The following is a 144,179-nucleotide window of genomic DNA, read 5'->3' as shown; positions in this document are numbered from 1 at the left end:
TCAGGAGAAACTCAGAACCAAGGTGGGCGGGGCTAGAGGGAGGTCTCAGCAGTCAATCACTCCTGCTGTCCTTTCAGAGGACCCTGGTTGAGCTCACAGTTCAGAATTCAGTTCCAGGTGATGGACACTCTCTTAGGGGCTCCATGGGAACCAGGCACACAAGTACAACAGACATTCAGGCAAATGCATATGCACATAAAATAAAATAAAACCTTTTTGTTTTTATTTATTTATTTATTTATTTATTTATTTATTGAGACAGGGTTTCTCTGGGTAGCTTTGGCTGTTCTAGAACTTGATCTGTAGACCAGGCTGACTTCAAACTCACAGAGATCGACCTCTGCCTCCCAAGTGCTGGGATTAAAGGCGTGCTCCACCCCCGCCCAGCATGAAGTGAATAAATCTTTTTTTTTTTTTTTTTTTTTTTTTTTTTGTGGTTCTTTTTTTCGGAGCTGGGGACCGAACCCAGGGCCTTGTGCTTCCTAGGCAAGCGCTCTACCACTGAGCTAAATCCCCAGCCCCGAAGTGAATAAATCTTAAATACAAATCAAACAAACGAACAAAACCAAAAACAAAACAAGGTAGAAGGCCAGAAAATAGCTTACTGTTTACTCAATGAATAAACGTGCCTTCTGCCAAACCTTATGGCCTGAGTTCAATACCTGGGACCCACACAGTAGACAGGCAGGATTACTTCCCATGAGCTCTCTTCTGACTTCCACACACGCTATGGTACATATGTACCCACAACATACACACATATATACAAATAGACAAATGTGGTGGTGGTGGTGATGATGATGATGATGATGAGGAGGAGGAGGAGGAGGAGGAGGACGACGACGACGACGGTAGAACCTTAGAGACACTTGACATTGACTTCTGGTATCCATGCATGAGAGAGCACACCTGTACACACATACAAACACACCACAGACAGGTACACAGACCATCCAAGATTCGTTTCCTGCTTTTAGAGTTTTAGATGAGTGGAAACAGGTGGAACTGTGCCTGAAGACTCCTTAGACACAGAGTCTCATTATTTAGCCTTGACTAGCCTGGAATTCACCATGTAGTTCAGGCTGACATCTAACTCAAAGAAATCCTCCTGCCTCTGTTCCCCAAATGCTGAGGTTAAAGGCACACAGCATCAAACCCAGACAGTATTTAATTTTAATTAATTAATTAATTTGGGGAGGGGGGTTGAAACAGGGTTTCTCTGTATAATCTTGGCTGTTCTGGAATTCACTCTGTAGACCAGGCTGGCCTCGAACTCCTAGAGTTCTGCCTGCCTCTGCCTCCTGAATGCTGGGATTAAAGGTAAATGCCACCACTGATCAGCCTTCATTTTTTTGTAAAAACAAAACAACAACAACCAAGTAAAACAAAACAATAGAACAGAGTCTCAGGTGACTTAGCTGATCTTGAAATTACTATGTAGCTGGGCATGGCCTTGAACTTCTGAACTCCTGATCATTCTACCTTTTCCTCCCTTGAAAGCTGGAATTAGACAGGTGCATGCTGCAGGTCGAGTTTATGCAAGGCTGGGGATCGAACCCAGAGTTTTGAGTATGCCAGAGAAGCACTCAACCAACAGAGCCACGTCTTCAGCCCTCGAGCTAGAAGTCTGTACCGTGGGTTTAGAATGGTGCACACTGTCTACTTAAAGGGGACAGAAAGAAAATAAACTCTGAGCCCTTACTTTGAAGCCCACTGAGAGCATACTTCAGTGATTCTGTGATAAAGTCATAGACTAGGTCCCAAAGCTGAGAGGTTTACACAGGCGGCCGGCCCCACATGATTAAACCAAGCTATGCACTCTCCCAACGGAAGCAGGGAAAGCTGCTGACTAGAAAATCCTTGCTTGTCTCATGAAATGTCTTTGGTGGGGTCCCAGAATCAATGTCAATACCAACCTGTCAGAACGAAAACACAGCATTTGTTCTTGACTTGAAAATTCCTAATTTTGGAGGTCCCACAGCTGGGCCATGCATTATGCATTTTCCAGCGGTCTGCAGCAGATAAGACCTCTGATGGGGGTTATGGTAACGGTTGCCTAGGATACTTCTCAGAACTTGAAGGAGACCTTTAAAAAACACTGGCTTTTCACTGTATCCTCCAGACAACGTCTGACGGGTGACTGAAGTAGCATAAAAGGCTTGGCACATGACTTTATGTCATGGCTGTTCCCTTTGCTCCTTAACTCGGTGGTCGAGTTCTTCTGAGCTTTACACGTAGATACGGAGGAGATCATTTAAAATGCTGTACCCAGGGGCTGGGGAAGACATCTCAGTTGGTAAAGCGTCTGCTCTAGAACCTGAGGACCTGACTGAATTCAGATCCCCAGAACCCGCATAAAAAACTGTGTGGAGACATGTGTCTATAACACGCCAGCAATGGGGGACTGGGAAGAAACAGGCGTGTGTGTGTGTGTGTGTGTGTGTGTGTGTGTGTGTGTGTCCTTGAAACCAGGAAGCTTTGCCAATCTTAAAACCATAGATGGGAGGAAAGACAGTTGACTTCAGCCTTGGGTCTTCACACCCGTGCTCACATACATGCATGCAACTCATACACATCTATATTAACAAGTACATACAACACACACAACACACATGTACATACACATACAGGCACACACATGCAGGCACATACATGCATACACATTTTCTCGAAGCCTATATATATTGTATTTTTGGCTTTTCTAAAGAGATTTATTTATTTATTATATATATAGGTACACTGTAACTCTCTTCAGACACACCAGAAGAGGGCATCTGATCCCATTACAGATGGCTGTGACCCACCATGTGGTTGCTGGGAATTGAACTCAGGACCTCTGGAGGAGCAGTCAGTGCTCTTAACCACTGAGCCATCTCTCCAGCCCTCGCTGGTTTTTAAGACAAGGTCCCACGCTGTAGCTCAGGTTGGCCTATAACTCAGAGAGATGCTCCTGCTTAGCTTCCAGTGAGCTAGGATTAACAGGCATGAACCCTCATGCCCAGCATGGTGCAGCATTAACTGGACCATTGTCCACTGGCCCTAGTATGTGAGCCTCAGCCTCATCATTAAAGCCCCAAACAAGCACAGGCCAGGATGGTTGTGAAAGAGGATGACATCAGCAAGAGGAGAGGCTCAACAGTTCCTGAGCTGAGTCATGGCCCTCAGCCTGCAGACCTCAAGGCAGGAATGCTTGCACACAAACACACACCAGGCCTGTGGGCAGACACTTGTGATTTCAGCTTTTATGAGGCTGGGGCAGTGGACTGCAGCGAATTAGAGATCAGCCTGGGCTACATGGTAAGACTTTGTCCCTAGATGAGCCTATCAACAAAGGAATAAATGGAACAAATAAAGAAAAGGAAAACAAGTGCCCATGACAGCCAATTACTCAGTTGTGTCTGTCATTTCCTTGGTGCGGTGAGCAGCTACCATTATCTATGTCGGCTGTCCTTGCAGTTAGAGGTGAGGTCCTCCAGCCTGGGCTTAAGTCCCAGTAAAGGAGCCTCCCTTGCCTGTCTTGGTTGTAGTGGGTAGCTTTTTGTTGTTGTTGTTGTTGTTGTTGTTGTTGTTGTTGTTTAAATTATTTTTATTAATTATTTGTTTATTAATTATGTATGTGACTACACTGTTGTTCTCTTCAGACACACCAGAAGAGGGCATCGGATCCCATTACAGATGCTTGTGAGCCACCATGTGGTTGCCGGGAATTGAACTCAGGACCTTTGAGAAAAGCAGTCAGTGCGCCCAACCACTAAGCCATCTCGGTAGCCCGTGAGGGCTGTGTCTTTCGCTGACCCTCAAACTTACCATTTCAGCTGGCCAGTGCACTTGAGGGATCCACTGTCCTTCCCTCACCAGTGCTGGGACTGCAGACAGGTGGCTACCATGTCCAGCATTTTTACATGGGCACTGGGGCTCTAAATTCAGACCCTCCTGCTTTTGCAGCAGGTAGTATTTTATTGACCAAAACATCTATCTCCCTAGGCTGGCCTCGAACTCAGAGATCCATACCTGACTCTGTCTCCTGGTTGCTGGGAATAAAGGAGTATGCCACCATCTGGCTCTAATTCATTTTTGTAACATCTCTCTCTCTCTCTGTGTGTGTGTGTGTGTGTGTGTGTGTGTGTGTGTGTGTGTGTGTGTGTATAAATGCCAAATAGCACAGGTAGCAGTCAGAAGACAACTTCTGGGACTTGGTTTTCTCTCCTGCCCCCTAGGTTCCAGGGATCAGACTCTGGTTGTTTATCTTGTCAAGAGTCAGCTTTACCAGGGGCTGGAGATGTGGCTCAGTGGTTAAGAACACTGGCTGCTCTTCCTGGTTTAATCCCCAGCACCCACATGACAGCTCTGTGACACTAGTTGCGGGGTATCTGACACCCTTGTGCATACATACAGGCAGGCGAAAGGACAAAGGACATAAGATTTTTTTTTTTTTAAATTACCTTTTCCTCGTGTGCCATCTGGATGGGCCCTTGTAATTCCTAATTCTTCAGGAATTCACTACTGTGGAAGGGAAGTTTAGTTTCGTTTCTGGAAGCTCCTTATCAACACATTATGAGATGCAGAAGTGAAAACGTGACGGTTAATGCCCAGCAGTGGTGGCACACAGCCTCAACGCCAGCGCTCAGGAAGCAGAGGCGGGCAAATCTTTGAGTTCAAGGACAACCTGATCTACAGAGTTCCAGGACAACCAGGGCTACACAGAGAAGAAATCCTGTCATCAAAAAAAAAAACCCCAAAACAAAACCAAGAAACTCACAAAATAAAAAAAAAATTCCCCAAATCATGGTTAACATAGAGGTAACAACAAGGCACCCCAAGAACCACGAGTGCTGGGGCTGGGGATTTAGCTCAGTGGTAGAGCGCTTACCTAGGAAGCGCAAGGCCCTGGGTTCGGTCCCCAGCTCCGAAAAAAAAAGAACCAAAAAAAAAAAAAAAAAACCACGAGTGCTTCACTATTAACCAGCACAGACGGACCGGACCGCCAGCTCCATCTGCACGGTGACTTCTTGGTGACCTTACGAGGGCCGGCTTTGAGCACTGGGCCTGAGCTATACAAGCTTGCAGATACACAACTTCGGGAAGCAACCAGACTCCCATCTGAAGTTCGGCTTCTTCACCCACAGCCCAGGGGGAGTATGGATAACCCTCAGAACGTTTATGAGAGTACCGTGGGAAGTGGGTGTGGCCTCGCCGGAGTGGGTGTGGCCTTATTGGAGGAAGTGTGTCACTGTGGGGGTGGGCTTTGAGACCCTCTTCCTAGTCACCTGGTAGACAGTCTGCTCCTGGCTTCCTGTGGATGAAGATGGAGAACTCTCAGTTCCTCCAGTGCCAGGCCTGCCATGACGTTAATAGACTGAACCCCAGAGCCTGTAAGCCAGCCCCAATTAAGTATCTTTTATAAGAGTTGCTTTGGTCATGGTGTCTCTTCACAGCAGAGGGACCCTTAAGACAGCCTAGATTTGACTTCACACTACTCTCAGCTGCTCGAGTCTAGCAGCTAGGTTCTTGTGACTAGTCACTCAGGTCATGCTCATGCGGATGAAGCACTTTACCCATTGAGTGAGATTTCTAATCTTCCTTAGTCATTATGAAAGGGGGTGGGGCAGAGAGTTCCTTAGTGAATGAAGGGGTTTGCTGCACAGCAGGGCAGCTTGAGCCTTGAGATCCCCATGGAGAAGAGGACCAATTTTCCGAATTTGTCCATTCCATGTCCATGCTGGGGTATAGATGGTATAGATGGACTCCAAGATAGGCAAGCATTCTACTATGGTCGATATTGCGAGTCCTCGGAGCCTAGAAGCACTTGTAAGCCAGCACTGTGAACGCCAGGTTTATACTGTTCCCTGTCGTTGAGTACACACGCTGCTCATGGCGCTGAAATGACCACGTCTGACTCCCTCTTGTGACTTGTTTGCTTCAACTGATAGATTATTCAAAGACAGAGGCTCGAATTTCTTCAAGAAATAAAGAAATCTCTAAGGGCTCACCCTACATGAACATTATCTTCTTTTTCTTCTTCTTCTTTTTTTTTTTTAAGTCAAATAATTTATTAGCACATAGAACCCTCCAGAAAAATATTGCCTTGTGGTCTGTTGGGCAGCAGCAAAGGCAGCACCTGAATGTGGCCATCATCTTCAGTGTGAACTTCTAAGTCCTAGCCCAGGTGGGTAGCCCTCACTTCTCATAGCTTCAGAATATGGTATTGGGGCAGGTGGGTGGGGCAGCCCTGCTACTCATTTTGAACACTGAAGATCAGGTCATTCCATGGTTATCACTTTAATCTAAAACTCAAGCAAGTGATGAGCTCTCACTCAGCTGTCTAAATGCACCCTCTACCTACAGGAGCAGTGACTAAGGACCCTTTGGTCCCCACATCCCTGGTCGGCGGTGGAGGAAGGGCAGGCCAGGCAGGCATGAGGCACAAACAGTCTTTATTGGGTTCACACCAAGAGTCCATTGGTCTTGAGGACCTCTGTGAACTTGCAGATTTTCTTCTCCACATTCTTTTCTGCCTGTTTCCTTAGCCTCAAGAGCTGCTTCTTCTTCCGGTAATGGATCTTTGCCTTTTCCTTCCGTTTCTCCTCCAGAGTAGCTGTCACTGCCTGGTACTTCTACCCGACCTCATGAGCCAGACGCCCCAGGTAAGCAAACTTCCTGGTAGGCTTCAGCCGCACAACCTTGAGGGCAGCAGGGACCACCATCCGCTTTTTCTTGTCATAGGGTGGAGGGATCCCATCCAACACCTTGAGGCGTTCCAGGGCAGCCTGGCCTCTTTTGGTCTTGTGAGGCAGCATGCCTCGCACAGTGCGCCAAAAAATGCGGCTTGGGGCTCGGAAGTGGTAGGGGCCTCGAGACGGGTTGGTGTTCATCCGCTTTCAGAGAAAGGCCAGATACTTTAACTTGTTTCTGTAGAAATTTCCAGAAATGTTGATGCCCTCACAGCGTACAACCACCACCTTTCGGCCCAGCAGTACCTGCTTGGCCACAATGGCCGCCAGGCAGACCAGAAGATGGCCCCGGCCATCCAATACTAGAACCTGCCCCTCCGCCATCCTCGGCAGCCGCCTAGGAAAAGTCTTCTTCTTTTTTTTAATGGTTCATTTCCCCCCAAGAAGTCCTGGAAACTTTTATAAAACTGCATCATCGTCATACCTTTAAGCACTCAGGAATCGGAGTCAGGCAGATTCAGATCTCTTGTGAGTTTGATGTCAGCCTGGTCGACATAGCAAGTTCCAGGCCAGCCAGAAATACACAGTAGTGAGAGCTTGTCTCAAACAACAAAACAAACAAAACAAGACAAAAATGCAGACAAACGACAAAGAATCAAAGTACACACATACATAGAAAGCATGTGGAAGGAAACCTGGTCAAGTGCAGTGTGCACATCTATAATCTCGGTATTTGAGAGGTTAAAACAGGAGGATTGCTGTGAGTTTGAGGCCAATTGTGGGCTCCATGATGAGCTCCCACCAACAAGGGAGCAAGAGATAGACAAAGTCATGTCTCAAACCAAAGCAAAGGACCAATTCCTCCCAACAACAACAACAACAACAACAACAACAACAACAACAACAACAACAACGAGAGGGGGAAGGGGGAGAGGAAGGGAAGGGGGAGGGAGAGGGAGAATGAATTGTTTCCCTCTGTAGTGCAACCCTATCTTTGTTTCTTTTCTGTCAGTCTCAGAGGGGGAGCTAGGATTTAAAACAGAAGCAGGGAACAGAAAGCTGTAGAGTAAAATCTTCCATTATATAAAAACAAAGACCTCCCAAAAGGGTGCCTATTTTTTGCTCCAAGAATCCCACATCTTTGTAGAAGACCACATTCTTAAGCCAATGTTTGGTTGTATTGACTTCAGCTCCTGGCCCAGCCTCAAAGTAAAGCTTCTCTCGGCTGGCAGTTCTTCTCATCCGAGTGAACATAATTGGGCCTAAAGTTTCCGTTATTTGGAAATCTCTCCAGAGGCAGAAATTCTCCAGGTCCCTTGTGAACTGCTCGCCTTTGGCCTGACTCTGGGAGTGTTCACTTCTAAAATACCGCTTCTGGTCTGGACGATGTCTACAGAGAGCTTTAAAATGTGGCTTCGTCTTCCTTCTGAACCACAGCAGAGAGAGAACACACTGTTTCCTTTCTGAGAACGATGACTAGAGAGAACAAGACTCATGGTATCAGGAGAGGTGCTGGGAGCTTCTGTCCAACGGTTGCTATGGAGAAAGACATTCGGAATCTTGGCTCTGGTGGATGATCCACATCTGTGCTCTTAACTCACTTCTTGAAATTGAAACTCAAGTACAGTAACTGTGACCTAGTACATGTGTCTCTAATATCTAGCCATATTTTTCCAAACAATTCTTCCCAAACTTGGATTGGTACTAAGTCCTCACAAGGCAGTTTAGTAATAACTATAAATACTTACCATAACTACAAATAGCAAATTAAATATATACTAAAACTACAAGGACTTTTTTTTTCTATTCCTTTTTTTTTTTTTTTTTCCGGAGCTGGGGATCGAACCCAGGGCCTTGGGCTTGCTAGGCAAGCGCTCTACCACTGAGCCAAATCCCCAACCCCAGGACTTTTTTTTTTAAGACAGGATTTCTTTGTGTCCTGGAAATAGCTCTGTAGACCAGGATGACCTTGAACTCACAGTGATTCACCTGCCTCTGCCTCCAGAGTGCTGGGATTAATGGCAACCACTCAGCATCCAGCCTGCTTTCTTACACAACCCTAGACCTTGTGCCCAGAGGTGGGACCACCCACAGTGAGCTGGCCCCTCCCACATAATCATTTAATGGCTTGCCTACCGGTCAATCTGACAGAGGCGTTTTCTCAGTTAAAGTTCTTCTCAGATGACCCTGGCTTGGGTCAAGCTGACAAAAACCAGCTAGCACAACAATCTAATGAGTACTTGTGTTACAGCAATATTGATAAGAACAGGATTATTGCTGGGTGGTGGTGGTGGTGGTGGTGGTGGTGGTGGTGTCCATGCACCACTTTAAATCCCAGTACTTGGAGGGATGGGGTGGGCAGGGGCAAGTGGATCTCTGTGAGTTCAGTCCAGGTCAGCCAAAGACGCACAAAGAAACCCTGTCTGTGGAGGTGGGGGAGGGAACAAACAAGATGATCGAATGCTACTGAAGATGTGGACCCACAAATTGTATCTGTGCAGTTGGATACTTTTCAGCTCCTCAAAGAGCCTGTTTTTATATATTGAAATAGATGTGTTGCTGAAAAACACCAAAAGGAAACAAATTGAGAAAGAATGTAGATACAATGGGTTCTGGTGGTTGTAAGGTGGGGGTTGACACAGGTTCTTGCTTGCTGTGTGGCGCTGGCTGGCCCTGAACTTGCACCTCAAATCCTGGGATTATCGGTGTGTACCATCGGGGTTTTGGACTCTGGGTATGTGTTACAAACATCAGGGGAATTTAAACAATATAACTGAGACTCCCTTTCCCAAATGTAGTTTGTGTTCTCTAGACGGCCAAAGTTGAAATGAGCTGCTTTGTGGGTAATGTGGGCCCTTCTGATGATCAATTGAGTCATGTCCTTCTGAGTATATATAGCTGGAAAGAAACACGATAGTTCTTCTCAACTGCCATTCATCCTTCTTTTTTTTTAAATTTCTTTCCTTTTTTTCTTTCTTCCTTTATTTATTTATTATATATAAGTACACTCTAGCTGTCTTCAGACACCAGAAGAAGACATCAGATCCCATTACAGATGGTTGTGAGCCACCATGTGGTTGCTGGGATTTGAGCTCAGGACCTCTGGAAGAGCAGTCGGTGCTCTAACCACTGGGCCATCTCTCCAACCCGTCATTCGTCCTTCTATGTACCTGTGTGTCCATGGAAACCTCAGAACAACATGCTGAACACAGACATGCATAGTAGGTACAGTACCCTGATTGTAAGGAGTTTGTTGAACTCAAAAGAAAGAAATTTTAAGCAATAATAACAACCCCAAATGATGAATGCTACATTAGAAATATACACAGGATATGTTTCTTTCTAAAATGACTGGAATTCCCTGGGCCAGAGAAGTGAAGGAATGAAAACAGAGAGAGAGAGAGAGAGAGAGAGAGAGAGAGAGAGAGAGAGAGAGAGAAAGAGAGAGGGCATCAGCCTTTGACATTGCATTTCCCTCTGTGGGATAGGCTCGCCAAGGTGGGTCTGTGCTGGGAACACTATGGCAAAAAGGCAAAGAGCACGGAATATTCTTCTGCATCACAACACCCCCCCCCCAAGTCCTCCAGTAATATTTTACATGCTGTGTTCATAAAAATGTGATTACATTAAATTTACCGAGTCCAACATCATCCCTGCCCCTTTCAGAGTCCAACTGCTTAATTTGCAATACCTTCCAATTTAGCAAACATTGTATCTCTCCAAGGCACCACGCTAGCTGCTGAGATGTAGAGCTGAGCCATTGGACAGGACACTCTGCACGCTCGTGCTGCCTACAGCCTCCTTCAAAGCAAGCTGCCAGCTCCTTAGGCAATGGCGATCCGAGGTACAAACACATATGTAGGATAAGCAGGGTGCCATTAACCGTGGGAAGAGACCGATATGGGATTAACCAGTGAGACATTGGGAATGGGATTGGAGAAGTATATAGCTTCTTTGGCAAAGAGAGGCATACCACCAAGAAGGAGAAAAAAGTGTGAGGACGTGCAGGCTTGCTGCTTCCAGAGTCAGATTGACTGTAAGCATCGTGGATGAAGCTTGGGGCCGGAAGATGGTAAGAGATGAACTGTGTGGGTCAGATGGTGACATGAATTTGGTGAATTCTGCTGCCATGAGCCCACATGGCAATGTATGTTTGTGAAAGGAAAGTCAAGGGCAAGAAAAGGATTACAGTTTTCCCTTCTGAGGTGAAAGGAGGCAAGAGTAAGTCGAGAGAACTAGGTAAAGAGCTATTGAAGGAGCCAAGGAGATAGTTCAGTGGCTAAGAGCATTTGCTGAGAATGTAAGACAGCTGGAGTTCAAGTGCCTGCCCGCCTTGTGCACAGTTCACACAGCACAGCCATTGCGGCGGTGTGGAAAAGCAGTAGGGTGGCTATGGTGGTTTTAATAGGTATGGCTCCCATAGACTCATGTATTTGAATGCTTGGTCCATAGGAAGTGGCAAGATCAGTGGGTGTGGCCTTGTTGGGGTGGGTGTGGCCTTATTGGAGGAAGTGTGTCACTGTTGGGGCAGGCTTTGAGGTCTCCTATGTTCAAGCTACATCCAGTGCTGCTGCCTGTGGATCAAGATGTAGAAGTCTCAGCTCATGTCTACCTGCACGCTGTCCTGCTTCCCGCCACGGTGATAATGGACGGAGCCCCTGAACCTGCAAGTCAACCCCTATTAAATGTTGTCCTTTATAGAAGTTGCCATGGTCATGGTGTCTCTTCACAGCAGTGAAACCCTGACTAAGACAGATGGACTGACCAGAGCTACGGTTGAAAGGAGGGGCGATAAGAGACTCATTTGAACATGATAGAACCAGAGAGGGAGGGATCACAGAGACGACAGAAGAAAGTGCAGTAGAGAAGAGGAAGTTAATTATTTATGTTTTTAAAATTGTTTTAAGATTTATTTATTTATTTATTTATTATTTATTTAATGTATACGAGTACACTGTCGCTGTCTTCAGACACACCAAAAGAAGGCATCGGATCCCATTACAGATGGTTGCGAGCCACCACTTGGTTGCTGGGATTTGAACTCAGGACCTTGGGAAGAGCAGTCAGTGGCTGAGCCATCTCTCCAACCCAATTATGCAGTTTTTGATTGGGTTGAATCTGAAGTGTGGATGAGACATCCAGAGAGAGAGCAGAGAGAGAGAGAGAGAGAGAGAGAGAGAGAGAGAGAGAGAGAGAGAGAGAAGCTAATCTGTAGACATGGGATTCCAGACAGAGAGGCAGACAGACGGAGAGAGAGAGACAGTGTTGAAACATTGATTCATACATTAAAGATGACTTATTGGGGAAATGTGTTGCATACCCATGTGTTGGTCAGTAACAGAATAAATACTTGAAAGTGGTGCCACAAAACTGTGCTGCCTAGTGACGTCACAGCTCTTGTATGCTGTCCATGGATGCTTTATGATGCCTGCACTGTGACTGGATTGCCTGGTCACACTTTGTTTGCTTGCTTGAGTCAAGGTCTCACTATGCAACCCTAGCTGGCATGGAGCTTACCATGTAGATCAAGCTAGCTTAGAATTGGCAGTTATCCTCCTGCCTCTGCCTCTCAAACTCTGGGATTAGATGGGTGTGCTCTTCCACAGCCAGCTCTAACCACACATTTGTCAGAATGTGTCTCGGCACTGATACGCAGTCACATATCACGTGTGGATTAATGACATTTATCTCAGGAGGAGGATGGAAATCTCCTCAGAGTCAAATCTGAATCAGTAAAACTTAAAGCTCGATTCTCAACTTTGGTATGCTTGGTACAAACCTTCTATTTCTGTTTACAATGGTGATCCGTTGCCCATTAGAATAGTGAGAATCAGAGTCACAGGACAGCACAGACAATACCTGACAGACCGTACTAATAGAGACCCACCTCTTTCAGGGGTACATGTCTAAGCCAGCAATATATAGTGATCAGGAAAGGGATAACTCAAGGACAGCTGGATTTGTAGAATGGTGTCTTAGGGTTTTATAGTTGTGATGAAAGCTTACACTTCCAAACCACAGTCCATCATTAGAGGAAGTCAGGACAGGATCTCAGACAGGGCTGAAACCTAGAGGCAGGAGCTGATGCAGAGGTCATAAGGGGTGCTGCTTACTGTCTTGCTCCTCATGGCTTGCTCAGTCTGCTATCTTTTAGAACCCAGGCCAGCCAGCCCAAGAATAGAGCCACTCACTGTGAGCTAGGCTTTCCCCCATTGATCACTAATTGAAAAATTGCCTTACAGCTGGATCTCATGGAGGCATTTCCTCAAGGGAGGCTTCTTCTCTCTAAGGACTCTAACTTGTGTCAAGTTGACACACAAAGCCAGCTAGTATGTATGGCAAAAGGGAAGTAGGACAAAGTGGGTGAGTGGAATTGCTCTGCGGGTAAAACATACTTGCTGTGCGAGCCAGACAGCCCGAGTTGGATCCTCAGATCCTATGTAAAAAAGCTAGAGAGGTACACATCTATAACCCCAGCACTCCTAGTGTGATCTAGAAACTTGGAGGATTGTGGGACAGCAAGTTTGGAGTGTGTGGTACATTAGAAACAAGAGAGATACGCCTGAAAATTGTCCTCTCACCATACAGACATATTGGGGGACACGTGTTTCCTCACTCACACACAATGCTCATATATATGAGCATGATATACAATATCACACACACACACACACACACACACACACACACACACACACACACAAACACAGAGTGAAGTAGGACTCAGGCAAGTGAGTGCACAAGAAAGAGAAGAATCTGAAATAGAAACTACTCCAGAAGCCATATGCTGCCACAGTGTGAAGGAGGGTGAAGGCCAAAGAGAGGTGAAAATAGGGAATCTTCTAGAAGCTTAATAAATCTGATGAAAGTAATGAGGGTAAGGTAGATTATTGAATAGAAGTCAGGGAAGTTGAGGGAACAGACACAGATATTTAAAGACAACTTATTGGTGTGCAGAAAGACCTGTTATACCATAGGTATCGATGTGAGTCCCTGCCTTGATTTCTCCTGGATACACATCGGATCTGTTAGGTTCATATGACAGTGATAATTTTAAAGGAACTGCCAAGCTTCCCCTATACCACTACCATAAGTTTCATAGTTACTTTTCTCCTAGGGATGTACCTTAAATAATGTTTACGTTTTTTTTTTTTTTTTGGTTCTTTTTTTTCCAGAGCTGGGGACCGAACCCAGGGCCTTGCACTTCCTAGGTAAGCGCTCTACCACTGAGCTAAATCCCCAGCCCCATGTTTACGTTTTCTACTTGAGAGTTTTTAAAGTATCTGTGGGTCTGTCTGTCTGTACTATGTGTGTAAAGGCTCATAAGGAGGCTAGGAAATAACATTGGATCCCCTGGAGCTGGAATTCTAGGTAGTTGTAAGCACCCTAGAATAGGTGCGGAGAACTTAACTCAGGTCTCCTGGAAGAGTAGGGAGTGCCTTAATGCCTGAGTCATCATTCCTGCTCCATTTTAGGGACTTCATATAGACAGTCATACCAGGTGTGGTGGTTTGTATATGCTCAGCCCAGGGAGTGGCACTTCTGGAAGGTATGGCCCTTTTGGAATAAGTGTGTCACTGTGGGCATGGGCTTTAAGACCCTCATCCTAGCTGCCTAGTGGGAGCCAGTCTTCCACTAGCAGCCTTCAGATGAAGACATAGAACTCTCAACTCCTCCTATACCATTCCTGCCTGGATGCTGCCATGCTCTTGCCTTGACAATAGTGGACTGAACCTGTGAACCTGTAAGCCAGCCCCAATTAAATAATGTCCTTATAAGAGTTGCCTTGAGGTTGGGGATTTAGCTCAGTGGTAGAGTGTTTGCCTAGCAAGCTGGGTTCGGTCCCCAGCTTAAAAAAAAAAAAAAAAAAGAGTTGCCTTGGTCATGGTGTCTGCTCACAGCAGTAAAACCTTAACTAAGACACCAGGTCGAGTCTCCTTTGCTTAACATTACATTGGAGATCATCTTGTGGTGTATATTCCCTTTAAGATGAGAGCTCTTAAGAAACAGATGATTGCCTACATGTCAAGACCTATCCCATGCACAGTGTACACAGCCCACTGTTCCCCTCCAACCGGCTTCTCGGTGAACACTTCCCTTCCCACCTAATGTTTAGTCATGCTGCTGGAGAATTTTATATGGGTAGAGTCACACCAGGCCAAGCCTCTCTGCTCAGCATTGTGTCACCATTATCCCCGTCATGCCTGTGCCTAGGGCTGTGTCTCGTTCCTCCTTGTGAATACCTGACAGGCTCCTCACGAGTTCTCCTGCTGCCAGACATGGAGAATGTTCCAGGTTTTTGCCTGTTAGGAACTATGGCTCAGTGGCTCCCGCACCCTTGTAATACAACACACAAGGCAAGATGGCCACTCCCTACTTTCCCATATTCGATCCCTGTGAAATACCTAACGTGGGAGTGGCTTCCCAATGAAGCCACTACTCATCATGTCCTTATTATCAACATTTCCTAACATCCCCACCAGTGTTTTTTCTGGTAGCCCTACCAACACTTGTGATATTCTGTTCTGTTTTGCTGCTCCAGTAGATGAGGCTGAAAATGTAGCCTTAGGAAGGAACTCACTTTCCAATGTTAGCCAAGAAAACGAATGAGACCCTCCTGGACTTGGCTAAAGTGAGAGTTTTCTCATCTCCATGGAAGCTAGCCAAGGTTTCGAAGTGAGTTCCATGTCCATCTCTGTTCTATCCAAGGAAACTTCTGGCATCTCGCAAGCTGTTCTTGGGAATGTGATGCATGTAAATCGCATAGGAAATGGGGAAAAGAGAAGAACTTAGAACTCGCTCCGGATGACGCTCAATGTGTTCTGTCAGCACCACATGGTCTCTCTCACACGGGCTGGCCCTTGAGCCAACTTTCTCTCTCCGTTTCTGGATTTTTCCACGGGTCTTCCTTTCCTTTTTTTGTTTTCCTACCAAACCTTGTGCACACACTTGAAACAAGCTCTTGTTTGCTCCAAGTTGTCTGCTTCTGTGGTAAATGGTGCCAGCTATAATTTCCAGTTAACTGCTTTCTCTAAACACTTTCTTTTTTTTTTTTTTTCTTTTTCTTTTTTTCGGAGCTGGGGACCGAACCCAGGGCCTTGCGCTTGCTAGGCAAGTGCTCTACCACTGAGCTAAATCCCCAACCCCCTCTAAACACTTTCTTAACAGGCTCATTGACTATAAAAGCCAACCGCCATTCTTCCCAAGATTAAAAAAGACAAAGTCTGCAACCTCATCAAGCGTTCTCTCCACACATGCAAACTAGTAAAGACCTGGCTATGAAACACTGCCACTGAGGAGCTCCCGTGTTCCATCTGGTCCTCCCATCTGCACCTCTAAAGATTTATTGTATTTTATGTATGTGACTACACTGTCATTGTCTGAAGACACCCAGAAGAGGGTATCAGACCTCACTTCAGATGGCTGTGAGCCACCATGTGGTTGCTGGGGTTTGAACTCAGGACCTCTGGAAGAGCAGTCAGTGTTATTAACCACTGAGCCATCTCTCCAGCCCTTGTCTGTGCTTCTATTTTGCTGTACAAATGCTGGCATCATGGATGTGCCACCACATCCGGCTTTTCACGTGGGCTTGGGGAGTTGAACTCAGGTGGTCAAGCTTGTGCCTCGTATTATTTTATCTCAGCAGCCCCTTACCCCTTTCCTTGCTCAAATAAATACCTTTCCCATCCTTCAACATCTCAACCAGGCTCTTTTGTCCTGGTAAGTTCTTGATGATCTCCTCCTGTCTTTATATTTGGATATTTTTAAAAAGATATTTATTTACTTATTTCATGTATGTGAGTACACTGTCGCTGTCTTCAGACACACCAGAAGAGGGAATCTGATCCCTACTACAGATGGCTGCAAGCCACCATGTGGTTGGTGGGATTTGAACTCAGGACACCTCGGGAAGAGCAGTCAGTGCTATTAGCCGCTGAGCCGTCTCTCCAGCCCCTTATCTGAATATTTTTAAAAATTACATTGTATTTGGCAGGGGCATGTGACAAGTTCAGAGGACGACTTGTGGGAGTCAGTTCTCTCTCTTCATCATATGAAGGGTGGAACTCGGGTCTTTGGGCTTTGTGGCAAGCTCCCTTTACCCACTGAGCCATCTTGTCAGCCCTCTACCTGGATATTTTGAACCACGTAATTTGTCAGCTGAGTCTTTCTCTACATTGAAGTCTTCCTTTTATTTTAACCATAGGTCTGGGGTTAGAATGCAAACTCACTGTGTGCAGACTATGCCCATGCTCAGGAAGGGCCACAGCACACAGCTCAGAGAGCAACGAGAGGGTGAATACTTAGTGTCAGGAGAACCCACTGATGGTTCGAACCACCGTTAGAGGTGTTTCCTGTACATGTCCTGAAAAACAAAACAAAACAAAACAAAACAAAACAAAACAAAACACTTATTCACTTACCCCAGGGCAGGTAGGGAGGATGGGCAAACACAGACCAGAAACATTCTATCTGCCTCTAGCATGGTGTCCAAGGGTTTTATTGCTGTGAAGAGACACTGTGACCACAACAACTCTTAGAAAGGAAAACCATTTAATTGGGGCTGGCTTACAGTTCAGAGGCTCAGTCCATTATCATCACGGCAGGGAGCACGGCAGCCATGGTGCTGGAGAAGGAGCTGGGAGTGGGAGTTCTCCATTTTTTTAAAAAAGATTTATTTATTTAATGTATGTGAGTACACTGTAGCTGTCCTAGACACATCAGAAGAATGAATCAGATCCCATTACAGATGGTTGTGAGCCACCATGTGGTTGCTGGGATTTGTACTCAGGACCTCTGGAAGAGCAGTCAGTGCCTTTAACCAGTGAGCCACATCTCCAGGCCCCAAAGTGCTTTAGATCCCATTATACATGATTGTGGGATGTCATGTGGTGGCTGGGAATTGAACTCAGGACCCTAGAAATTGCAACCAGTGCTTTTAACCACTGAGCCATCTTTTCAGCGAGATCTACATCTTGATCCCTGATCTGAAGGCAGCAGAAAGAGACCATGAGCCATACTGGGCATAGTTTGAGCACTGAGGACCTCAAAGCCCAGCCCCACGGTGACATCCCAACAAGGCCACACCCACTCCAACAAGGCCACACCCACTCCAACAAGGCCACACCCACTCCAACAAGGCCACACCTCCTAATAGTGCCCCATGGGTCTAACATTTAAATAAATGAATCTAAGGGGCCACTTTTATTCAAAACACCACACAATGTGAACTAATGAGGTTGGCTTACTTTCAGGACCTTAGGAGACCCCAAAGCAGCCCCTCCTGGAAAGCTTTGCCTCAGTGTGCGTGATAACTCTTCCTCATAGCCAGATAACTTACCTCAGGTAGCTCTCCTTCCTCTATATACTCTAGTACAGTGGTTCTCAGTCGCCCTAATGCTGCGAAATTTTAATACTCCTCTTCGTGTTGTGGTATTTTAGTTGTCACTTCATAATTGTCTGTTCGCTACTGTTACGACTTGCGATGTAAATATTTGGTACTTCCAATGGTCTTAGGTGATCCTGTGAAAAGATCGTTTGACCCCTTAAAGGGGTCACAACCCACAGGTTGAGAACCGATGCACTAGCACGGACCAAGACCACACAAGTTCTGGCAGAGCAAGCTGGAAGGGAGCAGCAGGGAGTGTGCTGACTCTCAAGTGGGGGTTTGGTGACAGTTCCCCACTTCCCCACTTCCTATGGGTGACTGCCACCAAGCTCAGGCTTAAAGACTCTCCCATGCTTCCGATGAAGATGGTTAATGGTTGGCATGTTTAGAGGAGATGAGAAGGAATCACGATGCCCCACATCTTCACCTCTTGACTCCGGACCTGACCTGGTGGACAGTGAAGGTATTTTGGAAGAAGTTGAGAAGTCACCTTATAAAGTGGCCGGGGTGAAAAGCAGACGACGAGACCGAAAGCCTAGAGTTGGGTCGCCCTTCAGTAGTAGTGAACCGAGCTCGGCTCTCTGCCTACCAGTGTGGTTCTGTGGCCTCAGACAATGTGAGCTTCTCTGCTCATTTGCTGCCAAAGGTGACAAGTCTGCCTCGCTTTCAAAAGCCAGGTTTCTGGCAGTTAAATGTAGCTCCTCATGCTTTGTTGATTGCCCTTCATGATGGCCCATGACTGAAAAGTGTAAGCCTAACGAACTCTTTCCTCTTCTGGTTGTTCTCGGGCCTGGTGTTTTATTACAGCACTAGAAAACAAACTAAGGGGTGGGGATTTAGCTCAGCGGTAGAGCGCTTGCCTAGCAAGCGCAAGGCCCTGGGTTCGGTCCCCAGCTCCGAAAAAAAGAAAAGAAAAAAAAAAAAAAGAAAACAAACTAAGACAGCCATCTGTAATGAGATCTCTATTCCTGCACAAAGGTCATGACCAAGAAGCAAGTTGGGGAGGAAAGGGTTTATTTAGCTTACACTTCCACATTGCTGTTCATCACCAAAGAAGTCAGGACTGGAACTCAAGCAGGTCAGGAAGCAGGAGCTGATGCAGAGGCCATGGAGGGATGTTACTTACTGGCTTGCTTCCCCTGGCTTGCTCAGCTTGCTCTCTTATAGAACCCAGGACCACCAGCCCAGGGATGGCACCACCCATAAGGGGCCCTTCCCACTTGATTACTAGTTGAGAAAATGCCTTACAGCTGGGTCTCATGGAGGCATTTCCTCAACGGAGGCTCCTTTCTCTGTGATGACTTCAGCGTGTGTCAAGTTGGCACACAAAACCAGCCAGTACAGACAGACAACATTTGGCTATGGAATCAGTTCAAAGCCAGTCTGGGATATGTGAAATTCTGGGGAAACAAGGAAGGAATCCTCCCCTCCCACCCACCCCCACCCCTGCTTGCGGTTTCCTAGCAACAGGAGGCACGCCATGCCAGGCGGTAGCATATGGTGGAGCCCACAGGAGAGCTGGTGGTGGGTGGTTTTCACAGGAAGGGCAGCAAGGTAAGCTGAGCAGGGTGGATAGGCTCCGGAAGGGCAGATTTGATCACACTCGAAGACATGAGGGACTGTCATGTCATCTGGGACTTGAGATGAGCAGAGGAACATGGTCCCCTGGAGTACAAGAGCCAGATTAGAGAAGGTGGCTTCTAGCATGGGATCTATATTGGCCATATTTGAGGCCTCCTGGCCTCTGAGTATCTGGCTCTCCCTCTCCTCCCTCTGCTTGTTCTGTCTATGTGACTGTTTGCTGTAAAATATGGGCTAGATGCTACTTCCAAGAGCTGGCTGTCCCAAGTAAAGGCATCTCTCTCTGCTGTCAGTGAGACCTTAGCAGAGCATCAAGATCACAGAACAGTAAATAAACAACCACAGCACAGTTGACATGGTTGCTGAATGGATGAATGATAAAAAACAAACAAACAGGGGTTGGGGGTTTAGCTCAGTGGTAGAGCGCTTGCCTAGGAAGCACAAGGCCCTGGGTACGGTCCCCAGCTCCGGAAAAAAAAAAAAAGAACCAACCAACCAAACAAACAAAAACAACAAAAAACAAACAAACAAAAGGAGAACATGACTGCTCCTAGGGATGGTGGAGAAGTATTATTGTCCATGTGAAGGAGAACATAGCTGGAGGCAGAGGCATCTGGGAGAGTGCAGCCTGAGGGATACCAGCAAACAGTCACATAGACAGAGCAAGCAGAGGGAGGAGAGGGAGAGCCAGAAACTCAGAGGCTAGGAGGCCTCCAAAGGGTTCAAAAAGGCAAAAGAGTGCATAGCCAAAATGGCTGGGTTACATGGGGAAGAGCAGCTGGTGGAAGGGTAACCCTGCCCAGTCCCCGAGGCTGGCAGACAGAGGGCTCTAGAACAGCTAAGGGACTGAGAGATTCTGAGAGAACCTGGGGGCCAGCATCAGCTTTGATGTGTTAATGGACATCTTAGTTGTGGGAGTGGTTCACCTCATGCCTCGGTCTTTTTGCTGAGGTTGAGGAAGGACAAAAGGCCATAAAGGGTGACATAATCTCTAACTACTTTCTGCCGAAACAGCAGTCAGTGAGGCCTCAGGGGCAGGAGTATCAGGATAACAGAATAACTTAATAAAGAACAACATGGTTATTGAGTGGGGAACACGGACTGCATAGTAAACACTCGTATTCCTGGATCTCTTGGCCCAAACCTTCCCACGGCTCTGAAAGTACTTAATCTATTGGCCTGAGAAGAGTTATTAGGTAAGTGGCCTCTCTTCCCTCGGCTCCCTGAAGAGTCTGCTTTCCCCCACCGCCTACCCTATCAACCCGCTCCTCTCTGTTCCTGTCACACAGAAAGGTTTAACCGACCTCTTGATAAATATCTCAGGGAGGTTAAGAAAAATGGCCTTGACAGCAGCAAGGCGATGATGTTCACTGGAGAGAGGCAGACAGCTCTCTGTCAGAGGAAACCTTTAAAAAAAAAAAAAAAAAGCAAGAATACCAATAAACACAATAATTTTAAATGAGGGCTGTAAATTCAGCTGTAAAATCTCACTGAAGTCTAATCATGAAAAAGAAAGAAAAAAAAACCACCTCTGAAATAATAAACCGTGGTCTAAATTAGAGCACTGGCAAATGTAGTCATTTCTACCTAAGAGGCTTTGTGTCCAAACATGTCATTTGAGATCGAAGGCAGACAAAGGAGAAGGCCCTTGGTAACAAGGCAGCCATTCAATCCCCAGCCCTGGGGCATTGGACTTCCTCTGTGGGCTCAAAGCATTTTCAGCCACATTAGGCACCAGCTCCAAACCTGGTGGGAAGCAAACTTAAGTGTCTTTTTGAGTGGGAAACAATGAGAAAGCTGTTTTTCCACAAAAGAGGAGAATTCTACCGCTTGCTTTTCGGATTGGCGGACCCAGAGTCCTGAGGAGGAAATTGGGCTGTAGCTTGTACTGCTAGTTGTTGATTCTTAAAAGATGTTTCGGGACTGGCAAACCTTATCCCAAAGGAAGGAGACGTCCCAGTTTCCTTAATAAGCACACTTCTTCCCCACCCCTGGGAAGAATGTTTATCCTGCTCGTATTTATCTTTGGGATCCCCAAGAATGGATTAAATGAGGCTATGTGTGAACGGACCCTATAATTAGATAGGGGCCTGTGCTGATATTTTAGGATAATAGACATTTTTAAAAAAGCATAATGACTCATTCACCATCGTCACTCTCATTGATTCGAGACTGTCTTCAGCTGAACATGCTACTCGGACGGCCAAAAAAACCTGTGGAGAGAAATAGAAATAGAGGCATTTGGGGCAGGGCTTGGACTAGTCATGCCTGCTCGGGGAGGAGAAAGATGTTCAGTGCTGTGGAAGACAGGGGAAGGGAGGAAGACACGGGTGCAGAGAGAGAGTTGTGATTACTGCTGTGAAGAGAACCACAGGTTTAAAGAGAGGGAAAAAAGGCATTAGGCAAGATGGTACAGGCCTGTAGTCTCGGCAGTTGGGAGATCAAGGCGAAGGATGGAGCAGTGTCCATCCTGGGCTACCTATACAATTCAAGGCCAGCCTAGACTATGGAGCAAAAGCTGATTCAAAACCAACCAAACAAACAAACCGAACAAGGGGCAGGTGGTTGAAAAATTTGCCTCTAGAGCCCAATCTTCAAGCCACATAAACCAGGCAGGCACGGTGGCGCTATCTATGATCCTAGCACTCAGAAGACAGGGAGAGAAGAATGACAATTCAAGGGCGACCTCCAATGAATGGTTGGTTGGAAGCTAGCCTGGGCTACATGGGGTCTTGTTTCACAAACAAACAGGGCATATGAGGAGGCTCGGTGAGTAAAAGTGCCTGCTTGCCAAGCCTGGTAACCCGAGTTTGATCCTTGGGACCCGTATGGGGGAAGGAAAGAACTACTCCCCACAGGTTGTCTGGCTTCTACACTTGTGGTATGAGTGCATGCACACGTGTGCACGTGTGCAGACATACACAATAAAAAAAATGTAGGGGCTGGGGATTTAGCTCAGTGGTAGAGCGCTTACCTAGGAAGCGCAAGGCCCTGGGTTCGGTCCCCAGCTCCGAAAAAAAGAACCAAAAAAAAAAAAAATGTAGAAACAAAAACAAGAAAACAAGGATGGGGGTAGTGGGATATATTCATCGTCACACAAGAACCTTAGGTGTGAGCAGAGGCTAGCCCTACAGCGATGGTTCTCAACCTGTGGGTCTCGACCCCCAGAGGTGTTAAATGATCCTTTTCCCGGGGTCACATATCAGATACCCTGCATAACAGATATTTGCAGTTCGTAACAGTAGCTATATCACAGCTGTGATATAGCAACAGAAATAATTTTATGTTTGGGGGTGTGTGTGTGATGGTTTATATATGCTCAGCCCAGGGACTGATAGAAAGTGTGGCCCTGTTGGAGTAGGTGTGTCACTGTGAATGTGGGCTTTAAGACCCTTATCCTAGCTGCCTTGGAGTAGTATTCTGTTAGCAGCCTTCAGAGAAAGATGTAGAATTCTCAGCTCCTCCTGCACCATGCCTGCCTGGATGCTGTTATGTCCCTGCCTTGATGATAATGGACTGAACCTCTGAACCTGTAAGCCACTCCAATTAAATGCTGTCCTTGTAAGAGTTGTCTTGGTCATGGTGTCCGTTCACAGCAGTAAAACCCTAACTAAGACAGGGGGTTATCACAATGTGAGGAAAGGGTGGCTGCACTGGGAAGGTTGAGAAGTACTTCTACAGGATGAGGTTGTGAAAGGAGAAGTGTGGTCTTTTAACTATATTTATTTTTTAGTATGTGTGTTCATGTAAGTGTGCTGCATGTGTATGGAGGTCAGAGAGGAGTTCACAGAACCCAGTTTCCACCTCCTATACGGTGTGGTCCTAGGTATTGGCAGTGAGTGTTGTTAATCCAACGAGCCATCTCGCTGGCTCAGAAATGGCTTCTTTTATTTTTATTTTTAAAAAATATTTATTTATTTCATGTATGCGAGTACACTGTCGCTGTCTTCAGACACACCAGAAGAGGGCATCGGATCCCATTACAGATGGTTGTGAGCCACCATGTGGTTTCTGGGATTTGAACTCAGGACCTCTGGAAGATCAGCCAGTGCTCTTCACCACTAAGCCATCTCTCCAGCCCCAGAAATGGCTTCTTTTAAAGCCAAAGAATGATGCCCCACCCCTATTCATCTCTTCCACCGTGACCGCTGGCCTTAAGTGGTGGACATGTTCAGGACTGAGCGATGAACAGTGTGTGGGAGGGGGAGGCACCCAGCTTTGTCTGCCTTTATCCGAGGTGCCCAGCTGGGATCAGCGTTTACCTAAGTAGACACTGCCGAGCTCAGCATCCTTCTTCCCAGGACCTCCTGCTCTGGGTATATTCTCAGGACACATTCTCAAATGCCCTCTACCCGGCACACTCACTCTCTGTCCTGAATAGACAGAGCCCCGTCTAGTCCATTAAGTATCAGAAACAGCTCGCAGATGTCGTTAAGGTTCCTAATCAGTTAAACTAGATTTAATCAAAAGGAGGTTATCTGGGTGGGTCTAATCCAATCTCGAGTACATTGAAAGCAAAATTTTATTGACAGTTCGCAAAAGGGCGAGTCAGAGGGACTTATGGGAGGAGGAAGGCTGGACGTGCCTGAAGATGGAGGGCGTGCGCACTGTCCTCAGAGCAGCCCTGGCTGCCCACGCTCTGACGGCTGCTAGGTAACGGGACGTCAGCCTTGTAGCCGCACCGAACGAAACATTGCTAACAATCTGAGTGACCTCGGACTGAAGTGAGTCTCTCTCCAGGCCCTCAGCTGGCCAGCAGCATTTTGGTGTCCCGCTGGGAGACCCAGAACACAGGCTCCAGTAGAGACTGCTGGGATTTCCGGACCTGTGGGAAGAACTGTGGCCTCATATGGGGAGTTGTTTAAACAGCCAGCGGTGGTGGTCATTTGTTACGCAGCCATAGAAAACCAAACCAAACCCTCAGCTTCCTGAGAGTCTCCTCTGAGGTAGATCATACAGAAACAGAGCCGCTAGCTTCCAGAACCTTCACAATAGCCTATTCTTGAAGAGAAACATGGGGGAAATCACTGAAAAAAAAATCTCTTCTGAGATGTTCTTAGAAGAGAAGAGAGAGGGGCTTTAGGTTGTAGCGAAGAGGGTTGGGGTCTGGCTAAACTTCGTGGCTTTGATAATGATATTATTTCCAACATTTAGGTGCCCCTCGAATTACCAATGCTCTATGGAAGGATGGATGTGCATAAGAGAACAATTTCCCCCTCTTAAATACACCAGAATCAATGGGAGAGAAAAAAAAATAAAGGACTAAAAATTTACTTAAAAGGGGTTGGGGATTTAGCTCAGTGGTAGAGCGCTTGCCTAGGAAGCGCAAGGCTCTGGGTTCGGTCCCCAGCTCCGAAAAAAAGAGAAGAAAATAAAAATTTACTTAAAGAGTAGAAATAGAACTAATTGCCCTTTGTTTCTAAAAATCAATAAGCTTTTCCCTGTTTATTTTTATCACAATAATAGACTGTATCTGTTACTGTGAAAGAGGCTGCTACTGCGCAATTATCTAAAATTCTGTTTTTCTTTTTCCTTTTCCAACAGTGCTGAATAAAAGTCAGTGCACTCAAATGAAAGGAGTGTTTGGGAACCCTGGGGAGATGAAGCTGTCAGCCAGCTGAGGCTGGCCCTGTCTAGGGAACAGATTAATTCCTTCTCTTTCATCTCGGAAGATTTTTTTTCTCAGGACCTTCCCTATCACAAATGACTGAGGACATCATCTAGAAAGCACACCTATAGACTCCTCCCTTCTCCAGGGCCTCCAGGATGGGCTACTGGCTGATGGGAAAGGCAAAGGAATCGATCGTGTCCACTGGCTTTGACCAAGAGATCTTTGGAAAGTTGGGGAGGGGATGGCTTTGAATCCCATCAATTCACTTTCCCAAAAACATTGATATTTGGATGTTGTACTGGCTGGTTTTGTGTGTCAACCTGACACAAGCTGGAGTTATCACAGAGAATGGAGCCGCCCTTGAGATCCAACTGTAAGGCATTTTCTCAATTAGTAATCAAGGGCGGGAGGGCCCATTGTGGGTGGTACCATCCCTGGGGTGGTGGTCTTGGGTTCTATAAGACAGCAAGCTGAGCAAGCCAGGGGAAGCAAGCCAGTAAGTAACATCCCTCCATGGCCTCTGCATCAGCTCCTGCTTCCTGACCTGCTTGAGTTCCAGTCCTGACTTCCTTCGGTGATGAACAGCAATGTGGAAGTGTGAGCTGAATAAACCCTTTCCTCCCCAACTTGCTTCTTGGTCATGACGTTTTGTGCAGGAATACAAACCCTGACTAAGACAGGTGTCAAAACATAAAAATGTTCACTGGCTCCCTCCACTCCCTTCCCCTAGACAGTCTGCCAACATAGCCCAGGGTGGCCCCAGTCATGTAGTCTTAAGGTACTCACAGTTTGCTTTCGTGGGCATCTCTTCTTTGGTCCATGAAATCTTAGTTGCTCCTTTCTCTTCTCAGCCCTGGAGTTCACTGCAAAGCACTAGGATCCCAGACCTCAGAGGGAGAGAAAAATCAGAAATATTTAAAATGCACCCATGGACCTCTTAGCTTCAAGTTAACTGAGTACGTTTACCTCGAAGTATCAAGGGATCTATCTTTCTAGGGGGCTGACAGTGAAGTTGCATTGACTGATTGGAACTTTTGCCCTTCTGAGAAGTGCCCTATGGCTACCTGTGTGCAAAATGTAGCTCAGCCCTGTTTCAGGGTCCCCCTCAGTGTCTGCTGGAAGGAAATGGTCTCTCCCTGGCCTGCTGCAGCTTGTCCCTGACCATCTGCCTGGCTTTATATTTGGAACTTTTCCTTCATATCGTGTACTTCAGCTTCTCTGCTCTGGACTTGTTCTGTCTCTTTGGGGCCCTGTGCTAACTTTCTCTTCGTGATAGTGTTTGTCAAGAAACTTCTGGGTGTCTGTCCTTCTCTTTAATAGGCAGAGTCCTGTTTCAGCTTTAACTTCATTCTGCTAAACTCTCTCTTTTTCACTGTCTCTCTCTCTGTCTTTTTGTCTGTCTCTCTCTGTCTCTCTCTGTCTCTCTCTGTCTCTGTCTCTCTGTCTCTGTCTCTGTCTCTCTGTCTCTCTCTGTCTCTCTGTCTCTCTGTCTGTCTCTGTCTCTGTCTCTGTCTCTGTCTCTCTCTCTCTCTCTCTCTCTCTCTCTGATTTCTGAGACAGGATTTCTCTGTGTAGTTCCTGGAACTATCTCTGTCTGTAGACGAGGCTGGTCTCGAACTCACAGAGATCTGCCTGCCTCTGCCTCCTGAGTGCTGGGATTAAAGGTGTAAGCCACCATCACCTGGCTTTTTTCTCTCGCTTTTAAAAATTATCATTTTTATTTGTGTGTGTGTGTGTGTGTGTGTGTGTGTGTGTGTGTGTGTGTGTGTGTGTGTGCCGCACATGCCTGTGGAGGCTGGAGGAGGGCATTACATACATCCCTTGGAACTGGAGTTACAAACATTTGTCTGCTGCCCAGTGTGAGTGCTGGCAACAGAACTGTGTTCTCTGCACAGTCAGTAGCGCCCTTAGCTGCTAAGCCAGTTCTTTTTTTTTTTTTTTTTTAAAGATTTATTTATTACATATTAATATATTGTAGCTGTCTTCAGATACACCAGAAGAAGGCATCAGATCTCATTATAAATGGTTGTGAGCAGCCATGTGGTTGCTGGGATTTGAACTCAGGACCTCTGGAAGAGCAGTCAGTGCTCTTAACTTCTGAGCCATCTCTCCAGCCCGCTAAGCCAGTTCTTAAGCCCCATTCAATTACTTTATGATCCTGTCGTGCATGCTGTGGGGACACGTGGCCTACGTGCCCACCCATGCTTGGCTGGCATACCTGACTGTTAATCGCATGCTGGTCACTCTGACTCAAGACACACAGCTGCAAAATATATTACGTTGAAGAGATTTGGAAAAGAGAAAGAGCCCGTAAAGGGAGGCCTCTCCGACCTGCCTCTGTCCTGTGAAAAGTGTTATCAAACCCAGGAAGGCGCTTAGCGTTGGTTACAGGGTGCACCTCTCATCCCAGCACTTGTGAGGCAGAGCCAGGCAGATCTCTGAGTTCAAGGCCAGCCTGGTCTACAGAGCGAGTTCCAGGACAGTCAGAGCTACACAGAGAAACCCTGTCTCAGACAATAAAAATGAAACAAAGACCAAGGAATGCTTCCCCTGGACTCGATGTGAAGCAGCTCCTACGGCTGGCCGTACCATCCTGACACCATTGGCCACCCAGGGACTCAGAAGAATCCCAACAAACAGGCCTTGCCCGTTCCCAGTGTGTGGCCTTCAGACGGCACATTTAGCTTTCTCATACAACGGCCCACTCTTCAGACGTAACATAAATATGCTGACTTAACGGTATGAGTCATTTCCTCATGAAGGTGTTTATTTCCTACAGAACTCATAATTAAGTTTGCATGGTTTTTTTGTTTTGTTTTGTTTTGTTTTGTTTTTGTTTTTGTTTTTTTTTTTTTTGCTGCTCTGTCTTTTGTCACAGGGACCTTAGCCTTGAATCTAAGATGAGTAGAAGGAAAAAAATGTTCTTTTTTTTTTTTTTTTTTGTTCTTTTTTTCGGAGCTGGGGACCGAACCCAGGGCCTTGCGCTTCCTAGGCAAGCGCTCTACCACTGAGCTAAATCCCCAACCCCGGAAAAAAATGTTCTTACCCTCCACTCTTTATTTTCAAAGATCCTTCACCCAGACTGTCACCTTTACCTAACACCCCTCTTACTGGAGTTTTGTTTGCTTGATTATTTTTTTCTATTCCCCCACTTTACTCGGTTGTCAATGATCCGTTTTTCCTTTCTTTTTCTTTTTTGTAGTAAAGATAGAACCGAGAGCATGGAGTGTGTTTACCGTCAAAGCTACACCCCTCCCTCAGCCCAGAGAATCATCTTTAAATTCTCCCTTGACTTGGAAAGAAACACAAATATAAAACCACCCACCTCGGGCTGGAGAGATGGCTCAGCGGTTAAGAGCACTGACTGCTCTTCCAGAGGTCCTGAGTTCAAATCCCAGCAACCACATGGTGGCTCCCAACCATCTGTAATGAGATCTGATGTCCTCTTCTGGTGTATCTGAAGACAGCTACAGTGTACTCATATATACTAAATGAATAAATAAATTAAAAAAAAAAAAAAACCACCCACCTCTGTGCGTGCGGTAATCCGGCCCCCAAACCCCTCCCTTGCCCTTTTGATGGCACATGGCAGGGATCCACACACTTCTGTCTTTAAGCCTGAGGCTATAAACTTTTTAGGCCTCGTGAGCCACACAGAGTCTCTGCTGAAAGTTCACTTTGTTATTTCACTCTACAGCCTGTAAGAAATGTAAAAGCCGTTCATACTCTTCGGAGGCTATATAAACTCAGACTGCAGACCTAATTTAAAGCCTGCAGGCCATAATTCGTGGGCTCTTGGTTTACGGAAAGCATTTGCCTCTGAGATAGTGCCTGGTATCAGCTCTTTCCTCAGAAGGATCTTGTAGAACACTAGCAGGCAAGAGAGCAAGGCTTGGCTGTCTGCTAGCCCACGGTGGTAGACAAGTGAGGAGCAAACCCAAGCTCGGAACCTCAGCCAGCCTGTGACGTTCTGCAACACAAACGTTGGACAAGGTCAGAAAAGGCCTCAGCCTGGGGTGGAACGCAGAGTCAGAGCAAGAGTGAAGCTTGCTTAAGGCTCTGGTTCTGATGCACACCAAGAATGCAGAAGGAGCAGGAAAGAAAGGAGAGAGATGACCTCTGAGGGCTGCAGTCTTGGGGGCGATTTAGTAATTGAGGTTCTTTTTCTTTAGCTCAGGAGGCACTTACACAAAGCACCTCTTTACGACTCTTACGTTCGCGTATTTGTGTGAGCATGTGTTTGTCTCTGGGTATGTGCTCGCTGTGGAGCAAGTGAGGTGTTCCCAGAGCGATAGTAAACTCCGATTTCCTCAGGCGAGGAGGAGACTTAACTCAGGTTGTCAGGCTGGTTGAGGGCAAGGGCTGCCTGCAAAGCGTCTCCAGAACCACCTGAGGTGGTTTTCAGGTATCGGTTCTCTGGGCCCTTTTGTAGAAAGCAGTAATTTAGGCTAGAAGGGGAGAAACAAACCATGGATTGTTACAGAACTCCTGAACGGACTGAGAACTGCTGCTCTATTTTTTTTTCTTCCAGTACTGAGGATTGAACCCAGGGCTTCAGGCATGCTAGGCAGAGTTTTACCACTGAGCACCCCAAACCCAGGCCCCACCATACCAGACGTTTAATGAGTTCTTTGAAGCTTTTTTTCTTTTTTTTTTCTTCTTTTTTTTTTTTGCATCGTGGAATATGGGGATTATTTGCTTGTTTCTATTTTATACGTATGGATGTTTTGCGGGCACGAGCACACGTGCAACGAGTGCCCCTGCTCCTGCTTTGTTATAAAGACAAGGTCTTATGGAGATCAGGCTGGCCTTGAACTCCTTCCTCATCCTCTTGCTTCTATCTCCCAAGGGCTGGGATTACAGGTGTGCACCACCACAGGCTGCTAGCAATGGCTACCATTTATTTATTTATTTATTTATTTATTTATTTATTTATTTATTATTTATCCATCCATCCACCCACCCATCCACCCACCCATCCACCCACCCACCCATTCATCCATCCACCCACCCACCCATTCATCCACCCACCCATCCACCCACCCATCCACCCACCCATCCACCCACCCATCCACCCACCCATCCACCCACCCACCCATCCACCCACCCATCCACCCACCCACCCATTCATCCATCCACCCACCCACCCATTCATCTACCCACCCATCCATCCATCCACCCATCCACCCACCCATCCACCCACCCATCCACCCACCCATCCACCCACCCACCCATCCACCCACCCATCCACCCACCCATCCATCCATCTACCCACCCATCCATCCATCCACCCACCCACCCACCCATCCACCCATCCACCCACCCATCCAACCATCCATCCATCCACCCATCCATCCATCCACCCACCCACCCACCCATCCACCCATATCCATCCACCCATCCACCCATCCATCCACCCATCCACCCATCCACACATCCACCCACCCATCCATCCATCCATCCATCCACCCACCCATCCATCCATCCATCCATCCATCCACATGTTCACTTTGCATTCCAACTGCTGTGTGTGTGTAGAATTATTCTACATAATAGAATAACTATTAATACTGTGTTTTTTTCCCTATTGATTCAATAAAGTTTTATTGTCCCAAATGTGCAGCTGATTGAACCTGTTTGTGCATCTTCACCAGCAGCTGGGGCATCTCCACCCTTTGTGTTTCTGGTATCAATTCCTCGGGCTCTGTGCTTTGTAACCAGCTTGATAAAGTCCTTTACCTTAAGTAGCTCCTGAAGGGCTGCCCCAGCCACGGACCCTCGACTTGCCAGTCTCTCGGAGAGCACAGCTGGAGTAATAAGCTATAGTTGGAGATGTCCTTACATAGTCTGTCCTATGTAGCTTTGTCAAGCAGGACGAGGTTGTTCAGCTTGTCCAGAACTTTGCCTTTGGACCACTTCTTCTTTTTGGCCTTGCCACCAGATTTATTTACTGGGTCTTTGTCTTTTTTGGTCCACTTTCCAGCATCTTTCTTTTTCTTGTCGTCTTTGGACAGCATGGTGAAGCTCAGAAAGAGTAGTGTGGACCACTTAATATTGTGTGTCTTTTCCTTTTCTTTTTTTCCCCTTTGCATTTTGGTACTAGGTTTTATGGATCCCAGGCTGGCCTTGAACTAGCTGTACAGCTGAGAATGACCTTGAATTTTTTTTTTTTTTAAAGAGCTATTTATTTAATGTATGTGAGTACACTATAGCTGTCTTAGAAATACCAGAAGAGGGCATCGGATCTCATTACAAATGGTTGTGAGCCACCACATGGTTCCTGGGATTTGAACTCAGGATCTCTGGAAGAGCAGTCAGTGCTCTTAATCCGGGAGCCATGTCCCCAGCCTAACATTGAACTTTCAGTCCTCTTGATTCTATCTAGTAGACACTGGGAACAGTGTATGCAGTGTTGGAGTGGAACCCAGGGCTTCATTCACTCCAGACAACTGACTTACATGCTCCCCTCAACAACGTTTCTTAGCACAGTCAACAAATATAATAATAAGTCGGTGTGGTGGCCCAAGCCGGATTTCTGTGTGTTTAAAGCCAGCCTGGCCTACATAGCAAGCTCCAGACCATAAGAACCCATCTCAAAAGAAATACATGTATGTATGTATAAATATATGTATGTATATATAAAATATATATGTATATATGTGTGTGGTAGTGTGTTAATAAGTGTAAATGTAGATTACGGTAGATTTTAAAATATCAGCATAGATAATGTTTAGGATGATTTGGGAGTCTTTTACTTTCCAATTCATGCTCCAGCCTCCGCTCCCCTTTCCAGGAAGTAGAAGAACATGGAGTCCATTTCAGGACCCCAGTGTTGTGAACTGGGCTGAACCGAGTGGGCCCTGAAGAGCGAGCTCTCACCTGGTCCTTGGTACTCTACAGTTAGGCATTCTGGACAGAAGTCTACGGTTTTTGAGAGTCAACGGGGCCTTTTCTGTCCCTGGCACCCATCCTGAAGATCTTCTACTTCCAAACCAGTGTGATCGTGCACAGCTCTGAAGCTTTGAGCTGCCCAGTGTTTGAGTCCCACCCCACACCCTCCATACCCATGAGGCAATGCACTGGCTCGCTTAAGGCTGAACCCTAAGCCAAGGAAACCAGACTGGTGGCCTTTGAATGGCAGCGACAGCCCCTCGGCTCAGTCCTCCATGTAAGACCCAGGCCTGGAACAATAGTGAGACTTCGATTTGGCAACCATTGGGTGGCCCCTGACCTCCCCAGTCCTCTAACCTGTGACCCCAGACTGCCCTTCCTGCCAGCGAGACAGAGTGTGTGTCCTTGAAACCAAAGGGAAAAGTAAAAACAAACAAACAAAAAAACCAAAAAAAACCCAAACAAAACAAAAAAGCCCCAAAACAAAAAACCATATGCGCCCAGCTTTGGGAAAGAAATGAACTTAAAAATAGTCTTTAGGGGAAAATTTTTTTCCTTAGGTAATTGGGATAATTGTCTTCAGGCTGAGGTAAATAAAGAGCAAATCCTTTAGCCTCCTGTTCGGGGCTGTAAAGGGGCCTGCCTTTGTATATCCCTGGTGTTTTTTATGACCCTTAGCTGGCCTCTCGGCTGCTGAACGGGGACCCACACAAAGCCAGACTAATCACGGAACAGTTTCGGAAATGAGGGTCTTGAATGGAATTTCCTCAACTCGCCCTCCACAGGCTTCAGCCTGCTCTCTGAGCTCGCCCTTCTGGAAGGCTCTGGCCCAGCTCTGGGCAGGGCTGGAGAACAAAGGGCTGTTTCTCTGAGTCTCCCAGGAGCCTGCTGAGCCTGCCCTTGTGCAAAAATTCAATGAAAGCAACTCTTATGCTTCCCTTCCAATCCCAGGGCTGCCTAAGGAAAGTAAATCACGTAGCACATCTTTATGGGGGCCTTTATAGTGTGCAAATGGTGTGTGTGTGTGTGTGTGTGTGTGTGTGTGTGTGTGTGTGTGTGTGCGTGCGCGCACGCGCTGTGGATACGAGTCCTGCCCTCAAAGAGCTTAATGTTTGCTTGGAATGTCATGACTAATCACATCAAGGGGAAAGTCAAATGCTGGCTCCTGGCAGCTCTCCAAGCCATCTTGTGACAAATCAATGTTACAGGCCTTCCTCTGGCCAAGATAGGGGATGGCAGGAACCCTGGGGGGCTGTCTTGAGTCAATATCAATTCTTTTCTTCCTTTGGCGGTCATGTCAGGGCCTCTTGGAGAGGGACACTGTCTCCCCCACCATCCCTATTCTGAGCTGGCCAAAGAACAAACCAATGGAAGATGATGGGGATGGTCTCTTTGTTAGACTTCAGCCTTGCCTTCATGAGGAAGGCTTTTCGCCTGTTTATTTTGAGACAGATTCTTACTCTGTAGCCCCTGGCTGGCCCATGTACTAGGAACTCCTTAGTGGCTAGCCATGGACCCACAGAGATCCACCTTTCCCTGCCTCTGAATCCTGGGATTAAAGGCAGGCACTGTCATTACTACTATGCTCTTGATAATTAGTCCATGGGTTGTTAGCATTTTGTCTAAGCTCCGCCCCATGGTTACCTAGCAACAGCCAGGTATGTCTGACTCACTGTAGAAGGGGCTGTCCCCCCCTCCACTCTCGCTTGCTCTTGCCTTCCTGCTCTAGCTCTGTCCTCCTGTCCCTTGCCCTCTCTCATCATTCCCCTCCCCTTCTCTCTCCACATGCTTATGGCCAGCCTCTACTTCTCTACTCCTCTTTGCTCTGCTCACTCTGCCTTTCTCTGTCTCTACTCCCCTCTCAACTCCCCTTCCCATCCCCTAAATAAACTCTGTTCTATACTATACCATTGTGTGGCTGGGCCCTCAGAGGGTAGGGACGCCTCAGCATGGGCCCTCGGAGGCACCCCATTCCCCATACCTCATACACATCACAACATGGGTGGCATGCTGTTTACAAAGTCCAAGAAGCAACCTGGAAAGCCCTAGTTGGGAGGCAACAGGATAACACTACTATGACCGCCAATGACACCCAGTTGCCAGCCATTTGAGAGCGGTCAAACTGGGTCTTCCGGTTTCCGTTAAGACAGTTTCAGTTTACTGGTGGGCGTAGGGCTGAGCTAGCTGTCCTTGCTGAGCTTGGCCCCAGCCGCAGAATTATAAACAGATAAACGACAGTTGCTTCATTCATGCATCTGTTTTGTGTTCACAACAACGCCATAAAGAAGGCATTGTTAACATGACTCCCATTCTGCAGATGAGGGGCTGGGCTTGAAGAGGTCACATAAATTATCCAAGGTCACACAGGTGGCAAGTGGAGAAATCACGAGGATGCAGACTGTGTCCTGGGATTAGCATATACCCTGATTTGGCAGGAGTTAGTAGACATTAATTAGGAAGTCCCATGACACAAAACAGGAAGATGGATGGGTTGGGATCAAATCGAGAAGGGATCCACGTAGTAGGATATGGAGCCAGTGTTTCATTAAATAGGGGCCTCCTATAATGCCAAATGGCAGCGTCTGAGAACAGGAGACCGGAGGAAGAGGGCCTACGCAGAATTGGGCAAAGAAGGGACAAGAAGCTGTAAGCAGAAAAGGCAAAGCTGGCCGGACAAAAGCAGTGGTCGGGACACTGACCCTCCTCAAGTAGCAGCAATAGGAACGAATGAGACAAATTATGAGAATGGAAAAACCCAGTGGGAGCATCCTGTAGCCAGCGACTCAAAAATGAATCTGGGTATCCCTGAGGAGACGGGGAAGACGCTCCGACTCGGCTGGATGCGGCAGGGAGAGCCAGTTTGAGGAGCACTGAACTCTCAGAAGGTTCGTAGGGAACCAGAACAAATTCAGCAAAATGAGGGGCCGTGGGTGTTGGGGTTTAAATCTCAGCTCGCAGCCAGACAGAACACACCAAGCCAACATGGTTCCACGTGGAGAGGTTTGACGAGAGAAGAAAAATAGAAGAGGGGAGAAGTAAAGGCTGGCCATGAGCGTGTGGAGGGAAGGGCGCGGGGTGGGGAGAGAAGGAACAAAGCGGAGAGGGCAGGAGAGCAGAGAAGGGGAGAGAGAAGAGAAGAGAAGAGAGGGGAGGGGAGGGGAGGAGAGGAGAGGGGAGGAGAGGAGAGGAAAGGAGGAAAAGATACAGGAAGATCGAGGAGGGGCCAAGCAGCCCCTAATATAATGTAAGGCACAGATGCTGTTGCCAGGCAACTGTGGGGCGGAGCTTACCTGGCTGTTGCCAGGTAACTGTGGGGGTGGAGCTTAGACAGAATACCAACAGTAGGTATATTGAGACTGAAGAGGTGACAAGTGAGATGTGTAAGCCAGGGCTCAGCCCTCAGACAGCTTGTAATCCCCAGGGCTTGCTCTTACATGTACATGTAGTCATACGTTCACACACAAATCTGTTCTACACGTAAAAACCGGACAGCAAGTCAAAATAGTACATGATAAAGGATGATAAAGTAAGCAATGTCCCAGAGGTTGTCACTGAGACCAAAGGCTATGAGCAGCGGGGCTAGGGGGCAGGGTAACCTCCCAAGGGGGTTACAATAGAATCAAGGGGGGGCGGGGGTCACGAGGGGTATACTCCCATAAGGCACACACGTAGGTTTTGAGAGCTGAGGTGGATGTCCTGGAGAGTCGTAAGGAAAGAAAGATATATGGGCTTTACATATTCTTTGAAAACAGTAATTATTTATTTTGGTGGCAGGCATCCAACTCCTGACGCTACTTCGTCTCAAGTGCTGGTGCGCGCCACCATGTCTAGTTTAAAAAGTGACTTATTTATCTTTCACCACCATAATAGTGCGCACCTTTGTTCCCAGCTGACGGCGCCTGCACCGCCATGGTACCGAGACAGGAGACAGAGGCAAGTGGGTGTCTCAGAGTGTCTGAGACCAGCCTGGTCAAGACAGTGAGTTTCTAGGCCAGCATAGTAAGACTCTAACCACAAAGGAGCCTAAGATGGGAACTTAATACTAATGTAGCCCAGGCTAGCCTGAAAGCTACATAGTCCAGGCTGGCCCTGATCCTGTGAGTAACTTTCTGTTTCTGTCTAACAAATGCTGAGATTACAGATATGTGTGGATGCCTGGCCTTTAAAAAGTGATTTAAAAAAAAAGAGTATTTCATTTCATGAGCAACTATAATTTATTAAACTTATCCCTCTGTTTAAAAAAATATTTTATTAATTCTTTGAGAGTTCTATACAATACAACGTATTTTGATCATTTCACCCCGACTCCTTCCAGACCTGTCTCTCACACCCTGCCTTCCCTACTTTATGTTCCTCTAGCCTTTGTACAATATTTATGAAGATGTTTTATTATAAATGACACTAAAACCTCTATATGTTTTTACAAGCATCTAATCGTTCTTGAAAGATAGATTCACAGAAACCGAACCAGTGGGTTGAAAGGTAAATTATCCTTGACACTCACTGCTGAAAAGAACAAAAAATAAAGACGAAACCAATACACCCCACAATAACTATCCTGCTTTCTCCAGAGCTGAGCAAGGAGCCCGTGCCGCTAGATTACAGAGGAAGGTGAAGGGAGACCTCGTAACTGTATGCTGTGTGCCTGTTTGGAACACTAAATCTGAAGAAAAATGAAGAGATAACCCAAAATATTAGCATCGCTGACCCTGAGGTTGGGTCATTCCAGTGACCTAGACGTTTTCTTCTGCACAGTTCTGTAACTTGTGCTTTCTAAATACTGTGGGTATTGCAATATTTTGTTTGCTTGTTTTTTGTTTTTTTCTTGAGACATCTTTTCTGATATCCCAAGCAGGCTGGCCTCCAACTCACTACATAGTGGAGGCTGAAATTTCACCTCACAAATGCTGACATTAAAAGGCATGTGCCATATTTGGTACAAACAGAAAAGTCTGTCACTAGTGTAAGCCAGGACAAGCTGCTACTCATTGTCTCTCCCTGCACTAGGCAGAGCACCTCAGAAATGCTTTTCCTGAGTCCCTTCCTAGGCAGACAGACTCCGTGTGTGTTTTCAAGGTTACAGGGTGCAGATGGGTTTTTGTTGTTGGTTTGGTTTTGTTGTTTTTTTGTTTGTTTTCGTTTTTTGAGACAGGGTTTCTCTGTGCAGCCCTGGACGTCCTGGAATTTACTGCGTAGACTATGCTTGCCTTGAACTCCTGGAGATCCTTTGCCTTTGGAGAGCTGGCATTAAAGGCCTGCATCACCACTGTTGTAACAGGGGCATGGTGCTTTTGTATTTTGTTTTGTTTTGTTTTCTTTTCTTTTTTTCGGAGCTGGGAACCGAACCCAGGGCCTTGTGCTTGCTAGGCAAGCACTCTACCACTGAGCTAAATCCCCAACCCCTTGTTTTGTTTTTTTAAAGGCCTCCCCTGAACACCAATGTACAATTTAGGGACGAACATCTCCTGAATCCCCCCAAATGCTGAAGACTTATCACCCGTGAGAGAGGGAAGACATGGTGTCAGAGACAAAACCCCTAGGCTGGACGGCACTTGGAGCCCCAGATGCTTTGCTGCACAGAGTTCACAGAAAAAGAATCGGAAGATCTGGGAAATCCAGGTTCCCGAGGAAGAAAGCCAGTTCCTTCTAGTTCTGGACTCTGGAAGAAACCAGAGACCTAACAGCGTCACAGCCTGGCGTTGGCAACCCTTCCCTGAGATAAGGGAGCAGAGGCGCGGCTCTCCGGAGAGGTTTGTGGTCTTTTTTTCTGAGGAGAGAGACGTGGAGATGAGGCATGAGGGGAAAAGGCGCGGGCCTTTGGCATCTACTTCCTCTGGGTCAAGGGGAGCTCAGCTTCCTCCGAAGCTGGGAGATTAGAGCAATTTAATCCCCAGGCTATTTCTGTGGAGGAGGGGGCTGGGCTGCTGCTGGCTGCTGGTTCCTTCAGCAACGGGGTCTGGTCTGGCTCCATTGTGAGGAGGCCCCAGTGGGAAAAGTAGTGGGAAGGCAGGCAGGAGATAGCTTTTCCAGGGTCCTCCCTTCTCAGAGGTGGTGGTAGCTGTCAACACCTAGGAGCCCTTGGTTCTAGGAGGGGAGGGGAAGCCCCTGGGGTCCTCGACTGGTCTCAGGGAGAGAATGCCCAAGAGGGGCCTGTGGGCAGTGAGCTCATTTGTTTACGTGTGGACCCTGCGTCTTGGGGGAGGTGTGGTAAGAAGATTAGGACAGACTTCCCCTTTGGATCTCAGGCTATGAGGTCAGTGAGTCTCCCGGGCCTGCTGGGCCCCTGAGAGCTGGCTGGCATTTGCTATTTTCCGATCTGGCTAGGCCACAGCCGCCCGCCCTAGCATTTCTGTCTGCTGAATTTAGGGCTTCTGTCCCAGTAGGGACTCTCAGGACTTTAGTCTGCTCTGCATGATTCCCACCCACCCCGTCACCCCTTGTTCCCTTGTTCTACCTCTCCTCCTCCTTGCCTGTCACCCCTACACGCCGCCTTCTGATTTCTTTTCATCTCCGGTTGCAGAAACAAATAGATCTCCATCGCTTGCCCGTGTGTCGGTTTTACTCGGGATAGCGAAAGTTCTGATACCTTTAAAGGAGCTGGCAAAAATCCTCCAGGCTGAAATGTCAGCAAACCGCTGACTTCCAGATAGACCAAGTGCAGTTCACTCAACGTCTCTCATCAGTGCCTTGTTGTCTGAAGCCCGGAGCCTCCAGATCGAGAACAGAACGTGGTCTCTGTAAAAATCACCACTCTCAACACACTCGGTCAAAAAGATGGTGATTTGCTTTAAAATTATTAGATTTATTTATTTGTTTGCGTGTTTATTTATTTGTGCGTGCGTGCGTGTGTGTGTGTGCGCGTGCACGAGTGTACATGACACATCACACAGGTGGAGGTCAGAGGTCAACCTCTCAGCGCTGATCTCTCCTTCTATATGTGTGTCCTGGGATCAAACTCAGTTCTCTAGGCTTGGCAGCAAGCACCTTTACCTGCCGAGCCATCTCGAGTCTGGCACGATGGAGCCCGCCAGTAATCTTGGCCCTTGGGAGGCTGAGGTGAGAGAGTCCTGAGTTTAAGGCTAGCCCGCGGGCTGGGGATTTAGCTCAGTGGTAGAGCGCTTACCTAGGAAGCGCAAGGCCCTGGGTTCGGTCCCCAGCTCCGGGGGGGGGGGGGGGGAAGGCTAGCCCGCACTACTTAGGGAGACTCTGTCAAAAACAACCAAAACCAAAACCAAACCCTCCAGGAAAATAAAAGAGTTATTCCCTGTGGAAGTGCACTGCTGCTTTCAGTAATTCCCATCATGCCGTTTCCTTGGGAACTGTTGCTCCAGCTTGGACAGCGTCCTTCATTCCACACCACACGGAGACAGCTCAGCCTCCCACTTCATGGTCTTTATTGTGTGCGCAATGCGCGGTCAACATGGAAGACCAATACCCAGGGTCCATAGGGAGTGGCACATGAGCTCAAATCCCACTTCTTCTGAACCCTCGTGTTCCCCCCCAACCTCAAAAGAAGAACGGCCAATTTCTTTCTCACATGAAGGTTGGAGACTGCTCGACGCGCCCTTGCTGCCGTGGCCAGCATAGTGTTCCTCTGACAGTTCAGACAGCCCACAGCGCTCAGCTCGCCTGGGCTTTACTTTCTACTTTTGAGAAATAGAATCTTGGGCTGGGGAGATGGCTCAGCGGTTAAGAGCACTGACTGCTCTTCCAGAGGTCCTGAGTTCAAATCCCAGCAACCACATGGTGGCTCACAACCATCTGTAACAGGGATCCGATGCCCTCTTCTGGTGTGTCTGAAGACAGCTACAGTGTATTCATATACATGAAATAAACAAAATCTTAAAAAAAAGAAAAAAAAATAGAATCTTTTGTGAGGCTCATGGACGCTGGGTTGGGGTGAGTGGATCACTGGCCGAACGTATGTTCAGCATGTGGGAAGCTCTACATTTGATCCCAGGACAATCAAAGAAAACGTATCAAGTACTTTGCTGGCACACGGAAGCAATATTAACATTGTCCTTGATGTTTCACTATTGTTTCTACATTGTGGGGGTTTTATTAATTTGTTTTTGAGACAGGGACTCACTATATAGCCCTGACTGCTCTGGAACTTAATTCTGTAGACCAAGCTGGCTTTGAACTGTCAGAGGTCATTGGCTTCTGTCTCTGAAGACGTGGGAGTAAAGGCACTCAATGTTTATATTGCTAAGAAGCAGTAAGAGTTTGGGCTACGGGTCCGTGGTACTGCATCTGCCTGGTGTTTATGAGGTGTTGCTTTGCTCACCAGCATGATTTAAAAAAAAAAGAGAGAGAAAATAAAATACTTGATCACGAAGATTCACAGGCGAGCGAATCAACTGGTGGCAAGGATCGGCCTTAATTGTTGACAGAGGTGGCTTAGAGGCAGGTTTAGTGACTTGCCCAGGGTCACCCGTGTTCAATGGTGAGGTCTGGATTTTAACTCTTAAGTGATCATCAGAAGAGACTGGACGCTGTCTTCAGAGCATTAACTACTTCTACTGCATCTTGACAGGGAGTTTAGATGATTTGCCTATAGCGAGTCCCTGAAGGTCTGTGCTGGGGAGCCAGTGTATGGGAGCAGCCTTGCATGGTGCAACTTTTTTTTTTTTTTAAAGATTTATTCATTTATTATATATAAGTACACTGTAGCTGTCTTCAGATACACCAGAAGAGGGCATCGGATCTCTTTACAGATGGTTGTGAACCACCATGTGGTTGCTGGGAATTGAACTCATGACCTCCGGAAGAGCAGTCGGGTGCTCTTAACCACTGAGCCATCTCTCCAGCCCCATGGTGCAACTTTTAATGTCTAATAGTCAGGTGGTCCAGGAGTAGGGAGACAATGGATGGTTGCAGCTCCTGCCATGGCTTGGGGGTCTGCCCATGGTGGTTCCTCAGGGGAGGTTGGACTGGGTTTGTAAGAATTCAGAGGAGAAACACTTTACACAAACATAGGGGAGGTGGGTTCTCCTTCCTGGTTTATCTTAAGAACCAGGGAAGATTCATTCTAGCCTGCATCCTAGATGCATGTGGAACTGGGTCTAACACCCTTCTCTTGGTTCTTTGTTCTGTCTAGAGTCTTCTTTTCAAATGCGTATGTTGAACTACTGGGATATAGCCCAGTGGTTTAGTATTTATCTAGCACAAACACGGGCTAGTGTTCAATTCTCATACTGTACACACACACACACACACACACACACACACACACACACACACACACACCCCATACAAAGACAAAGAGAGAAAAAACATACCCTGGCAAGAAGGAAATTGCTAGAATGATGTCAGCCTTCCTGGAAAGCAGTAAAGCACCACCCAGCAAAGGCTAGGGGAAGGAGAAACTGAGAACCATGTTCTTTCTCCAGGAATCTTGGAAAACCTCCCAGGCTTGGTATTGGTTTCATGGTCTTTGCAGGGCTTTCTTTTTTTTTTTTTTTTTTTTTTGTTCTTTTTTTTCGGAGCTGGGGACCGAACCCAGGGCCTTGCGCTTCCTAGGTAAGCGCTCTACCACTGAGCTAAATCCCCAGCCCTTTGCAGGGCTTTCTTAACCCTCCCTGTTATCTTCTGGCTAGGAAGGGAGCAGAGAGACAATAGCTGTGGAAGAGCTGAGAGAGGGAGGAATGCAAAATAAAGAAGCATCTGGTTGCCTACTTGAGAGGTAAGGGGGCAAGGAGAGAGGGACACTGTCAGCTCCAGTGCATGCGTGCAGATGTTATAGTAACACCACATGACACATGTGTCAGATGTGCACCGCACACCTCACTCACATACACCCACATGCTACACGCTACACATGGTACATGCACATACTGCACACATGACACAGAATACACATACAGATACACACACAGATACAGAATACATATACAGATACACACCATGCATGTCCCATGCATCAACACATACCATATACACACACATCACACACATAAACCATCATAATAGTCTTTACAGGATATGCCATGCACACCACAGGGTACGCACACCAGTCACACACCCTCTGCTGTTTGTGGAGAGTAACATCCCCACCTGCTGGTGGTTTGCCGCAACAGCATCCCTGCCCCCATTGAAGAAATGTAACAAATACTATTTGGTACCAATTCACACACTGGCTCTTCATGATACAAAATGTGTCTCCTGCTTCTTGTTCTTCTTTCTTCCTTTTCCCCCTAAGATTTATTTATTTCATGTATGTGGATATACTGTCATTGTCTTCAGACACACCAGAAGAGGGCATCCGATCCCACTACAGATGGTTGTGAGCCCCCATGTGGTTGCTGGGAATTGAACTCAGTACCCAGGAGTGCTCAGTCAGTGATTTTTTTTTAAAGATTTATTCATTTATTATATATAAGTACACTGTAGCTGTCTTCAGATACACCAGAAGAGGGCATCGGATCTCTTTACAGATGGTTGTGAGCCACCATGTGGTTGCTGGGAATTGAACTCAGGACCTCTGAAAGAGCAGTCGTCGCTCTTAACCGCTGACCCATCTCTCCAGCCCCCTCAGTCAGTGATCTTAACGGTTGAGCCATCTCTCCAGCCCTGTCTTCTGCTTCTTGATGTTTCCTCAGGAAAAAGATTCAAACCATAAACACTGTTCTGAGAAAGGGTTCACAGGGTTCCTGGAGGCACTGGGTGAAGGGTTCAGAACATCTTCCTGACAGAACTGTGTTCAAATCTCAGCACACAGAGTACTTTGCTCCTTGGGCAAGAAAGCAGGGAAAGTCTCAAGTTCAGGACCTGATGCCTTCAGGTTAGGTGCCTTTTGGTTTTTCCTTTAAAAAAAAAAAGGCAGTTTTAAAAAAATTATTATCTGTGTGTGTGTGTGTGTGTGTGTGTGTGTGTGTGTGTGTGTGTGCGTGTGTGTGTGCCTGGCTAAAAAAAATTTTTTTTCTCATTCTTTTTTTCTGTCTCTGTCAGATAGGGTCCCTGATGGTTGAAATTTGATCCATAACTGAGGATGCCCCTTCCTCCTTCTGCCTCTCAAATGCTGGGATTGCAGGCCTGTACCGCTGTGCCTGGCTCCAATTTTTATTCTGAAATAGTACAGAACAGTAGTACAAGAGTTCCCACATAGCTTTCTCAAAGCTTCTCCCTCGTGTTAACATCCTACATAACTGTAGACAGTGATCCAGACAATAAAATTTACAAGGGTACAACACCACATATCACACTGTGGGTTCTAGGTGGCTTTTTACTCCCCCCCCCCCCCCCCCGCCAGGAATGCCACCTTTGGGTCTTCCTGTCAAAAATCCTGCTTTCCATCTGACTGTCTAGGCTCCTTAGGCTCCTCCCCACCATGAGAGAACTTTCCTTGCCTTTTATCCCGTTGATGGCCATGTTACCGATAGTTCTCCTGCGCAAGCTGGTTTGATGTTTCACATGGTTAGATGAAGGTGATATATCTGACAGGAATGCCATGGGAGTTATGTTGGACAAACTGTCAGCAGGCTGGATCAGGAGGATGCGGTGCTGACAGGCCCTGTGACTGGTAATGTTCTTTGATCAGGAGACTAACGTGGGGTCTTCTAATCCTGGTCTGTGCTGGTTTCCCCGAACATCTCAGAGAGGGAGGTAGGACCTGCGGCTGTTCTGAGTCTGTTCACGTTTCTGATATTGTAGTGTAAGGTTGACTGCAAGATTTCCAGAAGGATTTGGAAGAATTCTTGCATGCCCCAAACTAGCATACGCTTCTGAGTCCTGGTTGGCACCTTTACAAGCACAGAAGTTTAGAAGGACCCAGGAGAGGGCAAATCACTGTCTGAGCAGGGAATTTGCTTGGCTTGTCTTTCTTCAAAAGCAGAGCCTGACACTGAAGCTTTGACACAGGCCTTTGATTCGGGAAGGTGCTGTTTAGAAGCAGGGTGACTGAGACAAAGGAAGAAACCTTAACAAAAGGTGCTGTCTTAACAAGCTGATCCCCACAGTGGCAGAGCACTGGCTAATCCCACGGGAAAGCCAGGAAAGGATAGAAAACAAACAGACCTCAACCCCAGCACGCAGGAAGCAGAGGGAGGCATGTTATGAATCTGAGGCCAGCTAGGCTACATATATTCCGAAATCCTGTCTTTAAAACCAAAACCAATACCAGTGGCTGGAGAGGCAGCCCAGCCGTAGAACACTTGCCTAGCATCCGCCCTCGGCACTGCAAAGGCAAACAACCAACAGGCAGCACACAGCTGTTCATCTGGAATAGAAGCAGAGGGATTCGTGCACTGTCTACCACGGGCTACTCATTGGGAGGGAGCAGGCTGCTGTGGACTCTTCACCACTTTCCTGTTGCCAAGTGTACAGAACCATCTGGAAAGAGTGGCAGGCAAAAAAAAAAAATGTGTCTGGAAGCTGCTCAGAGCTCCTTGAAGGGTGTGATGGATCTGTAGCCTATGGGCAGGCCAACAACAGTCCACTGTAGATAGGAGAGAAGGGAGTGGGGAGAGGGGAGGAGGGGAGGGAAGGTTAGAAGGGAGGAGAGAAGGGAAGGGAGGAGGGATGGGAGGAGAGAAGGAAGGACGGAGAGAGGAGGGAAGGGAGGAGGGAAAGGAGGAGGGATGGGAGGAGGAGGGGAAAGAACTTAAAGTCTACAGGGAGAATCTACTCTACAGCTCATCCTGAATTCCAGAATTCCATGAGTCGACTCCTCCCGAGCCCCTAGGCGTGACTGTGTCCGTAGTGAACAGCTCGCTAGTTCCACGTTTTGAGGAAAGATTGCTTTTCAGTCAGAAAGGGCAGAAAGCAGGCAGGGCATAGACGACAGATGGCCAGCTTTGCCCATGGCGGGCCACATTCCCAGCTTTTCTTGTGTTTCATGAAGCCTGTGTCCCAGGACGAATGTGATCTGGACTTTAATTCTAATTAGCGGTAGGCCCTCAGGTTATCTGAGCCTGCGTGAGTCTTGGTTTTTATATACTGGAAGCAATAATACTTACCTTGTAATAAGTGGGATGAGGTTCATGAAAACCTGAGTGCCACCCATGCCCACCATAAACGCTGCTAGTTCAGACACTGTGGGTAAACTCTGAGGTAGGAGGCAGGCGCTAGGGTGGCCGGAAGGACAGGATACAAGGTACCCGGGCTCTTGTCTGTGAAATCTCAAGGGAGACAGAAGATCAGGAAGATCAGGAAGATTTCCCGACATCCCTTCTTTTTTTCTGACAAATTGGCAGCTGTCAGTAAAAGTTTCTATCCTTATCCATTAGATCCCTACCATCCACGGGCCTTTAAAAAAATGGCCTCTAGTGGGAAACCTCACTCAGAGTGTATGACTACTTAACGAATAGCCAGCAGGGGAGACCGTCTCCACAGCTGTGCCCAGACCCTGGCGTGGGTGGGGAGTTAGATGGACGGTTTCTCATTAGGCCGTCTCCACAGGCTGTTTCAGGTCCCTGTGTTTCCTAAGCGTTTCACAGTCTCTGCCGAGTGTGGTTAATAAAGAAAGCATTTATTTTGGGGGAGCCTTCAGAGATGCCATTTGTGCAGCAAGCAGAAAGTATTCACTACCGTTTGGTTCGTGTCAAAAAGAAGGAGTTAAGCTCTGGGGCTCAGGAGTCTGGAGTCAGACCGCCCTGTTCTGAGCACCTGCCGGAAGTCTCCTAGGTTCTGGCCTCCCGTGGTTAAAGGGTTTTATTGTCTTGTTTTCCTGCCCATCCACCTCAGATACCATCGCCTCAGTCTGCTCTTGGCCCGGTCTCTTCTAGGGAACATTTTGGAGGTCAGAGGACGTTATCCTACGGGTTCTTGGGGATGTCCTTGCAGGTGTCCAGTGGTTGCAGCCATAGACTCTTCTATCCTGATGATCTTTGGGACTGTGACCATTTTTGCTCTCAATTGGATGCCCCACCCCCACCCCCGTACCACCAAGAAATGGCTTTTAGATCTCTCCCCGTGAGGCTCCATCTCCTCTCGCCTACTTTTTTATGCAACGGGTGCTACTTGTTGGAGCCGCGAACCTTGGCTTCCTGGTTGTGAGGTGGAATAAGGAAGGCGAGGTTTAAAACTGAGCAGAGCAGTTGGCAAACGCAGTGGCCTGACTGTGCCCTGGCCATGTGTCTGAAGCCTTGCCGGCCCAGTCTGAAGAACTCAAGAACCCTTTTCATCTGGGTGACACTAGCCTCAGGGACAGGCCTTAGTTAGGCATGCCAGGAATTGTCTTCCAAAAGGCCTCCAGCCTGCTCCTCTGGGGACCAGACAGGATCAGTGGCAAACTTGTGAGGGTGAAGACCAATACCCACAGGTTGTCAGCTGTGGCTGAGAGTGGGCTGCAAGGCTCAAAGGGAAAATTAAGAGTCCCTTAAAGACGCTGTTATGTGACCTGCACTTCTGGCTCCAAATGGAGCTACAGAATTATCTGGGATTAAAAAGAGACGGGGTTGGGGATTTAGCTCAGTGGTAGAGCGCTTGCCTAGCAAGCTCAAGGCCCTGGGTTCAGTCCCCAGCTCAAGAAAAAAAAAAAAAAAAAGAGAGACAAGAGCCATTGGATGAAACCTTTGCTTTACTGGATGATATATATATATATATATATATATATATATATATAATTAACCAGTATATATACTGGTTAGCCGGGGCTGACGAATCAGCTGTGATAATTAAGACCTGTGTCACTGAGGTGTATCTTCTGGGAAATAGTTACCTTCAGCACACAGGAGGGAAGGCTGCATCTCGTGTCAAACTTGTCAGTATGAAACAAACTTGTCAGTATGAAAGAGTCTCCCACATGGTTCTATCAGGGGAAAAAAAACAATTTCAGGAAATGCCAGGACCACCAAGGATAAGCTACATTTGCTGTGCAGGGCAGAGCCAGAGAAGAGGAACTTCCCAGGTGCTGTGGAGCCCAGAAGATCATTGAGTGAGTCCCACACGTCAGACAGTGATTTGTTTTTGCTTGGAATGTTGCCCCGGTTCCTTCCTCCTGAGAGAATTCTAAAGTCGGCTGATTTTTGAAAATGATAAGAATTTCTGAATTGGAAGGTCAAATTCTGAATTGTATGGGTCCCAGAACGAGGAAGATAAATCTTGGCTCCAGGGCTTCCCTGAGTATATCAATGGGTTGGGCCCTCCTTCCGGCATCCGGCTCTGTTTCCAGCTCTGTGACTCATCACTAGATCACTGGAGGCTAGGACAGAGCAGGGCCTATCTCCAACAGAGGAGCCTGGGCAATGTGCAGGGATGAACTGTGGGTAAGGGGCAGGAGCCCCACTACTTAGTTCTGTTTCTTCCCAGGACAGACTAGACCTCATTAGCTGCTTCCTGCTGTTACACTGGACATGCCCACCCTATAGACTCAGAAATAAGGAAAAGGAAGGGACAACCCTGACCCAGGACTGTTCTCTCTCCCCCCCCTTCACTGCAGCACAAAGTGTTCCCAGGAAAGTCATCCCCCAGCTGCCTTTTCTTTTCTTTTTTAAATGATTTTTTAAAAAAGATTTATTTATTTAATGTATGTGACTGAGTACACTGTAGCTGTCTTCAGACACACTGGAAAAGGACATTGGATCCCATTACAGATGGTTGTGGTTGCCGAGAATTGAACTCAGAACCTCTGGAAGAGCAGTCAGTGCTCTTAACCGTTGAGCCACCTCTCCAGCCCTCAGTTGCCTTTCCAAACACTGGACAGAACTAAATCCTTAGACATTCAATCAAAAGGCCCTGATATTCTTTAGTCAGGAGGCACAGACAGCGCCCCCACTACAATTCCATGTGTTACAAGGTGCTTTGTGCCCGTGGCGATACCCAGCCTGGTGGTGTCGTTACCAAGGAAGTTGGGAGTCCCAAGTTTTATTAATGAAATAATTTAGCCACAGATTCAAAAGGAAGCTAGAGGATAATGTTATTAGTCTTTGAGAGAAAAATGAACAAGGCAGGTAAGCTGTGGATCTTGGCAGCTGGAGTGGGAGATGGGGAAAAGGAAGAGAGAAAACCAAGCCTTTTGCATTTGGTTCTGAGAAAGATCAGTCACCATTAGTGACTAGATGGCAGGAGAAGGGTGTGGGGGGGGGGCTCCAGAGAGAGTGGAAAACTCAGAGGGGGGCGGGAGGTGGTGGAGGGAGATAGAATACTTAGGCTTTGGGCAGTATCTGAAGGGAAAAGACAGAAAGAAGGAAAAGAATGAAAAGGTTCAGTAGGAGAGGTGTGAAGGGGGTTCCTCTGAGCGGGGAGCCTCACTATCCTTATTGCCTTAGCAAGTCAACCAAGAGAATCAGGTCTCCAGTAGGGTGATCTTGGCCAGTGATGGGCAGGCACAGCTGGATTAGCTCTTAAGGGGGGGACACAATGGTAGACAATGTTCTAATCTTTCAAGCAGATCAGCATGCTGTAACTCCACCCAGGGTTAAGAAGTATTCCATTCTTTTGACCGGAAGGCCTAAGGAGGAGCAGTTGTGATATTTTTCCATTCTAGTATTACCAGGGAAATGGGAGGTAGGGTTTAGAGATGAGGGTGGGGTCCTATTAACTCCCTCCAAGGCTTCTTGCTGTCTAGCTATCTAATCCCCCTACAAGGCTGAGATTCTCAAGTCATTTGAGAGATGGGCTGAAATTGGGGGAAAACAGAATCTGTTTTCACCGCCAAAATCAAGAGATCCAATTCCAAAGCTATTAGCCAGCGGGACTGGTGTCTGGCCTGGAATGGTGGCCACACCTCTCAGGCAAAGCAGCTCACTTAAGGAGAGAGAAATTAGGAAAGAACAGGCTACAAACCAGAACTCCCTTCTTGCATTTCCTAGCCTTCTGCTGGGACAGATCCAAGGACACTCCCAGCTTGTGGGCAAGACAAAAGTTAGGTTGTGGTTCTGGCTTTTCTAAAAAAACGCGCAGGTAGTTCCTCTCTCCTGATCTTGCCAGTAAGGCCTCTAGGGGAAAGTTAGCCATGCTTGCCACAACTCTGTGTGTGTGTGTGTGTGTGTGTGTGTGTGTGTGTGTGCGCGTGCATGTGTTCATGGTAGTTATGAGTGCTACTAGTCTCTGGTGGGCAGAGATTGGAGAGGCTAACATAATTCACAGTTGACCAGAGGTGCTAACAGCAAAGGACTCCTGAAGGCCAGGAGTGTGGAGGTCGAAAAGCCTCAGTCTAAAGCAGTGTTTCTCAGTCTTCCTAACGCTTGTGACCCTTTAATACAGTTAGTTCCTCAAGGTGTGGTGACCGCCCCCACCATAAAATTATTTCATTGCTACTTCATGTCGAGGGATATCTGATATGTGACCCCGCCTCCCCCCATAGGGGTTTCGACCTATAGGTTCAGAACCACTGCTCGAAAGACTGAATATTTAAGTTGATCCAGCAAGATGTGAAGAGAAAGTTCCAAGAAACAACATTCCCCAAAGGCGGAATTCTTTCATGGTTCCTCATGGATGAGGTCAGAAAGACTTCTTACCTGATGATTCTCAGGACAATTCCCCACCCGGGAGACTTCTTGGCCAGAAGCTAGAGAGCATATCATACTTCCTTTTAAGGTGGCCAGGGGAACACAGGTAGGGTAGGGCTGGCTGGCACGAGGGTTACTCTAACATGAAGGAGGGACTTAAACGTTCAAAGTGCCGAAAGCCGGAACCAAAGGCAGATGAGATCACAGGCAGTCAGTCCCCTGGACCCACAAGTACCCAGCACCCGTGGAAGCACGTCTGTCCACTCTGACCCTGCTCCCTTGGGCAGACAAATGAAAACAGATGCTTATCACAAAAACCCGGACTAGGGGTTGGGGATTTAGCTCAGTGGTAGAACGCTTGCCTAGCAAGTGCAAGGCATTTGAGTCTCTCATTAGATGGCTGCTGGTTCCCCCCTCACAATGCTTCCCATTCACAAGGCAGTGGGCACAGGTTACTGAGGAAGGTCAGAAACAGATCTAAAGGAGAGGAGGAGGTTAATTAAAGCTGTGCTGTGCGTGGCTACCTGGTGACTCTGACGTATCACCACATATAACCCCCTATTCCTTTCTAGCTCCCCCCCCCCACTAGCTTGAAATATAGTGTGCTCAAACACAATTAAAAAAATAAATAAGAGGTTGAGGGATTTAGCTCAGTGATAGAGCGCTTGCCTAGCAAGTGCAAGGCCCTAGGTTCGGTCCCCAGCTCCGAAAAAAAAAATAAATAAATAAAAAAAAAACAAGGGCTGAAGAGATGGCTCAGCAGTTACCTACCCTGGGAAAAGTGTGTCTCCCCTGTCCCAGTAGGGTAACACCCAGTGCCTCCCCTCCTCTGAGGATTCTGAGGTCAAGCCCTCAGGGAGAAGGAGGGATAAACAAGGCCCACTTAAACACTTAAAACAGTACGGTCGACTCATAAAAGAGAACCTTGAAAGAGAATTTGGGTTGCTCTGGCTCAGTCCCGCTCTGTGGAGCATACTGTCTGCTTTTACTATCACTCCTAGCAAATCTGTAGCTTGTGTATTGTTCGGTTCTTTGTCCAAGACACAAAGAACCCAGAACCCAGAAGAACCGCAAAGCGAGATGCCCATCGGTAACAGCCGTGTGTGCTTGCGCCTCTGGTTACCCCAGTGACCCAGTAGAACAGTTAGATGAAGATTTACCAGTCCAAGTGGTCAAATTTAGAGCATTTCTGGCCCACTAAGACTCTTGACTGTAATGTGATTTGTCCTTTTAGCAGCGTCTGCGCTCCTAGCTCATGGCTGAACCCGGGCTATGGCCCAGGATCATCAGTGAGGCGCCCAGAGCTGTTTGCTTGCTTCAAAGTCCAGGTTCCGACATATATTATTTCCCTTGTGACATGAGGGAACCTGCACGTCCTCAAGTCCAGTCTCCTGCTCTGTGACAGGGATTAGGGGAAGCATTTGCAGAGCACAGGCCTGAGTAACTAAACAGCCTGGGGCCAGGCATAGGAAGCAACTTCTTTCTTAGCCACTGTTATCAGTAGGGCTCAGGTTCTGTCTTGTTCGGTTTTCTGGCTCCTGGTGACCACATACCTAACCCATTTGATTGCATAAGGGCCGGGGTGCTGGCTTGGCTAAAAGCATTTGCTGTGAAAGTCTGATGACTTGACTTCCATCTGCCTTTTTTTGTTGTTGTTGTTCCTCTCCACGATTTGTTTTCTATTGAATCTGTTGACAAAAGCAGTTTGATCCCAAAAAGCCAAAGCCCATGTCATCATCAAACTTCTTGGATTCTTCCTTTCTTGTGTCCTTTCAGTTAGGGTAGCAGTGGTGGAGGGGACGGGACAGCTTGTTGGTATGACTTCAGCTGCTGGGGCAGGCCCACCAGCCTCTACATTGCAGATGACACTTCCTGTGTTGACTTTGGTCAGTTAGGGTCTTTGCAAACGAGACAGGCCAGAAAGGTTCAGGTCAACATGGACAGCAGCTGCTTTACTGAGAGCATTGATCGTATCTGCCTTCACCATCACCTGGTTAGTCCTGCAGGACATAGCTGTGGGAGAGCTCAGCTCCCGGAATGCTGGTGGGCAGCTGGAGTGAGCACCCCACTCGATCGTGGCTTGAGGCCCTGCAGAAGGAGCAGGATCAAGCACGTTGGCAACCGCTGAGGAAAGGGGACTTCCATTCTGAACACTCATGAGAAGGTGGAGAGAAAGAACTGTTTCCATAAAACTGTTCTCTGGTTCAACATATGTCCACACACACACACACACACACACACACACACACACACCATAAGCACTTGAAAGTAAAATTCAGAAATTAAGTGTGATGATGTGTGTGATTGAGGCCAGATAGGGATGTGTGAAGAGAAGGCCTTTCATTAGAGACCAGAAAATGGGGCCAGCGCACCCTGAGGGTGTCTTCACTAACTGCTAGCTGCAGAGTACTGTAACTTGACACCAAGGTCTGCAGCGCAGCGTCCTGAGGGCCTCTGACCAGGATAACCTTTATTTCTATGACCCTGTTCCACAGGGCCCAGGTTTCTATGGCAGACATTGACAACCAGAAATTATGGGTACAGAAGAGTTGGCACAAAACCCACCTTTCTCATCTTTAAAGGAAATAAGAGGTGGTTTATGGGGCTGGAGAGAAGAGCACTGACTGCTCTTTCTTTTTTTAATCATTTATTTACTTTATTTATATGAGTACATTGTCACTGTCTTCAGACACACCAGGAGAGAGCGCCAGATCCCATTACAGAGGGCTGTGAACCACGATGTGGTTGCTGGGAATTGAACTCAGGACGTCAGAAAGAGCAGCCAGCACTGCTAACCGCTGAGCCATCTCTCCAGCCTTCAAAGGCAAGGTTTTTTTTTGTTGTTGTTGTTGTTTTATTCTTTTAGACAGGGGCTCACTCTGCAGCCCTGACTGTTCTGGAGCTTGATCTGTAGCTCATTATGTCCTGGAATTCACAGAGATCCACTTGTCTCTGCCCACAAAGTGCTGAGGTTAAAGACATGCGCAACCACTGCCCTGCTATCAAGGCAAGTTAAAATGAATTGGTTGATGTATCAGAGAGATAGCTACACCATCTGCTAGAGCAGGATGGGGGAAACCTTTGCAATGGGTCCAGATGCTAGCAGATGGCATTCTTAGCGTCTTAGCTATTGGACTGGGGGAAGGGATTGCTCTCTTAAGTTAATAGATTCCAAATGCTTCCTTCCTTCCTTCCTTCCTTCCTTCCTTCCTTCCTTCCTTCCCTTCCTTCCCCCTTCCTTCCTTTCTTTCTCCCCCCCCTCTGTCCCTCTGTCTCTGTCCCCCCCCCCATCCCTTTCTCTCTCTCCATTTCTCTTTTTTGGTTATTTGGAGACAAGTTTTCTCTATATAACAGCCCTGGTTGTCCCTGTTGACCCTGTTGTCATTTTTGTACCAGGCTGTCCTAAAATGCAGAGATCCCCCTGCCTCACCTTCTAAGTGCTGGGATTAAAGTGTGCAAGTGTGCGCCACCATGCCCAGCTCCAAAAGGTTTCTATTAGTCACAAGATAGAATTAGTTCAGACGCAGAAATGAACAAGGAATGGCTGCCCCAGACAAGGCAATTAGCCTGTGGACCTGCAATATTCTAATTTCTCCAAAGTGTTGACATTCTCATCAACCGGCCAGTCTCTGCAGACACAGCTTCTTTTCAGAAGTTTCCCTTCTCCATAGCTTGCATTGAATTCCCAAAACTGCATACTGGTCAATCAGGACTATTCTTCACCCTGTATGAATTATATGCTTGGAAACTGCACATCCTACCTTCCCCCGACTCACCTATCGAACACTACAGTCAGCATTCTGGTTACTTCCCAGCCCTATGGCTTCTTGTTGTATTCAACAAATCATTTTTTTTTTTTGGTGGTCTAGAGTGAATTAATTCACTGCATGTAGAGCCCTTTCCCATCTCTCTAGCAGTGGATACCAGTCCACTCGAGCTCCAAGCCAGTCTGAACTACATGGTGGAACTGTCTTAACTTGAAGAAGAGGAAGAGGATAAGGAAGAGGAGGAGGGAAAGGAGGAGGAGGAAGAAGAAAAAGAACAAGAAGAAACAGAGGAAGAAATAAAAGAAAAAAGAAAAAGAAAAGAAAAAAATGTGGTCACGAGTAATTACAGCTTCTCAACCACTCTCTGCATGGGCGACTTCTTTCTTCTTTCTTTTTCTCTATTCTTTTTTTTTTCTTTTTCCTTTGTGTTTTCGATACAGGATCCAGTGTAGCCTTGGTTGGCCTGTGGTTTGATAGAGCAAGTTGGCCTAAAAACTCACAGGATTCCACTGTCTCTGCCTCCCGAGGGCTGAGATTAAAAGCATGCGCCACTCTGCCCGATTATACAGGTTCTTTTCCATGGGTTCATTTTTGAAGACTCCTAGTTGAGCATGAGTCTTTGTGTGGTGGGGAAGACAGCAGGAAGATGTGACTGAGATACTGGGGTCGAGGCATCTGGGAAGTTCGGGCACTCAGTTGAGGTGCACAGCAACCTACAGAACCTTGCATCCACCTTGTAATTCCTTCTGAGTTTCTCCTCAGCAAGGTCACCCTTCAGGTCAGTGCCTTTAGGCTTACCACACTTCTGTTCTGTGTGTGTGTGTGTGTGTGTGTGTGTGTGTGTATGTGTGTGAGTATGTGTGTGTGAGTGTGTGTGAGTGCGTGAGTGTGTGTGAGTGTATGTGAGTGTGTGTGAATGTGAGTGTGTGAGTGTGTGAGTATGTGTGTGAGTGTGAGAGTGTGTGTGAGTGTGTGAATGTGTGTGTGAGTGTGAGAGTGTGTGAGTGCATGAGTGTGTGTGAGTGAGTGTGAGAGTGTGTGTGAGTGTGTGAATGTGTGTGTGAGTGTGAGAGTGTGTGAGTGCATGAGTGTGTGTGAGTGAGTGTGAGAGAGTGTGTGTGAGTGTGTGTGCAAGTGTGTGACTGTGTGTGAGTGTGTGTATGAGTATGTGTGTGTGAGTGTGTGTGTGTTTGTGTGTGAGTGTGTGTATGAGTGTGTGAGTGTGTGTGTGTTGTCGGTGATCTGACCCAGGACCTCATGTTTGAGTGGAAGGTACTTGGCCCGTGCAGAGCCATCTTCCTAGTCTTGTGCTTCACTCACATTTGTGGAAACCACAGTAATCTAGCACAACAGCATCATCACCATGGAACTGAGCGCTTAAAAAAATGGTTACTTGTGTATTTTACTACAGTTAAGAAAATAGTGGGCTGGGCTGGAGAGATGGCTCAGCGGTTAAGAGCACTGACTGCTCTTCCAGAGGTCCTGAGTTCAAATCCCAGCAACCACATGGTGGCTCACAGCCATCTGTAATGAGATCTGATGCCCTCTTCTGGTGTGTCTGAAGACAGCGACAGTATACTTACAGACAATACATACATACATACATACATACATACATACATACATACATACATACATGAAAAGAAAAGAAAATAGAGGGCCAAACAGATAGCTTAGTAGGTAAAAGTTCTTGCTTACAAGTCTGGTGACTCCAGTTCCATTCCTGGAAACTATATAAACATGGAAGGCAGAAATCGACTGCACAAAATTGTCTTCTGACCGCCACGGATGCAGGGCCCCATCACTCACGAACACACAATAATAATAAATAAAAGAGAAACACAGTAAGGAAATATACTGAAACAGACTGTGAAGGACCAAGGGGCCTTTTGTCATGGTTTGACACCCGGTTGGAACAGACTCAAGTCGGGCTATGGCTGGGGGAGTTCTCAACAATCATTCTAAGCCTCTTTCCTTTCTAGCAGACTGGTAGGTTTAACGACATGGCTGCAATTCTCGATTCTTTTATGTATGCCTGTCTCTTCCCAAGATGGATCTCAAAAGGAGGAGCCTCCCTTAGAAGGCACCATGCCTTACCTAGGGGTGGCCCCTCCTGACATTTCTTTGCTCTTTTGGAGCCAGTGGAGTCGGGTGGGAGAGAAAAGAAGAGGCACATGGAGCAGTGTCCTGCAAAGCTGGCTCAAGTGCCCCCATCTGCCAGGGCAGCTTCCTGTGATGTGATCGCCGGAAGGTTCCCTCTTCGCGCTTCCCCTGCCCTTTCCACCCGGTTCGCCCCCTACAGCATTGACCTGAGTCTCCTAGTCATAAAAATGAAGTCCTTGAGCATTGTCCTCAGCAGGCTGAAGCAAGACACTGAGAAAATACCAAGGAGATACAGAGCAGGCCAGCCAAGGACTATTACAAGCCTGCGCTGCCCCCTGCCGGAAGTCTCTGCGACCTCTCTCCAATCAGACCTAGCTGGTTTCCCAAAAGGAGCAAGGAATGAGGAGCGGAATGAGAGCTGGCTGCAGTTTTGAAAGTGTCGCCCAGAATCCTTTGAAGACCCCTCACGAAAGTTCTTTGCCAGTCTGCTCCCGCGGTGTCCCCATGTGGGTACAGGCTGTCCAGGCACACGAAAGGCCACCAGGATGGCTGCCCTACTGCCAGCTAGGCGAGCTTCAGCCGCATCCTGTGGCAACTCCCTGCAGCGCCCTCACTCCCGCCGGCCTCCTGTATCGCCACGCCCTGTTTCTTTCCAAAATAAGGCTGCTCAACTTCGCTCTTGATCGTGGTATCAGAGTTTCTGAAGGGTCTGCCTGCTTCTTGGGCCATTAGAGACTAGCTAGCTGTCTCTGCGGTCTGACTGATCTGCCTAGAACCTTTCTTTACGTTCAGTCTGATCTCCTTCAAAGTCAGCCTGTTGCCAGGACTGGTACAAGCTCAGCATGAAATCCAAAGTCCTGGATGTCTGGTTCCCATCTTATCCATGTTTAATGGCATCATTACCCTCCCTCCCAGTCAAACATCCCAAGAGGCGGATTGCTCTCCCTTCAAACAGCCTGGGTTCCTGCAGCAGTTCTCTTTGCTAATTGTGAGACCTGAGAGGAGCGACCTCTACCGCCTCAATGTTTTCATCTCCGATGCGGATTATAGAACCGGAGGCAGGGTTTCTTGGGGTTCCTCAGCCCAGGCACAAAGCAGGCAGTACACATAGAAGTGTTAATCTTAGAGCTCATTGAAAGCGTTCACCCTGGCTTCCCTTTCACTCCAACTTCCGTGTCTGTCTGGTTCTTTGAATATTCACGATCGGTCTGTTCTGCAAGCTCAGAGCTGCTCGGTGTCTTCAATTCCAGCGACATCCAACTTTCTTCTTTTAAATATATTTTTAATCTTATGTGTATGGATGTTTTGCCTACATGTATATTTATGCACCTGCTTTGAGGAGGCCAGAAAAGGAAGTTCGATCCCCTGGAACTGGAGTTACCTTCAGACTTAAACCACCTTGCGGGTCCTCTGGAAGAGGCCCTACTGTTCCCATGCACTTAACCATCTTTCTAACATCGACCCTGGCTTTCAGTAAACCTTGTTCAAATATACCAGGACCACCCACAACCTAGTCATCATTGAGAACTACCAGCACAGTCTTAAAAATCTTACATTTCAGCGTTGATTTTGGCAGAAACCATCTATCCCTTCAGATCTCTGTGTGCAGTGTTTTATAGTCTCTCCTTGCATCTTGATATATATATATATATACATATATATATATATTCTAGCTTTAAAATTTCTCACAACTAAATTTATATGTTACTGACATTTCAAATTCTTATCAAGATCTTTAATTTTCTTGCCCATCCATCTATTCATTCGCCCAGTAAACGTCAGTGGGCTGCTTCTACATGCAAGACACTATATTAAGTACTTGATCCCTGACCAAAGACCATAGTGTCCAATAAAAGGAAAAGAACAGAATACACGAATAATCATACAGTTTTTAATTGAGAATAGTGCTGGAAAAGCAGTCAACCTGGTACTTGGGTGAAGAATAAAGACGGGAGCCTTCAGAAGGGACCAGGCTATATACATATATATATACATATAGCTCAGAGGTAGACAATTTATGCAGTAGGCTGAAGGCCCTGAGTTTGTTCCTCAGGATTTCTGAGAAAAACAAATACCACCTCCTTCCAAAAAAACCACAGGACACAAATGAAAATATATGCAGAGGAGAGCCTTCAGGAACAAGAAAAGGCCAGCGTCCCTTGAATTCCACCATGAGACGTGTCACAGATGCCAGATTTTAGTGGGCATCTAGACCTTAGCACAACTGTCTCCACGGTGGAAGTTCTACTTAGGCCATGAAACGCAGCACACAACACATGCCAAAACAAGAACAAAGACCTAATCCATCTAAGCCCACACTTCTGGAAAGTCTCTGAATGTGCTACCAACCTTGTCTTTCGGCTTCTGTAGTTGCACTTTGGGCTCACTGTTCTTGTTAACTGCGGTACGTCAAACCTAGAACATGGTTTTTGTGCTTAAAAGCTCACCTGAGAAAGGTTCAGTGCTACGTCGGGATCCCAAACACGCAGTGTAGATGCTGGTTGGCTGATAAAGACTTTTTCTTAGGTTTAGTTTTAGCCTATGTTGGAGTAGTCTTCTCTGGTGGATATGCCACACGAGGAAGGACGATGGAAACCTGGAAGGCGGTTTTCAGAGAAAAGCGTTGGGATAGGAATCTTTCTGGAGCAGAGGGGGTAAACTGAGTCAGCTAAGTGAGATGGAAAGAGTAGACAGGAAGCAGAGAACAGTAGAAGATTCTTCTTTCATTTTGTTTTGTTTTCGGACAGGGTTTCTGTGTAACCCTGGCTGTTCTGGAACTCTCCATAGACCAGTCTAGCCTTGAACTCCAGAGATCTGCCTGCCCCTGTTTCCCCAGTACTGGGATTAAAGGTGTGTGCCACCATGGCCCAGGGAGAGCAAGAGAGCATTCTATAATGGGAGGACAGGCTTCTTGTTTAAAACTTAATTAAATCAAGGGCCCAGTGTGACAGCGGATGTCATGCCCATGAAGCTATATCTAAGTGAAGCTAATCTATTAAAGAGAAAGCTACTGATTAGGTAGAGAGAAGGCGGGATACACAATGAGAAAAAAGTTGGGTAGGGGAAAGATGATGGAGCAGGGTGGGTGGACGTGTAGTGCCAGGAAAGAATGCCGCACAGTAGATGTAAGGGGGTAGGAATGGGGCTTAAATGACTTCCGGTTTCTCAAGAAAAAGCAAAGAGAGGCTCCCGGTAAAAAAAAAAATGGGAGGCGCAGAGAATAAGAGGAAGAAAGGAGGGGGAATAAGGGGTTTGAGAGGCTGGTAGGAAAGATGACCACGACTGAGTTTCATCATTTAAAGAAAATGGAAACCATCGATGGATGAGTTGGAGATGGAGACGGAGGGGTTGAGAGGAGTTCTGGCCTTTGTGAGTAGTAATGAGACAAGCCAAATTAAGAGAGACGAGCCCAGGTTAGACTAGAGATTAGGTCAGGAGAGACAGAGATTAGAAGGCTCAGTGAGTTCATAGCTTTCACTCAGATGATCGGACAGGATGATTAAGTTCATGATTTTGGTTACGTGAGAGGTCTATGGAGATGAAGTCAGGGTTTCTTTCGGGATGGTTGGGTTTAGGAGAAGAGGTCTCTGTCGGTGAGGAAGTCAGAGAGAAAATTTGGATGGACCATCACTATGAGGTTGAATTTCCCAAGGATGGTGCCACAGAGAGAGGACAGCACACACACACACACACACACACACACACACACACACACACACACACACACACGTACACACACACACACATTGTTAATGTCTCTTTCAAACATGTTTCTGTGAATGTTTTGGGATTCGTTCTTTTCCATTCCACTACAAATAGCTTACAATTACTTCATGTGTGCCAGCAGGGGGCGCAAGAGACTGCAATAGAAAGTCCTGACTGAACTCAGGGTGTTGGGCGATTCTGCTCAACAGTTAAAGCCTGGCGACTTGAATTCCATCTCAAAGCTCATCACCTGCGGCAAGAGAACCGACTCCTACAACTGTCCCCCGATCTTCATATGGCGTATCGTGGCATGCCCTAGCCAAAATAAATAAAATTATAATTAAAAATTTTAAAACGTTGGCTGGGTGTGGTGGCACACACATTTAATCCCAGTACTTGGGAAGCAGGGGCAGGAAGATTTCTGTGAGTTGAGTTCTGGTCTACATATGGAGTTCTAGAACTCATCCAGGACTACATATCAAAAATCTAATCTAATCTAATCTAAAATATAAAAGAGCACACAGTCTTCTGCCTTTATTCTTTTTTTTTTTTTCCTTTTCTTTCTTTCTTTCGGAGCTGAGGACCGAACCCAGGGCCTTGCACTTTCTAGGCAAGCGCTCTACCACTGAGCTAAATCCCCAACCCCCAGGAAAGCACACAGTGTTATTCTCGAGGCTGTGGTAAAATTGCCACTGGCCTCTTGGTTCAAAACAGCAAAAACAACGACTTTATGAAATTCGTAGGCAAATGGTTGGAACTGGAAAATATCATCCTGAGTGAGGTAACCCAATCACAGAAAAACACACATGGTATGCACTCATTGATAAGTGGCTATTAGCCCAAATGCTTGAATTACCCTAGATGCACAGAACAAATGAAACTCAAGACGGATGGTCAAAATGTGAATGCTTCACTCCGTCTTTAAAAGGGGAACAAGAATACCCTTGGCAGGGAATAGAGAGGCAAAGATTAAAACAGACACAGAAGGAACACCCATTCAGAGCCTGCCCCACATGTGGCCCATACATATACAGCCACCCAATTAGACAAGATGGATGAAGCAAAGAAGTGCAGACCGACAGGAGCCGGATGTAGATCTCTCCTGAGAGACACAGCCAGAATACAGCAAATACAGAGGCGTTGCCAGCAGCAAACCACTGAACTGAGAATAGGACCCCCGTTGAAGGAGTCAGAGAAAGAACTGGAAAGCTTGAAGGGGCTCGAGACCCCATATGTACAACAATGCCAAGCAACCAGAGCTTCCAGGGACTGAGCCACTACCTAAAGACTATACATGGACTGACCCTGGACTCTGACCTCATAGGTAGCAATGAATATCCTAGTAAGAGCACCAGTGGAAGGGGAAGCCCTGGGTTCTGCTAAGACTGAACCCCCAGTGAACTAGATTGTTGGGGGGAGGGCGGTAATGGGGGGAGGATGGGGAGGGGAACACCCATAAAGATGTTTGCCCGGAAACGGGAAAGGGAATAACACTCGAAATGTATATAAGAAATACTCAAGTTAATAAAAAAAAAAAAAAAACCAAAGAAAACCAAAAAAACAAACAAAAAACAAAAAACAAAAAAAAAACAACAAAACTTATCTTTTTTTTTTTTTTTTAATTTTATGTATGTCTTCAGACACACCAGATGAGGGCACTGGATCCCTTTACAGATGGTAGGGAGCCATGTGGTTGCTGGGAATTAAACTCAGGACCTCTGGAAGAACAGTCAGTGCTCTTAGCCTCTGAGCCATCTCTCCAGTCCAACAAAAATTTATCTTGTTACAGTTCTGCAATCTTCCCTCTCTATAGCTTTATGAGGAATGCCATTGGTATTTTGAGTGAGATTACGTTGCATCTGCAATGTTTTTGGTAATAGTCATTTCTACTATGTTAATTCCGCCAATTCATTAGCATGTGAGGTCATTCTAGGTCTTCTACAGTCTTCTTTAAGCTTGTGTTTCTGTGTTTTAAATACATTTTTATTGTAGAAGGCTTTCACTTCCTGGTTTTTTTTTTTTTTTTTTGGTTCTTTTTTTTCGGAGCTGGGGACCGAACCCAGGGCCTTGCGCTTCCTAGGTAAGCGCTCTACCACTGAGCTAAATCCCCAGCCGGTTTTTTTTTTTTAACTAGTTGTTTTCATGTTTTGCTACTGTAAATGGTATTTTTGTTTGTTTGTTTTTGTGAGACAAGGTTTCTCTGTGTGGCCCAGGCTGTCCTGAAACTTGCTCTGTAGACCAGGATGACCTTGAATTCCCAGACATCTGCCTACCTCTGCCTCTGGAGTACTGGGATTAAAGATATGTGCTACCACCACCCATGTACTGGCTGGTTTTGTGTGTCAATTGGACACAGCTGGAGTTACCACAGAGCAAGGAGCCTCCCTTGAGGAAATGCCTCCATGAGATACAGCTGAAAGATATTTTCTCTATTAGTCATCAAGGGTGAGAGGGCCCATTGTGGGTGGTGCCATCCCTGGGCTTGTGGTCCTGGGTTCTTTAAGAAAGCAAACTGAGCAAGCCAGGGGAAGCAATCCAGTAAGCAATACCCACCCCTCATGGCCTCTGCATCAGCTCCTGCTTCCTGACCTGCTTGAGTTCCAGTCCTGACTTCCTTTGGTGATGAACAGCAATGTGGAAGTGTAAGCTGAATAAACCCTTTCCTCCCCAACTTGCTCCTTGGTCCTGATGTTTTGTGGAGGAATAGAAACCCTGACTAAGACAACCCATCTGTAAAAGGAATTTTTTTTTATCTGACTTCTTTCTCAGAAAGTTTACTACTGATACATACAAAAGCTACTGAGTTCTGTGTGTTAATTTTGTTTCCTGCTACTTTGCTGAAAGTCTAAAAATTTTGGAGTTTTAAAGAGTCTTTAATTGGGGTTGGGGATTTAGCTCAGTGGTAGAGCGCTTGCCTAGGAAGCGCAAGGCCCTAGGTTCGGTCCCCAGCTCCAAAAAAAAGAACCAAAAAAAAAATTAAATAAATAAAGAGTCTTTAATTTAAAAAAATATGGGTAACAGCCTACCTGCTGTAACCTCTCCTTCTCCTCTGCCCCATTCCCAGAGGACTCACAAATTCTGCCCTTCATCCTTCCTCCCTCATCCCATCCCTTTATCCAGCTGCCCACACCGGGAGGTACCATACTCTGTGTCTGGAACCTGGTGGTTATGGCACCTGGAGATCAGTCAGGCACCTTCACTCTCCTTTCTGTCCTCTGTATCCGGCTCCCCAGTCTCATTCCCAGCCTGTAGCAGACCACTGCCTGGAGCCTTCCCACTCTCTGTCTCCACTCCCTAGGTCCCTGAAGATCCTCCTGTTGGGCCCAGCCTCCCCTCCTCTGGCCTGGGAATGAGATAGGAGATCTTCACTGTCCTTCTGTCCTCCAATTCCCCAGCCTCATTCCCAGCCCTGTAGCAGACCATTCTCCTCCTCTGATTCCACTTCCTGGGGACTCTACTAAGCCTTGTGGTTTCCTCTGTCCTGTAAACCCTTTGAGTTTCCACCTATCCTTTCCCCATTCTTTTGTCTCAGTTTCTATTACCTAGAAATATATTCTATCTTGGACCATTAGTGGTCAAACTTGGCAAAGACTCAGAAGTACTCCCTACCAGGCAACCCACAGCCAATACAAGCTCCCAAGACTCAGAGTGGGCAAGAGAAACCGAGGAATGGATGACCCACCAAAAAGTCAAGACCAAATATCAACACCTAGACTCACAGTCATTCCAAAACCAGATGTCTAGATGCCAGTGCAAAACACTATCAACAACAAACAAGACAGTATGCTTCTACCAAAATCCAGTATTCATACCACAGTAGGGCCTGAGAAATGCAATATGGCTGAATCACAAGGCAAGGACTTCAAAACAGTATTATGAATATAGTCAAGGATCTTAAAGAGAAAATCAACATCAACATTCTATTAATGAAAACATCAACATATAGCGGAATGAATGAGAAAGTAATTCAAGACAAGGAAGTAGAAATGAAACTAGTAAAGAAAATGCAAACGGAGGGAAAACGAAATAAAAAATTTAGTACTGTGAACAAGAACCCTAGAGGCAAACCTCATCAACAGAGACAGGAGATGGAAGAGATACTCCCATGCACTGAAAACAAGAGAGAAGAAATGGATTCTTCAGATATCTCAGTCAAAGAAAATGTTAAGTCTAAAAAAAAAAATCCAGGCATAAAACATCCAGGAAATCTGGGACACTATGAAAAAACCAAATGTACAAATGATAGGAACAGAGGAAGGAGAAAAAAAAACAGATTAAAGGCACAGAAAATAAATCATAGAAGAAAACTCCCCTAACCTAAAGAAAGGGAGGTCTATCAAGGTGTAAGAAATATACCGAATGCTAAATACACTGGGCCAAAAAAGAAACTCCCCATGACACACAAAAATCAAAACACCAAACATACAGAACAATGAAAGAATATTAAAGGTTGCAGGGGAAAAGACCAAGTAACATATAAAAGACCAATTAGAACAACACTTGCATGTTCAGTGGAGACTCTAAAAGCCAGAAGAGCCTAGACAGATGTTCCATAGGCCCCAAGGGACCGTGGATGCCTGCCTAGACTTCTATACCCAGCAAAACTTTCAACTGCAATAGATAGATAAAGAAATTTGAAGAAGGATCTACTACAAATCTAGCTCTATAGAAGGAGCTAGAAGGAAAATTTCAACCTAAAGAGGTTAACCACCCAAGAAAGCACAAGAAATAAGTAATCTTAGACTAGCAAATCAAAAGACAGGGGAAACCCCACACTACCACCACCACCACCACAACAAAAATAACAGGAATCAACAAACATTGCTCATTGGTAACTCTCAACACCAGTGGTCTCACTTCCCCAATAAAAAGACGAAGATGAACAGACGGTATTAAAAAATAGGATCCATCCTTCTGCTGCATCTAAGAAAGATGCCTTAACATTGTTGGGATCCAAGAGTTGCCCACAAACCACACAAACACAGATCTCAGTCAGATAGGGATGGTTTATTGACCTCATGCCCTAAGACTGATCGATCAGGGGCATAGCTCAGAATTGTGGGGCTGAGCCACAACCATGAACATTTCTCAGGGCCAGTTTATAAAAGAAAAAAAAAAAAAACCAAACCATAATGAACTCATGTGCAGATGCAGGAAGTGCTGCCCAGTGATTAGTTTTGATTCAGACTATTTTGGCTAGCTAGACAGAACAGTTTTAACTTATATTCTGGTCCTAAGCGAAGCTTATGGTTGTGGAATTTCTTAAGATTAACAAAACCTCAGAACATACAGAGCACAACAGGGTATGTGGTCGGCATGACCCTGCTCTGAGTAAGGTTATTTTTCTTTGTCAATGACTGGCAAGCACATTACAGCAACAGTATGAAATATCTGGCAGGCATGGAACAAAATGGCTACAGTTATTCTGGGGACTGGGGCAGACATCAACAACATCAAGGATAGACATTATCTCAGGGTAAAAGTGTGAAAAAAAAAAGACTACAAGTAAATAGACCCAAAGAGGTAAGACTGCATAGCGACTTTAGTATCTGACAAAATAGACTTCAAGCCAGAACTTATCAGAAGAGATAACGACAGACACATGTTGGGATCATATATATATAAACTTCATATCCAGGCCCGGGCATGGTAGGGATGGTAATCTCAGGACAAGAACCCACCCAGCTAAATTTATTGTCTATGCTCACAAAGACAGGCAGATCTCTAAATTCATTTGCAATGTTAGGAAGGAAAAAAAGGAAGAAAAAAGAACAGGGGGTTGGGGTCAGGGGACACTGGATCATGAGATAATCAAAAGGGAACTTGTGGTAATGATTGAGTTGGTATGTAAATAAAAGACTGGGGTCTTGATCTGCAAGAGAGAGCTGTGTCAAGCAGAATACAGGCCATCAGCTTGTATCAGCGATTTGTTCCAGTTGTTCTCCCCCTGCTCCCGGACACCCTGTTCTCAGTCCTCAGAACCCTTCTCCAAGCTCAGGCTGGTCCTTGGCATGATACTCCTTAAATTATTCCTCAAAATAGAAACAGAAGGAACACTGCCCAATTCTTTTTATCAGGCCACAGTCACCCTGATACCTAAACAACATAAAGACAAAGACAAAGAATTATGGACCGATCTCCCTTACAGACACTGCTGCCAAAACAAACAAACAAACAAACAAACAAACAAACAAACAAAAAATCTCCCTTACAGACACTGGTGCCAAAACAAACAAACAAGCAAGCAAACAAACAAACAAACAAACAAACAGTCTCCCTTACAGACACTGGTGCCCCCCCCCAAAAAAAAACCCCAAAAAACTCAATTGCAAATCGAATCTTAGATCATCCACCATGATCAAGTAGTCTTTCTTTCTTTCTCTTTCTTTCTTTCTTTTTCTTTCTTTCTTTCTTTCTTTCTTTCTTTCTTTCTTTCTTTTTTTAGTATAGAATAGAGTTTATTCAGGGCACAGGAGTGGGGGTTGGGGGGGTTGAGAGTGTAGTAGAGACAGAAAAGCAGGGGGGATGGGGAAAGAGAGAGAGAGAGGGAGGGGGGGAGGAGGAGGAGGAGGAGGAGGAGGAGGAGGAGGAGGAGGAGGAGGAGGAGGAGGAGGAGGAGGGAGAGTAGAGAGGTAGAGGCCAGCCAAGGCAAGTGGAGAGAGAAGGGGGAGGGGAATGGGGAGAGAGAGGGTAAAGGGCAGGAGCAAGAGAAGAAAGCAAGAGAAGAGAGCAAGAAAAAGCTCAGGTAGTCTTCAACCCAGAGATGCAGAGGTGGTTCAGCATATGCAAATCAATAAACCTGACCCACCACAGAAACAAACTGAAAGACAAAACACTACATGATCACCTCATTAGCTGCAGACAAGATCTTTGACAAAACCCAACACCCCTTCAGGGTAAAAGTCCTGTGATACCAACAGAGGGAAAACATGCTTTAGGAAACCTACCTCTTGGATCTCCTGATTCAAGCAGGAGAGTAGCAAATGGTACCTTGTCTTGCTGCCAATACCTGCCAGCAAGCACCTTACAGTTGATTTGAGGGCTAAATTTGGTGCTATTCGCTCCAGGGACCAAAACTGCTCACCAGGAGCTCAGGATGACTGACTCACAGATGCCCTCCTTCTCCGAGAGGAGTCGGGACTACACTCCTCACTGCTAACCACCGGGGATCTTTTTCCCCTTCCCTATTCTGCAGTACGGTCTGGTGCTACTGTACATGAGGGACTTGCCAAGCTAAAGCTGGACTACTGAGACTAGAAACTCCTTGTCTGAGAAACTTCATGCAAACCACAGCTTACCTGGAAAGTAGAAGAGATAATAGTAGCAGACTTGTTCTATGAAGCAGAAGGGGGAGCCCCTATTCCTTCAAAGGAGAGCTACTAGAACAGTCTGAAAACCACTGGACTCCACTGGGAGGTCAAGTGTGTATTTGAGTGAGAAAGTGAGAAGAGCAACAAAAGGCACTTACCTCATGTGAGAAGACAGTGGAGGTTAGAAGAGAAGGTCAGATAGCAATGCCAGAATAGTATTTTGCAGATTGTTATTGATTATCAAAATTAGAGACACACTTTGTAATTCAGAAAGGACCGTTCTATTGGAAGTTGGAATAAAACTAAAGCTTGTAAATCTACTTTAAAGCTGAGATGGTCTGAATGAGAATGGTCCAAATAGACTCACATATTTCAATGCTTGTTGGGAAGATTAGAGGGTCAGGTCTGTTGGGCGGTGTGTACTGGGTTAGAGATTTAAGGTTTCAAGAGCCCATACCATTCCCAGTTAGCCCTCGCTTTGCCTCCGACTCGCAGATAAAGACGTAAGTTCTCAGTTATTGCTTCGGTACTGTGCTGGCGTATTGCCATGCTTCCTGACACGATGACCATGGACTCATCCTCTGAAACTGTGAACCCCCAGTAAACTCTTCTATAAGTTGCTTTGGTCATGGTGTTTCTTCACAGCAGAAATAACTATTTTAAAAATGTATCAGAACAGGCAATATCAACATCATTAGTTTAGGCCAAGTCCTTTAGAGAATCAATCAATCTATATCTATCATCTATCTATCTATCTATCTATCTATCTATCTATCTATCTATCTATCTAATCTATCATCTATCTTCTATTAAACGGAGTTTCTCTGTGTAGCCCTGGCTGTTCTGGAACTCACTTTGTAGACCACACTGGTCTTGAACTCAGGGACCTGCCTGCGTCTGCCTCCTGAGTACTGGGATTAAAGGAGTGCCACTGCATCCAGCTTAAGAGTTAGCTTTAATGTGACCTGTGGTTTTCATCCGATGAAAATCATTTTCTGTGAACACTTCAACATTAGTATTTTACTGGGCTAGGGCAATGGCTTGCTTTGTACAGTGCTTCCTGTATACGTCTAAGGACCAGAGTGTGAAGGCCCCAGACCTGTGCAGGAATCCGGGTGTGGTATAATCCCAGGCCTGGGTAGGCAGATAGGAGGAACCTGAGGGCTCACTGGCCAATGAATCTTGCTGAATTGGGGAGCCCTAGTTTCAGGGAGAGTTACTGTCTCAAGGTATGGGCTGCAGAGACGGCTCAACATTAACAGCACACTGTTCTCGCAGTGGACTAGTGCTGTTGGTGCCTCAAAAATGAGTGCAAGGCTAGCTCCAGAGGATCTAACATTCTCTTCTGGTCTGAGGGCACATGTATTCATGTACACACACAGACACCACACACACACACACACACACACACACACACACACACACACACACACACACACACGAGTGGGGCGTATCCTCCTTAAGACTGAGCTATTTAGACACTGTAAAAATGTTTTCAGAGGCTGGGGATTTAGCTCAGTGGTAGAGCGCTTACCTAGGAAGCGCAAGGCCCTGGGTTCGGTCCCCAGCTCCAAAAAAAAAAAAAAAAAAAAAAAAAAAAAACCAAAAAAAAAAAAAATGTTTTCAGAAAGCCGGGCATGACGACACATGCATTTCATTCCAGCACTTGGGAAGCAGAGTCAAGGATCTCTGCGTTTGAGACGGCTCCAGGATAACTAGGACTAGAGACCCCCCTTTCTTAAAACAGAAACCAGAAACCCAACCCAAACCAAAAAGTTACCTGAAACCTTTTCCTGTTGTGGTTAGAGAAAACCAAGAACCAGCATGTGAGGTCTCCTAATTTAAGACATTATTTCTTCTGCTGTCAAAAGATAACCAGTTCTTGCAGACTTCAAAGTTTTTTTTTCTTTTGTCTCTTAGACAGAGAAATCTTTATTTTCTCCTCCATCGAGTGTGAGCGCCTGCGTACGGCAGTGCTGGCAGTGATTTACAGTCATTGCACTACCTCCCCATCATTCTGTAACAGCAGCAACAGCACTGTGGTCTAGATTTGAGTCATCCGAGGCCCACGGACACTTCGAGTTAGTTTCAACAATTAGTTTCTTCATCTGTAGTTTCAAGCTTGATGACGGTTAAATGAGACTGGATAGAAGATGTTGGTCTTGGCATACATAAAGTGGTGCTATCCACTGCTCTCAAACCTCGCCACTTAGTGGGAAATACTCACGTACTCGTTTTACTACTTATGATGAGGTCGATCCAACATGTCAAACCTCATGAAAAAAAGGTGTGTAGGCAAGAGCAGACTTATTTTTTTTCTGCAGTGCTGTGGATCAAACCCAAGACTTTGGCTGTGCTAGCAGGCACCCTAACTGAGCTATATCCACAGCCAACGTGAATTAGAAACAAACACCTTTAGAATCATGACATAGAACATGCATGCCGCACCAGTACTCATACATAAGAGTGTGTTTATAGAAAGATAAACATGTGTCCTCAGGAGAAAGTTATCAAAACTGGGCATCTTTATAATAGTTGCATACATCTGTATTTTAAGTTACACAACAGTTGTTCAGTATATACAATTAGGAAAACACAGCTAAGCAAACAAGAATATAATCCCAATGCAGATAAACTGTTATGCTGTTCTGGGTTGCTACACAGAATATTTTGTACATTAAAAACTGGTCATGTTAAATATGCATTTTTGTTTTTACAAAGTAATTCTGGAGTGAATACAATTCACTTTTAACTTATCTTTTTCTTTTTTTTTTTTTTTTTTTTTTTTTTTTGGTTCTTTTTTTTTCGGAGCTGGGGACCGAACCCAGGGCCTTGCGCTTCTTAGGCAAGCGCTCTACCACTGAGCTAAATCCCCAGCCCCATCTTTTTCTTTTAAAGATTTATTATGTATACAGTGTCCTGCCTGCATATATGCCTGCAGGCCAGAAAAGGGCACCAGACATCATTATAGACACTTGTGAGCCACCATGTGGTTCTCAGGACCTCTGGAAGAGCAGCCAGTGCTCGTAACCTCTGAGCTATCTCTCCAGCCTCCGTAACTTATCTATGGATTGTCTCAGATAACAGGAGACAATACACAAATACCAGGCTGTTTGTTAAGAGAACCCACGAAAGTAAAACAACAGTCATGTTAAACCTGTCCTCATGTACACGGCACGGACCTAAGCTCTGGCTATGGGATTTGACAAGGATTTGTGACTTACTGACAAGGTTACCTGGCTTTTATGCTCAAGCCAGAGACTTGAAAGGTCACACACTTTAAAGAGGTTGAGGGAAGGTCCATATGCTGGCCTTTTTCTGTTAGTTTGACACAAACTAGTCCTTTTGGAAGAGGAACCTCAACTGAGAAAATGCCTTCATCAGGTTGGCTTGTAGGGTCTGTGGTGCATTTCCTTGATTGATGAGTAATCAATCACACTGTGGGTTGTTAGTCCTACATGCTGTAAGGAAGCAGGCTGAGCAAGCCCTGGAGAGCAAGCCAATAAGCAGCACTCGTCCATGGCCTCTCCATCAGTGACTTTCCTTAGTGATGGAGTATCACCTGAATTGTAAGCTGAAATAAATCTTTTCTTCCCCACTTGTGTTTGGTCATAGTGTTTACCATAGTAACAGAAACCCCACGACAGTCCAAATGCCTACTTTCTGTGCTAGCATTCTCCCAAGACCTTTGTGTGTATGTATGTATGTTGTGTGAGTGCATATGCATACACACAACTGGACACTGAAGTTGACAGTGGCTGTCTTCCTCAGCTGCTTCCTACCTTGTTTAGACAGCCTTGATTTGGCTAGCCGAACAGCTCAGGGAATTGCCTGTCTACACCCTCAACCTTTTATGCAGATGCTGGGGATCCAATCTCTGGTCTTCACCCTTGGCACTCTATTAATTGAGCCATTACCCTAGCTCTAAGACTGTTTTGTTTTTGTTTTTGTTTTTTTTGAGACAGGTTTCTTAGTGTAGCCCTGGCTGTCCTGGACTTTCTTTGTAGACCAGGATGGCCTCGAACTCACAGAGGTCTACTTGCCTCTGTTTCCTGAGTGCTGGGATTAAAGGCATGCACCATCACAGTCTGGCAAAACCACTTGTAGAGCAGAAAGCACTGGAAGAAAAACTTGAGACTAGAACTGAGACTTCAGTTGTGCTCCAGTAAGACAGCTAGCCTCTAGCTGGTTTTCCCCTTGATAAAATGAAGTTATTAAGCCCAATGACTGAAAGGTTCTCTCTGGGGATGAGAGATGTTAAGAGCACTTGGAGGGGAAATAGGTTCAGCTCCTAACACTCACACTGAGTGGCTTACACCTGCCTGTAATTCCAGTTCCAGGACCTGATGCCCTCTTCTGGTCTCCATTAGTACACATACACACTGAGACTCCCACATATACACATAAATAAAATAACTCTGAAAAAGAGAAAGGGTTCTCTTTTGGTGTTAGCAACATAACTCAATCTATAATAACGCCATTTCACGGCTCTTCTGAGTGGTCAAAATGAAACCATCTGATACACATACACATTTACTCTAATAACACATTTTCCCCTCCAGTAACGATGAGCAGGTCCAGGGCCTTCCACACGTTAGCTGAGCACTGCACCATTGAGCACTATTTACAGGCCCCATACTTCATTTTTTTTTTTTTTTTGGTTCTTTTTTTCGGAGCTGGGGACCGAACCCAGGGCCTTGCGCTTCCTAGGTAAGCGCTCTACCACTGAGCTAAATCCCCAGCCCCCCATTTTTACAGAACAAATTAATTCACAAAGCCTTAAAACAGGACAAAAGCAAGAGAGTCTGGTTAAATAATGTAATCTTTTTTTTGCTTTTGTTTTTGTTAGGCAGGATTTCTCTGTATCTCTGGCTGCCCTGGAACTCACTATGTATACCAGGCTGGTCTCGAACTCAGAGATCTGCCCCTTCCTCTGCCTTCTGAGTGCTGAGATTAAAGATGTGTACCACCACTGCCCAGCTTAAATAATGTAATTCTAAAGTTTCATATTCCTGAGAACTTGCTATAAAAACAGTTGCTAGTTTTCTCTCCATACGTACGCATTTGCCTTTTCACCACACCTTATTTATAAGTGTTAAATTATGTGAGTTTACTCTAACTATTCTAATTTTCAAAAACATGAAGGTCAGTTTTCAGAAATCATAAGCCTGTCAGAAAAACTGAACGGCATTTCATCAGTCGTCTCTACAGGCACATTACTTCTACCAAACTGGCAGTAGTGGTGGGGGGGATAGTTGGAAATGAACGCATGTGGAGTCCGGCTGCAATGGCACCTGTCTGGTGGCATAGCACTGTCTGAGTTGCCGAGCTGAGAATGGTACACATCGTGGAAGGAGTCTTGGGAGGAATGGAAGTGCCCTGCTCCTGCTGAGGTAGATGTGGAGCTGTGGCAAGTCTCATCAGGCATGGGACAGGCTTGGAGGCAAGTCTTCCTGCCCAGTCCTCGATGCATGTCTAACTTGGCGATAAGAGGTTTCCCGACACTCACTTCCTGCTTCTCTTCCACAGTGTCTTCTAGTCCTGAATACTGGTAGGATAAACAGACTGTGAAGATCAGATGTTCCTAAAAATGAAAAGAGGTGTATCACGTTTATTAACTGTGGAAACCGTAACAGATCACCCCCACCCTACCCCAAAGCCCCATTCAGCTCCCTCTCTGAGGTTCCAAATCCAGGTGGCATCCTTTCCAACTCCCCCAAAGCAAAGAGGCAGGCTGTATCATTCAATTCTTATCTGTTTAATCCAATTCTAGTTCTTGCTAAAGTAAGTTGCAAACCCCGAGATTTCTTCCCACTTCTGATGCACTGTGAAAGGCGTTTCCAGCATTTGAGGCACTGGGATCTCATCCTTCCCATAACTAGAGACAGGCTCCTTCAATGTGAAAATCCTCTGCTTCCATGCACATTTAAGCCTAAGCTGCTGGAACACACTACTAGACAGTAACTCAGCTAGATAATGGAGGAGAGGCGAAACAGAACGTTTCTCATTTGTTAGTCGGCAAGAACTAGAAGAAAGAGCAATTCCTATTTTAGCTTGCTATATGTTTTGTAGACGCTAAAACAAAGGAAACTGCTTAAAAAGGTATCTCATTCAAAAGTGGACTATCTACTCTGTGTTCAACTTCTCAACAGCATAGAAGACAGAGTCCCCAGGCCAGCATCAGAGGCAGAATTTAATGCCAAATACCACTGGGAAGACCCACTGTGGCTTAGTCACTGCTGCTCCAGTTTAATCCCCAAACTGAGCAGCTCATCCCTGGATGAGCCACAATCAGCTTTTGTCAGCTGCTATGAATGGAGAGGCAGTAGTAACCTTTAGTTTTTGTAGTGAGCTGAGTCTAGTATAGAGGCAGTGCTTGGGGAGCTCTTTGGACACTAAGTAGCTGCCAGTTTCTTCTGGAGTCCCCTTATTGGCATGTTTTGGATCAATATCTAGGTCCTATAAAAACAAAAACAAGAACAAGTCAGTGGATCTCAATGATGCAATCAATGGAAGTTATAACACTGTCCATTAGATAAAATGTCTTTAGAGATGCTGTTCTCTCCTGAGCGCGGGCTTGAATAGGGAATCCCTTATCTAGGACTAAAGAAACATGAAAATAATTTTCTAAGGTCATATATTGCCAAAGGAATTCTAGATTCTATACCTTTTTTAAGTAGTTACATTAAAAATACTCAAGTTATTTCTTTTTTTTTTTTTTTTTTGGTTCTTTTTTTCGGAGCTGGGGACCGAACCCAGGGCCTTGCGCTTCCTAGGTAAGCGCTCTACCACTGAGCTAAATCCCCAGCCCCTACTCAAGTTATTTCTAAAATGACAGTTGCCTTTTAAACTATTCTTTGAAACACTTTGTAACCTGTTCCAGTTTCCTTTTCAGTCTTGGATTCTCTCTCTTTACTATCATGTTGAGAAGTTGCAGGGAGATTCATACCCGTAGGATACTTAGAATAAATGAGCAAGATAAAAATTACCTCCTTTCTTCTTTCTATAGCTAACCCACTAGTGAAAAACAAGGGGCGCTCTGCTCCTCCAGAGGAAGCCTGTGGTCTTCTCTGGCCCAGCACTCAAGGGAGGTCTACCCTACACACTGTAGCTATGACAGCAGGCAAGGTGGACTGTCTAATTTGGGGGTTCCATGTTACATAATTTGCACTCACATGAAGCTATGCCCTTCATGAAGCCTTTATAAGTAATATAAGTGATATTTGTGATTTCTTTTTCTCTTAGTCCTTGCTTACTTCTTAATTTGTCACTCATACACAGGGGAATAAATACCTATTTATTGGTTCCTTTAAACTAGTCCAAAGCGATATCAGAATTAAATGTTTGGAAAGGACAGATTTCTGTTCTTCCTATGGCTACCATAGCTTGACAAGTCTTTTATTTGTTTTTAACTGTATATGTATATGTATATGTATATGTATATGTATATGTATATGTGTATATGTACGTGTGCCCGGGTGAGTGCATGTTATCACATTGATATGGGTACATCTGGAGGCCAAAGGATGCTGGATGTCCTGGAACTAGACTTACAGGTGTTGTGACCAGGCTGATGTGGGTGCTGAACGCCATTCCTCTGCTCGAGCAGGAAGTGTCCTTACCTCTGAGACATCTCTGCAGCTCTAGTGGTGAGTTGTATGTTCTAATAATGTCACCCAGGACGTTTTTTTATACACACATCCACACCCACATGGCCCTTGCATATATATTACACTTTTCTCACATTTGAAATTCTATTTAGAGAATATACTAAAGACATCCTTTCTGAGTGAATTAGAAATCAAGTTTAGACTCTTCTAATTGGACAAACCTAAGGTGTTGTGGCAGCTACTAAACACTAAGCAGGTCAGTGTTACACGGGATAGCTTCATATGAGCACGTAAACTTCGTTCACACTTATCACTGACTTTTATGGGGTTTGTTTTCTGGTTCCTTTGGCTTTTTTTTTTCCCCCTGGGACAGAGTTTCTCTTTGTAGCCCTGGCTATCCTGGAATTCACTTTGTAGACCAGGCTGGCCTCGAACTCACAGAAATACACATGCCTCTGCCTCCCAAGCACTGGAATTAAAGGAGTGCACCATCACTGCTGAGCTGGACTTTTATGTTTTTTTTTTTTTTAAAGATTTATTTATTATATATAAGTACACTGTCACTGTCTTCAGACACACCAGAAGAGGGCATCAGATCTCATTACAGATGGTTGTGAGCCACCATGTGGTTGCTGAACTCAGGACCTTGGGAAGAGCAGTCAGTGCTCTTAACCCCTGAGCCATCTCTCCAGCCCCAACTTTTATGTTTTTAAAAGTTTATTATTTAGTGATTTTTTCCTTTGATAGAACACAGGGCCTTACCCCTGCCAGGCAAGCACTGTATCTCCAAGCTATAACTTCATTTCAAAGTTTAGTCTTTAATGAGCAAAAAGTTACTACTGTATTTTAGACATAAGAAGCAAGAGACTTACAAGAGGGAAGTCAGTAACATAGGCGTCGCACATTATTATCTCAGGTGGCTTGTGGACTATACTTGTGTAGATTATCATGACGTTGGAGAACTCGGCAGCAAATCCTAACTGAATATGAACACCACACTGAAACTTAAGGCACATACTCTCTGGCAGTTCTGGAAAAGAACAGTAGAAACAACTTATAAAAATATCACTTCTTGGGGAAGCCCTGGGTCCTGCTAAGACTGAACCCCCAGTGAACTAGATTGTTGGGGGGGAGGGTGACAAGGGGGGGGAGGATGGGGAGGGGAACACCCATAAAGAAGGGGAGGGGGGGGATGTTTGCCCGGAAACCGGGAAAGGGAATAACAATTGAAATGTAAATAAGAAATACCCGGGGCTGGGGATTTAGCTCAGTGGTAGAGTGCTTACCTAGGAAGCGCAAGGCCCTGGGTTCGGTCCCCAGCTCCGAAAAAAAAAAAAAAAAAAAAAAAAAGAACCAAAAAAAAAAAAAAAAAGAAATACCCAATTTAATAAAGATGGAGAAAAAATATTATAAAAAATATCACTTAAGGAGTAGCTGGTAAATTTACTGATAGATCATAAATATCTGTATGGGCAGAACAGGTTAGATTCTTTGCTTAAAAATATTACATAATGTGGGTTGGGGATTTAGCTCAGTGGTAGAGCGCTTGCCTCGGAAGCTCAAGGCCCTGGGTTTGGTCCCCAGCTCCGAAAAAAAAAGGAAAAAACAAACAAACAAACAAAAAATTACATAATGTTACTATGAAAACATACACACACAAATAGACTAAAACTTTTTATTTACTATAATTCTTTGCCATATGGTTTTCCTAGTAGTAATAAAATATACGTAGACTTTTATTAATGACTTGATCTTTGTGACAAGAACATGTGTGTGTGTGTGTGTGTGTGTGTGTGTGTGTGTGTGTGTGTGTGTGTGTGTGGTGTGATGATGCTGGGGATAAAGTCCAGGGTCTTGCACATTCTAGGTAAGCAATCTACGATTAAGGTAAAACCTCATGCACTGACAAGAATTGTTATGAAGTGTATGTTACAAACTGACTATGATAACGTGTTAACTAGTCATTCTGCTACTCCTGAACAGCTTCAGAATTTTGGAATTTTGATATTTTTCTATTAGCCAATATTTCATAGATTTAATGCTTCAGACTTGTTGGGGATTGCTCTTTCATGGTTCTTACATATGCCATACTGTTTTTAATTGACAGGAAATATAAATATACTTGTTTCACTAAAACATTTTTTTTCTTTTTTTCTTGAGACAAGGTTTCTCTTTGTAGGCCTACCTGTCCTAGAACTTGCTCTGTTGACTAGGCTGGCTTTGAGTTTACAGATATCCCCCTGCCTCTGCCTCCTGAGTGCTGGGATTAAAGGTGTGTACCATCACCACCCAGCTTACTAAAACATTTCTAAAACAGGGTTAGGTTTTTTAAAGTCTGTGTAGGATTAAAATATGAAATAATTGATTTAAGTATATCTCCCTCTGGTTTTTGAGATAGGGTGATAGGGTCTGTGTAGCCTAGACTGACTTGGAACTCTCTAACGAGACCAGGATAGCTTTTAACTTTCAATCCCCTGCCTCAGGGTCTCAAGGGCTGGGATTGCGGTGTGTACCATCACACCCATTTGGTTTGTCTTATGAAAGGCTTTGTTTATTGCTGAGTTTATTTAATTTTAATTTTGTGGTGTGGTGCTGAGACCTCCACCTCAGACTGCATGTGTGACAGGTTAACACTTCAGCTACTGAGGTATGCCCTAGCGACACCTTAATGTCTATCCTCACCACTGTAATTTTGTTTGTGTTGTTCAGATAAAAGTATGTATATATATATATACACACACACATATATGTATATATATATATTTGTGGAAAAGACAATTTTAACTGTTTGTGCAATTATCTAATGGTGATATATTTATAGCATTTTACCTTACAATGTGCTCTAACATTGTTAATTTGCCAAAAATTATGAGAACAAAGTATTATAAAGATTTTAAGAACAGAAGTTCAAGGAACACATTACTTTTCAACCTTCTCTACATAAGAGATTCAGAGTAGATACCTGGGAATTTTACGGAAAATCCCAAGTCCATCCTTCAGGCAGTAACTCAAGCTTATTATTCTACACCAAAGAAAAACCACCAGAAGGGTCATTAAGCTACAGATATGATTTTCTCTTCATTTTTTTCTTGTCTTTGCCACTCCATCCACCACTTAAGTGTCATAGATAGCATGACAATAGTAGTTATGAGTGTGTTGGCTCCACAGGAGAACTTGTAGTCACCATCAATGACCGTATGCAACAAGGACTGCTTCTTAGACAAGCTGAGCATATGGTAGACTTGAGACCTGCCTGACTCCTGACCGTTGCATATTTAACAGTGACAGTGTGGAGAAGTCAAAGGCTTGCCTGCATCCCACAAAAATAAAAATTTAAGCTCACTTTCAGAACAGAAGAATTAAACACAATTACATACGTTTTAGAGTTCTAGGCCAGCCTGGGCTACCTTTTTCAAAAGACAAAAACAAAAACATCAAAAAATAAAATCAGTTTTCACTAATAGTTAAATAGTAAATGAAACAATCAGGTATTTCTAGCATGAATCAATGAAACATTAGTTTTGGACTGCCTACTAGATGAACACTCGTTCTTTTGAGGGAACATCTTGCCATGTGTCCAGACTATCTGTGAACTCATGATCTTCCTGTCTTAGCCTTCCAAGTGCTGGGATTACAGGCCCACAGCACTATACCTGGTCCCCACTCACCCCAATCTCACTGTGAAATTTAGGAGAAACCTGTTTACTTAGAATAAAAAGATTTAGGATTAAAAAGATAAGCTTACAGCTAGCTGAGCATGGACTCACCTTGAAGCTCAGCACCCAGGAAGCAGAGGTAAGTGTATCTGTGAATTGAGGCCAGCCTGGTCTATAGTTCAGGCCAGGCAGGGCTACACAGAGACACTGCCTCAACAACCAAAGCAAAATAAACAAACAAGAAACAGAGTGAAAAGAACATCCTCACAAGAAGCAGACTCTGGCTTACCGTGAGCCTTGGCCCACTGCAGATTGCGTACCAGAGCCTCTGCAGAGCAAGGAGCTCCCTGGATTGGATCAGTCAGTGCTCTCTTTTCAGATAAGCTGCTGCGAATCTCTAGAGCTTGTCTGCCTTTGGTAAGGTGGCATTTACCCATATCTGAAAGACAAGAAGGTGGACATGTTTTAGAGACTGATTCTTCTGTTATATCTAAAATATTTAGGCCAAGGCTAACTATTCAAGGCTAGCCTGATCTACAGAGCAAGCTCCAGTACAGCCAGATCACAGATAGAAGTGATGTCTCAAAAAACAGAACAAAACCAAAATGAAACAAAGCAAGGAAGCTATGCTCTCAGTATTTTTTAGTATGCTTTTTATACCTGGGAAGATTTTTGTATACCTGTATGTACCAATTTAAACTTAAAAATTTGGGGGGCTGGAGAGATGGCTCAGAGGTTAAGAGCACTGATTGCTCTTCTAGTGGTCCTGAGTTCACTTCCCAGCAACCATGTGGTGGCTCATAACCATCTATAATGGGATCTGATGCCCTCTTCTGGTGTGTCTGAAGATAGCTACAGTGTACTCATATACATAAAATAAATAAATCTTAAAAAAAAGACTTGCTTTATTAAACTTAAAATTTATTATATTTTTGGTATGAGTAAATGATAATTTATTGATTCTACTTCTGTTTATTTTTAGGGGGGAGCTGGGGAAGTTCTTTTTGTTTTCTGAGACAGGGTTTCTCTGCATAGTCCTGGTTGACCTGGAGCTTGCTCTGTCGACCAGGCTGGCCACAAACTCAGGGATCCACCTGCCTCTGCCTCATGACTTCCCAGCCTACTTCCGTACATTATGCCATGAATTATTAATGAGTAGTAAAATTAGGAGAGATAGTGTGTTTTTGTAATCTTCAATCAGTATATGTAGGGAGAACAAAGATTATGTTAAAGATTCTTATTGGTTAAAAAGGAAAGATACAGAAAGAAGTTAAAGAAGAAGACAAAGAAACAGGAAGACTTAACCAAATAAAAAAACTGGATGGCTGAAAAAGTTAAAAATTTAGGTATGGTGGTACATTCCTGTAGTCATAGCATTAGGAAGGGAGAGACAGGAGGACTGCAAGTTCCAGGCCAGCATGGACTATGTAGGGGAGAATGCGTAAGCAAAACAAAACCATCCAATTAACCACCACCACCACCACCACCACCACCACCAACAACAACAACAAAGGTAAAAATGAACTAAAATTTTTAGTTTCAAGAAAAGATCACCACCTTTGCATTTAGATGTCTGTTGCTACCTCTAAAAGTTAGAGCCAAAGCAGAGTCAGATGAAATGTTTGGAAGTAAATGTTTAAGAAACAGCATATAGTCAGTCAAAAGGAAGCTCATGTGGCCCTATTAACATGGTGGAAAGTGTTCTTAAGAAACAAGTGTGTACACCCTTCATAATAGTCCCAAATAATATAAAGTACCTCGGTGTGACTTTCACCAAGCAAGTGAAAAGATCTGTATGATAAGAACTTCAAGCCTCTGAAGAAAGAAATTGAAGAAGATCTCAGAAGATGGAAAGATCTCCCATGCTCATGGATTGGCAGGATTAATATAGTAAAAATGGCCATTTTACCAAAAGCAATCTACAGATTCAATGCAATCCCCATCAAAATACCAATCCAATTCTTCAAAGAGTTAGACAGAACAATTTGCAAATTCATCTGGAATAACAAAAAACCCAGGATAGCTAAAACTATCCTCAACAATAAAAAGACTTGAGGGGGAATCACTATCCCTGAACTCAAGCAGTATTACAGAGCAATAGTGATAAAAACTGCATGGTATTGGTACAGAGACAGACAGACAGACCAATGGAATAGAATTGATGACCCAGAAATGAACCCACACACCTATGGTCACTTGATTTTTGACAAAGGAGCCAAATGCATCCAATGGAAAAAAGATAGCATTTTCAGCAAATGGTGCTAGTTCAATTGGAGGTCAACATGTAGAAGAATGCAGATCAATCCATGCTTATCACCCTGTACGAAGTTTAAGTTCAAGTGGATTAAGGACCTCCACATCAAACCAGATACACTCAAACTAATAGAAGAAAAACTAGGGAAGCATCTGGAACACATGGGCACTGGAGAAAATTTCCTGAACAAAACACCAATGGCTTATGCTCTAAGATCAAGAATCGACAAATGGGATCTCATAAAACTGCAATGCTTCTGTAAGGCAAAGGACACTGGGGTTAGGACAAAACGGCAACCAACAGATTGGGAAAAGATCTTTACCAATCCTACAACTGATAGAGGGCTTAAATCCAAAATATACAAAGAACTCAAGAAGTTAGACCGCAGGGAGACAAATAACCCTATTAAAAAATGGGATTCAGAGCTAAACAAAGAATTCACAGCTGAGGAATGCCGAATGGCTGAGAAACACCTAAAGAAATGTTCAACATCTTTAGTCATAAGGGAAATGCAAATCAAAACAACCCCGAGATTTCACCTCACACCAGTGAGAATGGCTAAGATCAAAAACTCAGGTGACAGCAAATGCTGGTGAGGATGTGGAGAAAGAGGAACACTCCTCCATTGTTGGTGGGATTGCAGACTGGTACAACCATTCTGGAAATCAGTCTGGAGGTTCCTCAGAAAATTGGACATTGAACTACCTGAGGACCCAGCTATACCTCTTTTGGGCATATACCCAAAAGATGCCCCAACATATAAAAAAGACACATACTCCACTATGTTCATAGCAGCCTTATTTATAATAGCCAGAAGCTGGAAAGAACCCAGATGCCCTTCAACAGAGGAATGGATACAGAAAATGTGGTACATCTACACAATGGAATATTACTCAGCCATCAAAAACAATGACTTTATGAAATTTATAGGCAAATGGGTGGAACTGGAAAATATCATCCTGAGTGAGGTAACCCAATCACAGAAAAACACACATGGTATGCACTCATTGATAAGTGGCTATTAGCCCAAATGCTTGAATTACCCTAGCTGCACAGAACACATGAAACTCAAGAAGGATGACCAAAATGTGAATGCTTCACTCCTTCTTTAAAAGGGGAACAAGAATACCCTTGGCAGGGAATAGAGAGGCAAAGATTAAAACAGACACAGAAGGAACACCCATTCAGAGCCTGCCCCACACGTGGCCCATACGTATACAGTCACCTAATTAGACAAGATGGACGAAGCAAAGAAGTGCAGACCGACAGGAACCGGATGTAGATCTCTCCTGAAGAGACACAGCCAGAATACAGCAAATACAGAGGCAAATGCCAGCAGCAAACCACTGAACTGAGAATAGGACCCCCGTTGAAGGAATCAGAGAAAGGACTGGAAGAGCTTGAAGGGGCTCGAGACCCCATATGAACAACAATGCCAAGCAACCAGAGCTTCCAGGGACTAAGCCACTACCTAAAGACTATACATGGACTGACCCTGGACTCTAACCTCATAGGTAGCAATGAATAGCCCAGTAAGAGCCAGTGGAAGGGGAAGCCCTTGGTCCTGCTAAGACTGAACCCCCAGTGAACGTGATTGTTGGGGGAAGGGCGGTAATGGGGGGAGGATGGGGAGGGGAACACGCATAAAGAAGGGGAGGGGAAGGGGTTAAGGGGATGTTGGCCCGGGAAAGGGAATAACATTCGAAATGTAAATAAGAAATACTCAAGTTAATAAAAAAAAAAAAAAGAAACAAGTGTGTGTTAATCTTCTGATGTTAGAAACAGAAGAACAGAGCACTTTCAAAGCAAGGTGAAGTACAATAAATGAAGCAGAAATGAATGGCACACCAGCTAATGAGGAATTAGAGGAAATCAGCAAGCCAAATATAAGACTGACAAAATCTGAAGCAGATATCAAGGAAAAGAAAAAAAGAAGTAGGTACAAAAAAGGAATTTTGACGAAAAGGGTCAGAAACTACAGATAATGCAGAAATTAAAGGAGACCACTAGAGCGAGCAATCTGCAACTGAATACCATCAATTCTGAAAACTGTCCAACTCCTGGGACCATGTAACTAAAGGTTGACTGTAGCAGTTAAAATTCTACATTGTTTCAAGCCAAGTACTATCCCAGTTATAGGAAACTCCTCACTAAATCAGGAATGCTCTCAACTAGGGTTCTTCAGTGAAACGGTAAACCAGGATATGCCTGTGGGGAGAGTGAGGGTGGGGGAATTGGCTTAGAGAACTGTGAAGGTGGATGTTTAAAATCTGCAGTACTAGCAGACAGGCCAGGGTGGACACTGCAAAGAGTTACGGTCTCATTTCTGACAGAAATCCTTATTTGGGTGACATCTTTATTCTGTTAGGCCTTCGGCCAATAGATGAGGCCCACTCACATCACAGTCTGACTTGCTTTAACACACGTCCATCAATCTAAACCTCACCTACAATAATGTATCAACCATCTAGAAACATCCTGAATAATGTTTGATTAAATGTCTTGGCACTCAGGTCTGCTCAGTTAACATAAAATCAAACACCATCAGCTCCAATCCATTAAAAAGCCAACAGAACACTGATACCAAAAAATCAAAACTAATAATGTGAGAAAATAAAAATACAGGCACATCTCACATTCATACAGACATGAAATGTTTTCTACTAAACATTTTTAAAAAAGATTTATTTATTTCATGTATGTGAGTACACTGTCGCTGTCTTCAGACACATCAGAAGAGGGCATTGGATCCCATTACACATGGTTGTGAGCCACCATGTGGTTGCTGGGAATTGAACTCAAGACCTCTAGAAGAGCAGTCAGTGCTCTTAACCGCTGAGCCATCTCTCCAGCCCTGTACTGAACATTTTTTATTGAACATTTAAAACCATACTTAATATTTGCAATAAGATATCAAATTTCTATATAAAATGTTGGCATAGTAAATCAGGTTGTATTAAAAATGTGCCAATAAAATTCATTTGTCTAAGTTTAACATAATGAATCATGCTAGATCGGAAGGACTTTGAAGCATCATACTATCTTCTTCATGGCCGAAGAAAAAGCATTAAATATGTTCAACATTAATTCTCCAAAAATATATCAGCAAAGAAAAGAGCTTTCTTAACCTGAAAAAGAATATTAAAAACTTGCATTATCCTACATGTACAATTTCTTTAAATCAGAAACAAGACAATACCTTCAAAAACTACCATTTGTATTCAGTGATGTCTCAGAGTTGTACCTGAGTACCACAGAATCATACAAATGTTCTTGTCAACCAATGAACAAAGCAAAAGCAACAGAATCAAAACATGACAGAGGATCGGAGAGAAGAACACTTGCTCTTGGACCCAGGTTCAATCCCCAGCGCCTACATGGCAACTCACAACTTGGTAACTCTATGTCTATGTGCACCAGACACACATGTGGTGCACAGATACAGATTTGAACAAAGCGGTCATATATATATAAAATAAGTTAAAAAACCTATGGGGAAAACAAATGAATATATTTTCCTTAAGTGGATTTATATGGTAATTAAAATATGGACAGATATTCCACATCACTAATAAGCAGGGAAAAAACCCAAGACCACTTGAAATATTATTTATAACATCATTTGATAAGTAAAGCCAAAAGAGTCTATCAAGTGATGGAGAAAGCATGGATTCACTGTCTCTTGCATAGTGCTGGTGGGAAGTGGGTATAGATACATAGTTTACAAAACATTTTGTTATCTCCCCCCCCTCCCCCGAGCTGGGGACCGAACCCAGAGCCTTGTGCTCGCTAGGCAAGTGCTCTACCACTGAGCTAAATCCCCAGCCCCTTGTTATCTTTTTTAACTGAACAATGACTATTCATTGATAATAGGGGTGTTCTGAAAAGTTAAAAAATACAGGACTAGACTACAGACTAAAGGCTGCATGCAGCCCTATAAAAGGAGGCAATTTATTTAATATTTTGTTCCATTTGTACATAGTATACAGTTGAAATTGACAAAGCGTTTTTCCCCTTTAATAATGTATGATCTTCAAACAATTCCCACCATAAATATTTTTTAATTAATTAATCAGAAGGTAAGATGGGAAGAGCAGAAAGCTGTATTTCAAAGTTGAACAATTTATTATAATTATTTCTGTTCTTCACTAGTGAGATAATTAGTTATAGCTATTGTAGAGTTAGTTTGACTATTCTAGAATGACCTAGAGAAGGGAGTCTCCGTGAAGGGTTAGGGGTTAGGCTGGTCTTTTGGGGGTTATAATGATTATGTTAACTGAGGCAACAAGACCCACCTAGCTGTGGGTGACATCATTCTCTGGGCATTCTCTGGACAGTCTGATCCTTGACTGTCTCAGAGTGGAGGCAGCAAGCAGCAGAATGCACACATTAGTTAATATCCTGCTCTTCCTTTTTGGTTGTGGATGAACTCTGAGTGGCTGCGTCAGGTTCTCACCACCTGACCTCCTGGTAATGGTGAACTGTAACCTGGAATCAGATAAGGCCTTCCTTAAATTGCCTTTGTTGGGATGTTTTGTGTTACATTTAATTATTATGATTTTATTAAAATCTACTAGTTGTATACAGTTGGCTATTACCCATGACATGAACAATTTGTCTAGCATCGAATTCTATGTTTTACTCTAGTGTAATCTATACTTGTCTGGGCAATTTTGATTATGGAGGCAGGCCCGGTCTGAAAGAACAGTGAACCATCTTGAGAAGTTGGTGAGAAGTTTAAATATACTCACAGCATATGGCCACTTGGTAAACATCACAGGTAAGTAAGTAGGTGGCTTTTATTAAGTTTTACATAGTTGAAATATACTTTGGGTTCTACCTCCAGCTTTAAAATATCCTTCAAAGCTGCAACTAGTCAGATCATGGTGGCTCCTGGCTCTCATAACACTTGGGAGGTTGTGGAACATCAGTACAACTGCTGGTCCAGGATGGCTTAGGCTACTGCCTCCCATAAAGAAAGTTAAAACACCCAAAGAGTCTGGAGCACCGTCACAGCCCTCAGTCTGAAGATAACTGAAATAATCCAAGGGCTTAGAGTCTGAAGAAGCAGAATGTTTTTAGATAAAAGCTTAAAAAAGAGGAAACTCAGTATGTAAAAGAGACAAAAGCAGAACTTCTCTGGCTGAAGTAGGCAGGAGGAACTCTAAAGACCTGGCAGGCTGTATTCAGTGTTAACTTTTACCTCTGTGTGTGTGTGTGTGTGTGTGTGTGTGTGTGTGTGTGTGTGTGTGTGTGAGAGAGAGAGAGAGAGAGAGAGAGAGAGAGAGAACACAGTCAGAACCTGTCTTGAAAACTAGCTAACTAAACTAACTAACTAACTAAAATATATTTTCTAGATTAAAAAGATTTATATATAAAGATATATAAAAATCTCAATGTATATGTCAAAAAATATGTATCATCTCTCTCTCTATATCTCCTCTCTCTCTCTCTCTCTCTCTAATTCTCAATGCATTATATCTGAACTGTGTGTGATAACTCAGGCCTCCAATACCTGTACTCAAGAGTCTAAGGGAAGGGGACTGCTGAACATTTGAGATCAGCCTGGTCTACAGTGTGAGACATTATCTCAAAAAATCAAAGACTCAAAAAACCCCAAACATAACCTGTCAACTGTGTAAAATCTATAAAACTTCATTCTTTAGGGTTTACAAAGTATGTATCACCTTTTTGATGTGGTTTATAAAAGGTCATTTCAAAACATACACTGCAAAGCACACTCCTTAAAAGGCTGAGACTGGGGCTGGAGGGGTGGCTCAGCAGTTGGCTGCCCTACAGAGAACCCAGGTTCAACTCCGAGAACTCACACCATCTGTCACTCCAGTGCCCTCCTGTAGCCTTCTCAAGCTCAAGGTATGCACGTGGTGCATAGGTGGACATGCAGACTAAATAGCTATAGAAATAACACAATTAAGAATAAATAAATTGGGCAGGAGAGATGGCTCAGAGGTTAAGAGCACTGACTGCTCTTCCAGAGGTCCTGAGTTCAAATCCCAGCAACCACATGGTGGCTCACAACCATCTGTAATGGGATCTGATGCCCTCTTCTGGTGTGTCTGAGGACAGTTACAGTGTGCTCATATATAATAAATAAATCTTAAAAAAAAAAGGATAAACAAATTAAAAAGACCAAGACTGTGAAGTAGAAGCCAGCCTGTGCTACACGGTGAGACCCTGTCTCAAAGAACAGAAACAAACCCAACAAATCCACAAGCCAACAAAACAAAACAAATTCAACCACACTGTAAGGTACATATTTAACAGGTACAGATTTGGTCTTGTCATGGGCAACGGCACTAGTGAACAGACGGGGAGGAGGACAAGAGGAGACGGAAGATATTATATATGAGGTCATGCATTTAAAGCAGGTAGAGACACTCACTGGAAAACGCCCCCCCCCCCCACTAGACTGGGCAGCAGCAAGGCACCAGGCTGACATAGGTAGAGCTCTGAGGACTGAATCTTATCTCACCACTGCCCATGACATTCAGCTACGACAGCAAGGAAGAGAAGAGGAGCAGCAGTGCTGGTGATTCCGAACCCACACAGTACACACAGGAATAAACTAACCACCAATTGGGTTTCTCTCAACTGCTGGGCTTTTCTGAGTGGATTGACCTTTTAAGAATTTTACCTTCTGCAACTTCATCCAGTAACACAGTAATTTTCTTGTCTTCTAATAATCTATCTTTCAAAAATTTCATAAAAATCCCATTTGCCAATCCAGAATGCTGGATTTCAAAGGCTTCTGCTCCTTGGCACCTTAAAAACACCAAGAGAAAAAGGTGAAATAAGGCAGGCATGGAACAATAAAACCACGTGTTTACTGACAAAACTGAACACACAACAGAAGCAAAGGCAGAATGATGGCATCCAAGGCTGGGAAGTGGGGGTGGGAGGGACATTCTAGGCAAAGGGCAGAATGCTTCTTTCTCTTAGCGAGGCTAAGTAAATGGGTGTAAGGTAAACGGAACACTGACGGGCTTCATACAATCAATCTATGCTGTATACACTGTAAGGTCCTACACCTGACAAATACATATGCTTCTAATTTGTCACTCCAATAGAAAAGAAACCAACGAAAAGAAACGCCAGCGCTTGCCAGTGGAGCGCCCACGCCCACACAGTTTCTCTGTCACCTGCCCTTCAGGGCTCCCAATGGAACTCAGCTGGAGGCAGAAGGGAAAGGTTCTGGGCACCAAGATGGGAGTGCACGGCTAAAGTTCTCTATCAAGACACCAAGAAGGAAGCCCCTGCATGCTTCTGTCTCCCATCTCCAATTAAAACAAAAACATAAAGAACACTGAATAAAACCATTCTTACGTGGCATATCCAAACACGATATTGGCAGTGACTTTCAGTGCGTCCAAGATTGGAATGGTATCATCGTAGTCATTTCTATTTGTATGTGTGGGAAGGAAAAAGGGCAGATACAAGTATGAGAAATAACAGTATTCTTCAATGAAAAATACACTTCTGCTTTCGGTATATATAAAATGACAGATTCAAATCTGCCCCCCCCCCCCCCACCCTCACAGGGTTTCTTTGTGCAGCCCTGGCTGTCCTGGTACTTGCTTTGTAGACCAAGAAGACTTGCTCTGGACTAACAGTGCCACCACCCCATGATTCAAACTCTTTCATTTAGACAGATACATACTTACTAAAAGCAATCCAGGCTCCTGTGTTCTTAAGACAGTAAGTAGTCATCATATCTTGCGTTAATGTATCTAAAGGTAGGATCTTGCTGTGTGGTGTAGGTTAGCCTCGAACTCCTGGTCCTCCCGCTCTAAGCCTCCTGAATGCTAAGATACTGCTCTACCTGGCTTTGGTGTTTTTCCAGACAGGGTCTCACTATGCATCCCTGTTGGCCTGGAACTCACTATAGCTCAGACTGGTTTTGAACTCACAGAAATCTGCCTGCTTCTGCTTCCCGAGTGCTAGGATTAAAGCCAGTTCGCAGTTGGCTTTTTTGCTAGTTTTTAAAATGAAGTTGTAGCTGAACTCCCCTCATTGAATTCTGACTGGTAAAGCAAGCGAAAAATAGTAAATTTGGGCGGACTAATCACTGCTCTGATCCTTGGGAACACAAAGGCAGACGAACAGATCCAAGACTTCCAAATCTCTGTCAACAATACTTCCCACTTGTAAGACAAGACAGACTGGTGACTACATGCTTTAGATCCTCAGGCGTGGTTTGTTAATGCCTGGAGAGCAACTGCAGGGACTGTAGCCACATGTATATGCAATTCTAGAGAGAGTGTAACTTGTACCTTTTAGCTCCTTTTACAGAAAACAGAAAAAAAGTTAAAATAATTAGATATCCATACTGAAAATATATTTTCAACAAGTCTGCTTTCAGAAACTCACAATTCCTAGTGAACTGCCTAACATTGAATTTGTCAAGATAGAGATTAGACATTTTACCTTTTCCGACACATATCCAACAGGAACACATTCAGTCCAGTCTCCTTTTCTTGCATTAATTTCAGTATGTTTTGTACACAGAGGCAATTTTCAGACCTATACGGATTTGGAGCATCAACAGGGACCATAAAACTGTTCCCAAAGTTTTCATAACCATGCCCGGCATAATATAACAAGCCTGGGGTGGGGAGAGGAAAGAGTCAGCTGTAAATGCACTTTCACCATGTACAGACACACACTGTAAATACGGCCTCTTCTCTTCTGGCTGACGGAGGCTTATCTAAGAGACACACAATTATATACATGGTCAATAATCAAGTTGATCTGAACTTTAAGATATTTTGGAAATGGTCACCATTTAAATTTAAGATAGCTCCAAGATACTGTCTGAAATCGACTCTAATTTTGAGAAGACCGAGTTAACAGTGTTTTATGGAGTAGAAAAAGGTAGTGAGGACTTCTCTCCTAAGTTGCCCTCCACGAGGCCAGAGTGCAGGAAAGAACATTAGTAAACACTTTGCAGGTTAACAAGCAAACACGATCCAAGGTGCTTCACACACTTTACCACTGACAAATCAAACCTGGGGTAAGATGCCATTCCACTCTAACTAGGGTAGCTGTGACCTAAAGACAGGCAGTGACGAAGGTGAGGTGGAACTGGAATTCTCTTTTGTTTCTAGCAGTGACTTAATATGGTATGAAAACTTTGCAAAGAGTCTACAAGTTCCTCAGAAAATTAAATACAGCGTTACTGTATGTTCAGTAATCCTACTGCTGGGTATACATGTAAGAAACTAAAACTGTGTCCATACAAAACTGTTCACAAGCGCTTATAGAAATAGTACTCATGTTACCCTCAAAGTGAAAATAATTTATATAACAATGGGATGAGAAAAGCAAACTGTGCCATATTCACGTAATTAAATATTATCCAATTTAAAAAATAAAAACTTCTGATAACATGCTGTAACATGGATAAAACCAGGCATATACTCAAGTGAAAGTGTAACCTTGGTTCCATAGAATCGTTCCATCAAAAAAAAAAAGATTTTAAATTAAGTTTAATGTGTCTAAATGTACAGGGTTTTTTTTTTTTTTTTTTTTTTTTTTTTGTCAATTTGACACAGAAACTAGGATCATCTAGAAAGAGGGAATCTTAATTTAGAAAATACTTTTACCATATGATTGGACTTCAGGCAATCTGTAGGGCATTTTTTAAAAATTAATGATTGATGTGGGTGGGCCCAGTCCACTGTGAGTGGTGCCACCCCTAAGAACCCTAGTCCTGAGTTATCTAAAATGCAAACTGAGCAAGCCATGGGAAACAAGCCAGAAGCAGTGCTCCTCCGTGGCTTCTGCTGTAGTTCTTACCCCCAGGCTCCTACCAGGAGTGTTACTTGACTTCCTTTTATGGTGTACTGTGGTCAGAACATGTAAATCGGACAAACCTTTCCTTCCTCAAGCTGCTTTTGGTTATGGTGTGCTATCACGGCAATTGCAAGTAAACTAAGACTGTGTGTGTGTGTGTGTGTGTGTGTGTGTGTGTGTAGAGGGCAGGAGTATACTCTAATGGAGTCTACACAGTGAAAATCAGCACTCTCATTAGCAGTACACACAGCAGCACGATGAACAAGATGAGTTGGATTCTCTAGTCAAGTCTAAAGTGCTGCTGTGTGTGTGTGTGTAGAGGGCAGGAGTATACTCTAATGGAGTCTACACAGTGAAAATCAGCACTCTCATTAGCAGTACACACAGCAGCACGATGAACAAGATGAGTTGGATTCTCTAGTCAAGTCTAAAGTGCTGCTGAGTCCAAATCTCTAATCTAAAGATACAGGACAGTCTGAAGGCTGTTCATAGATTTTTTTTGAGTATGTGTGTATGCATGTGTGGTGAGTAGACTCATGTCTATGTGTCTGTGTGCACACTTGTGTAGAGGTGTGCATGCATGAGTGAGTGTGCGTATAAATATGGAAGCCAGAAGTCGATGCTGATGTCTTCCTTGATCCCTCTCTACCTTATAGATTGAGGCAGGGTCTCTTACTCAAACTCAGAGATTACCAATTTGCTTAGTCAGCTGGCCAGCTTGTTCTGGGGATCCCATTTCTGTCTTTCGAGAGCTAGAGATTACGGGCAGGCATTTATACGGGCGCTGAGGCCTTGTGCAGCAAACACTTTCTCCACCGAGCCAACTCTCTAGCCCATTTAAGGACTACCCGAGAACAGTAACAGAAATGCTAACACTGGGTACTACAACTTAGGCCGCCTGAGTGTGTCAGCCATGAGGATAATTATTATCTTTTCCTGTAAATTACCTAATCACAAAATCCAAAGCTTAGACATGGGTCAATTTATTTTAAGGTCCAATGCTATCTGTGGAGTTACACTGAACTAAGTGAATGGCTCCAGGGCTGTCATATTCTGACCAAGTTTATTTAATATTCTCTTCCACAGAAGGCACAGGAAAGCCATGGGCAGTGATGAGTTTACAGAAACATTTGGTGAGACGGACAACCACACAGCTACTGCTCTCCTATTTACCCTAGAACTATGCATTTATAAGTAAACTATTTATCCTAGAACTATGCATTTATAAAGTAAACTATTTACCCTAGAACTGTGCATTTATAAGTAAACTTTTCTATCTTTGGTTTTTGCTTGTCTACATGTAACAAACTGAATTACTGATTTTTCTGTTCTACTATAAATTTTCCTTCTTTTTCAATGAGTGGGCAATAAGAGAATAACAATTTGTGTCTACACTTTTCTGTATTTAGAGTTCTTCATGCGGACACTCCTTTTCCTTCTCCCCATCCCTAAAGGACTTGGGGATATCAGGAGAGGTAAAGGGATGCTCCAAAAGAGACATAAAAAGTCTCCCTGTGGCCAGCCCTACACCGTGAAGCCTTTTCCACACTTACATTTAATGTAGATGTGTCTGAGGTTTTGGATAGTCACAATACTTCAAAATATAATGCAGCCACCCTGTTAAAGACATGAATCAGGATTTTAAGTTTTCTAGCTTTCTTAAGCTGCCCTTTGTCCAATTATTTATCAGTCTTTATTCTAGATCCCAAACTGAAACTGTGACAGTAGGGGTTATGTGTAAAGTGTGTACAGTGTCAGCCAAACTCCAGTCTTGTCCCTTAACCCATCCTTTTGTAGTTCTGGCTCTCTGCTTAATAATGAGGGCAATTAAAAGTTCAGACTTAAACACTGGGGACGTTACAATAACAACTGCAGTAAAAATAAGAGTCACAGCATATGTAACTATACACATAATCCTCATTCTTTACATCTATCATAAATCAATACTTATCATTACTTTTTTTCTTATAGCTCACTGTTTCTAGTAAAGTTTTAGGCATAAATCACACAGGCATCTTAAAAACAGATAAATCATATAACATACTCAAGAAGTTTACTTCCTTTTTAAAAAAAACTTTCATTTATTGAAGACTCATACAAGGTAAGTCCTTAAAAACACATTTTCATAAACATAATTTATATTTTATCACAACCTTTTATATTTAAAAGAATCTATATAGTACCAAAAATATATGAATGTTTTGTAACCTGATTATCTATAAAGTAAAATTTCTAAACTTACTAAATGACTAAATACTGTATGGTAACTTTTACACTCAATAAAAAAGAAAGAGAGGTAAGAGTTCTCTTAAGAACAATGTCTTAATATGATAAAATAACCACAGAAATAAAGATACTAGCTAATTAATTATTCACATGGAGTAAAGATAAAATTTAAAATATGTCAATTCAAAAGTATGTTTACATACCTTTAAGTGATTTCCAACTTTTTTCTTTTTATTTTATATATATGCATATATATACATAAAACACAGTGTATTATGTATATATGCATATATATACATATACACACATGTACATAAATGTATATATACACATGTATATGCACACATATACATTATATATATATATACATGCACACACATATATACACATTCATATTTTGTCTGTGTACCACTGTATGCCAGGAAATCTGGTTATGATTGATTACAGATGGTTATGAACCACCATATAGATGCTAGAAATAGAATTCAGGTCCTGTCAAAGAGCAGTAAGTACTCTAAACTGATAAGTCATCTCTCTAGCCCATGACTTCCAACTCTTAATGTCTATAATAGGAATGGCATATAATTATAAAAATGAGTATTAGAATTATCTTACCATATACTCCTTTGTCTAAAAGTAGTAAGAATTCATCCACAGCATTACACATCTCGTATTCAGTAAGATCCAACAATGAAACAACTTTGAAATCTAGTTGCCTTAATAAGTTGGTCAATTCATACACATCCACCAATGGAGCTTTAAGCTTGGGGTGCTCCCAGTAATTCATATTTCCTATCAAAAGAGCAACTTTGTCCTTTGCTGTAAGAAAAAAAGGGGAGGGTTAGAGAAGGATATAGGAGACTAACAAAGCAAACACCTAGAAGGAGGTGGGAGAATTCACAGAGCTGGGAGGGGAGAGACCAAAGAGAAAAGAAGGTACTTCACAAGGACTTTTGTTCCTTCAGTAGTTGTGTGGATGCACTATCTCCTCATAGCTCTAACTTTAAAAATATTCTTAATATTATTGTCATCATTATAGTACATGTGAACATGGGCACGCATGTATGATGGTGCGTGTGTGGAGTTCAGAGGGCAGCTTCCATCTTGCCAGCGCTTTCTTAAACTTTCCTGGGATCAAGCTACTTGAGGAATTTTTTTTTTGAACTTAAATCTTTTGACTTTGCTCAGACAGAAGGAGGTGTTTTTGGTGGGGGGCAGGCAAAACTATGTACTTATGCCTTGACAAGTGTCAGCCAGTCTTTATGGGCACGGCCTGGTCTGAACAGTTGAAGGCTGGACAACGCTTAGAGCTTATGAGATTCCAACACTGCCTCTTTTTGTGTTGGTCTAGGGGTGGGGCTGGTGGAGGTAAGCTGTCAGAGACCTCTGTATTGACAGCTGCATAAAATCAAAGCACAGGAAATTACAATAGCACACAATCTGATAGTTACCATTAAAACTGCACAACTGGTTTATATATTTACTATATAATGCTTCTCACTGTTAAATTTTATTTTAAAAATAATAAATTTCATCATTATTGTAGAGTATATGACTTCTACTCATGAAAAAAAGGTTTTTCTTAACAGCATATCGCAGTATGCCAGCAGCGGCCTTATACACCTCAGTTTTTATTGCATTTCTTGAATGTATTGGGACAATACTGAAAAACTGACTTACACAGTCTAATGATGCATTCTTAGACATACCGCTATCATTGAGCAGTGCGTAATCAATTGTATTTGGAAAAGAATGATTTTTAAAATTTAAGAGTCCAAGAATGTGAGAATGTGAGAATGTGAGAATGTGAAAATATCAATAATTGTCCAAAATTCTTGTAAATTATTTTGTCAATGATAATTTTTAAAAGTAGATCATGTAACGTTTTAAAATGTCATGGTATGGAAGTGATGGGTCTTACCTTGACAACTGTACTTGTGAAGTAGTTGCTGGTTAGAAGAAGAGCTGGAGTGGACTTAGACTAAGAGAGAAGCAGAGGTAGACTGAAATAAGATGATAAGGATCCATTCTAGAAAATGGTTGTGGCAGAAATCAGACAAAGAAATAGTAAAATTTGAATTTGAAGAAATAAGAAGAATAAAGAAAATTTCAAAACGGCAAGTATGCAGGCAAGTCATGATGGGTTTTAGATGATAAATTCAAGAAATTTCCTGTAAAAGCTTTACTGTGAGAACAACCCACAAGTTCTTGAATACAAATCATCTATTGGGAAAGGGAACGTGGGCCTGGGAATGTAGCTCAGTGGTTAAGTGCATGCTTAGCATGTATGATGCTCTGGGTTCAATCCCTAGCACCAAGAAAAAGAAAACAAAGAAATAAAAAATGCTACTTGATTATACAAAAAATAAAAATAAAAAATAACTTTAGAAATACACTTACTAGAAGATCTTAGACATTTTTTCAGAATTTAAAGTTAGTGAGTGTATTCTTCAAAAACTGGCACAGTGCTATATTATTAATTACATGTTTAATAGATCTAAGCTACTATCCAAAGAGTTCATATTCCCAAGCACCTGGAAAAGGGTTTAGTAATTCTAAGTGCTATTAGGTATTTGTTAAGTCTCTGAAGTTTTGCAAAGAATGCAGATATAGCATAAAATCTGACTAGTGCAAGTCAATCTGTTACTCTGGTGTGTTCAATCTTCCAATGACTATTTCCTTCAATAATGTCTGAACTCCTCAGTTTGGCACACAGAGCCATTTACGTTCTTGCTGCATATAGTCGGGCCATGAGAAATCATGGCATCTTTGTCCTGGTGTGGTGCTGTCAGCCTCACCTTAAAGTATGTGCTGCCCTCCCTCCAACTTTCTCCAGGCAGCCCACATACGATATGTGGTGACACTGCCAGTTCTGAGCTGTGTATAAAGAGGTCCTGACAGCCTTCAGTTTTGTGATAGAAGCACAGTGTTAAAAAGCAGCAGCAGCAGCACAGACAGGGACAGAGGAAGAGTGTCTCATCAGTCGTCACACAGGTGCTCTTGTGGAAGTGAAGCCTTCTTGTATCTGTAGCATTGGTCACTGACAGACTATAGCTACATGAGAGACTCCAAGAAGGACCATCTGTAAACCTCAGAGGACGAGATAAAATGAAACTGATCTACTTATGGGACAGGGTCCCTCTATGTAGTCTTGGCCATCCTGGAACTCACTATGTGGTCAGGTCGGCCTCAAACACACAGGTATCCTCCTGCCTCTGCCTTTCAAGTGCTAGAGTTAAAGGTGTGCTCCAGCATGTCCAGCTGATGCTGGTTTGGTTTTTTTAAATCTAGAGAATTCTGGACTAACGTTACGACTTAAAAGATGGCTGTGTCACCAGCCTGATGGCTAGCAGTCCTACCCTGAGACCCCACCCTGCAACAGTACTGACCAATTTGCTCTCTTCCCACACTCCCAATTCTACACTCACCAAGTCCGCCTTAGAGAACACTAGCTCCATCTAATGAGACCTACCTAATGAGACCCAATGTGTCCCTGAAAACTCTCACTTGAGTCGTTCCTCACGAAGCCTCCCTGACTCCCCTAGACACATCTGATCACCATACTCTAAGAATATTTTAAGATTATTTATCCATTTCTACTATGGCACATACCACATCCTCCTACTTTCTAAAGGGTAGCACAGAAATGAGATATTTGACGTCTGGAGAGCTTCCAGATGAAAGTTAACCTGACATGTAGTTTATCTTGTTCTTGTAGCATCAATGTCCATGAAATGACACGTGACAAGATGAACCAACTAGGAACTACAGAACCACTGGCCCCAGACAGCAGCCCCCAAACAGCTACCAATTACATTGACTCTGAGCAAGTTCTAGAGCTAAGCTGTTTTGTTTTGTTTTTTTGTCCTGAGACAGGGTCTCACTATGTAGGTTTGGTTGTCCTGGAACTTAATTACGTAGGACAGGCTGGTCTTGCACTCACAGTCTGCCTCTCCCAAGTGCTGGGAATAAAGCTGTGTGGCATTACACCTAGCCAAGCTTTCATCTACAAAAAATGCAGACAGAGCCTACGTACGTCTCAGGAGTAAGTTATACCTTTCATAAAATACAGCAAGTAGTCACTCCTGCTCAACTTTCGGTATCTGCTTATGCTCTGAGCTTGTTACCTGTATGCAGAATTATCATGTGATTCCCACTACAGAATACAGTGGCTATTACAGCTGGTCTTTCTTACCAAGTGAGGGCTGGGGTGGGCGTCTAAGGAAAGAACAGACTGGACTAAGTGAAATGTTATCATCATGAATGAAATGTAGCAGGTTCTTCTGTTTGTTTTTTAAAAGGCAGGCATTTGTAGTCCTGTCTTCTTCAATATCAAGGGGCTTCACCTTCACTGTTGCCCAGTCCTGTGATTAACCCTGGGCCTTGCTAAACTGCTGTGGTCTCAAATCTTAAAGTAATAATATACTGTATTTGTGTATTACCCCTATTCTTTAACATGTCTGATCCTGCTGCACTTTCCCTCCAACTCAGTAAGGCCTATGTCCTGGCTCCTAAGGTTTTTTATTTACTAACTTTCAAAAGGCTTTCTTTCCTTATGCAGTTTTTATTCCTTGGTTAATTTCCCGAAATCCCAACTCTTGAGTCCTCTGGATGTGCACTGTGGAACCTCTCATTACTACAGTGCTTGGTACACAGAAATGGGCAGATGGACCAGCTTGTCTACTTGTTTTCATTTAAAAAATATTTATTTATTTATTTAACGTATATGAGCTCACTGTAGCTGTCTTCAGACACACCAGAAAAGGATCCCATTACAGATGGCTGTGAGTCACCATGTGGGTGCTGGGAACTGAACTCGGGACCTCTGGAAGAGCAGTTGGTGCCCTTAACCACTGAGCCATCTCTCCAGCCCCATCTGTCTTCATTTTAAAGCTCAATTCTGCTATAGAAAAGCCACATAGCTGATCTGTAATCTTAATATTGTCCTTTCGGTTGTGAGCCTTGGCCTTTATTGGCTAAGCCATCTTTCCAGCCCCTATTCCTAATTTCTACATCTTAGTATGACTCCCTCAGTAGTTCCTGCTCCAGGTGGTCACTCCTGCTGTTAGTTACAGACCTCGGCTTCCACTCAGCCTCTGCAGGTCACTCTATTTTCTCCTCAGTCTGCTAAAGCAGAATTACCTAGACAAGGCAATGGTCAACTTAAAAAAATTTTTTTTTTTGGTTCTTTTTTTTTTTCGGAGCTGGGGATCGAACCCAGGGCCTTCAACTTAAAAATTTTAATGCCCTAAAAAAATCTTTCTTTATCTTCATTAACATCCTCTTCTTTCTAATCTGAAACATAAAAATGGTTTCAGGCTGGGCACTGAATTTTTAACTCAGCACTTGGGCCACAGAGGGAGGAAGTTCCAGAAATCCAAAGTCGTCCTTGGATAGTGAGTTTGAAGCCTGAGCAATGTTAAGCTACTATTTCAAAACACAAAAACAAAATAAAAGATAAAAAGATGTTCAAAATCCTGATTGAAGCCAGTTAGACATCATTTTAACCTCAGTTCAGTTCAGCAGTGTGTTCACGCCTTCTCCTCTTTAAGTACTGCGAGCCTTTGCCTGGCTCTCCTGGATATCCCTGTGTCCTGTCCTCGAAGCACACTTAAACATCACTGTCCACCCAATCTTATCTGACTCCCTCTCTTCCAACAGTAGGTGGGAAAGCAAACCAGGACTCACTGCTTCTACGTGGTAGTTTCTTAGTTTCTACCTCATCAGAAAACAGCAATGGCCACCGCCTCCTCTATGTAGCATGTTTCTATGTTGCCAGAAACAGAAATCACTTCTTAGATGCCGACTTGAAGTCAAACCTACCACCCACAAAACACAAAAAAACCAGAAACCCAAAACCATACAACCCTCCAAAAACCAACACTCTTTTTAAAGGCTTTTCCATAATTTCTTTTATCAAAAATAAAAATTTGGTCCAGTATCTCCCAAATACTCATAAATCAATCAAGTTAAATATTGTAAATTCCTTCATGAAAATAAAAAATTAAATACTGTAATTACATTTGATCCTGTATTTTAAACTTAACTCACCCAAAGGCTGGCCAGTTTGTTCTTTATTATCTGGACAAGGATAAAAGAACAAAGAGATGTGTTATTCATGGTATATCTTCAGAGCTAATGAGATAAGAAAAGCAATGAATGCAGACAGCAGTGATATCATTAAACTGCTATAAATAGTAGAGGTCACAGAGGCTAGAAAGAGAAGGGGAGACAGTCAGAGGGTGAACCAGGTACTAAAACAGAAGGAAAGTGGATTTAATGTTGTATAGCATAATAGGGCAACTATGTCTCCAACTTATGAATTTAAGAATAATTAAAGGGGAAGCTCCTGAAGGCCTCTAACCCATAGATTAATAATATCTAAGCAGATAAAATGCTAATTACTTGGACTGGATCATTATATATATACACATATATATATAAATATATGTATATATATGTATGTATCAGACTACAAAATGGTACTTCATAAATAAGTGTGAGTAATAACTTAAAAGGAAAAATGTAGAATAAAATTACTAATAGCTAATTTATAGTTAAAAGATTTTTGACAAAAAATATATAGGTTTATATTATCATATATAGAATGAAATCATATCTACTCTCCAGTACCACAGGAAGTGACTCAGGGAAAGATGAAGTTCAATTCCCTGTGTGCCCAATACTTGTATGGAGAGGTAGTTTATGTGCACATTTAATAATACAGATGCTGTGGGAGCTTCTTACAAGCTTCACCATACGTCATTTTCTTTAAACTCAAAGGTTTGGTTTCTTTGAATCTTAAGGAATAAGGAAAAGCAGGCCTGAAAAATGTTAAAAACTTAGTGGTGGGTATATACTAAAGTTTTATGAAGTAATTTCATGACTCTTTTAAAGGGCAAATCTATCAACACCAAAGAAACAATTACCAGGATATTTTCAAGTAGTGGTTAGTTCAGGAAATTTGAAGCAATTCTTATTGAGCTTCACATGAACTTGAAGATAGGACAGCAAAAATAACCTAATGGTCATGAGGCTTTTTGTTCTGCCTAATTTGCTCACATAGAGTCAGAAGAGTCCAGACAGAAGTACAGTAACAGATGTCTTTGAATGAAATACAAAACTAAGCAAACAGTGCTGGAGAAGTCGCTCAGAGGTACAGTGAGTGGCCAGTACACACCAGCCCCTCTCTCCCAGCACAACCCCCAGCTTCATGAAACAGACAAAATAAAGCAAACTGTAGGAGTTGATTAAATCTATTCGCAGGGTCTGTCTGTCTTTCAGAACACCCACAGCTTACGAAGACATCCTCTGTCTTTACATCATCTTCATCACTGAAACATTTTTTATCCCAAGTATGGCTTTCTCTTTACCTCAGCTTGTTCAGAAATCTGTTCTGATCAAAGCTTACTAGAGACCGCCACTGTCGGTCTTAATAGTTACACACCAGTGCATCTTTCTACTGCCAACTCTCCTCATTAACCGCCCTTCAGTCTGCTGACAGCACCTACCCAACCACTTCAGGGATGCTCTATGTCTGACAGGTTAGAAATGGAACATGCCACCCCATCATTACGGACCAGCCTTCACGTTAAAAACAACGGCCTCCCTTCTATAAGCTGCAGGGCAGCTCAGCAGTCAAACACTTAGCACAGCATGTCAACATCCTGGGTTTGATCCCCAGGAACAAAAACAAAACTCTAATTCTTCTTTACAGTTATCTGTTTTGTTTGTGTGTTGGGGGCACGGTGCACATGCAGAGGTTACAGGAAAATGTGCAAACACTGGTAGGTAACCGCGTATGGCAGTCGGTACTTTTACTCACTTGGCTATATTATTGGCTCAAGCATTGACACTTTATTGTTATCCAACATTCGTTTTCAACCTTTATGGTCTAACTGTAATCAATAGTATTTTTACATCTGACATGGTTTAAACTGAACCTCATGTAAATAGAGGTCTAAGAATGTAGGCAAGAATGTCTCCAGCACCTTTACTGTATCAAACAGCAGTCTAAAGGAGAACTGTTATAATACTTACCAGGACGCCCCAAATTATTTAATTCATCTAAAATAGAGTAAGAGAAAACAGATTAACTTTAAATAACCTGGTTGCCAACTCAGCACAAGCAGTATGTCTATGAGAAGCAGTGGTGAGTCATCATGCCAGTTACAGTTCACTACTAGTTTTCAGAGTTAAATGAAGCCACTCAAACACTGAACAGGGAAGAACACTCAGGACTTCTGAACTGCTCCACTTGAACTAAGTTACAAAACCTAAATAAACTCATTCATCGTTTGTTCAAAGTTTTAGATACTTATTCATGAGTGATCTTTCAAAAATTAATAAACCTTTAACTCTAAACCACAGGACATTTGATGAACTGTTGTGGACTATTGCAGAGGAAGGTTCCTGTGTATAATAAGGCTGGCTTCCCTATTATTAACATCCTACGATAGTATATTACTTTTATCATAACATTTGTCTTCTCCCCAAGCTCTATTTAAGCTGGAAGAAGCATTTACTGTGTCTCCTTAGACGTGCTTGGCTGTGACACTGGCTCAGACATGCCTTGTTTTTAATGACCATTTCGGTTTTGAGCAGTAGAATGTTCCCCAGTTGGGATTTGTCTGTTTTCCTTACGGCTATATCAAGGTATGGTGTGCTTTTGGGGGAGGCAGAACAGTTTCAGAATTAACTTGCATTTTCTATACACTTTTCATACAGAACAGCACAAGACCATGAGACAAGTCATCATCGATTTTTTTTTACTTATTAAATTCTATGAAGACAAAAGTAAACATGAGATAAATTACACGTGATACAGGCTTAATAAACTAATGTATGGAAATATATCTTTGGTTTGCTTGCTTTAGATGAGGTCTCAGTATACAGCCCAGGCTGTCCTTAAGCCCTCTATCTTCCCATCTTAGTTTTCACGTGCTAGATTTCAGTCATCCCACCAACCCGGGCAAGAATGGTCTTGTCATACCGCATTAAGATTAGCCTAAGAGTGGAATCAACAGTGCTCAGGGGATATACACTTGTCGATGCCTTTTATCTTACAGATTAGTTTCTAGATAGGGAGGTCAGCACCTTGCTCTATCTCTTCTCAGTGAGAATATTTCAAACATTTGTGACACAGTTAGATGTTTTTGTCATAGTCTGCATTCCATCTTGGGTGTCTATTCTTTTGGCTTCCTAAATGGCTATTTAAAATTTGCATAGTCTCACTACCCTAAATTACAGCTGAGCCTCATGTTTTCAATCATACCCCTTGTCCTAATAATATTCTAATGAAAATAACAAAATGGAATTGGAGACATTAAAATAAGGTACAATAAGGATACTGTTCACAGTATTTATCAACCCATCAACTATAAAATGTCTTAGTTTTGCAGGCTTTTGGGATATGATGCTTTCCATTTGAAAATATTGGAGAAACTCTATAGCTACAATGTCATCTCTATATTGCAAATAGTCATTTGAAAATTATTGTTTGACTGTGCTTTGCTTGTTAGTTTTGTTTTTCGAGACAGGACTGTAGTCCTAGCTATCCCAGAACTCTGTAGACCAGACTGGACTTGAGATCAGCCTGCCTCTGCCTTTCAAGTCCTGAGATTAAAGGTATGTGCCACTACCGACCAGTTGTTGATTGTTTTTATCACTGAAAAAACAACTGCGTAGTGAATTGTACAATTATAGAAACATCAGGGTAGCAATCACAAGCTCACTCTGAAGCCAAACGGCAGTGCTCTTTTTTTTAATTCTGGAAGGTCTCTTAGGTTAGAAAGTTTAAAGAAACAATCACACGTGCAATTAGGCAAAAAATATGAGAGAAAAGGAGTTTGGTTAGGATTTCTGCACATGGCTTCCCTTCTGTAAGATTAACAGATGTGGGATTAGGACTTATAAGAGAATTCTGGTTCAAACTACGTCTCAGAATCAAAACAGTAATCATTAGTAGTTCACATGCTACCATGGAGATGAATGATAGGAGAATCAGCAGACATATGATTTAACATTGCTCATCTTACTGTACCCAAGGAGACCTAAGAAAGACAATGTAACAGTTCAAGGAAGCAGCAATTGAAAAAATACTTTGCTATCCACAACCCTAATTTTTGAAATCAATGTCATAGTACACTAAAGGGAAATAGTCTAAGATTTAATATTTACTTGTTACAATTTAAGTACAATGTTTTGGTTAAAATAAGTTAGCAGTTTATGCCAAAATGGATTTTCAGTTCTCTTTCCACGGTGAAAGTGGCATGTAAATTAATCTAAGACATTGTAGTTTTGAAAATCCTTATCAAATTATTTTCAGAACATTTAATAATTGATAAAATTTATCACATAATATATCCATCCTGAAATTTTTATAGAAATTATGTTTGCCATTAAAGGGCATCTTGTGAAATAAAACAATATTAACAAATACTTATTTAATATTTTAAATACATTTTATTATGATTAAAAATTAACATTAAGAATTGCAAATGTCCACTATTTCAATAACTATGGAGAGCTCTGGGTCCTGTGCACAGCAGGGGATGTACATAAGTTGACGACGACTACTTTAGAAGTGTCTGTTCAATTGTGAAAATGTACAAAACTTTAAAGAGGAAGACACGGTGTCTTTCAATAAAAATGACTTATTAGAGCCAGTATTTTTTCTATCACTGCACCTAAGTGAGCTAGGGCATTCCACCGCTCCCCAGAGTAACCAGCATGCAGGAGATTTCCTCTCGAACCAAAGGATTACACTACCTTCAGTGCACTCCACTGCCCCATCTGTTCTTCCTTATGTCAGAGAAAACAAATGTGAACATATTGAAACTCAGAATCTCAGGAAAGGACAGTCATTAAGTAAACAAGATAAACACCACAGAATCATGCTGTCCGAGTAACACATACATCAATATTTACTACTCTTGACAAAGTCTCTATAAAAGTATTCAGTGTAACAGAACAAACTCCAAAATCACATAATTCACAATTGGGAATACTGATCAGTAATTATTTTTCATTTACGTGTCTCTGACTTCTTATGTTTTATTGAAAATATTTTTCACCAAATCAATCTTTTTCTAATATAGAAGAACTACAATATATTTGATACAACTATGTATGATACACTGGAATATTAAAAAAATAACTAAAATAGGTTAAGTAAAATCATTTTTCAGGTGTTTTATTTTGCTCTTTGTATACAACTTAGAGAATTAATTTAGTATGAATTTTCTAAAAATCCTGTATAAAACAACATAACTCCTTATATGTGTTATTAAATGGCATGGGGCAAAAAGAAGTAGGGTTTGTTTTGCTCACAAACTCTAGTGTGTACAGTTTATATCTTATACTTCAGAACGCTAATACGGCTTACCTATGATGATTTCTACCTTCTTACTATCTTGACTGTCCCGGTCATTATATACATGACACCAGTAGGTTCCTTCATGCTCTAGATCCACATATGGGACCTGTATCAATATCAGAACATATATTTTTCTCTTCAACATTAACTTAAAAATTGCATAAGGTAAAAGTCATTATATTTTAAAAATTTCTCAAATATGGTATTTCAAAATAAATTATATACCCTGAGATTATCATCATTAAGCTAAATATTAACAAGCAAATGATAACATTATTCTAATAGTATAAAGTTTGGTACAGTAATATTTGACATTTTATATTGAAGCCTTGGTTGAAATCCTGTCCTGTTGCAAATACAAGAAACAAATTAATTAATTAGGGGAGAACTTGAACTAAAAGTACCGAAAATATTCCAAAGAGAATGGATTTGAGTTCTTTTACACCTTAACTGTACCATTTATTTTGTAAATTAACACCCCCCAATTCAACTGCTTACTGTGTAATGCTTTTTTGTCTCATGTGCTAATGGTGATTCGTCTTTAAACCACTGGTAGTGGGGCACAGGGCTTCCAATGGCAACGCACTGTAACAGCAACGCACTGCCTGGCGCCAGCTTTTGGGACTGTGGTTCAACACAGATTCGCAACTTGGATTCTGAGACGCCATCCAGACTTCCTTAGATTAAAAGGAAAATAAAACCCCTTGATTAAACTTAAAACCAAAAATTCCCTATAATTTAAACAGAGATATGTCTAGGTCTATCCTTTAGTTTTTATAATCTTTAAAACCATATTTAAAGTGATTTTTTTCATAAAATGCCCACAAGTGTTAAGAGATGTTCTAAAGAGAAAAAGATTACTGTGGTGAACAAAGACAGTTTAGAAATACTGGGCATAGGGGTTGGGGATTTAGCTCAGTGGTAGAGCGCTTGCCTAGGAAGCGCAAGGGCCTGGGTTCGGTCCCCAGCTCCGAAAAAAAGAACAAAAAAAAAAAAAAAAAAAAAAAAGAAATACTGGGCATACCCAAGAATGTTGAAGGAAGGGGAAAAACAAAGCTTCGATTATGGACACCATACTTAAATGGACAGGGCCACGAACATCGGCAGGTTCAAGCTGAGGATAAGGCACAAGAATGAGAAGGGCCCATGTCATCTTAAGGAACAGACACTTGGAGAATGACAAACCACGCGGAGTCAACTCTTAATGACTCGTGCATGGCATTTACGCTTGGAGTTATTTTTTAATAAACATTTAAACAAACATGTGACATCACTTGTCACTCACCCTGGAAGCTGTCTGATACTTCTGTCACATCACACACATCCAGCTGCGACCACTGGCTAAATTCAAAGGTGGAGTTGTTGTTAACTCGGCAGACATAAAAGCCTGCGTCTTTTACATGGACTGTGTTAAAAATAAGTTCTGATGAATTTCCATATGGGATCTGCGAAAGAATCAGTGAGAGGGCATGTGTGAAGAATTCATTGAAAACCCAGCTTATAATAAAGGATGTATGTATGCTGTATAAAATCTATGATTTGATTACAGACCTTTGAAAAGTATGTTCCTTTTTTCTTCAAATTGTAAAGTATTTGCTAGTAACAAAGTAAAATGTAAGATTTTGAGGACAGAAGTAAACCCACAGTCTTTAACAAATTCATTCATCAAAGAGGTTAACTGTTCCCCAGATTTTGCAGGAGCTCACTAGTAGGAACCCATCTGTTTGGTCATTAAAATAGCCCACTTATTTATAGAATGCAAGTTGTGTAAGTAGCATACAGTAAACTCTACAGTGGAATGAAGAAAACAAACTAGCTATCATTTTCCTTTCTGGACAAATTAACTATGACTTCATGGATAAACTATTTTATCTTAGGACTTCGCTTTCTCATCTACAAAATACTTAGGAAGACGGGCTGCTTAACAAAAGTCTATCCAGCTTCTCTGAAGTGTTTGGCTTCATGGAAAGTACAGAAGTGATAGGAAGGGGGTTGGGGATTTAGCTCAGTGGTAGAGCGCTTACCTAGGAAGCGCAAGGCCCTGGGTTTGGTCCCCAGCTCCGAAAAAAAGAACCAAAAAAAAAAAAAAAAAAAAAAGAAGTGATAGGAGGGAACGGCCATAGTAAGGTTTCTTTCATTTTGGTCAGAACTCGAAGTAATGGTTAGTTTGTGTTCTCTTCATGGTAATCTCAGATTAGAGTAAATTTATCACAAATTCTCTGCTTTATCTTCATAAAGAAGGAAGACTTTCACAAAGAACAAACCATAAGACTTCCCTGGCCTACCCTTGCTCTTAGAGCACCTTTGCTGTTTTGGTATATTGATTTGTTTTTGTTGAGATAGGGTCTTACAATACAGCCCTGGCCAGCTTTGAATTCTGCCTCCCAAGAACTAGCATTAAAGGGGTGTGTGATCCGCCCAGAACCTCATCCTTCATGAAGAAGCACACTTGGTTTTCTCATAACTTAGATATGTAAGTCTTTAACGTAACTAATTTAGCTAACTGCTTAATTTGTAAGTTCGTCCATGCATATGAATGGTTCTAAAAATTTTGTGCTTATTTATTTATTGTATTTATGTGTGTCAGGATGTATGTGTGATGGTCAGAGAACAACTTTTGGGAATCAGTTCTCTTTTTTGATTATGTGAGTCTTAGGGATGAAACTTTTTTTTCTCCAGGCTCTTTCCACATAGCCCTGGCAATCCTGGAATTCACTACATAGACCAGGGTGGCTCCACCTGCCTCTGTTTCTGGAGAGCTGGGATTAAAGGCGTGCACCACTACGCCTGGCCCCCATCTTTTTTAAGGTATGTTTTATTTATTTCACTATATATGTGTTTGCCTGTGTGTGTGTGTGTGTGTGTGTGTGTGTGTGTGTGTGCACCATGTGCATGCAGCACCTGCGGAGGCCAGAATGGCTATCAGATCTGCTGCATCTGCCATGTTAGTGACAAGAACCATACCTAGGTCCTCAGGAAGTGCTCTTAACTGCAGGGTCACTTCTGCAGACCCCACTAATCCATCCATCTTACCTACAGGGCCCCAGCTCAGAATCTAAGAGGGAAAAAGTTTTTCTTTCTTAATAATCCCATCTTCTCTGAAATTGTTCCTGTGTTTTTTCTGCATTTTAGCATGTGTTCCTTCCCTTTAACAAATAATTTTTAAAGACATACTCTAAATCCTTTCTTTCACAAATTAGCCAGCAAACACTTTGTCTATGCCCCCTTAGCAGCACTGAAGAAGTTAGTCACACCTTTCTTCTTGAAATACTTTGCTTTTTATTCTTCTAACTCTTTTAACTGCTCCATCTTTTCATTTCTTTCACTGTACACTGTCACTGTTGTCTCTTTAGATATCCAAAATGAAAGTGTGATTCACTTGCCTGTATAATAAGCATAGTCTCAAGTCACAGTCTTATTTTCTACCTAAACAAAGACCTCTCCAGTCTTCTCAAACAAACAGAAAACCCCAAAACAAACAAAAAATAGAATAAACATGGTCCAAGATACTCAAGTGGAAAAGCATAGGGAGTCCTCCTTAATTTTTCCTTTTGCTTCCTTGTGCTCTTCTTCTGATCTGTCAGTCTGGCTAACCACATCCTCAAAACACATGCTGAGTTGTGCCCTGTGACTCCCCTTCACTAACTCATCGAGACCACACTACAGGTGTTTCTCAGCAGCCCAGCTAATAGATAACCTGGTCGTTTACTGTTCTCTGCCTTCTTCAAGTAACAAGTTTTTATGTAAAAACAACAAACACTCTACCCTATAACATAAATCCTTTAAGCTAGGCAGTGATGAGAGGTACGTGCCTTTAATCCCAGCACTCAAGAGGCAGAGATAGGCTGGTCTCTGTGAGTTTAAGGCCAGCCTGGTCTACAGAGTGAGTTCTAGGACCACCCCCAGGGCTACACACAGAGAAAACCTTGTCTTGGAGAAAGAAAAATTCTTTGTTTAAAAACTCTGCTGGTGGGGCTGGGGATTTAGCTCAGTGGTAGAGCGCTTACCTAGGAAGCGCAAGGCCCTGGGTTCGGACCCCAGCTCCGAAAAAAAAGAACCAAAAAAAAAAAAAAAAAAAAAGCTCTGCTGGTTCTTAATATCCTGTTACCTTGCTGCTTATGTTCTTCCTAGCTCTGAACTCACAAAAATGGCTGTTATCTGTCTCTCCCATGATGTAGATTCTCTGAGGAAAGAGACATTATGTGTCACTGCTTCATTATATCATGGCTCAGCACAAAACAGGGGCTTGCAATGTTCTCCTAAAATAGACTACCAACTCCATTACTACTCTTTAAATTCAAGATGTAGTTCACATTCCCTATGTTCCTATCTTCTTCCAGTCATGATGTATTTTATAATTACATATTTCGTGTATAAGTTTCCTCTTATCTTCTACAAAAGGGTTTAATTAAAATATCAACTAGAAAAAATATAGAATACATTCAGTTACTATTCCTTAAAGGCTTGAAACATGCATAAATCTTATAACCTCAATGGCAGGAATTCACACAACGGGAAACTGTAAACAAGGGACAAATACAGATTTATTTTCGTGTAGGAGAAAAATGTATGAAACCATAAATTCTTCTATGAGATAACATAATCTGTTGCAAACAACTATTAGAGCTACAATAGGCCTCCCAGATCTGACCTCTCAACACTGTGAGGTAGACCCCACTCTGTCCCACCCCACAGACTGCAGGCCTCCTCAAGGAGTTCTGTGCTGCCAGGCTTCCTGGTTCCTGAGCTGCCATGTTGTCTGACATCACACCCACTCCCCCAGAATTTCCCCTCCCTTCCCTTCCAGGCTGTCTGACTGCTAATACTCACCTCATGCCCTTGCGCCTCTAGCTAGGCTCATTCCTTCCCTCACAATGCTTCCTGCTCCCCTGGAAACATGTTTCCTGGTGCCACTAAGTAAGACCCCATTCTTGCTGCTTTCAATGCTGGTCCGACAGAGGAAAATATCTCAAACTCACTTACAGCTTATAATATCCTCTTCTGAACACTGTACAAACCACCACTGAGACAAGAAAAGTGATTTGAAAAAAAAAAGACTAAATCAACAAACTATTTGAGATGTGTAGGTCCCAGGGAAGAAACAAAAGTAGCTCACATACAAAGACTACAATAACATGTCACCTCCTAAAATTACTAATTGCATAAGAATGACCCCGAAGAACCACCAGATGAAGAATTCAAAGGATTATAATTATGTTCAAACAACTCAGAGAAGATTCATGGTTCAAAAGAAAAGCAAAAAGCTGAGTGAAATGAGGAAGTCAACTGAAGAAAAAGGTAGACATGCTGAAGAAAACCCAAACTGAAACAGGACTGAAAATGAAAAACTCGGTAAGCCCAATAAACACCTTGTGGAACGCTTCACCAATAGAATGCATCATGGAGAAAGAGAGTACCAGGGAGGAAGACTTACATTGTATTACTCAGTGAAGGTCAATGATAAACTTAAAAAGACATAAAAGGCCTACAGAACACCAAATACAGAAGACCAGGAAAGAAAATCCCCATAACATAATTATAGTTAAAATACTAAACACGCAGAATAAAAAAAGGGTAATTAAAAAAAAAAAGGCAGAAAGGTCAGTCACTTGAAAAGGCAGGCCCATAAGAACAACACCTAGGATTGTTCAATAGAAACTTTTATACTCAGAAATACCTGGAAAGATGTATTCCAAATTCTGAAAGACCTCAACTGTCAACCCAAGCTAGAATATTCAATAAAACTATCTATTAAAATTACTGAAACTTTTTACAATAAAGACAGATAAAATGAATTTATAACTACCAAGCCAGTTCTACAGAGGCTACTAGAAGGAGTAACTTTGGCCTGAGGAGAAAGATTAACATAGTCAAGGGCCACAGGGAATAAATACGCTAAGCAAGCACAAACAGGGGTAAGGGATGAGGAAATGAGGGTGGTAGAAGGCCTAACTGAAATGAAGGCTGCATGAAAAAGCTATCTGGGAATTTATGACCTTCCAATCCCCTACCAGCAACATGGAGTGGAGGGGACACTGGAATTTTCATTTACCAACATTATTCCTTCTGGGAGTGGCTTTATCCACTTACACTAGTGATATAACCAGATATGATGGCTCCACTCTAATCACAGTACTCAGGAAGTTGAAGCAGGGGTATTACCACAAATTCAAGGTCAGAATTCCATTGTGAGTTCCAGGCCAGGTTGGGCTACAGAATAAGATCTTGCCTCCAACCAACCAACAAACCAACCAACCAACCAATCAGCCAGCCAGTCAGTCAGCCAGTCAACCAACTAACCATCCATCCATCCATCCATCCATCCATCCATCCATCCATCCAACCAGCCAGCCAACCAGCTAGCCAAACTAACCAACCAACCAGCCAGCCAGTCAACCAACTAACCAACCAGCCAGTCAACCAACTAACCAACCAACCAACCAGCCAGCCAGCCAGCCAGCCAACCAACCAACCAGACAACCAACTAACCAACCAACCAGCCAGCCAGCTAGCCAGTCAACCAACTAACCATCCATCCATCCAACCATCCATCCATCTATCCATCCATCCATCCATCCAACCAACCAGCCAGCCAACCAGCTAGCCAACCAACTAACCAACCAACCCCCAGCCAGACAGCCAGTCAACCAACTAACCAACCAGCCAGCCAACCAGCAAACCAACCAACTAACTAACTAACCAACCAACCAACCAGCCAGCCAGCCAGCCAACTAACCAACCAACCAACCAACCAACCAACCAACCAACCAACCAATCAGCCAGCCAACTAACCAACCTAAGTAGAATAAAAAGACACTTAAAAATTACCTCTTTATTCATCTTGAACCATTGGTATTGTACAAAAGGATGTCCAGTTGCCCGGCAGCACAGTTTTACAAACTGTCCAGCCAAAACTGCCTTGGATTCTGGGTTTACGGTGATCTTTAATCCTGGAAAAAGAAAAAGTAAAGTCACAAAAGAGGGTTTCTTTTTCTTGCTTATACATAGAAAACAACAAAGAAATATTTTAGAAACTCATCTTTATCATAAATAATTTATTTCTTTTTCTCTGTCAGTATGTATCTTCAGCTAAAAACTTTGTAAGACAAGAAAAAAAAAACTTAACTGCAAAAGACTTTGATATACTCTACTTCTCCATGGTTGGGAAAGAAAATTATTTGTCATATTTCTCCAATTTTGAGAAATACTTTTCCTGCTATACTCTAACATTTCTGAGATTAGGATGCACCTTTTAAGACACTTGCCAGGCAGACATAATATAAGTCTCAGTGCCAAAGCATATAAACACCTGGTCATAAATATTCACACACCAGCACTTCAACTGAATTAAATGCCTAAGTAGTGCACAGGTTAGTGGTTTTCCTAACTTGCCATGAACTAGAGCCACCTGAGAACTGAGCTGTATCTAACTAGAAGCCCACCCCACTGACGGGTGTTCATGGTGCTCTGCACACTTGCACTGGAGAAAGGGAATATCAACATCTCCCGGCTACGAACCACGGCCCTATATCAGTGACCTGTCTGCAAGACACAATGGTGCAATGGCAGCACAAATGTCATGACAGTAACCAACCGCTTTTGATTACATTTAAGGCTCACTCCATGAAATGAAACCCACTGTTGACATTGCTAAAATGACCAAGCACCTGAGACTAGATAAGTCATGGGTCATGGCATAGTACTATTCTGCAAAAAGAAAATAGCAGTGCAACGTCCCCAATGCCAGACTGCTATGCTCATAGATCAGAATACTGCTCAACCCTCATCGGAGAAGCTGCTCCTTGCAGTAGACAAAAAGGACAGAGACCCACAAGGGGACAGTGTGCAGAGGGAGACACTTTGGAGCACTCAGGTTGTTTATTCTTCTTTCATATATCACATCCCTACTACAGTTTCTCCTCCCTTCCTCTCCTAGTCCCTAGCTCCTCCTTTTTCCTCTCCCCCAGACTCACACTATCCCAGTCCCTGCCTTCCTTCAGAAAAGAACAGGCCTCCTAGGTACATCAACCAAACATGGCATAGCAAGCCACAATAAGACTAGGCACACACCATCAGGTCAAGGCTGGATGAGGTAACACAGTAGGAAAAGAGGGGTCCCACAAGCAGGCAAGAGTCTGAGCCAGCCCCTGTTCCCACTGTTAGGAGTCCCACAACAACACCAAGCCATAACATATATGCAGAGACCTAGGCCAGACCCTCACAGGCTCCCTGATCTCTGTGAGCCCCATGAGTCCGGGTCAGTTGATTCTGTGGGCAGTGTTCTTGTGATGTTCCTGATCCCCTTAGTTGCTCCCATCCTTCTCCCCACTCTTCTCCAGGACTCCCCGAGTGAGCGCCCCCTCATGTTTGGTTGTGTGCACAGAGGAGGGGGAAAGACTGTAAGAGGCAGAGATGGAGGATAGCTCCAAGGAAGCAGTGTCTTCCACAAACAGAAGGGCTGTGCACATACGAATTCAAAGACACTGTGACAGCATGTGTAAGTCCGGCGCAGAGTTCCACTCCTAATCAAGAAGCTATTTGTAATTGGTGCCAGCTGGCAAAGGGAAAATCAGTTTTCTACAATGGATTGAATATATCAACCACAGTCCAGGGCAGGCCCCCGTGTCCAGGAGTAGTTGGCCAGGCTTTTTTTTGTTGTTGTTGTTGTTGTTGTTTTTTTGGGGGGGAGTGTTTGCTTCATTTTGTTGTTGGTTTTTCTTATTGGCTGAGTTTTGTTTATTTGCTTTGATGTTTGTTGTTAGATAGAAAACAAAGTTGGGTGGGTAGGGAGGTAAGGGGATCTGAGGAGTTGAGGGAGGGGGAAATATCAAAATGGATTGTATGAAAAATGTTAAAGAAAAATCTACTTACTTTATTATTATTATTACTTGTATGTACATTTGATGCATGTGTGTATGGTACACGAGTGTGTTAGCAGGTGTATGTACTTGTGATGACTACCAGGGACATCAAAACTAGAAGCAGTTTAACAAATAATTCAAGGAAGCCAGACCTAGAGCAAAGTAGTCAACCCCCGTGCTGTGGAAAAGCCAATGGGGGAGCTAGCAGAAGTAGGGACACCTCATCCAGGGGCTTCTTTAGAGACTGATTAGGTGCAAGCACAAGTTCAGAATGAGCCTGCGCACCTTCAACTTCACGCTAGTTGAAGCCCTTCTGTGTGTGACTACTACAAGTGACTCCCAGCTCTGCCTAAGCTACTTTTAGCTTTCACAACAAATAAACAGAAATCTAAGTTAGCTTCTCAAAGGTCAGGGACCTCTATGCTACAGTTATTTCTTAAGAGTTATGTCTGGCTACAGTTCCATAACAACTGGAACAAAATATGGCAAAATCAGACTAAAGTTCTTCCTTTAGTCAAAATGAATCTAGTTTCCCCTTCTTGCACTTGGACCTGAAAGGTCTGATAGGATGCTCACAGAATCATCTGCAGAATCTATCTAACCACGCCTCTCTGCAAGGACTATCCAAACAAACAAACACCCCAACACATTCTTCCTGTGGAGTAAGAACTAACGCTTCCAGTAAAATGGCTAAGTACAAGACAGAGAACACTAGCACGCTTTGCGTCTTCATTAAAATTTAAGACTGCAATGCACTAAGCCAAGTATGGTGGTGAATGCCTTTAAGCCTAGCACTCAGGAGGCAGAGGGAGGTGGATCTCTATGAGTTTGAAGCCTGCCTGGTCTACAGAGTGAGGTCTAGGACAGCCAGGGTAATTATATACAGAGAAGCCCTGTCTCAAAACAAACAAACAAACAAACAAACAAACAAACCACAGAAAAACATACAAAAAGAGAATGCAAAGTGCTAAAATGGAAAACTGGAGATTAGATAAACTTATACAGACAGACAGACAGACAGACAGACACGCACACACAGGCACATTTTTTTTCCAAGACAGGGTCTCACTACGTAGTTCTGACTGTCCTAGAACTTACTATGTAGACCAAGCTGTCTTCAAACTCAGAGATCTGCCTGACTCTGCCTCCTAAATTTTGGGATTACAGGTGTGCTCCACTAAGTCTGGCTTAAAATTATTTTTTACAGTTGTTCTAGATTTGATATTTGTCTGCTCTACTAAACAAAGACCTTTTAATAGGCAAAATTAATTGCCTTGTTCATCTCTGGATTCATACACTTAATGCCTGAGACCATGAAGATAATAGAATACAAAAAGTGTTCAAAGAATAATTCTGAGCAAAGTCACAAATTAAGTGGATTTTTGTTAGAGCTTACATTTTTCTTAAGATAGTCTTATTTTTGGATTTGCTAAAAAAACATAAAAAATATTTTCTAAAATTGTTTTTTGCTTGTTTGAGAAAGAATATTACCTGTAGCTAAAGCTTGCCAGGACTACTCACGGCAACCCTTTTACTTCAGCTTCCCTGAGTGCTGGGTACAGGCATGAGCTACCATTCTGTGACTCCTGTAACTCCGTGAGGCGGAGGATACCCCACTGACTGAGCATGGGAATGGAGCAATGGTGAACTTCAGTAGGCTGGTGGAGTGCAGTCCTTCACTTTAGAAGGCTCATTGTTCAGAGATGGGCAACAACTGCACGTGGGCATCTGCACTAGCAGCTCATCGTTCCCAGTCAACAGGCGCAGTTGAGGAAGCTGAACACTCAATATAGCACTCTCTGAATAAGGCATGCAAAGGTATATGGCAAAACAGAGAATGGCTGGGATCCATGTTTCCTCCCCCATAATCTAGGACCCTTTGTATTTGTGGTCCACAGTCTGGTTACATCTCCAGGGTCTGTTGGCTCTTTGTCTTATCCAACCAGTCTACTTTTGTTTGGTGATCCATGTGGTTCCTGGAAAGCTGACTCAGCCTAACTTCATTCTGAGCTTTAAGCCAGGCACATCAGCACATTCCGTGTCCTTGGCTACAGCGACAGTATTAGGGACAAGCATGCGAACAGAAGCAGTTAACTAGAATAAACCTGCTTTTTGCTTAGAATTCTGGGACAATGACAAATGAAACTAAGAACATCCAGCAGACGTCCTAGACTAGGTGAGTGTCAGTCTTAGAAGGAAGTCAAGATCAAGGCAAACAAGGAAAAACATTAAATTTACAGCTCTTCTCTACTCTTAGGAAGCCTTATCTACTTCTGGGCGCTTCAGGCAGAAGTAATATATTACCTTCAAGACATCAATTTGAGTTTGGGTTTCTCATAGGTGTAAGTGACAATTCACTACTCTATCTTATCTCCCTAATTTTTCATATTAAACATATATCACAGGGCTGGAGAGATGGCTCAGTGGTTAACACTGTTTAGCATTTTCTCTAAGGATGTACATTGAGTTCCCAGATCTCACTGTTGGGTAGTTTATACCCATGTACAACTCCAGTTCTTGGGTTCCTATGCCCTCTGGCCTCTAAGAGGACCTGTATGCATGTGGTGAATATACTCTTATGTAGGTGCATACATATAAACATAATACACATAAATAATTTAAAAAATCACAGTCAATTTGGTTATGTAAAGAAACATTAGTACACCAAAATTATGTAAAATAGAGACCATCAAGTTCATAGTTTACAGCCCTTCTAGGCTTGGGCTTGACCAGATTCTTTGCTCCTAATGGGGACACATGGCCAAATGGAATCATGGCAAGGAGGCCTGCCCTGCTGCCGCCACCAGGCACTGTTTGCTTATCTCAAACAGGATCTTACTATGTAGTCCAGGCTGGCCTTGAACTCTTGGTCTTCCTGGGAATACAGACACTGACTACCATACCTGACCCAATCAAGCAACTTAGATGACATGTCCTTCCTTTCTTGATCAATTCAACTGTAGCTGATCAAGTCAGCCCACAGCTACATGGAGAACAGACTGTACTCTAATTTAAGTATCCATTTCTCCAGACCGTTTAATTTTGCATTTTATTTTTGTTTGTGTGTCTGTGTTTGGTGTATATGCAGGTGAGTGTAGGTGAGGTCAGAGGTCAGAAGAAGGCACTGGATCCCCTGGAGCTGGGGTTACAGGCAATTGTGAATTGTCCAATGTGGGTACAGGGAACCATGCTCTGGTCCTAGGGAAGACCAGCAAGTGCTCTTAACTGATGAGCTGCTGTATTTCTAGCTCCTTGTTCCTTATTCTTCATGTGACCGACCTCACATAGGAAAAGCCTCACTCAATACAGGTATAGTAAGAAAGATTCACAGAGCTAACATTTGAAAAGTATTGTAATACCTTATCATTGTAATGATGAGAAATAGTGACCATTTGACCTCACTTTACCTCATCCTTATATACACATACGTAAGAATGTACGCTGTGTTTTGGGCCACACTATTTCAGCGTATGTTACAGAAATCTAACATGTAAATACTTTAGCATACATCTTCCTAGAATACAGGCATCTTCTGGACTACAATATTATGGCATAATTCTCTAATATCAAATTATGCCAGTTACACTGAAATTTTTTAAATAATGGCTTAAAAATGTTTTGTATAGCTTGTTTCTCGAACTATATAATCCAATACTTTTGATGTCTCAACATGGGGGAAAGGGAATGAGGCTCTTCTGTGCATTCATATTTTCCAAAAATAAAAAACATAATTTACCTGGTCAAAAAAAGATATTTCTAAAGTTGACTCCATGCATTTCTGAAGAACAGTTCTGAAGTAGTGGGGGGACCTACCTGGGGGGTTGAGAAGCTGCAGAACCTCGGTGTGCTCCAAAGCCTGGAGGAAGTCGCTCAGTTCTGGGACTGTACATCCTTTCTCACCCATCAGTTTCAGTAAACACAAACTTGGGCTTCCCTCTGGCTCCAATACTTTAAGAGAACACTGTTCCAAGTCCAGGCAACTGAAACAACAGATTTAATTCATGACATGTCTACTACGTAGCTGGACCATTCATTGTAGGTGCTGTACAGAAAAAGGCCTTGGGTGGTAGGGAACTATGTTATGAAAGAGGAGGGCCCTTCCCTCCTCTCCCTCCCCCAGCATTCCTTTCTCTCTCCAGGCTTTTTCCCTCGTCAGCTCCTATAATTATTAAGTCTGAAGGATGTGAGAAAATTTACTCTTGATACAGACCAAACTTCAATTCAGAGTAAGGAAAAGGCCAGAAGTTTGCTTTACTTCCTCCTTCTTTCCTATTATTTACTTAGAGACAGGGTCTTACTGTGTAGCTCTAACTGGCCTGGAACTCGAAATATAGACCAGGCTGACCTTGCATTCAGAGAGCTATCTGTCTGTCTCTGTCTCTCAACTGCTGAGTGCTAAGTCACCACACCAGGTGGCTGCTGCTGCTACTGCTGCTTCTTCTTTCTCCTCCTCTCTCTCTCCCTCCCTCCCTCCATTCCCTTCCTCTCTTCTCCTCCTCCTTCCTCTTCCTCCTCTAGTTTCTTGTTGTTTTTTGTGACAGGGTTTTTCCGTATAGCCCTGGCTGTCCCAGAACTCACTCTGTAGACCAGGCTGACCTGGAGCTCAGAGATCCACCTGCCTCTGCTTCCTAAATGCTAGGATTAAAGGTATGCGCCACCACTGCCCAACCATTTTTTTTTTATCAGAGAAAGTATTTTTATTTGTGTATCACAGACTCTACAGTTACCAGGTGCTGTCACCATCAAGGCACAAAAGGTTTGAAAAGCTATAGATGATAATCATTGGATCCAACCTCCCTTGATTATTTTAGAGAGCATTTCTGATATACTTTCAGCTGAGTCTTAAGTACGATATGTGTTCAGGCAACAGAGTTACCATTCCCTTAAGTTTTCCTCTAAAGATGAAGTAGAATATGATCCAAAATGAAGGCACTAACTAGCAGGCTAGATGCTGCTGTAGTCTGAAGAATAAGCCCCTCATCTCACGAGGCCAAATAGCATGAACAGATATGAACGATGTGAGAAGTATTGAGAACATAGACGATAATATCTCAAAAAGACACTGAATAGGAAAATCAATGCTATGAAGTCAGCAACTGAAAAAGGCATTAAAAAGCCCTTGTCAAAGATCATGTATTAGAAATAAGTTTCTAAGTTTTCAAATGAACATGAGATTCATAAATACATGAGTGTGGCATACAAAATATACATTTTAGAATTCAGAAGTTTACCAGGCACGACACATGAAATTAGTATGCCATCTCATCAGATATAATCAAGGGATGTCCTAACTGAGAAAAAGCTAAATAGCCAGGGTTTTCCTTCCCAGCAAGGGGCAAAGCTCAACTTAAAGTTAAAGACTTCTGTTACAGAACAAGGTAAAGATAAGAGTACGATTTTGTACCATTTTGTTTTACTGATTTTCTGCATGGGCACTCCTGGCTTTGGGCTAAGGTGATGTGTAAACATACCCGACTTTTATCTTTCCTTTTTTAGTTATGTTCTCGTAAGACTGTCCTTTGATGTGGTTTCTAAGAACTTGAAATTGGAATTTAAAGAATTCCTTTATCACCAGAACAGGTGAAGTTTGCCTTTAAAATTTATTTTTGGCTGCTAGAGAAATGGTTCAGTGGTAAAGTGGTAAAGAGAAGTCAGTGCTCCTCTAGAGTCGAAGTTCAGTTCCTGGCATCCATATTACATAGCTCACAACCACCACAACTCTAGCAGCAGAGAATTTTTTTCACTTCAAACAGCAAGCAGTCGGAGGGTTTTAAGTAGAGGAACAAGCCTAATTTAAGGTCTTTTATTTTACTGTTTTAGGTTCAGGGTGGCTTCAGGCTTAAAATGTTTTGTGCTTCAGTCTCCCCAGTGCTAGAATTACGCTTGTACTGACCACACCTCACCTGTTCTTTGAGACAGGGTTTATGTAGCCTAGGCGTGTCTCACGGTCCCTGTGGAAAGGACCTTTAACTTCTAGTTTTCCTGCCTCTACCTTCCAAATGCCAAATACAGACATATGTGGTTTATGCGGTGCTGGGGAGGGAACCCACGCACACCAGGCAAACAGTCTATACACTGAGCTACAGTCCCAACTTGCTTATTAATACTCAGAAAGAGGCATTGCTACTGTTGTGTTTAGGACAGGTTGGAATGGGAAGTAAAGGAGAGAGAAATCTAGAAACTTTTAGAAGAAATTGGGTGAGATATGTAGGCTTAACCTTAACCTTGTATTGCAGTGGATACCACATTCTAAATATACATTAGACAGAGCAATCAGGAATTACTGACAAAAAATGATGTAAATGAATCAAAAATGAAGTAAAATCAGGAATCACTGGATTTTCTGGTCTGACTAACTGGAGAGATGTAGTAGTCACTTGGATACAGAAACCTAAGGGAAAGAGCTTTACGGGAGTACCTACTAAGTTTAGGACGTGTTCCATTTAAGATGTATTAATCACTCAAGGAGATGGCAATAGCCACCTACATACATAGACCTGGGGAAAGCAGGTATTTCTGGGTGTAATCAGCTCGACTGTGTTCAAAGCCCTGAGTGAAGGGTGGTATTAGGAGAAAATTAGGTAGAAAAGCATTTAGAGATAAAGGCAGGAGTTCTTGCACACTTCAGAATCGAGACCGATGAGACAGAGAACGGGGACACTTTCATCTTTTCAGTGTTCCCATTCTTATCACCGTCTGCTTGAGGGTAGGACTTCTGCAGCTAAAGAGCATCTTCCACACTGCAGACAAGCAGCCACGGATGGCTTCCCTGGGTTCATGTTTCACAGCTCCACTTTCAAGCACTCTGCTCAGAAGATTTAGATGCTTTAAGGCTTTCTCAAAGTTCTGCCAATCCTTGTAGTTTAGCTGTTCCACTCACTACCAACTGACATGTGTTGGCACACTAAGAGTACGTCTAAACTGGCAGGAGGCAGAATCCAATTTTAACCAAGCAGAGTGGAACAGACCTCTGGTTACTGCACTGAGGGGCAGAGTAAGATCTCTGTGTTCACAGCTAGCTAGGCTTACATAACAAGTTGCAGGTTAGACAGGGCTATAAATATCCTGTCTCAAAGGTACCTGCTATCAGATCAGTTTGAGCAGATCAGGGTCAGTAGTTATTGGAAACTAGACTACATGCAAAGATTCAATCTGAATCATCATAATCACATCAATAATCACATCAATAACCAAACAAAACATTTATGATATTCCTAATCTCTGGGGACAGTGCTGAACGGACTCTTCCTATGATTTATATTATTCAAGTCCCATGTAATTTAAAGAAAGATGTGAAAATAAAGACTGAGGGAAAAGTCACGGACAATTTTGAGACTAGCCTGGTCTATACAGTAAGACCTGGCCTCAAACCAATAAGAGAGAGAGAGAGAGAGAGAGAGAGAGAGAGAGAGAGAGAGAGAGAGCGCCAAAAAGGCAAAAATTTGAGATTCGGGTTGTGAATTCAATGACTGAGAAAAGCACTTTACATTCTCCCATGACTTATTATATACCCTCAACCAGACACTCACTCTGCAATCAGAGGGAAAGGCCTTGATGACTTTCTATCATCAGATGCTTTCCTTTCATTGGTATGAAGTCATTTGGACTTTGTAAAAAAACATTAAACATAATAATAAGAATTACCAGCTGACCCTGTGTATCCCTTTGGTTCATATACTCCAGCCCCAAGTTTTCAGTGCTAACAACTTGTGTTATTGTTTCTGAGACAGCGTCTTACTATGGGGCACTGGCTAGCAGAGGACTCACACTGATCTGCCTACCTCTGCTTCCTCAATGCTGGGATCAGTGTGCACTACCATGTCTGGCTTTCAGTACTAACTTTTAATGGCAAGTGATTCTTCTGATCTCAATTGGTATGAGTTTAGTAGTTCCAGATTCTCCTATCCTCCCAACCCTAATTAACCCACACAGAGCTATCTAACCACCATCTTGGAAGACTCAGGAAACTATAAAACATAGTTTTATATAAACTATTTAAAACACCATAACAGACTCTCTACCTTGAATTCTAAGTTCTAAAAATGAACAATAAGTAAGTGGCCTTCTTTCTATACTACTCCTTCTAAACTGGCTTCAAACTTTTCCCTTCATTTCCCCCCAAACATGTTAGCACTGTAGTTGACTTAGCAAAATTGTACTGAAGGCTTAGGAAGGAAAACCTCACACCCGGCATTAAGTACCCACTCCTTTTATAGCCCAGCAGTCATGCTTCCTTTAGGCAGGGCTTGGTAGATTGACTTTTATGTCTTCATCATCATGTAGGTAGGCTCTCTCCAGGAAGCCTAAGGCCTTCCGTAACTGGATTCACAATTAACACTATAATGCTGTGGATCTACCCACAAAGGAAACAATTTCTTGTATCCTGTAAGTCTAGAGGTTGAGAAATTCATGAAGCTTGGATGATACTTTGGACCTTCTTTGTATAACCCAAAGCTCCAGGTATTTTTCCTAGAACACAACTCATGTCCTCGTCTCCTCAGCTTTGCTAGTTCATTGTTGGTCTCACTTCTTCTCTGAGACAGGGAAGACTGATGCTGGTCTGGAAGTCCTCCATCCTCCTGTCTCTAACTCCCAAGTGCCAGGATTATAGGTATATGCTACCATGTCCAGCTTAGTTTGTCATCTTCTGATTTTTTTTTTAAATTAGGCAACATAAGCCTTTTCTACTTGAGCAATAATCCCATAGCAACATTAATCTTTACCTCAATCTGAAACTCTGAAGCTCGCAGTTGTTGGGAAGGTTAAAGTAGCTAATGTTCTCAAACAGAGCATTGTGTATACTACGTGTTCAATAAATGATACTATTTACACCCGACTTAGCATTCCGTATGTTACTGTGATTGTTCTAAAATACTGGTTGATTGGAATTTCCAGCTAATAAGAAGCACTCAACAAATATAATTTTGAAGAAAGGCCTTCTCTCTCTACTTAAGTATTTGCCTAAGAGAAGGTCTATGTACAGTATAAATTAAGAAATGACTTCTATCCCTAAACTTATAAAGAAGTGTACAAATAATTACAGTAAAAGTCAAAGCTTAGTTACTTGACAAGAAAATGGAGGCGTTAGAGGACAGGCTGAAATCTTGACAACAGTAGTGGTCCAAAGTTCTGTGTGAGAACCTAGTGGGGTTCCTAAGACTACTTTCAGGTTATTTATAGGGTTAAAGCATTTTTTTTCACAATAGTACTAAGACCCTATTTTCTATTTATTCTTAAAGGAAAAGTTCCTAGAGTTCTAATACTTATGATACTGCAATGGAATGAATCAAATATAGAAAAGAACATGCAATTTAACTGAGGCACCATAAAGATGTTCAAGGCATTCGCAGTCTGAGGCAACAAGGCTGCTGCTGCAAGATCCAGATCTGACTTGTTGATAATAGCGTTTCAGACCACCTCAGGCTACAGTGAGATCCTGTCTCGAAAACCAAGAAAAAAAAAATACTTCAACATATGATGATGCCAGTTTGAGATCCCAGCATTAGAGAGATTGAAACAGGAGGGCAGAGAAATCTGAGGACAGGTTAAACTACACAGCAAGATCTTGTTTAAAAAAACAAAAACAAAAACCCAAACCAAACCAAAGCAATAAACCAACCAACCAAAAACCCTTAAGCTACAGATTTAAAAAAATGTTAACCAACGCTCTATTTGTTTTTGAACAAACTTTTTCTGAAGAAAAAACCCGACATCATTTCTACGACCATGTAAGAACTACTTTTATGATAAATATTTTAAGTTATTAGTTTTACTTTCAAATAGGATATCCGCACACACCTGCAAAATATATAGAATGCACACAAAAGCTATTTTGTGGTCTTCAATAATTCTCAGGAGGCGAGAAGTCTTGAGACCCCAAATTTTAAGAATCGCTGATTGTGGCACCAAGTCACATCGGTGGGCCCTTTTCTCAGCAGGAAAAGTCGTTTAATTTCTTAAGAGTCTAATGTTCACGGTGAAGATGATGAGTTTAAATCCAGTCTCTCCTCCCCTCTCCCCTCTCTCTCTCTCCTTAACCTCCAGGAACTCCTGCAAGCTTCACCCCTCTACTTCCCCGGGTCTCTCTACCTTTTAGGTACCGAGGGATGTGTCCACATCCCTGTCGTTTGCTTTAAAACCCACTCGATTACCACCCTGCAGATGAGCGTTCCTACACTAACATAACAACCCGTGTCAACTTGTGGAGATCGCTTTCCAGCTTCAGGAGTAGAGGGTCGGGAAGGTGTGAAGGGGCCACTGGGCCATCAGGGTCAGTCCCTTCCCGACCCCGGAGCCCACGTAGGTTTCGCGTGACTCCTTACCACGGAGCACACCCCTCCGCCCGCCTGAGGGTCCCGCTCACCTGAGCCGAAGGCGTCCCCGACTGCCCGCCAGCTCGGCCAGCTGCCGCCAGCCCCGGCCCTCCGGCGCGCGGTCCAAGCTCTCGCTGAGCCTCCGCAGCAGCGGCTCGGGCAGGCGGTTGAGAGTTGAGCCGGCTGGAGGGGCGGTCGAAGGTCCCGAAGACGCGGTCAGGGGCTGCTGCACCGCCGGAGGCGGCGAGGCCTGCAGCGGCTGCCCCCACAGCGACATGGTTACGCCGGTGGCCCCGACTGCCCAGTTCCCTCGGGCTCCGGCGTCCGCGCACCTTCCGCTTGCCTCTCGCTGTCCTGGGAGTCGCAGGAGCGGAAGGAGAAGTCAGCCGCACAGCGAGGCCCTCACAGGAAGAAGCACCGCTCCCGGGCCGCGAGACAGGTTCCCTTGAGAAGCCCAGCCGAGAGCCAGCCAAAGAGAGGGGCGGGCTCCGGGGGCGGGGCCTGCCTGCGCGTGTATGGGCGGGGCTTTGGTGGCTCTTCTCCAGTGGCAAGGAGGGATGAGTTCGGGGGCGGAGCATAGGGTTGGGCCCGTTCATTAGAGCAAGCAGTTTCACCTGTAGTGACCGGGGCGGGGCTTAACTTTGGACTGTGGGCGGCTGCCTTAGCCACTGGGGAAAGTTAGCCTTGGGGGCGGGGCATAGTATGGGCGGGGCGTGTGGCCGCAACCTCCCCTACCGCTTCGGAGTGGGCGGAGCAGGAAGGGATGGGTGGGTATTGCTTTTGGAGGAAGCGGTGGAGGGACTACCACAGCTAGGAAGCCTGCGGCGTAGGAGCTTCTCGGGACCGTGGGAGGATGCTTACCGCACACCGGAGAGGGTAGCACGCGCTTCCCGGAGGCGCCCCCACGCGCGTCCGCTCTCAGCAGACCCCGGGGCTTGCGTATGTGCGGAGTCCTCCAGGAGGCCACCAGCTCTCCACATTGGGCAATCTCAAACGCTTCCTCTGCAAGTGGAGGGTGTTTACCAGAAGGAAGTTATGGATCTGGAGATTCAAATACTCGTAAGGGAATTGACCGAAATCTTTTCGAGAGTTTTTAAAGATTTAGTTTCTTATCGGAGGATTCAGGCGGTGCAGTTCGGTGGTGGGGGGCTATAGTTTAGCATGTCTAAAGCTCTGGGTCCGACCTCAGCTCTACAACAGCAAGCAGCAAAACCCAAATACTTCTGGTGTATTTTAACTAATTAGATCCTGGAAATAATTTATCTTAGCAGTGGTGGTGTGGTGTCCTCGGATAAGACCGCCACACATAGTGTTCATATTCCAAGCAGTTTCCCCTGGATGATCTAGACCAACAGTTCTCAACCCGTGTGTCAAGACCCCCTGAAGGAGGCATCAAATGACCCTTTCACAGGGGTCGCCTAAGACCATTGGAAACTATAGATTTTTACATTCCAGTTCATAACGGTAGCAAAATTACAGCTATGAAGTAGCAACAAAAAAATTATGGTTGGGGATCACCACAGCATGAGGAGCTGTATTAAAGCATTAGGAAGGTTGAGAACAATCTAGACTAAGCTTGACTGGACCTCTTACTCTCAAACTCTCGCCTCACCTCATCCATAGCAAAGGCTGTTTGTTATCCCTATAGAAACTATAGACTTGTTTGGCACAGGAACAAACAACTGGTGGCCAGTCGGGTAGTCCTGAGATACAAGACGTTTCCGCCCAGTTTATCTTGCCTTTAGCTTTCCATCACCCAGACAGCAGGGGTTTTCTGCAGTAGTATTTTGAGTGAGCAGATTCTCACAGTTGTTGGAAGGGTAGGAGTTTTCCATACATGTTCCACCACATTCTAGTAAGGCCAGTCACTGTGGGTTTTTTTGTTTGTTTGTTTGCTTTTTAAAGTCAGTTTAAGTTCAGAGTTCATGGGTGTAGTGACTAAGTATGGCTGTGGATTTAGAAAGAGCTTCTAGGTTCTGATTTTATGACCTTAGGAAGTTGATTTCTGTCCCTTACCTGTTAAAATGGAACTGGATTATATTATATAGAATTATTGCCAGGATGAAAACATTTGATATTTGTGTTTGCTCAATTCAACGACTGGCACAGAATCAGAGACTCACAGTTTTACCCTTCCCAGTACAGAGGCCCATTTCACATTTAATCTGAATTGGAAACTCTCCCCATCTTCTCTAGTATTTATATTTTTCTCAATTATTTGGACAATAATTTCCTATTATCTATGTGTGCATTATGGGCATTAAATACCCTCTAGATATGTGTGTGTGTGTGTGTGTGTGTGTGTGTGTGTGTGTGTGTGTGTGTTTTGGGGATAGAATTTTATGTAGTCCAGGGTGCCCTTAAACTTCTTCCCTTCTTCACCTCCTGATAGCTGGGATTACAGGTATTCACCACCATGCACAGTTCTATGCAGACCTGGGTATGGAGCCCAAGACCTATCATATGCTAGACCAGCACTCTTTCAGCTGTGTTATATCCCAAGCCCTAAATTTTCTAGTCTATTGCCATTCTACATTTTAGTTTAAATTCCATGGACTTATTTCCCCTTCCAAACTGGCGCAAATTGTTGCGTATGCAGCTTCTTCTATGCGAAAGGGTCCTGACTGCATGCTTACACTACTTACCCTGTTATCTTTTCTGTCAGCCCATGTTTACTCAGCATAGCTCAGCTACATACCATGTTGACTCCCTTCCCATTCCCCTGCTTTCCATGTACCTCTCATGTCACCCACCTCCTAATCTACACAGTCACCTTTCCCACTACTCTCCACTCAGTACTTTGACAGACACTGCATTTTTATGATTGATCTATTTCTCCTCTTAATAAAAAGTCCTCATATTTCTACCACCCAAATTTCACTTCTGAGGCATATGTGTGAGTTCATAGTTTGATGCCACCACTTATTACTGGTATCCATGTGGGCGAGTTATTGAACCTGTCTGAGCTTTCATTTCTATGTCTTTAAAAGGTGGAAGATACTGGTACCTATCAAGATAATGACTGGGAGAAGTAGGCACAGCATATGTGCATTATTAAGGATGGGAATACATTCTGAGAAATGTATCATGAGGTGATTTTTGCTCTGTGAACCAAGTCTCATGGGACAACAGGTGCAGTCTGCTGTTATTCTAGTCTGATTTCTGTTGCCGTGGTGAACGCCACCACCAGAAACAATTTAGGGAAGAAAGGGTTGATTTCATCTTACCATCATTAAGGGAGGTCAGGGCAGGAACCCATGCAGAGAGACCATATAGGGAATGTGGCTTACTGGTTTGCCTCCATGGCTTGCTCAGATTGCATTTTTATACAGCTTCTCAGAGATGGCACTGCCCACAGTGAGCTTGTCCCTCTTACCAGTCAAGAATATGTCCCTCAGACTTGCCTACAGGTATTCTGATAGAGGTTTTTCTCAACTGAGATTCTATCCTCTCAGATGACCCTAGCTTTTCCTAAGCTGACAAAAACAAATGAGCAAACAAACAAATCAGCTTTGTTGTTGACCACAATGTTAGGTGGTGCATATCTGTTTTATTACCTTCAAAATTTGACACATTAATTTTAGGAACAAATTAACAACTTAGCTTCTTTTTCCCCCATCAACAATTATATTCAAGTAAAGACAGGAGAAAATTTGTGAGTGGAGATGCGGCTTTGATTTTTGACTTTTTAAATCTTTAATGAAAAATCCATTTACTTATTACGCCCGTGTGTTCTCAGAGAGCAAACATGCAGAGTCAGACGATAACTTCCAAGAGTCGGTTTCCCTCTTCCACTGTGAAGGTTCCTTGAATTGATCAGGTTGTCAGGTGTGGCAACAAGCGCCTTTGTTGACTGAGCCTTCTCACTGCCTTTGAAATGTTCCTGAAAGATCATGCATGTGGACAGATAATAAATATCCTTGGGAGTTTTTCTTATTAGCTGAAAGGGATAAGAGTCTTTGTGTCTCCAGACAATTTGCTGGAAGCTCATGGTTGCATTCTATAAATGTCTGATGATGTAATCTTTTTAGACTCATGGATGTAGACACTGACTCATAGGTCCTACTTGGTATGGGAGAATACCTACAGGCTGTTGGATCTGTATATACTGAAAGTATAAGGGAAAATCAAAGTAATGTAAGTTACATGACATTCATTGTCCCCATCCCTTGCTCCATGTCTATAACCTTTAGTGACCTCTCTGACTCACCCCTGAGGTGAGGCCATGAAGGCCACACTCAGACACATTACTAGTCATATCCCTTGCGGCCCATTCTGGCTGATGTTTCCTAAAGAGCTGAGGAAATGATCTTCTTTTGATTGTGATTTAGACATAGTGGCTAAGTGTTCTACTCTAGAGTTGCACACCCTACTTACATAACAAACCATCTAGACCTAAATGCTTCTATTTATGTTGAAGGCTGCACTTGCCTAAATGCATCCATTCAAGTATCATCTAATATTCTCCGGGTGCCTACATTGTGTCAGACCCTGGGCCAAATACTGTTGGAGGATAGTTTTGTTTTAAGTTGAATTCATGAATCCCAACAAATCCACAATGAAATTATAACAAAGGTTTCAATTCAACTCATTATCTAGTGAGGGAATCAATTTAAGTCATTTTCTAGTGAGGGGAGATATTCCAAAGATGTTGTTTCACAGAAACAAAACTGACTTTGTTTTTCCTCCACAGAGAAAGAGGGAATCAGTATGTCTGCCACTTTACAGAATTTACTAACGAGCACGAATTGCTTACATTGCTGCCAGGTTTCCAAGTTACCTTCTGCTTCTCCGTGTTGTGAGATGGTCTAGTCAAAGACAATGAAAGACAGAGACAAGCACTTGCAAGCCACATGGATGGAGAAAGAAGTGCTCTGTGAAGTTGAGTAGGAAGAAAACCAAGGCAAAAGCACAAGAAAGCGAATTATCACAGGAAAGTTGTTGAGCTGTGCTTGGTTCAGAAGGGCTGGAGGCACACAAGACAAAGGGCAGAGACCAGGATGTAGGAAAGAGTCAAATCACAATATGTCACACCAAAGGACTAAGTCATCATAGGTTTGTGCCTGTTAGAGAGGATCAGTGGGTTATACAAGATATATATATATATATATATATATATATATATATATATATATATATATATATATATATACACATATATATGTATATATATGAATATATATCTTAAATATATATATTTATTTAACTTCATAGTATTTAAAAGGAAAAGTCTGTCTGAGTTACTGTTTTTCCAGTAGTTTAATTAGGGTCAAGACAAATTTATTGAAGTTAAAATATGATTTTCTCTAAAGGGAATCTATTAAAATACCAAGACCACAAGTGGCATGTGAGGATCTTGAAGTTGGCAGAACTTTGAAGTGTGAGAAATTCTGATGTCAGCGAGGGACAGGGGACGTTTGAAATGCTGCAATCATGACAGTTCCTTCAATTTTGGATTTTGGAGAACTCAGGCTGTACTAGAGAGAAGACTGGAAGTTCAAGAAGTCTTATAGCTGGCTTTGGTGATGTAGGCCTGAAAAGAGAGTACTCAGGAGGCAGTGATAGGAGAACGGAAAGTTTAAGATCAACCTGGGCTACACAGTGAGACTCTGGAAAAGCAAAGTCAAAAGCAAGGACAGCAGAAAGAACATTACAATAAAGGATAGCTGCAAAAATAGTAGTCTTTGCCAAGAGCCATAATTCTAAAAATGGAAAGCAACACAAAACAAAACACTTAGATTGAGGAAAGACACAGGGTTGCTTTTAACCTGTCTTGGTTGTTTTTAGATTTCAGTATCAATTGTCTCCCACAGGCTCATGTGTTTGAACACCTGATTCCAGCTGCTGGTATGATTTGGGAAGGTCTGGAAGCTTGAGAATTTCAGCCCTAGCTCTAGAAGGTGGCTTGCTTTGGGCTGGGCCTTGAGGTTCTAGCCCCTCTGCTGGTCCCATCTCTCTACTTCCTCCTCAGCCACCCAGATGTGAGTGAGCAGCCTCATGCTCCTGCCATAGTCCCAGCTACGTCAGGTGCCATGCATTTCCCTCTCAAACATCGAGTCAAAGTCAATTCTTCTTCCTTTAAGTTGCATTTGGTCAGTATGAAAAAAGGAATGCAGGAAATTAAAACTGAGAAGTAATTCTCAGAAACCAAATCGAAGAACACATCAAAACATTATCCATCATGATCAAATAGGCTTCATCCCATGATGCAGGGATGGTTCAATATATGGAAATCTATCAATGTAATCCACTATATAAACAAACTCAAAGAAATAAAAAACACGTGAGCATCCCATTAGATGCTGAGAAAACATTTGACAAAATTCAACACCGCTTCATGTTAAAAGTCTTGGAAAGATCAGGAATTCAAGGCCCATACCTAAACATAGTAAAAGCAATATATAGCAAACCAGTAGCCAACATCAAACTAAATGGAGAGAAACTTGAAGCAATCTCACTAAAATCAGAGACTAGACAAGGCTGCCTACTCTTTCCCTATTTATTCAATATAGTACTCGAAGTCCTAGCCAGAGCAATCAGACAACAAATGGAGGTCAAAAGAATACTAATTGGAAAGGAAGAAGTCAAAATATTATTATTTGCAAATGATATTATAGTATATTTAAGTGACCCCAAAAATTCCATCAGAGAATTCCTAAACCTGATAAACTACTTCAGCAAAGTGACTGGATATAAAATTAACTCAAATCAGTAGCCTTCCTCTACTCAAAGGATAAACAGGCTGGGAAAGAAATTAGCAAGTGACACCCTTCACAATAGTCACAAATAATGTAAAATACCTCGGTGTGACTCTAACCAAGCAAGTCAAAGATCTGTATGATAAGAACATCAAGTCTCTGATGAAAGAAATTGAAGAAGATCTCAGAAGATGGAAAGATCTTCCATGCTCATGGATTGACAGGATTAACAGTAAAAATGGCCATCTTGCCAAAAGCAATCTACAGGTTCAATGCAATCCCCATCAAAATTCCAACTCAAATTCTTCATAGAGTTAAAAAGAGCAATTTGCAAATTCATTTGGAATAACAAAAAACCCAGGATAGAGAAAACTATCTTCAACAATAAAAGAACATCTGGGGGAATTACCATCCCTGACCTCAAGCTGTATTACAGAGCAATAGTGATAAAAACTATATGTTATTGGTACAGAGACAGGCAGATAGATCAGTGGAACAGAATTGAAGACCCAGAAATGAACCGACACACCTATGGTCACTTGATCTTTGACAAAGGAGCTAAAACCATTCAGTAGAAAAAAGATAGCATTTTCAACAAATGGTGCTGGTTCAACTGGCAGTCAGCATGTAGAAGAATGCAAATCGATCCATTCTTATTGGCCTGTACAAAGCTCAAGTCCAAGTGGATCAAAGACCTCCACATAAAACCAGATACACTCAAACTAATAGAAGAAAAAGTGGGGAAGAGCCTTGGACACATGGGCACTGGGGAAATTTTCCTGACCAAAACACCAGTGGCTTATGCTCTAAGATCAAGAATTGACAAATGTGACTTCATAAAATTGCAAAGCTTCTGTAAGGCAAAGGACACTGTCATTAGGACAAAATGGCAACCAACAGGTTGGGAAAAGATCTCTACCAATCCTACATCTGATAGAGGGCTAATATCCAGTATATACAAAGAGCTCAAGAAGTTAGATTCCAGAGAATCAAATAGCCCTATTAAAAAATGGGGAACATCACTTCTTGGTCTTTTGGCTAAGCTAAGATCAAGTGTAAAAAATGGGGAACAGAACTAAACAATTCTCAACTGAGGAATATTGAATGACTGAGAAGTACCTAAAGAAATGTTCAACATCCTTAGTAGTCAGGGAAATGCAAATCAATACAACCCTGAGAGTCTACCTCACACCCATCAGAATGGCTAAGATCAAAAACTCAGGTGACAACAGATGCTGGCGAGGATGTGGAGAAAGGAGAATACTCCTCCATTGTTGCTGGGATTGCAAGCTGATACAACGACTCTGGAAGTCAGTCTGGAGGTTCCTCAGAAAATTGGACATAGTACTACATGAAGACCCAGCTATACCACTTCTGGGCATATACCCAAAAGATGCTTCAACATATAACAAGGACACATGATCCACTATGTTCATAGCATCCTTATTTATAATAGCCAGAAACTGGAAAGAACCCAGATGCCCTTCAACAGAGGAATGGATGTGGAAAATATGGTACATTTACACAATGGAGTACTACTCGGCTATTAAAAACAATGACTTTAAGAAATTCATAGGCAGGGCTGGAGAGATGGCTCAGCGGTTAAGAGCACTGACTGCTCTTCCAGAGGTCCTGAGTTCAAATCCCAGCAACCACATGGTGGGTCACAACCATCCATAATGGGATCTGATGTCCCCTTCAGGTGTATCTGAAGACAGCAACAGTGTACTTACATATAGGGAATAAATAAAATAAAAATCTTAAAAAAAAAGAAAAAAAAAGAAATTCATAGGCAAAGGCATGGAACTAGAAAATATCCTGAGTGAGGTAACCCAATCTCTCTCTCTCTCTCTCTCTCTCTCTCTCTCTCTCTCTCTCTCTCTCACACACACACACACACACACACACACACACACACACACACACACACACACACACACCATACAAGGTATCTACTCACTGATAAGTTGATATTCGCCCCAAAGTTCAGATTACCCAATGATATAATCCACAGACCACATGCAGCTCAAGAAGAAGGACTACCAAAGTGTGGATGCTTCAGTCCTTCTTACAAGGGGGAACGAAAATATTCATAGGAGGAAATATGGAGACAAAGTTTGGAGCAGAGACTGAAGGAAAAGCCATTCAGAGCCTGCCCTGCCTAGGGATCCAGCCCAAACACATACAGCCACCAAACCCAGACAATATTGCTGATGCCAAGAAGTTCATGCTGATAGGAGCTTGGAGAACAGGAGGAGTTAGAGAAGGGATTGAAGAAACTGAAGGGGTTTGCAACTCCTTAAGAACACCAATACCAATCAACCAGAACTCCCAGGGACTAAACCACCATCCAAAGAGTACACAGGGACAGACCCATGGCTCCAGCTGCATATATAGCAGAGGATGGCCTTATTGGGCACCGATGGTAGGAGAAGCCCTTGGTTCTGCCAAGGCTGGATCCCCACAGTATAAGGGAATGTCAGGGTGGGGAGGCGGGAAGGAGTGGGTGGATGGGTAGGGGAACACCCTCATAGAAGAAGGGGGAGGGGGATGAGTTGGGGGTTTCTGGACAGAAAACCAGGAAAGGGGATAACATTTGAAATGTAAATAAAAATATCCAATTAAAAAGTCCCCAAAATAAAAAAAAGTATGCTGGAAGCACCAGGTTTTAAAAAAACAAAACAAAAACTGAGAAGTAAAGCTATTGCTGTGATAACCCTGACCAAACGGTTTGTATGTGTTTGGAAGTAGAACACAGGAGAAATATGGAAAGAATTTAGAGCCATGACCTTGCAAAGCCTCAGTATGCTGTAAGCTCACAGTTCTAAGGTAAAGGGAAGTTCAAGGTGGCAGGGGTTTGAGAGAGCTAGACATGTCCTATCCCTAATCGGGAGCAGAGAACACTGAATGCATGCTCTCTAGTGCTTTATTCTTTTTTTTTTTTTTTGTTTTTTTTGGTTCTTTTTTTTCGGAGCTGGGGACCGAACCCAGGGCCTTGCGCTTCCTAGGTAAGCGCTCTACCACTGAGCTAAATCCCCAGCCCCCTAGTGCTTTATTCTTACGTGGTTCAGAATCCTCTGCCTAGGGAATGGTGCCACCTATAGTGGCTGTGTCTTCCTACCTCATTTACTATAATTAAGATAGTTCCCCCCACAGGCATGCACACAGACCAACCTAATCTAGACAGTCTCATTGAGACTCCCTTCACAGGTGAGTCTAGATTGTATCAAATGGACAAAACTAGCAAGTACAATAACAGACAAAGCAGTGAGAGATTACAGGGTGTCTTAGTTACTTTTCTCTGGCTGTGAAGATAGACCATGACCAAGGCAACCCATTTAAAAGGAAGCATTTAATTGGGGGCTTCCTTATTGTTCTGTGTTTGCTGGGCTAGGTTTTGGCCTTGCTCTTGTCTGGTGTTTTCTTGCTAGCATTCCATTATTCACTTTTGGAGTGGGAATGCTTAGTCTGTGCCACAGTATATTGAAATGAAGTAACCTAATGCTTTGCTTTGCTGGGGTTTATACTGAGTCCCTTGAGTCTAGAAGACACTTTTGACTTCTGAACAATATTGGAGCTGTAAGCCTTTTAAAAAGTATTTTTTTTCCATTTCATTTGTTTTTCTTGCGTGTGTTGCAGGTGTTGGGGGCATACTGTGCAATGATGTGTGTCTTAGGAGGCCCAAAGACAACTGGTAGGAGTCTGTTCTTGCCTTCTGCCACATGTATCTTAGGAATGCATGGTGGTACACACCTTTATCTGATGAGCTATCTTGGTGGCTTGACTCTAGGAGGTTTTAAGATTGGACTGAACGTATACAGCATAATGAGATAGCATAAGCCTATGAGAACCCATGTCAAAATTTGGATTATCATGTGTTTGATAGCCTAACCTTCAACTGGTGGTGTTCTAGAAGGTTGTAGACCTTTAAGAGGTGGACCATAGCTGGAGAAAGCAGGTCCTCAGTTACCAGGGCTTGATTGTCATGATGGTTTATATCCTTATAAACCATGAGCCCACATTAGCTTTTCCTCTCCCGTTGTTTCTTGTCAGATATCTGGCCTCAGTGCTGCCAGGCTGGAGGAATCATTATGATTGAAAAATCCTAAGGTATTAATTTATGGGTTGGTTGGTTTGGGAGGAAACAATGCAGTTCTGATTGTGTGTGTATTGCTAAGGACGGATGGCCCCAGGTGTGTGTGTGTGTGTGTGTGTGTGTGTGTGTGTGTGTGTGCACCAGAGTGTGTATTGTGGTCAGATTCCTTCCTTCACAATGTGTGTTCCAGAGATTGAACCCAAACACACTCACATACACATAAACAGAATGAACACAGAAGTAAATGTGATTTTTAAAGCATCTGTCATGGTTTGTATATGCATGACCCGGGGAGTGGTACTACTAGTAGGTGTGGCCTTGTTGGAGTAAGTGTGTCACTGTGGGTGTGGGCTTAAGACCCTCATCCTAGCTACCTGGAAGTCAGTCTTCCATAAGCAGCCTTCAGATGAAGATGTAGAACTCTCAGCTCCTCCTGCACCATGTCTGCCTGGCGGCTGCCGTGTTCCTACTTTGATGATAATGGACTGAACTTCTGAACCTGTAAGCCAGCCCCAATTAAATGTTGTCCTTTGTAAGACTTGCCTTGGTCATGGTGTCTGTTCACCCTACCATTAGTAAAACCCTAACTAATACAGCATCTTTCTCAAGTCTAGACCTTGCTGCCATGTCTCCAGCCTATCCAGGCAGCACTGACTCACGCTGCTCTTTCTGCCAATCTCACTGGTGAACATAGATCCTCCAAGCACAGGATTTTCTTTCTCACTCAAGTACTCAGCTACTTTTCACGTTAGTTTTTGAGACAGGCTTGTAATTTTGCCAAGACTGGCTTTGAACTCATGGACTGTTGCAGCCACACTCCTACCCCTACATGCTCACACACAGATCCAGACACATTTTTTTTTTATAAAGTATCAAGAGAAAAGGAAGAGGTTAAGTTATTTGGCAAATCTTGAGGTGTTAATCTTCGTTCCTTAGACCCAAGATCAACTTTTTCTTGTCCCTCCTCTCCCCAGGATTATGCTTTATCACAGACATGATGTGTTGAATGTAGAGCTGAAGAACTCCTGCAAAGACACATTTATTTTCTTCTCTCACTCTCCTCCCCCAGCTCCATAGACAGAATCCCAGTTGATGCCTGCGTGGAAACTGTTGAAAAATCAAACAACAGTCTAGACTGTGAATCTTCACTGTCAGTTTGATTGGGTTTAGAATCTCTATAGAAGCACATCCTGGGCGTGTCTATGAGACTGCTTCCAGAGAGCTTTAACTGAGGAATGAATATGGCACTGGCCTGTGGGCTGGAGTCCCGACCGATCAGACAGGAGAAAGGCAGCTAAGCACCAGTATTCATTGCTCTGCTTCCTGCCTGTGGATGTGACCAGCCACCTCATGCTTCTCCCACTACGCCTTTCCCATTATGATGGACTATAGCCCTTCTCAATCTGTGAGCCAAAATGAGTCCCTCTGTAGTTACTTTGTGCCAAGTTATGTGGTCAGAATAAGAAAAGCAATATTTACACAATCTAATCTCCAGAAAGCTAACAGAATATTTTTTTAAAAAAAGATGGTTGGCATCTCAGAGTAGATATCCCCTGGGGAGGAAGAGGATATTATAGCATCATGAAATGTTCTTGTAGTTAATTTTTGAGCCAAGATTTATAGGCTTGAAACTATCCTTGAGACAGAATAGTTTAGCAAGCTTTAAGAAATAAAAAAAAAAACAAAACAAAAAAAGAAACAAAAAAAACCATTCATATATGCTACTAACAATGATATTCGTCTGATCCTTCTTATTAAAAAACTCCAAGTAAAGGTAATATGATGAGAATAAAATTAGACATTCTGATAAAAGTGGCATTGTGATAGGAAAATCTTGAATCAGATTTATCTGATGTTTACTTTGGAAGACAAATTTCAGTTGCAGGTAGAAATTACAATTGAGCTATTGTTTCTAATAAAAAATGAGACAGTGTTGGGATTTTCAGCAGGGTCATCACCTCATTGATCCTTACAACAGGCTTTCACATTTGTAGCAATAATAGTTCCATTGGTTGCAGTGAAACATATAAAGACTTTTGTTTAATAGTGAACTCATTCATTTCTCTGTATTCTCCTGGCTCTTAAGATGGATGCTGACGGAGTTGGGGATTTAGCTCAGTGGTAGAGCGTTTGCCTAGCAAGCGCAAGGCCCTGGGTTTGGTCCCCAGCTTCGAAAAAAAGAAAAGGAAAAAAAAAGTGTTTCTCACGCTGGGGTGCATGTGAGAATCATCTGATGTTGCTGTAGATCCTCAAAGGGAGATCACTGCAACCAATTCTGTCAGTACATGTATACCCCAAAAAATTCAAAGGGATCAAATGTTCATATACTAATGTTCATAGCAACACTAATTATAATAGCAAAATTGCTGGAAAAATTCAAATGTTAAATGCGGTACATAAATACAATAGAATATTGTTCCGATATCAAAAGGAAATGACATTTCTGATCCCTGCTACAGGAGTTGGGGTTGTAGCTCAGTGACAGAGTATATGCATAGTATGACTGAAGCCCTAAAGTTAATCTCTAACTCCCAAAATATACAAGGACTAACACACGTCTTAGCATGGATGGACTTGGAGAACACTGTGCAGTGAGTCATCCAGAAGATCGTAGAATAAGTAAGCCATAGAGACGGAAAATAGAGTGGTGGCTCCCAGGGGCTGGGCAGCCAGGGAAGTAAAAGTCAGTTGTTTAGTGAATAGCGATCATCTGGGGTGACGAGAAGTTCTGAGAGAGTATAGTGGTTATACTGCGCTTGTGAATGGATGTCACAGCACTGACGTGGTTACTTCAAGTGGTTGCTGTGAAGCCGATCTTAGAACCTGGGAAGTGTGGGAAGGAGGACGATGGTTCCATACACTTTGCCTACGTAATGTGGGCTTCCACATCATGACGCATCCTCAGATAACACAAGAATTTGAGGCCAGCCTCAGCTACATGAGCCTCTATCTCAAAATAAACAAGCAAAACTAAAAAAACCAAACCAAACCAACCAACCAACCAACCAAACAACCAACCAAACAACAACAACAAAAAAAAAAAAAACCCAAGGCTGTGCAGATGGCTCAGGGGCTAAGGGAAAGCACTTGGTGCTTTTCCAGAGGACCTGGGCTTGGCTCTCAGCACCCACATGGTGGCCCATGCCATTTATATATAATTCTGGTTCCAGGAAATCTGACCCTCTTCTGACCTCAGGAAGCACCAGGCATGCATGTAGTGCACAGACATACATAAAAGCAAAATACCCATACATATAAAATTTGTTTTATATTTAAAATAAAAACGCCAAAAGCTAAAAACCGAAACATAGCAACCACTCCCATAAGTTAAAATGGTAAGTTTAATGTTAGGCATAATTTATATCCTCAAGATTCATTTGAAAAACCATAAGGGCTCACTGATATCTACTTCCCAAATCCCATAGACTTGGATTTCAGTTGGTTTGGGTTGGGGTGATTTTTAAAGTTCCTCAACAAATCTTACATGTAATGAGGCCTAAGAAGAAATGACTAGCCTGCAGGACAGTGGTGCTCATCCGGGAGTCTACATAGGAATCATTTAGGAAGCCTGGGTGTGGTGGATTACACCTTTAGTCCCAGCACTCAGGAGGCAACTTCTCTGTCGTAGGTTTTGCAGACTCCAAAACTATAAGCCACACAAACTTCTGTCACTTACAAATTACCTGTTTGTGAAACTCTGTCCTCTGGGCATAAGATTGCCATTAACCATCACGAAGTCAAAGCATCTGCAGCTGCACTTACCCATAAAAAGCCCTCCCAGATGGGGTCTTTGAACCCCTCAGTATGGGGGTGGTGAGAAGGCCTTTAGACCCTAACACGAAACTGCACCTACTCACTCCTGTTTCCACCCCTCGGCTATATACAGCTCTGCATCGGTTGCTTGTGGGCTGGGGAATGCTAGACCATATGTAGGAGGTTACGGAAGAGAATGCACCTATGCAGATTTTAGGAGGTCTTCATCCATGCTAGGGTGGAGTTTTATAGTGACACAGCTGTCTGGTGGCAAGGGTATGAGGGCCATTCATAAGTAACCCCCCATACTCCTGTAAACAAATCCATAAACTCATTGGTTCAATAAGCTAGATGTGGATGACTACATAGGCTTGGTCTTTCATTGGTGTTCTATTTATAGCGAGTAGATGTTTGCGCATGCCTCCGGAGAAGTAATGGTTCTTGCTGCGCTGCCGTGCTTTCTCCACCGTGATGGATTGTATCCCCTTAGACAATGAGCTGGAAAAAGTCCTTCCTTTCTTCCTTCCTTAAGTTGCTTTGACAGGTGTTTCCTCAAGGCAGTGAAAAAAAAAAGTGATTAAGAAAATGACTACAGGGGCTGGGGATTTAGCTCAGTGGTAGAGCGCTTACCTAGGAAGCGCAAGGCCCTGGGTTCGGTCCCCAGCTCCGAAAAAAAGAACCAAAAAAAAAAAAAAAAAAAAAGAAAATGACTACAGACTTACCTGTTCCAGGGTTGGGGATTTAGCTCAGTGGTGGGTTGGGGATTTAGCTCAGTGGTAGAGCGCTTGCCTAGCAAGTGCAAGGCCCTGGGTTCGGTCCCCAGCTCCGGAAAAAAAAAAAAAAGAAGACTTACCTGTTCCAAACTAAGCAAGTTGATGTTCATAAGGGAGATTGGTCTGAAGTTCTCTTTCTCTGTTGGGTCTTTGTGTGGTTTACGTATAAGTGTAATTGTGGCTTCATAGAAGGAATTGGGTAGTGTTCCTTCCGTTTCTATTTTGTGGAATAGTTTGGATAGTATTGGTATTAGGTCTTCTTTGAAGGTCTGACAGAATTCTGCACTAAACCCATCTGGTCCTGGGCTTTTTTTTTTTTTTTTTTTGGTTGGAAGACGTTTAATGAATGCTTCTATTTCTTTAGGGGTTATGGGACTGTTTAGATGGTTTATCTGATCCTGATTTAACTTTGGTACCTGGTATCTGTCTAGAAAAATGTCCATTTCCTCCAGATCTTCCAGTGTTGTTGAGTATAGGCTTTTGTAGTAGGATCTGATGATATTTTGAATTTCCTCAGATTCTGTGGCTATGTCTCCTTTTTCATTTCTGATTTTCTTAATTTGGATGCTGTCCCTGTGTCCTCTGGTTAGTCTGGCTAAGGGTTTATCTATCTCATTGATTTTTTTTTTTTCAAAAACCAGCTCCTGGTTTTGTTGATTCTTTGTATAGTTCTTTTTTGTTTCTACTTGGTTGATTTTGGCCCTGAGTTTGAATATTTCCTGCCCTCTACTACTCTTGGGTGCATTTGCTTCTTTTTGTTCTAGAGCTTTTAGGTGTGCTGTCAAACTGCTAGTGTATGCTCTCTCCAGTTTCTTTTTGCAGGCCCTCAGACCTATGAGTTTTCCTCTTAGCACTGTTTTCATTGTGTCCCGTAAGTTTGGGTATGCTGTGCCTTCATTTTCATTAAATTCTAAAAAAGTCTTTAATTTCTTTCTTTATTTCTTCCTTGATCAAGTTATCATCGAGTAGAGCATTCTTCAGCTTCCATGTATTTGTGGCCTTTCTGTCACATCCATGCCCTCCTTAGCTGACCTGGTTCACCATTGTCTCCATTTAAATTTGGACGAGACCTTGGAGCCTAGAGAGGTTTTTCTCTTTTTTAACCTCTGGTACAGTGCTTCTCAAAGGATGGTCCTAACCTTTATGCTGTGGGCCTCATGGGGAGCTTTTTAGAAATGCAAAATTTCAGGTTCCAGCACAGACAGCCTGAATCAGGAAATGGAGATGGGAACCCCAACACCATGTAGCTTCACAAACTCCACCCGGGAGTCTTGTTCATGCTAACGACTGAGAATGGCTCCTCCTCACTTCAGCTTTAGGATATTTTGGGGCAATAATTTCTCTATGATCCCTCTCAGTCACAGAGAGATTACTTCCTGTTTCATGTCTAAATTTATCTCCTTAAAGCTTTGAAGGGTGGAGCCCGCAGTCTTCAAAAGTGTAAGATACTGCTCTTACATGCCTTTGTGGGTAACAGCCCAGGGTGGGTCTCAGCAGAAGGGGAACCAAGGAAGCGATGAAGACACAGCTGGCACTGAGAAGGACAAACCATGGCTGGCGTTTGCCTTCCTCCCCTTGACCATCATTTAAAGCTGGCTATTCCAAGACCCATTCAAAACAGGAGCAAGCACAGTCTGCCATGGTTGAGTTTCAAAGGTTAGTTAGCAGCATGAGTCTAAGGAGTTGGGGACAATGTATAGTGGAGATGCCAAGAGTCTTGCTTATTGGCCAATATTTGTCCAGAAATTTCCTGAAAAAGTAAGGAGCAAGCTAAGTGTGTAGACCTCCAGGAACTGAGAAGAAATAAGGAATAAAAAGATGGCAGTGATTTAGGATTCGATGTTTATTTCAGAGGACTCAACAATGTCCTTTTAGCATCCTGTTGCTTTCATCTACCTTACCTTGGCTTTTACCCAAGCTCATTAATGTTCACAAACAGTAAATCTTAAAGCTCCCACACCAATCACGCTTGTGTAGCAGTGATTATCACCTTCCTCTCAGGAAAGCATCTCCTTCTTGACTGAACTTTCATTTCCTGCCATCAAGCCAATGTCAGCATCTCTGCACATTCTTATTTCTATGTGTTGTATGTGTCAGTGTATGTGTGTGCGTGTGTTGTATGTGTCAGTGTGTATGTGTGTGTGTGTGATGTCCGTGTGTGTGTGTATGTGTATGTGTGTGTGTAATGTTGTGTGTGTGTATGTGTGTGTGTATGTGTGTGTGAGAGATGTCCGTGTGTGTGTGTGTGTGTGTGTGTGTGAGAGATGTCCGTGTGTGTGTGTGTGTGTGTGTGTGTGTGTGAGATGTCCGTGTGTGTGTGTGTGTGTGAGATGTCCGTGTGTGTATGTCCGTGTGTGTGTGTATGTGTGTGTGTGTGTGTGTGTGAGATGTCCGTGTGTGTATGTCCGTGTGTGTGTGTGTGTGTGTGTGTGTGTGTATGTGTGTGTGTGTGTGTGTCTGCAGAGGACAGAAAAAGCTGGCAGATCCTCAGGAGTAACGGGTGCTTGTGGGCTACCTAATGTGGGTGCTGGGAACTGAACTTTGGTCCTCTGAAAGAGCGGCATGTACTCTAAAACATTCAACCACTTCTCCAGACCCATCTTTGCACATTCTTTAAGGCTACAATGACTTTATTTTTAGAAAAAAAAAACATGTTTTCTCTATGCAGAAAATTTCCAAAGAGTTTTTATCACTAGAAGTGATATCCTTAGTATATAAAGTATCATATCAATCCAACCCTGCCTTCCCTTTTCTGGCTATCATTTTACAAATCACGTTCTGAATTCTTTATGCACTTAGTTTGCCCCTACCTTTTAAGGCAGATTCCACTAGGTTGTCCTCTGGGACAAGACTCTTAATCTGAAAGGAAGTGATTTTTGGAATTAGTTCTGAGTGTTCAGCGGCCTTCGGCTGGTTATCCCTGCATCAGCTCAGCGTAACCAATAGTAACTCAGTGTCATTGTAGCTTCCTCCAAGTTCTTCAGTGAAGGCTGCCTAGTTCTGGTGATGGAAGCGGGTTTTTAAGCGCTTTTATTTAGTCAAGCACTTTAACGCTGTTTGCTTCAAAACTGTTAGGGGACGAGGCTATCCCTCGAACAAGAAGCACAGTCCAAAGGTGAGAAAGCTTAGCTGATCCTAGCACTCCTGGGTCATATCCATACTGCGTCTGTCTGTACACCATGCGATAGTGTAGACTCTGAGCTTTGGCTGTAAGCTTTTGGTTTTCACCCTCGCATGTTTCCTCCCTTTGTGGTTAGTGCTTGGGCGGGGCTTTCCGGGTGCATGCTCTTCAGTTTGTTTCCCAAAATATTTTGCATTGTTTTGCGTGTGTTTCCTACCTCGTGATACGTAGGTCTCAGAGAGCTAATATACGGTATAAACACAGCCCTATGATCACAGTGTGTTATAGCGGTGAGGGCGGGCACATTTATCAAGGAGATATGTGGTAAAATGTAAATAAAGTAAAATTTACCACTCACCACAGCCATTTGAAATGAGTTGTCAGTGGCATTAAGTTTACAATGTGAGGTAACCATTACCTCTATCCATCCCCAGAATGTTTTCATTATGCTTGCTAGAAACTGAACTGATCTACCAGATTTTCCTCACTAATAACTGGTCACCCCTCACCAATAAGTTTTCTGTTTTCTGTTTCTATGTATCCGATACTCCAGGTAGTTCATGTAACTAAGACTTACACTTTGTCCTTTTGTGTCTGGCAAATTCGCTAAGCAGGATGCCTTAAAGGTTCGACCATTTCCCAGCCTGCGTCTGAATGTTTTTCTTGCCAGGTATGGGTGGCACAAGGTCAGGAGAGGTAGGTAGATGAAGGAGGACTGTGAATTTCAGGCAGCTTAGGGCTTCCTATTGAGACCTCGTCTTAAAATAAAAATCTTTTAAGGTTGGTTGTGATGGCACACATATATAATCCCAGTATCCAGAAGGCTAAGGCAGGAGGATCACCATGAGTTCTTATTGTAAACTTGACATAACCTAGGGTCATCTAGGAATGGAAACCTAGATTGAATAATTACTTTAATCAGATTGGCCAGTGGGTACATCTGTGTAGAGATTGTCGTAACTCATGGTTGACGTGAAAAGACCCATCCCACTGTGGGTGGCACCGTTCCTAGGCAGGTGGTCCTGGGCTGTATAAGAAAGCTAGCTGAGCATGAAGCAGTAAGCAATCCTGAACACAACACTCCTCTGTGCTGCTGCTTCAAGTTTCCTGTGGTGAGTTCCAGCCTTGACTTCCATCAGGCACAGGAACAGGTACAATTTACCTTCCTTCTAACTTGGCCCAGAGCATGATGTGTAAAAGCAGTCCAGTTTGGACATTGTGGTGGTTTGAATAGGTATGGCCCCCATAGATTCATGTGTTTAAATGCTTGGCCATAGGAAGTGGTACTATTAGGAGGTGTAGCCTTGTTGAAGGAAGCATGTCTCTGTGGAGGTGGGCTTTGAGGTGATACATGCTCAAGCTATGCTTTGTGTGACACACAGTCTCCTGCTGCCTTCACTTCAGGATGTAGAACTCTCAGCTCCTTCTCCAGCACCAGGCTTACCTCTGCTCTGCCGTGTTTCCTGCCATGACAGTAATGGACTGAACCTCAATTAAATGTTGTCCTTGTAAGAGTTGCTTTGGTCATGGTGTCTCTTCACAGCAGTGGAAACCCTAACAAAGACAACCATAGAGCCATCTCTCCAGCCCCATACCATAACACACCTTTGTTTGTTTGTTTGCTTTTGAGACACGATTTCTTTGTGTAGTCCTGGCTGCCATGGAACTTGATCTGTAGACTAGACTGGTCTTGAATGCAGAGATCCACCTGTCTCTGCATCCCGAGTGCTGGGATCAAAGGTATGTACAGTCACCTTCAAGGTCAGAAACAGGGCTTCAGGGCTTCCTACAAACACACTTGTTCTTCACAATGATGTTTTTGAAATTCAGATCTAATCAACTCACCAACAAAATGTGGGAGAGTGGTGGGGTACCAACAAAGGTAATTACAAAATTTATATGGGAAGCAAACATGTAATGTTTAGGAAGGTTTTTATTAAAAAGAAAAAAAGAGTATTGTCTTAGTGAGGTAGTGTGTGTCTTTAATCCCAGCACTGTGGAGGCAGAGGTAGGTAGATCATGTAACCTCCAGGCCAACGAGTCTACATAGTAGATAGTGTTAAGAAAAAAAAAAAAGAAAGAAACTAAACCAAAGGCCCCATAAAGTATCAAAACAGACTGCAAAAGCCTTAAATACCAGTCAATGGCTCTAAATATAGACAGACCCAAACATGACAATTTATGGTAAATTTTAAATTTATCAGGGAAATTTTTATTTTAAACAACTGGGTATTGTGATGACTAAGAAAAGTATTTTCCTTTTTTTTTTTTTTTTTTTTTGGTTCTTTTTTTCGGAGCTGGGGACAGAACCCAGGGCCTTGCGCTTCCTAGGTAAGCGCTCTACCACTGAGCTAAATCCCCAGCCCCAGAAAAGTATTTTCTTAAGTCATAAATCACACCCTCCAAAATTTCAAGTGTATGAAAGATTCACATGATGTTTTTCAAAACAGAAACCATGGAAACACAAGAAAAGAATTCGGGAAAAATGTTATAACACGCAAGAGTTTTCTGAGAATTGAAAATTCCAAAAGCCTTCAGGTAAATAGCATGTTATTTACATAAAAGTTAACACTTTTTTCTTTGTGGAGAATGACACAGGTCAGGCAAAATTACTACCGATGAACTGCAAATACTGTAAGGCAGAGGGTGCTATTCTTACTGTAGACAGCATTCTTACAAGTCAATAAAAAGCTGAGCAGGGTGATGGGCAGAGAACATGACAGGCAATTCACAGGCAAAGGCATTCAAATGGCTTTCAAAACTGTGAAAAGACATATGCCCCATTTTTAATAACAGAAATTCAATCAAATAATCCAGCAATATTAATACCATCTATCAGATTGGCAGATAAAAATATTGACACTGCCTTTGACAAAACTACTTTAAATATAGCATCTCAATTATTAGAGAGAATTTAAATCCAACCTGGGAGCCTATACCACTGAGAAATGTCCCAACTCATAAATCTGTTATTATTCTTCAAAGAACAGTGTAATAGAATCTGTCAAAGTGCAAATGTATTTACTGCTTGACATAACAGTTACAATTCCAGATTTTCTTTGTCTGATGTTATTTTCACTAATGGGGTAAGGCATGATAATAAATCATGCTTCTGCTTGAAATAATGTTATATAATCAAACCTAAGGAAATGGACTCCTACCCAAACTAATACCTCCATTGTTTAAATTGCATTAATATCGAAGAGGGTTGCT

General features: G+C 43.5%; 1 protein-coding gene, 3 long non-coding RNA genes and 2 pseudogenes across 40 annotated transcripts; 3 read left to right on the top strand and 3 right to left on the bottom strand.

Moving 5' to 3' along the window:
* Positions 1 to 6,417: 6,417 nt before the first annotated feature.
* On the bottom strand, positions 6,418 to 7,070 carry Rpl13a-ps6 (ribosomal protein L13A, pseudogene 6; annotated as a pseudogene).
* Positions 7,071 to 24,336: 17,266 nt separating this feature from the next.
* Positions 24,337 to 28,825, top strand: LOC120098256 (uncharacterized). Of its 2 annotated transcripts, XR_015642609.1 has the most exons (5): positions 24,337 to 24,584; positions 25,183 to 25,622; positions 25,779 to 25,846; positions 26,101 to 26,205; positions 28,452 to 28,825. It is a non-coding gene; the product is annotated as an uncharacterized LOC120098256 (long non-coding RNA). The 2 variants fall into 2 exon arrangements; XR_015642608.1 differs by lacking the exons at positions 26,101 to 26,205; positions 28,452 to 28,825 and having other exon boundaries at positions 25,779 to 25,875.
* A 2,016-nt stretch (positions 28,826 to 30,841) lies between these two features.
* On the bottom strand, positions 30,842 to 31,266 carry LOC108348856 (40S ribosomal protein S25 pseudogene; annotated as a pseudogene).
* A 3,352-nt stretch (positions 31,267 to 34,618) lies between these two features.
* Positions 34,619 to 40,001, top strand: LOC120098195 (uncharacterized). Of its 3 annotated transcripts, none has more exons than XR_015642599.1 (4): positions 34,619 to 35,025; positions 37,563 to 37,890; positions 38,661 to 39,196; positions 39,385 to 40,001. It is a non-coding gene; the product is annotated as an uncharacterized LOC120098195 (long non-coding RNA). The 3 variants fall into 3 exon arrangements; XR_015642600.1 differs by lacking the exons at positions 34,619 to 35,025; positions 39,385 to 40,001 and adding exons at positions 36,011 to 36,073; positions 36,712 to 36,922 and having other exon boundaries at positions 38,661 to 39,197; XR_015642598.1 differs by lacking the exon at positions 39,385 to 40,001 and having other exon boundaries at positions 38,661 to 39,197.
* Positions 40,002 to 68,918: 28,917 nt separating this feature from the next.
* On the bottom strand, positions 68,919 to 122,980 carry Malt1 (MALT1 paracaspase). 33 transcript variants are annotated; one of them, XR_015642290.1, is made up of 19 exons: positions 122,576 to 122,980; positions 116,026 to 116,192; positions 110,180 to 110,301; positions 104,637 to 104,796; positions 103,850 to 104,028; positions 103,361 to 103,457; positions 102,745 to 102,777; positions 100,015 to 100,041; positions 98,026 to 98,055; positions 92,590 to 92,793; positions 91,302 to 91,365; positions 88,381 to 88,558; positions 87,280 to 87,354; positions 86,591 to 86,718; positions 84,231 to 84,423; positions 77,971 to 78,120; positions 74,898 to 75,055; positions 72,749 to 72,874; positions 71,179 to 71,999 (listed from the first exon to the last, which is right to left on the bottom strand). XR_015642290.1 is itself a non-coding variant. In NM_001419765.1 (18 exon segments), coding segments are annotated over 17 exon segments (2,499 nt in total). In that variant the 5' UTR covers positions 122,803 to 122,941; the 3' UTR covers positions 68,923 to 69,172; positions 69,299 to 71,561.
* A 315-nt stretch (positions 122,981 to 123,295) lies between these two features.
* LOC120098182 (uncharacterized) lies at positions 123,296 to 131,008 on the top strand. 2 transcript variants are annotated; one of them, XR_015642597.1, is made up of 3 exons: positions 123,296 to 123,584; positions 127,219 to 127,462; positions 128,339 to 131,008. It is a non-coding gene; the product is annotated as an uncharacterized LOC120098182 (long non-coding RNA). The 2 variants fall into 2 exon arrangements; XR_015642596.1 differs by lacking the exon at positions 127,219 to 127,462 and having other exon boundaries at positions 127,838 to 131,008.
* The last annotated feature ends 13,171 nt before the right edge of the window (positions 131,009 to 144,179 follow it).

Source organism: Rattus norvegicus, chromosome 18 (genome assembly GCF_021556685.1).
Source record: "Rattus norvegicus strain SHRSP/BbbUtx chromosome 18, alternate assembly SHRSP_T2T, whole genome shotgun sequence".
Taxonomy (NCBI): Eukaryota; Metazoa; Chordata; class Mammalia; order Rodentia; family Muridae; genus Rattus; species Rattus norvegicus.
Note: the sequence above shows the minus strand (reverse complement) of the source record. Positions and strands in the feature narration are given on the sequence as shown.

What these genes read in the sequence shown, in the direction of transcription:
- Malt1 (XM_087592741.1), bottom strand. Translation starts at nt 122,802, where the DNA reads ATGTCGCTGTGGGGGCAGCCGCTGCAGGCCTCGCCGCCTCCGGCGGTG. An exon ending in CGGGGACGCCTTCGGCTCAG is followed by an intron (nt 116,193 to 122,575) that starts GTGAGCGGGACC and finishes CTGTTGTTTCAG; the next exon opens with TTGCCTGGACTTGGAACAGT. An exon ending in ATGTTACTGACTTCCCTCTT is followed by an intron (nt 72,875 to 74,897) that starts GTAAGTCTCTTG and finishes TTGTTTTTATAG; the next exon opens with GACCTAGATATTGATCCAAA.